General features: G+C 40.2%; 1 long non-coding RNA gene across 2 annotated transcripts; it reads right to left on the bottom strand.

The window, feature by feature from the left end:
• Positions 1 to 96,058: 96,058 nt before the first annotated feature.
• Positions 96,059 to 143,971, bottom strand: LOC119510429. 2 transcript variants are annotated; one of them, XR_005211924.1, is made up of 3 exons: positions 143,778 to 143,971; positions 132,166 to 132,192; positions 96,059 to 96,235 (listed from the first exon to the last, which is right to left on the bottom strand). It is a non-coding gene; the product is annotated as an uncharacterized LOC119510429 (long non-coding RNA). The 2 variants fall into 2 exon arrangements; XR_005211925.1 differs by lacking the exon at positions 143,778 to 143,971 and adding an exon at positions 143,084 to 143,224.
• Positions 143,972 to 144,179: the final 208 nt, after the last annotated feature.

The raw sequence follows: 144,179 nt of genomic DNA, 5'->3' as shown, positions 1-144,179 counted from the left end.
CTTGCTGATGCCTTAGTTGGACACTTTTATGGCCTTAGAACTCTAAACTTCTATCCAAATAAACCCCCTTTATAAAAGTCAATCCATTTCTGATATTTTGCATAACACCATTAGCAAACCAGAACAGTGATGAATACACAAATACGTGATGATACTGTGAACTACTGATTGCATACTTCAGATGGATTGTATGGTATGTTAATATACCTCAATAAAATTATGTTTTTAAAAAGCCCATAAGCCGCAGAACCTTAATTAAACAAAAAAGCAAACAAAAATCTAAATGTCAATAAGGGGCATATAAGAGGGAAGTATGGGATTCTTAGTGTTGTTGTTGTTTCTTTTTTTAATTTGTTTATTTCTCTATTTTTTTTTTAATTTTTTTCCTCTTCTTCCTTCTTTGTGGAAGAAATGGAACTGTCCTCATTTAGATTGTGGTGGTGAATGCATAACTGTATGTTTATACAAGGAACCACTGATTGTTTACTTAGGACAGATTGTACAGTGTGTGAATAAAACTGTTTAAAAAAACAAACAGAAAGTTACAAGTGCTGGAGAAAATGTGGAGAGAGGGAAGTATCTTTTCACTGTTGGTAGGGACGTAGAATGATGCAGCCCATTTGGAGGCAGTGTGATGGTTCCACAGGAGGCTAAGTATAAGTTTCCATATGATCCAGCAACCCCATTATTAGTTATATACTTGGAAGAACTGAAAGCAGGAACATGAGTGAATATTTGCACACTGGTGTTTATGACAGCACTATTCACAATTTGCAATGGATGGAGGTGGCCTAAGAGTACACTGATTGGAGGCGGGGCAAGATGGCAGACTGGTGAGCTGTATGTTTTAGTTACTCCTCCAGGAAAGTAGGTAGAAAGCCAGGAACTGCGTGAACTGGACACCACAGAGCAATCTGACATTGGGCATACTTCATACAACACTCATGAAAACGTGGAACTGCTGAGATCAGCGAAATCTGTAAGTTTTTGTGGCCAGGGGACCCGCGCCCCTCCCTGCCAGGCTCAGCCCCGGGGGAGGAGGGGCTGTCAGCTCCAGGAAGGAGAAGGGAGAACTGCAGTGGCAGCCCTTATCGGAAACTCATTCTACTGATCCAAACTCCAACCATAGATAGACTGAGACCAGACACCAGAGAATCTGAGAGCAACCAGCCCAGCAGAGAGGAGACAGGCATAGAAAAAAAACAACACAAAAAACTCCAAAATAAAAGCGAAGGATTTTTGGAGTTCTGGTGAACATAGAAAGGGGAAGGGCCCTGAGGCGCATATGCAAATCCCGAAGAAAAGCGGATCTCTCTGCCCTGTGGACCTTTCCTTAATGGCCCTGGTTGCTTTCTCTCTTAGCATTTCAATAACCCATTAGATCTCTGAGGAGGGCCCGTTTTTTTTGTTGTTGTTTTTTTTTTTTAATCCTTTTTTCTTTTTCTAAAACAATTACTCTAAGAAGCCCAATACAGAAAGCTTCAAAGACTTGCTATTTGGGCAGGTCAAGTCAAGAGCAGAACTAGGAGAGCTCTGAGACAAAATGCAATAATCCAGTGGCTGAGAAAATTCACTAAACACCAAAACTTCCCAAGAAAAGGGGGGTGTCCGCTCACAGCCATCATCCTGGTGGACAGGAAACACTCCTGCCCATCGCCAGCCCCATAGCCCAGAACTACCCCAGACAACCCAGTGTGACGCAAGTGCTTCAAATAACAGGCACACACCACAAAACTGGGCGTGGACATTAGCCTTCCCTGCAACCTCAGCTGATTGTCCCAGAGTTGGGAAGGTAGAGCAGTGTGAATTAACAAAGCCCCATTCAGCCATCATTTCAGCAGACTGGGAGCCTCCCTACACAGCCCAGCAGCCCAGAACTGCCCTGGGGGGACAGCACTCACCTGTGACACAGCACAGTCATCCCTCAACAGAGGACCCGGGGTGCACGGCCTGGAAGAGGGGCCCACTTGCAAGTCTCAGGAGCCATACACCAATACCAAGGACTTGTGGGTCAGTGGCAGAGACAAACTGTGGCAGGACTGAACTGAAGGATTAGACTATTGCAGCAGCTTTAAAACTCTAGGATCACCAGGGAGATTTGATTGTTAGAGCCACCCCCCCCCCTCCCTGACTGCCCAGAAACACGCCCCATATACAGGGCAGGCAACACCAACTACACACGCAAGCTTGGTACACCAATTGGACCCCACAAGACTCACTCCCCCGCTCACCAAAAAGGCTAAGCAGGGGAGAACTGGCTTGAGGAGAACAGGTGGCTCGTGGACGCCACCTGCTGGTTAGTTAGAGAAAGTGTACTCCACGAAGCTGTAGATCTGATAAATTAGAGATAAGGACTTCAATTGGTCTACAAATCCTAAAAGAACCCTATCAAGTTCAGCAAATGCCATGAGGCCAAAAACAACAGAAAATTATAAAGTATATGAAAAAACCAAACGATATGGATAACCCAAGCCCAAGCACCCAAATCAAAAGACCAGAAGAGACACAGCACCTAGAGCAGCTACTCAAAGAACTAAAGATGAACAATGAGACCATAGTACGGGAGATAAAGGAAATCAAGAAGACCCTAGAAGAGCATAAAGAAGACATTGCAAGACTAAATAAAAAAATGGATGATCTTATGGAAATTAAAGAAACTGTTGACCAAATTAAAAAGATTCTGGACACTCATAGTACAAGACTAGAGGAAGTTGAACAACGAATCAGTGACCTCGAAGAGGACAGAATGGAAAATGAAAGCATAAAAGAAAGAATGGGGAAAAAAATTGAAAAAATCGAAATGGACCTCAGGGATATGATAGATAATATGAAACGTCCGAATATAAGGTTCATTGGTGTCCCAGAAGGGGAAGAAAAGGGTAAAGGTCTAGGAAGAGTATTCAAAGAAATTGTTGGGGAAAACTTCCCAAATCTTCTAAACAACATAAATACACAAATCATAAATGCTCAGCGAACTCCAAATAGAATAAATCCAAATAAACCCACTCCGAGACATATACTGATCACACTGTCAAACACAGAAGAGAAGGAGCAAGTTCTGAAAGCAGCAAGAGAAAAGCAATTCGCCACATACAAAGGAAACAGCATAAGACTAAGTAGTGACTACTCAGCAGCCACCATGGAGGCGAGAAGGCAGTGGCACGATATATTTAAAATTCTGAGTGAGAAAAATTTCCAGCCAAGAATACTTTATCCAGCAAAGCTCTCCTTCAAATTTGAGGGAGAGCTTAAATTTTTCACAGCCAAACAAATGCTGAGAGAATATGCTAACAAGAGACCTGCCCTACTGGAGATGCTAAAGGGAGCCCTACAGACAGAGAAACAAAGAAAGGACAGAGAGACTTGGAGAAAGGTTCAGTACTAAAGAGATTCGGTATGGGTACAATAAAGGATATTAATAGACAGAGGGGAAAAATATGACAAACATAAACCAAAGGATAAGATGGCCGATTCAAGAAATGCCTTCACGGTTAGAACGTTGAATGTAAATGGATTAAACTCCCCAATTAAAAGATATAGATTCGCAGAATGGATCAAAAAAAATGAACCATCAATATGTTGCATACAAGAGACTCATCTTAGACACAGGGACACAAAGAAACTGAAAGTGAAAGGATGGAAAAAAATATTTCATGCAAGCTACAGCCAAAAGAAAGCAGGTGTAGCAATATTAATCTCAGATAAAATAGACTTCAAATGCAGGGCTGTTTTGAGAGACAAAGAAGGCCACTACATACTAATAAAAGGGGCAATTCAGCAAGAAGAAATAACAATCATAAATGTCTATGCATCCAACCAAGGTGCCACAAAATACATGAGAGAAACACTGGCAAAACTAAAGGAAGCAATTGATGTTTCCACAATAATTGTGGGAGACTTCAACACATCACTCTCTCCTATAGATAGATCAACCAGACAGAAGACCAATAAGGAAATTGAAAACCTAAACAATCTGATAAAAGAATTAGATTTAACAGACATATACAGGAAATTACATCCCAAATCACCAGGATACACATACTTTTCTAGTGCTCATGGAACTTTCTCCAGAATAGATCATATGCTGGGACATAAAACAAGCCTCAATAAATTTAAAAAGATTGAAATTATTCAAAGCACATTCTCTGACCACAATGGAATACAATTAGAAGTCAATAACCATCAGAGACTTAGAAAATTCACAAATACCTGGAGGTTAAACAACACACTCCTAAACAATCAGTGGGTTAAAGAAGAAATAGCAAGAGAAATTGCTAAATATATAGAGACGAATGAAAATGAGAACACAACATACCAAAACCTATGGGATGCAGCAAAAGCAGTGCTAAGGGGGAAATTTATAGCACTAAACGCATATATTAAAAAGGAAGAAAGAGCCAAAATCAAAGAACTAATGGATCAACTGAAGAAGCTAGAAAATGAACAGCAAACCAATCCTAAACCAAGTAGAAGAAAAGAAATAACAAGGATTAAAGCAGAAATAAATGACATAGAGAACAAAAAAACAATAGAGAGGATAAATATCACCAAAAGTTGGTTCTTTGAGAAGATCAACAAGATTGACAAGCCCCTAGCTAGACTGACAAAATCAAAACGAGAGAAGACCCATATAAACAAAATAATGAATGAAAAAGGTGACATAACTGCAGATCCTGAAGAAATTAAAAAATTATAAGAGGATACTATGAACAACTGTATGGCAACAAACTGGATAATGTAGAGGAAATGGACAATTTCCTGGAAACATATGAACAACCTAGACTGACCAGAGAAGAAATAGAAGACCTCAACCAACCCATCACAAGCAAAGAGATCCAATCAGTCATCAAAAATCTTCCCACAAATAAATGCCCAGGGCCAGATGGCTTCACAGGGGAATTCTACCAAACTTTCCAGAAAGAACTGACACCAATCTTACTCAAACTCTTTCAAAACATTGAAGAAAATGGAACACTACCTTACTCATTTTATGAAGCTAACATCAATCTAATACCAAAACCAGGCAAAGATGTTACAAAAAAGGAAAACTACCGGCCAATCTCCCTAATGAATATAGATGCAAAAATCCTCAACAAAATACTTGCAAATCGAATCCAAAGACACATTAAAAAAATCATACACCATGACCAAGTGGGGTTCATTGAAGGCATGCAAGGATGGTTCAACATAAGAAAATCAATCAATGTATTACAACACATTAACAAGTCAAAAGGGAAAAATCAATTGATCATCTCAATAGATGCTGAAAAAGCATTTGACAAAATCCAACATCCCTTTTTGATAAAAACACTTCAAAAGGTACGAATTGAAGGAAACTTCCTCAACATGATAAAGAGCATATATGAAAAACCCACAGCCAGCATAGTACTCAATGGTGAGAGACTGAAAGCCTTCCCTCTAAGATCAGGAACAAGACAAGGATGCCCGCTGTCACCACTGTTATTCAACATTGTGCTGGAAGTGCTAGCCAGGGCAATCCGGCAAGACAAAGAAATAAAAGGCATCCAAATTGGAAAAGAAGAAGTAAAACTGTCATTGTTTGCAGATGATATGATCTTATATCTAGAGAACCCTGAGAAATCGACAATACAGCTACTAGAGCTAATAAACAAATTTAGCAAAGTAGCGGGATACAAGGTTAATGCACATAAGTCAGTAATGTTTCTATATGCTAGAAATGAACAAACTGAAGAGACACTCAAGAAAAAGATACCATTTTCAATAGCAACTAAAAAAATCAAGTACCTAGGAATAAACTTAACCAAAGATGTAAAAGACCTATACAAAGAAAACTACATAACTCTACTAAAAGAAATAAAAGGGGACCTTAAAAGATGGAAAAATATTCCATGTTCATGGATAGGAAGACTAAATGTCATTAAGAAGTCAATTCTACCCAAACTCATCTACAAATTCAATGCAATCCCAATCAAAATTCCAACAACCTACTTTGCAGACTTGGAAAAGCTAGTTATCAAATTTATTTGGAAAGGGAAGATGCCTCGAATTGCTAAAGACACTCTAAAAAAGAAAAACGAAGTGGGAGGACTTACACTCCCTGACTTTGAAGCTTATTATAAAGCCACAGTTGCCAAAACAGCATGGTACTGGCACAAAGATAGACATATAGATCAATGGAATCGAATTGAGAATTCGGAGATAGACCCTCAGATCTATGGCCGACTGATCTTTGATAAGGCCCCCAAAGTCACTGAACTGAGTCATAATGGTCTTTTCAACAAATGGGGCTGGGAGAGTTGGATATCCATATCCAAAAGAATGAAAGAGGACCCCTACCTCACCCCCTACACAAAAATTAACTCAAAATGGACCAAAGATCTCAATATAAAAGAAAGTACCATAAAACTCCTAGAAGATAATGTAGGAAAACATCTTCAAGACCTTGTATTAGGCGGCCACTTCCTAGACTTTACACCCAAAGCACAAGCAACAAAAGAGAAAATAGATAAATGGGAACTCCTCAAGCTTAGAAGTTTCTGCACCTCAAAGGAATTTCTCAAAAAGGTAAAGAGGCAGCCAACTCAATGGGAAAAAATTTTTGGAAACCATGTATCTGACAAAAGACTGATATCTTGCATATATAAAGAAATCCTACAACTCAATGACAATAGTACAGTCGGCCCAATTATAAAATTGGCAAAAGATATGAAAAGACAGTTCTCTGAAGAGGAAATACAAATGGCCAAGAAACACATGAAAAAATGTTCAGCTTCACTAGCTATTAGAGAGATGCAAATTAAGACCACAATGAGATACCATCTAACACCAATTAGAATGGCTGACATTAAACAAACAGGAAACTACAAATGCTGGAGGGGATGTGGAGAAATTGGAACTCTTATTCATTGTTGGTGGGACTGTATAATGGTTCAGCCACTCTGGAAGTCAGTCTGGCAGTTCCTTAGAAAACTAGATATAGAGTTACCATTCGATCCAGCGATTGCACTTCTCGGTATATACCCGGAAGATCGGAAAGCAGTGACACGAACAGATATCTGCACGCCAATGTTCATAGCAGCATTATTCACAATTGCCAAAAGATGGAAACAACCCAAATGTCCTTCAACAGATGAGTGGATAAATAAAATGTGGTATATACACACGATGGAATACTACGCGGCAGTAAGAAGGAACGATCTCGTGAAACATATGACAACATGGATGAACCTTGAAGACATAATGCTAAGCGAAATAAGCCAGGCACAAAAAGAGAAATATTATATGCTACCACTAATGTGAACTTTGAAAAATGTAAAACAAATGGCTTATAATGTAGAATGTAGGGGAACTAGCAATAGAGAGCAATTAAGGAAGGGGGAACAATAATCCAAGAAGAACAGATAAGCTATTTAACGTTCTGGGGATGCCCAGGAATGACTATGGTCTGTTAATTTCTGATGGATATAGTAGGAGCAAGTTCACAGAAATGTTGCTATATTAGGTAACTTTCTTGGGGTAAAGTAGGAACATGTTGGAAGTTAAGCAGTTATCTTATGTTAGTTGTCTTTTTCTTACTCCCTTGTTATGGTCTCTTTGAAATGTTCTTTTATTGTATGTTTGTTTTCTTTTTAACTTTTTTTTTCATACAGTTGATTTAAAAAAGAAGGGAAAGTTAAAAAAAAAAAAAAAAAAAAAACAAGGAAAAAAAAAGATGCAGTGCCCCCTTGAGGAGCCTGTGGAGAATGCAGGGGTATTCGCCTACCCCACCTCCATGGTTGCTAACATGACCACAGACATATGGGACTGGTGGTTTGATGGGTTGAGCCCTCTACCACAGGTTTTACCCTTGGGAAGACGGTTGCTGCAAAGGAGAGGCTAGGCCTCCCTATGGTTGTGCCTAGGAGCCTCCTCCCGGGTGCCTCTTTGTTGCTCAGATGTGGCCCTTTCTCTCTAGCTAAGCCAACTTGAAAGGTGAAATCACTGCCCTCCCCCCTACGTGGGATCAGACACCCAGGGGAGTGAATCTCCCTGTCAACGTGGAATATGACTCCCGGGGAGGAATGTAGACCTGGCATCGTGGGACGGAGAACATCTTCTTGACCAAAAGGGGGATGTGAAAGGAAATGAAATAAGCTTCAGTGGCAGAGAGAATCCAAAAGGAGCCGAGAGGTCACTCTGGTGGGCACTCTTACGCACACTTTAGACAACCCTTTTTAGGTTCTAAAGAATTGGGGTAGCTGGTGGTGGATACCTGAAACTATCAAACTACAACCCAGAACCCATGAATCTCAAAGACTGTTGTATAAAAATGTAGCTTATGAGGGGTGACAAGGGGATTGGGAAAGCCATAAGGACCACACTCCACTTTATCTAGTTTGTGGATGGATGAGTAGAAAAATAGGGGAAGGAAACAAACAGACAAAGGTACCCAGTGTTCTTTTTTACTTCAATTGCTCTTTTTCACTCTAATTATTATTCTTGTTATTCTTGTGTGTGTGCTAATGAAGGTGTCAGGGATTGATTTGGGTGATGAATGTACAACTATGTAATGGTACTGTGAACAATCGAAAGTATGATTTGTTTTGTATGACTGCGTGGTATATGAATATATCTCAATAAAATGAAGATTAAAAAAAAAAAAAAAAAAAAAGACATAATGCTAAGCAAAATAAGCCAGGCACAAAAAGAGAGATATTGTATGTTACCACTAATGTGAATTCTGTGAAAAATGTACAATGTTTTATACTGTAGAATGTAGGGGACCTAGAGATACCAATTAGTGGAGGGGGAATGATAATCTAATAAGAACAGATAAACTATGGAGGGTAATCTCAATGTTATGGGAATGCTCAGGAATTTTTATGGTTTGTAAACTTTCTTGGATATAGTAAGATCATGTTGGAAGCAATAGAGTTATTTTAGGTTTTTTTTTTCTCTTATTCCTTTGTTTTCTTAGGGGTTGTTAATTTTCTTGGGGTATGGTAGGAACATGTTGGAAGCAATGTAGTTATTTTAGATTATTTGTTTTTCTTACTCCTCTGATTGGATATGGTTTATTAATTTTCTTGGGGTATGGTAGGAACATATTGGAAGCAAAGTAGTTATTTTAGGTTATTTGTTTTCCTTAATCCATTGGTTTGTTTGAAATGTTGTGGGGTTTTTTTGGTTGTTGTTTGCCTGTTTGTTTTTAATTTTTTGATAAACAAAGTTAAAAAATTGAAAAAAAATCAGTAGAAAAATGGGAGTAAAAACTAAATGACAAATAGGGTGGGATGGGGGGATGGTTTGGGTATTCTCTTTTCACTTTTATTTTTTATTCTTATTCTGATTCTTTCTGATGTAAGGAAAATGTTCAGAAATAGATTGTGGTGATGAACGCATAACTATATGATCATACTGTGAACAGTTGATTGTATACCATGGATGACTGTATGGTTTGTGAATATATTTCAATAAAACTGAATTAAAAAAAAAAAAAGAGTACACTGATTGACAACCAGAAAGGCAAACTGTGGTGTATGCATACAATGGAATATTGAGCCGCTGCAAGAAGAAATGAAGTTGAGGCATGCAACTAGATGAATGAACCTTGAGGATAGCATTTTGAGTGAAATAAGCCAGAAATGAAAAGAAAAATATTATAGTGCCTCACTAATAAGGACTAACTATAATGTGAAAACTCTGAGAATTGAATTCATGAGCATAGGTAATCAGGGGTAGGCTTATTGTAAAGGCTCCTAGATTGTTAGCTCTAACAGCAGTCACATCTATTCCCGAGTTGTTACAGTTATTTCCAAATTATGAGATGCTGAGCTCTTTGGGTATAACTTGGTGGTTCTCTGGAACTTCAGGTATCAGTGTGCTATCTGAAACTCAGAGTTAGAGTTCTGCAGCTATGAAAGTTAGCATCACCCCATACAGCAACTGTTTAAAAAACTGAAAAATTCATCAGACTTCAATTAGGGATATGAATGAAGATGATCTGGTTAGGTTAACACAAATCAGACTAAAGGGTAAAGGACAATATCAATGGTGTTTTAAAATTTCAACTTCTGTGTAAGAACAAAGGAAGATATTTTTATTTGGTGAAAATTTATATTTTCCATAGCATACTATCTAATTTAACTTGTATGGTCAGTTCATTCAAACATCAAAAATACATGGAACTTTGAATAGGGAGTGAGACCTTGTTGGTTTATACAGGTTAGCATGATGTCCTGATACATCCCAGAGTAATTTGGGCAGAGAATTAAAAAGTATTTGCAAAGCCCCCTTGAGGGACTGGGGGAAAATGTGGAAATATTAAACTTCCCCACCTGGGGAATTAATGATATTCTTGCAAGCACTGGGGACTACCAATTTAATAGGCCAAGCCCTCAATCTCAGGACTTGCCCCTATGAAGCTTATTTCTACAAAGGAGAAGTTAAAGTTATGCTTATGCCTAAGAGTCACACCTAGAGAACCTCTTTTGTTACTCATATGTGGCTTCTCCCTAAACCAACTATGCAGGTAAACTCACTGCCCTACCCACTATGTGGGACATGACTCCCAGGGGTGTAAATCTCCCTGACAATATGGCACATGACTCCCAGGTATGAGCCTGGCTATGGCACCAAGGGATTGAGAAAGCTTTCTTGGACCATAAGGAGGAAGAGAAATAAAACAAAATAAATTTTCAATGGCCAAGAGATTTCAAATAGAGTCAAAAGGTGATTCTGGAGAATATTCTTATGCATTATATAGATGTCCCTTTTTAGTTTTTAGTGTATTAAAATATCTAGAAGGAAATATCTGAAACTATTGAACTGCATTCCAGTAGCCTTGATTCTTGAAGATGATTGTATAACTATATAACTGTATATAGTGACTGTGACTGTGTAATTGTGAAAACCTTGTGACTGACACTCCCTTTATCCAGTGGACAGATGAGTAAGAAAATAAAGACAAAAAATAAATAAATAATAGGGGATAATGAGGGGTATAGGATGTTTTGGGTGTTCTTTTTTACTTCTATTTTTATTTTTTTTTGGAGTAATGAGTGTTCAAAAATTGTGGTAATGAAAGCACAACTATATGATGATACAGTGAACCACTGACTGTACACTTTGGATGATTTTCTGACATGTCAATATAGCTCAATAAATTGCATTTAAAAACTAGAATAAGAGACAGATAAGGGCATTATGCAATCCACCAATAAGAAATAACAATCAAATAATTAGGCTTCTAACCAGGGTACCCCAAAATACATGAGGCAAACACTAGTAAAATTGAAGGGATGCATAGACATCTCTACAAAAATAGTTGGAGACTTGATACCATTCACATCAACAGATAGAACATCTAGACAGAGGAGCACTAAGGAAACAGAAACTTGAATAATTTGAAAAATGAACTAGACTTAACAGACATTTACAGAACAATGCACCCCAAGCAGCAGGATACACATTTTTCTCAAGTGCTCATGGATCATTCTCCAGGATAGACCTCATGTTGGGTCACAAAGCAGGTTTCAATAAATTTAAAAGACTAACATTATACAAAGCACATTCCCTGATCGTAAAGGAGTGAAGCTGGAAAACCAAAACAGGCAGAGGACTGGAAAATGCACATGTATGGAAGTGAAATCACACACTCTTAAACAATCAGTGGGTCAAAGAAGAAATTTCAAGCGAAATCAGTAAGTTTCTTGAGACAAACGGAAAAAAAAACAACATATCAAAACTTATGGGATGCAGCAAAGCAAATGTTAAGAGGGAAATTTATAACCTAAATTAAAAAGGAACAAAGAGCTAAAATCAAAGACCTAACTGTGCACCTGTAGGAACTAGAAAAAGAACAGCAAAGTAATTCCAAAGCAAGCAGAAGGAAAGAAATAACAAAGATTAGACCAGAAATAAATGAAATTGAGAACAAGAGAAAACGGTAGAATCAACAAAACCAAAAGTTGTTTCTTTGAGAAGATCAAAAAAAAAAAAAATGACAAATCCTTAGCTAGACTGTCAAAGACAAAAAGAGAGAAGATTAAAATAAATAAAATCAGAAATGAGAGGGGGGCGTTACTACTGGCTCAGCAGAAATTTTTTAAAAAAAGATAAGAGGATACTGTGATCAACTGTATGCCAACAAACCAGACAACTTAGACAAAATGGAAAATTTCCTACAAACACAGAATAACCTACACTGATCCCCCCCCCAAAAAAAAGACCTCAACAAATCAATCATAACTAAAGAGATTGAAATCAGTCATCAAAAACCTCCCATTAAAGAAAATACCACAAAGAGAGGGCCTCACAGGTGAATTTCACCAAGCATTCCAAGAAAAATTAACACAAATCCTGCTCAAACTCTTCCAAACAATTGAAGGAGAGGGAACACTACCTCACATTCTATGAGGCCATACTAAAGCCAAACAAAGATACTAAAAGAAAACTACAAACCAATCTCTTTAATGAATATGGATGAAAAAATACTCAATAAAATACTTGCAAATCAAATCCAACAGCACATTAAAAGAATCACCATGATCAAGTGAGTTTTATTCCAGGTGTGCAAGGGTGGTTCAACACAAGAAAAATCAACTACTGTAATACACCACATTAACAAATCAAAGGAGAAGACCAAATGATCATCTTGATCGACACAGAAAAGGCATTGGACAAAACTCAGCATCCTTTCATGATCAAAACACTTCAAAAGGTAAGAATTGCAGGAGCCTTCCTCAGTATAATAAAGGGGATATATGAAAAACCCACAACTAACACCTTACTCAATGGTGAAAGACTGAAAGCTTTTTTTCTAAGATTGGAAACAAGACAAGCATGCCCACTGTCACCACTGTTATTCAACACTGTGCTAGAAGTTCTAGCTGGGACAGTTAGACAAGAAAAAGAAATAAAAGGCATCCAAATAGGAAAGGAAGAAGTGAAACTTTCCCTATTTGCCAGTGACATGATCCTATGTTTAAAAAGCCCCCCCCCCAAAAAACTACAACAAAGCTAGTAGAGCTAATAAATGGGTTCAGCAAAGGGACAGGATACAGGATCAACTGGCAAAAATCTGTACTGTGTCTATACACTAGTAATGAGCTATCTGAGGAGCAAATCAAGAGAAAAAAACTATTTGTAGTCACAACTAAAATAACCAAATATCTAAGGATAAACTTAACTAAGAATGTAAAGGACTTGTACACAAAACTACAAAACATTTCTAAAGGAACTCAAAGAATACATAAATGAATGGAAAGACATTCCATGTTCATTGATTGGAAGGCTAAATTTCATTAAGATGTGAATTCTGACCAAATTGATCTACAGAGTCAATGCAATACCAATAAAACCTCCAACAGCCTACTGTGCTGAAATGTATTTATATAATTATCAAATTTATTTGGAAATGAAAGGTACTTTGAATAGCCAGAAACATCTTTGAAAAAGAAGGATAAAGTAGGAGGACGCACGCTTCCTTACTTTAAAGCATATTATAAAGCCACAGTGGTCAAAACAGTATGGTTCAGGCATAAAGATAAACATATTGATCAATGAAATCAAATTGAGGGTTCAGAAATAGGCCCTCAGATCTATGGTCAATTGATTTCTGACAAGGCTCCCAGTCCACTCACCTGGGACCAAACAGTCTCTTCAATAAATGGTGCTTGAAGAACTGGATAGCCATATGAAAGAGAACTTGTTACACCCTATAGAAATATTAACTCAAAATTTATCAAATGCCTAAATATAAAAGACAAAGCCATAAAACTCCTAGGAGAAGATGTAAGGAAACATCTTCAAGATCTAGTGATAGACGGTTGCTTCCTAAACCTTACACCCAAAGCACAAGCAATGAAAGAAAAAAAAATAGATAAATTGGACCTCCTCAAAATTGAATACTTCTGTGCTCAAAGGATTTTGTCAAAAGTGTAAAAGACAGCCAATTCAATGGGAGAAAAGGGTTTGATATCCAGGATACATAAAGAAATCCTACAACTCAACAATAAAAAGACAAACCAACCAAACTTAAAAATAGGCAAAAGATATGAATAGACATTTTTTCCAAAGGGGAAATACAAATGACTAAAAAGAAGATGCAAATATGCTCATCTACACTAGCTATTAGGGAAAGGCAAATCAAAACCACAATGAGATATTTCACACCTATTAGAATAGCCACTGTTAAACAAACATGAAACTTCAAGTATTGGAGAAGATGTGGAGAAAAAAGGAACAGTTATTCCCTGCTGATGAGAACATAAAATGGCACAGCCACTGTGGAAGAAGTTTTGGCAGTTCCTCAGAAAGCTAAGTATAGAGTTGCCCTGTGATCCAGTGATCCTGCTACTTGGTATATATACCCAGAAGAACTGAAAGCAGGGATGCAAACAGATATTTGCACACTGATGTTTTTAGCAACATTATTCACAATTGCCAGAAGATGGAGACAACACAGTGTCCCTCAACCAATGAATGGATAAACAAAATATGGTATACACATATTATGGAATGCTATTCAGCAGTAAGAAAGAATGAAGTCTGGAAGCATGTGACAACATAGATGAACCTTGAGGACATTATATTGAGTGAAATAAGTCAGACACAAAAGGACAAATATTGTATGATCTCACTAATATGAACTAATTATAATGTGTAAACTCGTAGGCATGGAATTTAAAATGTAGGTTACCAGGAGATAGTATGAGGCCATAGCATGGGGAACAGTTGCTTATTATGTGCAGAATTTTTAATTAGGTTGAATTTAAATGTTTGGAAATACACAGAGGTGATGGTATTACATTATTGTGTATACAATTAACAGTGCTAAATTGTGTGTGAATGTGGTTGATAGGGGAAGTTTAGAGTTATGTATGTCATCAGAAAGAAAGCCAGAGGTTAAAACATTGAACAGTATAACACAGTAAACCTTGTGGTGGACAATGTCTGTTATTAACAGGACAAATATAAAAAATGTCTTCCATGAACTAGAACAAATGTATGAAAGTATTACAAGGAGTTTATAATAATAAAGTGGTATATGAGGGGAAATGCACCTATTACAAACTGTGGTCTATAGTTATCAGTAATATCTTAATTTTCTTTCACCAACAGTAACAAATGTACAATACCAATACTATGGGTCAATAACGGGGGAGGAGGGGGTAAGGAGGGAACACCATCTAACTCATTCTGTAAAGCTAACCTCACCCTAATACCAAAGACAGATAACAACACTACAAGAGAAGAAAACTACAGACCAGTCTCTTTAATGAATATATATGCAAAAATACTCAACAAAATACTTGCAAATCAAATCCAACTGCACATTAAAAGAATAGTACACCATGATCAAGTGGGTTTTATCCTGAGTATGCAAGAACATCAATTAATGTAATATGCCACATTAATGTATTGAAAGGAGAAAACCACATGATCACCTCAATTGATGAAGAAAAGGCACCTGACAAAATCCAGCATCCTTTTTTGATAAAAACACTTTGAAAGGTAAGAATCTAAGGAAGCGTCCTCAACAAGATAAAGGGCATATTTGAAAAACCCACAGCTAACGTCATACTTAAAGGTAAAAGACTGAAAGCTTCCCCTCTAAGATTGGGAACAAGACAAGGATGCCCACTGTCACCACTGTTATTCAACATCTTGCTAGATGTTCTAGATAGAGCAGTTAGGCCAGATAAAGAAATAAAAAGCATCCAAATTGGAAAGGAAAAATTAGAACTTTCACTCTTTGCAGTTGGCATGATCCAATTTAGAGAAAGTTCAGAATACCCACAACAGAGTCACTAGAGCTAATAAGTGAGTTCAGCAAAGTGGCAGGATACAAGATTAACATGCAAAAGTCAATACTGTTTCTATACACTAATAATGAGCTGAGGAGGCAATCAAGAAAAAAATCCATTTGCAATAGCAACTAAAAGAATCAAATATATAGGAACAAATTTAACTAAGGATGTAAAGGACTTGTATAAAGAAAACTACAAAACATTGCTAAAAAAAAATCAAAGAAGACCTACATAAAAAATGGAAGGACAGTCCATGTTTATGGATTGGATGACTAAATATCATTAAGATGTTAATTCTACCAAAATTGATTTACAGATTCAATGCAATCTCAATCAAAATTCCAACAGCCTACTTTCCAGAAATGGAAAAGCCAATTATCAAATTATTTGGAAGAGTAAGGGAACCCAAATAGCCAAAAACATCTTGAAAAAGAAGAAACAAGTTGGAGGACTCACGCTGCCCATCTTAAAATTTATTACAAAGCCCCAGTAATCAAAACAGCATGGTACTGGCACAAAGGCAGATATGTACACCAATGGAATCAAATTGAGAGCTCAGAAATCAACCCTGACATTTTGTGAAATGAAAATCACAAAAAAACTGATTTTTGACAAGTGAGCAAAGAACACTGTTCTAGTTTGCTAATGCTGCCAGAATGCAAAACACCAGAAATGGATTGGCTTTTATAAAAGGCAGTTTATTTGGTTATACAGTTACAGTTTTAAGGCCATAAAGTGTCCATCAACAAAGGGTACCTTCACTGAAGAAAGGCCATTGGCATCTAGAAAACCTCTGTAAACTGGGAAGGCACGTGGCTGGCATCTGCTCGCTTCCAGGTTGCGTTTCAAAATGATGTTCTCCAAAATGTCTGCATCAGCTTACAACGGCCATCTTCAAAATGTCTGTCTCAGCTCCAGCTAGCCATGAACTCCTTCTGCCTGAGCTTATATAGTGCTCCAGTAAACTAAACAAGGCCCATGTTAAATGGGTGGGGCCATGCCTCCATGGAAATTATCCAATCAGTGTTATCACCTACAGTTGGGTGGGTCACATCTCCATGGACACTGAACCAATAGGTTCCAACCCAATCCACATTAATACATCTGCCCCCACAAGAATGCATTAAAGAATATGGCTTTTTCTGGGGGACGTAAATATACAAACCAGCCCAAACACTCAATTGGGAAAGAATAATCTCTTAATGGTGCTGGGAAAACTAGATCTCCATATGCAAAAAAAGAGGAGGTCCCATACCTCACACTATATACAAAAATCTACTCAAAATGGATCAAACACCTAAATATAGGAGCTAGAACTATCAAACTCCTAGAAGAAAACCTACAGAAGCATCTTCAGGACTTAGTATTAGGCAATGGTTTCTTAGACTTTACACTCAAGGCATAAGCAACAGAGGAAAAAGATAAATAACTGGGACCTCATAAAAATTAAAAACTTTTACACCTCAAAGGATTTTCTCATGAGAGTACAATGACAATCTATATAATGGGAGAAAATATTTGGAAACCACATATCCAATAAAGATTTAATATCCAGAATATATAAAGAAATCCTTCAACTTAATAACAAAAAGACAATCCAATTAAAGTGGGCAAAAGATTTGAATAGTCACCTCTCCAAAGAAGATATACAAATGGCCAGAAAGCACACAAAAATGCAAATCAAAACCACAATGAAGATAGCATTTCACATCCATTAGAATGGCTGCTATTAAAAAAGAGAAAACAGTGTTGGAGAAGATGCAGAGAAACAGGAACACACATTTAGTGGCAAGGTAAAATGGTATGGCCACTGTGGAAGACCATTTGGCAGTTCCTCAGAAAGCTAAGTATAGAGCTACCATATGATCCGGCAATCCCTTTACTAATTATATACCCCAAAGAATTGAAAGCAGGGATTTGAACAGATATTTGCACACCTATGTCCAAGTGGCATTATTCACAATTGCCAAAAGTTGGAAGCCACCCAAATGTCCGTCAACTGATGAATAAACAAAAATGATCTATACATACAATGGAGTATTATTCAGCCATAAATTGGAATGAAGTTCTGATACATGCAACAACATGGATGAACCTTAAAGACATCCTGTTGAGTGAAATAAGCCAGACACAAAATAACAAATATTGTACAATCTCACTGCCTTGAAACAATGAGAATAAACAAATTCATAGAATCAAAAGCTAGAATATAGGTAGGTTATCAGGGGATAGAGTAGGGATAGGGAATGGGAAGTTAAGGCTTAAAATATACAGGGTTCCCTTTTGGAATGATGGAAATGTTTGATAATGGATGGCAATGATGGTAGCACAACAATGTGAATACACTTAACAGCACTGAAATATATACCTGAATATGATTAAAAGTAGAAATGTTAGATTGTGTGTATGGCAACAATAAAATTTATTTTTTAAAAATCCATGTAACTATACTACACGTACAGTGAACCCTAAGTTAAACCACAGAGATTAATAGTACAATTATAAAAATGTGTTATCAATTGTATCAAATGTTCCACACCAATGACCAACATGGTGGTGGTCGGGTGGTATATGGGAATCCTTTATTTTATGCATGATTGCTTTGTAAACACACAGCTTCTCTAATATAGAAGAAAAAAGTCTGGGGAAAAAATGATTCTTAATATGTTTAAGGATATAAAAGAAAACTTGTAGAAAGAAATAAAGGATATGAGGAAAACCAAGAATGAACAATATGGAACCTCTATGAGATTTTTAATAGGAACCAAACAGAACTACTAGAGTTGAAGAGCACAATAACTAAAATGAAAAATTCCCTAGAAGGCTTCAGCAGCAGATTTGGGCTAGCAGAAGAAAGAATCAGCGATCATGAAGACAAAACAATTAAGTGTTTCAGGCTGAAAAGCAGAAAGAAAAAAATAATTCAAAAAATCAAACAGAGCCTAAAAGACCTCTGGAGTCCCAGAAGGAAAAGAAAGATGAAAGGGGCCAAAGGCATATTCTAGTAATATTGTAAATTATATGTTCCATGCAATTAGTAACCAGAAGAGAGCTGGGGTAGCTTCACTAATATCATACAAAATAGACTTTAAGCCAAAAACTGTTAAAAGGGACAAAGAGGGTTACTATATACTGATAAAGGGTTCAGTTCAACAAGTGGATATTAGACGTAGAAATATATATGCACGTAATGGCAGAGCCCCAAAATATATGAAGCAAATATTGACAAATTTGAAGGGAGAAAGATAGTTCTACATTAATAGAAGATTTCAATACACCATTTTCAATAATGGATAGATCATCTAGACAGAAGATCAATAAGGAAATAAAAGATGAGAACAATACTGTAAACCAACTAGTCACAACAGACATATATAGAACACTTCACTCAACAGCTGCGGAATACACATTATTCATGAGTGCACCTGGATCATTCTCCAGGATAGACCTCATGTTAGGTCACAAAACAAGTCTCAGTAAATTCAAAAACATTGAAATCATGCAATGTATTTTCTCCAACCACAATGGAATGAAGCCAGAAATCAATAATAGAGGGAGACATGGAAGATTCACAAATATGTAAAAATTAATCAATGTACCGTTAAAGAACTAAGGATCAAAAAGAAATTGCACGAGAAATTAGGAAATATATTGAAACAAAAAAAAATGAAAACACAACATACCAAAACTTACAAGATGCAGCAAAAGCAGTGCTGAGAGGGAAATTTCTCTCTCTAAATATTTACATTTAAAAAAGAAAAAAGATCTCAAATCAGAGATTAGTTCACAGCTGGAGCTGGAAGACAATTTGGTGGTTCCTCATAAAATTAAGTATAAATTACCATATGACCCAGCAATCTCACTTCTAGGTATATACCCAAAAGCACTGAAAGCAGGGATTTGAACAGATACTTGCACACCAATATTCATAGTGGCACATTCGCAATTGCCAAAAGATGGAAGCACCCGAAGTGTCCATCAACCAACGAACAGATAAACAAAATGTGGTATACACACAATGGAACATACAATGGAATATTATTCAGCCATAAATTGGAATGAAGTTCTGATATATGTAACAACATGGATGAACCTTGAAGACACCATGTTGAGTAAAACAAGTCAAACAAAAGGACAAATACTGTATGATCTCACTGTTATTAAATAATTATAATAAGCAAATCCATAGACACAGAAACTAAAATATCGGCTACCAGGGGCCAGGATAGGGGTAGAGAACAGCATGATGGAAAGTTTTGATAATGAATGGTGGTGATGGTGGCACAACATTGTGAATGTTAACTAACACCACTGAATTATATATCTGAATGTGGTTAAAGGGGGAAATTTTAGGTTGTGTATATGTTACTGGAATAAAATTTAAAAAAAAATCATAGGACTGTAAACACAGTGAACCCTAACGTAAACCATGAACTAGAAATTGTACAATTATAATAACATTCTTTTATCAGTGGTAACAAATGCACCACATTTATGCAAGGTGTTAGCAATGGGAGGTGTATATGAGAAATCTTTTATTTTCTGCATAATTTTTCTCTAAACCTACAACTTCCCTAATTAAAAAAAAAAAAACAACCTACTGCAATAAGCTAGACATAAAAAATGCCATGAAGTTTTTAAGTGGTCACAGTTCCCAAAATGGACAACTCATGCAGAAATATTTTTTTAATGCACAATCAACTATGGAATAAACTGCAGTCTTTTTGTTAACTGGCATATTTCAAGGTCACTAATTTATCACAGTCTCTCCTTGTTTTTACCTTTGAAAGCTAAAAGAATCTTTTTTTATTAGAGAAGTTGTGGGTTTAAAGAACAATCATGCATAAAATACAGGATTCCCATACACCACGCCACCACTAACACTTGCACTGGTGTGGAAAATTTGTTATAATTGATGATGGCACTTATTTGTAATTCTACTATTTTTTAACAGTAGTTACATTTATTACAATTGAAAGAATTTTAAAATAATACTATTAACTGTTGTCCATAGTTTATGTAGGGGTATTTTTCCCCATATTCCCAGCCTATTATTTTTTTCATACATATCTTTATTTCTCATCTACACATATACTAGATAAAGGGGGTGTCAGTCCCAAGGTTTTTACAATCTCACCGTCACAAGATAAAAGCCATACAGTTATACAATCTTTATCAAAAATCAAGGCTACTGGATTACAATTCAACATTTTCAGGTATTTCCTTCTGGCAACTCTTGTACACTAGAAACTAAAAAGAAATATCTATGTAATGGGTCAGTAGTCATAATCATTTGTTAAATCCTAACTTCCCTGTTACACCTCCTCCCTCTCATTTGATCATTCTCTATCTTTGGGGATATCTGGGCAACGCCTAGTCTAACTTCTTCATGCTGAAAAGGGGTGTCGACATTATGCGGTAGAGGAATGAGACTGGTACGTTCTTGGAGAGACGGGTACCTCCGGGTTTCAGGGCTTAGATGGCATGGGAACAATGAAAGAATCTTCTAACCATTATTTTCATTCCTTTTAGTAACAGCTGTTCCCTTACTTGATGAAAGATGACATAAGTAAAGACTTGTGAACAAAGCTGAAGTCCTCACCCTTGGCTTACTGTAGTGAAGAATTCAAACAAGTACTGTATGCTTCATTGCGAAGCATCACATTTGCCCTGGGGGTAGGAGGTCATGTGGGGATGAAGGTCAGGGCATTTCTGAAGTTTGTCTTGAGGCATGAGTTTCCCAGTTTGAGGCATTCCTCAGAGCTAAGAGGAAGTTAAAACTGTATTTTAATTTAACTGTGTATGAAAGGGGGAAATAGAAAAAAGTCATCAGGATTCAAAGCAGTGTTATGTATATTAACTAATGTCTATGACATTTTAATTAAAGTCATATTTAGAGGAACAAATACCAAACCCATGAAGGCTGAAATAACATATTCTGTTGTAAAGTGTTATACCTCTTAACATCATTTAAAATAATCCCTATCCATGATTAGCAGGAATATTTTAGCAACACTTATGAGAGTTTATGAAATTTACTTTCCTATTTCACTAGAGTATTACCTTAAAAAAAGAATACAGAGCTGAGTATATATCCCCAAGGACTCTTACAAAGGATGTTATGAATACGTAACATGTTGACTTTATTGCTGTCAAAAATAAGCACATACTTTCATAAGTAAAAGCTATATAGTTCAGTAACTCTATTTTGCAAATGACTGCAGCACCATAACGACATCCCAGAAAAACACAAATATGAGTATCTTTCAGAGTGCTTAAGCTCTTTAATATTTGAATTGCTTATAAATGTTTATCTGAGTTGTATTTTCCTCCCAAAACCTACCAAGCTTATTTCGTTGCAATGCGTAAGTCAATATTTGCATATGGATGTGGGTAAACACAGCTTTGCAGTAGACTCATTTAGATGCAGTATGCAAAATAAAGTACATATTTTCGAAAGGAAAGATCCTCTTGGCTATTCACTTAGGCCTCAAAAGCAAATGAATGTTCAATGTATCATTGCTTTTTAAACCAGTGGGGACTTAATAGCTAAATCCCTAAAGAAGAAAAAAGCTATTTGAAAATGAAGACTCTGGTGCATTACTCAGAACTGAAACAGCTTCTCCTTCCTGAGCTTGGAAGCCTGCTTTGTGAGGTCTATATAGGCATTTTTACAGAAGTGGGGCATCTATACCCAAGAGCCAGATTTTCTTCTGGGTCCTAAGGTAATCTAGAAAAAATGAAGTTAACTCATTAAGTTAACTGCACAGGAGAGTGTAAGGAGATGCCCCAAACCCATATCAAGGAGCATTTTTGGCTCCTTCATATATTGCAAACTACCCTTCATTTCTGGAATGAAGGCTGTCATCTTCCTTTTGAAGATTCAAAATCACTTAACATTTTAAATACCAAGAAAGAATTTGGGCTGCTGTGCCCAAGAATGATAAAAGGGACTAGCAGGGATGTCCTAAAACAATTAACGAGGCAAAGCGAACGAGAAAAGGAAAATATGGGACTCGGGCTCTGCCGTCTTACGTATTGTCAAACCCCTAGCAGCAAAAGAGAGAGGGAGAGATTCCAAAGGTTTCCTCATGGACCCCATAATCAACTCCATTTTATGTTAAATAGAACTTCAGCACATCTTCACAGGCATCAGGAATAAATGCTGGCTCCATGGTCAATACTACACTCAGGCATCCCCAGCCTACTAGGGGAAGCAGCACGAGTATTAGAAATTGTTAGATTCGGAAAATTTTGTTCAATAGAGAAAAGTAAGTGGGTAATGCTTTGACCAAGTGCTCATAATTTTGCATTTCTTGCTCTCTACCTCAGTTTAACCAAATTTCGGTCAGGCTTCTCTCCTCTCCATGTGCCCCTGAACTTTCACTTGCCCCCAAGCTGAGCAGTCATTCAAAGGCAGAAGATGCCTCCCTTAACCATTTATCCTGATAATCCATGGACACATTTCCTGTCAAATCATGCCATCTGGTCTCTCCCTTGCTCACCCACCTCCCCCTTTCTGCTAGCTCTACTTACCTTCCCCTAGCAAGGAGGGCCTTTTGCTGTTTGCTTTTGAGATGCCTGCAGTTCTTATGGCCAGAGCATTCTCCCTATTGCAACAGTCCTTTTCTTCCCCCTTGAAATAATCCTTTTGAAAAATGTTTCACCTAACTAAGTCAGGATTTGTTTTTTATGTGACAGTTAATGGTGCCTTGACTTGGATGCAATGCCGATAGCCCCCTCAGGCCCCGCTGTATTCAGGCCAGCTCCTGAGACTCTGTGTCCTTCTCATATGGGGAAATGGAATCCATGGTGTTGAGTCACAATTCCTAATCCAGTGCTCCAGACATGTGGGGGTTGTGGCAGGCTAGGGAAGCTACTTTGATTCTATTAAGTGGGCTCTTCATTTCTTTTCTGTTTGAGCAGTTCTCTTCTTGGCTGTCTTCTGTTTGAACAAGAAATCTTTCTGGACATAAATCTTCTTGACTCTTTCTAAGTAGGTATTTACAACCTGATCCCCAAGCAGGAAATTCCTGCCTCTTTGTTTTTTCCAGCTCCTTCTCTGGGGATTGCACAGAACAGGTCCTTTGGCTTCTTATTGAGGATTGCATGAGACACCTCTTTGGCTCTCAGTTGGGGCTTGTGAGTGAACTTTCTAGCGAGACTTTTTTCTACCTAGCTCCTTTCTCTACTCGATTTAGACACAAAAGTGATATACTCATAGCTCTGCTTCTAAATCATAATTTGGGAGCTGTGCAAAATAAGGGTGGGAGGAGTAGGAGGAGAAAGGAAGCAGAATCCCCATCTGAGTGCTTCCTGGATAGTCTAGGAAGACGACGATGAGGGGCCTGACAAGGCCACAATCTTGTGGATGGAAGAAGGGAAGAGAAGATCAATGATGATGTTACAGTGAGAGCCACAAAACTTGGCACCTGATTAGATGCTTCGACTTGAAGGCAACAATGAGAGAAAAGTGAAAGGGGACATTTATGTCTGAGACTTATGGGACTAGAAGAATGACGATGCCATTAAATGAAGCAGGGTACAAAAGAAGGCAATAAAAGTTTGAAAAATCTAGCCTAGTTCTACAATTTAGTTAGCACACATTCTACAAAGGACTTCTAGAGTATAATTCTAGATCGATGTGCATAAATCACATTCCCACAGTACACAGACGAGCGGTTTTGCAGATGTTTTGAACGAATGCCTAACAGGCAACCAATCTTCCCCCTTTCTTTGTAGCTAGGATCCCAGGCAATAGCGAGTGATGCTCTGGAGGAATCGGTTCCCTTGCCTTGGAGGGAGAAAATTGGTTAAATCAATCATATACACTAACCTAAGAAGCTATGCTCTGGGAGAAAGCTGTGCTGTCATGGAAAGCGGCTTGGATTTTAAATCAAAGGACCTGGGTTTCCTGTCTCATTTCTGCCACTTAATGAACTTAAACCTGGAATAAATCTGTCTCCTCTCTTATCTTCAGTTTCTTCATATTTAAAATGTGAATACTAATCTGTACCTCATAGGACTGTAATGAGGATAAATGGGGTTATCTATGTGAAGGGGTTGAGTAAAATTCCATGCAAAAGCGAAGAACTTAAAGTTATTTCTACTCAGCATAGTCAGAATCCCATAATTGTAGATTCTAGATGGAACAAAATTCACAAAAGGAGGGAAACAAATTTAATACTAACCAAAACAATTGCAGGTTATTGAGTTCATTCTGTGTGTATGTGAAGCTCTGCCAGAGGCCCTCCAGGGGACAGTCATAAATGGCACAATTCCTGACCAAGTCAAAATAGCATCTAGTCACACGTGGCCCTAATATGCATATCCATCTTAGGAATCAAGGACAATCACTTAGATTGAAAGTACCTAATTCCAAAACATTGGGTGATTTGGGGCCCAAAATTCCCAATTAGCACCCAATGACAATTCCTAGGAGGCCTCTGTGGTTCTAATTTTCTCAGCCCAGGGAGTTATAAACAAGCATGGTGTGTCTCCTGAAACACCATTCTCTGGACTAGGAAGGTCATTTTCTGGTAATTGAAAGAGTAGTAATATGGTGATATGTAGCCATGAGCCCCTAGATCAGGGTCTCCTCCACCCCAGGCATGGAGTCCCACCCTCTGCTCTGAGCTCATTTCCCTGGTAATCATCCCATGACCTTTCACCTTGCACCCCTTGCCACTCTTAGTCCTGTTGAATCATCTATGGATTTAGATTTCAGTACCATCTCTCAAAACCATCTGAGTCAGTTAGCACTGATGCGTAACAAACCATCCCCAAACTTAATGACCTAAAACAACTTATTACTTCTCAAAAGAGGATGGATCAGTGAGCACTTCTGCTGATCTGGGCTGGGCTTGGACTATCTCAGCAGGGTTCCCTGATATGCTAGGATTCTGCCGGCAGATTGCTGAGGCCTTCTGGTCTAGGCGGAGACAACTTGGCTCTCCCACCTGTCTCTTATCTCTCTAGCAGGCTCGCCTGGGCAATTTCTCATGATGGTGGTAGGCTCAAGAAAGAAAAAGGAAATAGGAAATCACTTTTTCAAGCCTCTTTTAGTGCCAAGTTTGTTATATTCAATTGTACAAAGTCAATCACATGACCAAATCCGGGTTAGCATAGGAGGACACCACCAAAGGGTACAAAGGGCATTGATACAGAGAGGCCCAGGGCCACTGAGGCCATCACCGAATCCCACTCTGTCCTCTGTCAGTGCCCTCACTTGTATGCCCTGCTCTCCAGAGATGAGCCCTGACTTACTCCTCTCTCTAGCTCAAGCCTCTAGGACAGTACTTATCTTTTTATTTAGAAAATGAAGAGGATAGTATACATACTGCTTCATAACTTTTATCTTTTCTCAATAATGATAAACTTATTTAATATCATGAAATAAACCTCTAAGCAGGGATCAAATCCTGCCTGCTGCCTATTTTTATATACCCTGTAGGCCGGTTTGGATGTATTATGTCCCCCCAAATGCCATGTTCTTTGACACAGTCTTGTGTGGGCAGATGTATTAGTGTTGATTAGGTTGGAATCTTTGTATTAGGTTGTTCCCATGGAGATGTGACCCACCTGTAGGTGGCACATTAGCAACTGGAACACCCTGTAAGCTATGAATGGTTTTTACATTTTTAAATGTTTGGGAGGGGAAAAAAATCAATATTTTATGACATATGAAAATTGTATGAAATTCAAACTTCAGTGTCCATAATTAAAGTTTTATTGGAATACAGCCACATATTCATTTATTTATTATCTCTGACTGCTTTTGCATTACAACAGCATAGTTAAATGCTTGCAATAGAGAAGGTTTGGCCCACAAAACCTAAAATATTCAGTAGCTGGATTTTTACAGGAAGAGTTTGCCAAACCCTGTTCTATATTATGACTTTCAAAGGTTGAACAGTGACTGGTTTTTATGGCTGTACTGTTATGATCTAAGCTATAAATGTTGACTATGGAGCTTGTGCTAAATTTTTAGTATTAAAAACATCTTTGAAAATGAAATATTGTGGACATTTTTTAATTACTCATTTAGATCAACTCATAGAAGTGGAATTGTTGAGGTAAAAGGTAAGCACATTTTTAAGGCTTTGACATATTTCCAATTTTCCATATGTTCTAGATATATCATTTAAAACATAATTTTATGCCTAGATTTTGCTATTTTTATTAGGAACAGATATCAAATTTGATCAAAGAACATTTTAATCTCTAATTGAAATAATCATTTGATTCTTCCTTTGCCTTAATGATATAATCAATTTTGTGAAAAAATATATCTATGTTGGTTTTTTACTTTGTTATTATTTAGTCACTTTTGAATAACATGTTTATTGAAAGATTTGTTTTTAACACAAAAATCTTGTGTGTAAATCCTCAATTGGTTAGCCTATACAGACCCCCTGAACATTTCTCACTTTCTCCTGACTTCCTCCAAGATATACAGTGAGGCCACATCGGGCCTCATTCAGGTAGCTGCTTTCCATGATACATGGCATCTGTGGCAAGAGCCCTGAGGTTCTGGGGATTTCCATTTGGTGTGGGCACACTTGAGTGGCCCAGGAGAGCTTTTTCCAAATGTCATTAATTCAAAGCGGCAAAAAGACTTCCAAGTGGATTGTTCCCCATCTGTCCCCCAGCCTGCCCTCATCAGAGATGAGGCTCTAAATCAGAGAGGGTAATGGGGTCCACCAGCATCTCCTCTAGTAACTTCCTGTGGCAGTTCTTAGCTTTCTCAGAAAGGCGAGCGGCAGGTGAGCCCTTGGCACCATTACTCATTTTAGTGGCTGTTGCAGATAAATAGTAAACTTTCATCACAACTTTTGGTGTATTGATCGTGCCCTCTAGAGTGTTTCTGGGTTAATGCGAGTATTTCTGAGTTTTTATTTTAGATGTCTCCTGGGAGGGAAGCATTTGACACCTGTGCACAAGTCGGCATCATTCCCAAAAGGGCTATTAAAAGGCAAAATCATGTTATAAAACGATTATATGAGCATAAAGAAAGTTTTCAAAAGGTAGTTCAGAGGAAGTGGAGGAGGAGGAGGAAAATAGAGAGCTGAGAAAAAATAAGAATAGACCTAACCTTTGACCCAGTATAAAATTAAACACTTGATATCTTAGCATATAAGACTTCAAAGCAAGGCACCATCTCAGCATAAAGTTATGACATGGAATAAAGTCCACAGGAGAATGACCCAGACAGTAAATAGAACATTCCCTTGGCCATCCTGGTGGTTGAGGGATTACTACCAGCCTCACAGGCAGAAGGAATTGAAGAAGGATATCAGATCCCACTGTGTTGCACAAGGTATCAATACTAAATTACATTTTTAAATTTAAAAATGCATTCTCATTTTTAAAGAAAAAGAGCATAATGTTTTAAAAACCTAATTATATATCTGTGACAGTTAACCACACCTATGAGAAAACGTCCCTTTGACATAGCAGACATAATAAGTGACATGTCCACTTATTAACGGCTTGCCCAATAGCAAGAGGTTTCTCCACCATTTACTCGAGTCCCAAGTATATTACTTGTCCCACCTAGTCCCACTTATTGTGCCCCCATTTCCATTACAAGACCTTTTACGTTCCAATTTCCATTCCAAGAGCCTTTCTTTTTCCATTCCTTCTCTGGGCCCTTTACTTTTTCTACAGTATCATCTGGGATATCTACAGGTATCCTCCTCGTAGCCTGGCTAGATAGACATCCTCTGAATCCATCCTCTCTTTGCTCCCAAATAAGGATGAAGTAGACCCAACTGGGACAGTTGTTGGGGAAATGAACCCACATCATAATCAGAAACAGAAAGGAATGTAAGTCTGAACTAAAGACAATGAAAGGAAACCCAGAATCAAAATCTGGTGGGCTCATATACAAATGCCAAGTCCAAAGTTCATTACCAAAATCACAAATGGGATTTTGAAGCAAGATTCAGAAACTAGACAAAAGTGATATGCATGGGTGGCAGTCAGAAACAGATACTTCAGGTCAATTTCAGTCACCTTTTTTTTAGCACAAAAATGACTTTATTGGGTACTGAGAGTGTTAGACTATTTAAAAGTAAACACGGGGTAATCAGTAAAGTAACTATCATTTTATTACATGGATTAAAAATTGTTTCAAGAAGATTCTATAAAGAAAAATCATTTAACTTTATCTTGGTTTACATAAAAATGTTTGCTATTCTTATGTATTTAAAAAGGTTGAAAAAATGCCACCTTTGAGTTCACTTAACTACAAGTATATATATTAGAATGTATTATCATGTACTTGTTCTGTTTAGTAACCTGAGGCATATTGTGCCCATAGGACTTAGTTTCCTTAAGGGACAGACATAATAGCTAGCTCACAGGCTTGCTGAGAGCCTACAATGAAATCCTATCCTCTTCAAGAGAGTATTTCTTTAAGAGACTGCTACAAGTAAATGATAAATAATGACAGGGGAGAGAGAAAACAGTACAATCCAAACCCCATGTCTGTCTCTCTCTCTCTCTCTCTCTCTCTCTCTCTCTCTCTCTCTCTCTCTTTCTCTCTCTCTCTCACACACACACACACACACATTATAGGACATAATCTGGGAGTAATAAAAATGACTGTTTAAAAGATAATGTTAAAATTCCCTCCTAAGAACTGATTGAAACGAACCCAAACAGTTTTATATATAAAAGAAAACTTCATGAGCACCGATACCAAGAAACTGTGTCAATTACACAGAAACATCAGCTACATATAATATTGAAGGAAGAAGCAATTCACAAAACATAAATTCTCTTCAAGATAACCATATAGTGTGCTGTGGTAAACAAATGAAGTAATTCCAGAAAACACCTCTGAATTTCTACAACTGGGAGAGAGGACTGGAGATAAGGGTAGATGGGATGCTGCCGGACTGCTGTATTTGGAACTTGTTTGCCCCTTACAGATGATTGGAATTCCATTACTGAGGAGCTACAGATTATCTCCAACCTGAACGCTTATGGCACACAAACTCAGTCGGCCAGGGGAAGAGATCCTCAGTGCTGAGGTGCATACGTAAGATTTAGCCAGGGTAAGATAGGGATAAACCATTTCCTGAAGCTACATGCCAAATATGCCGTAAGAAAATGGAAACAAACTAGCCAAATGGAAAAAAGCCACATTTAGATCCCAGAGCTTTGTTCTACCTGAATTATCAAATATGAGGCAGATGCTTCCCAAGGCAAGGAAACACTTAACAAACCTTCACTCACCTCCCCACCCACTTCCATCAATCTGGGTGTTAATTGCTGTGTATGTGTGATATAAGGATGTTCATCTCTTTCCATGTGGATATCCAGTTGTCCAGCATAATTTGTTGAAAACACTATTCTTTCCACAATGAATTGCCTTGACTACTTTGTTGAAAGACAATTGACCATAAATATATGATTTTTCCTTGACTCTAAATTCTGTACCATCCATCTATATGTCTATAATTGCATTGGTACCAAACTTTTTTAATAACTGTAGCTTTATAGTAAATTTTGAAATCAGGAAGTAAGAGTCTTCCAACTTTGTTCTTTTTCAAAATTGTTTTGACTATTTCTATTTAAATTTTAGGATCTGCCTGTCAATTTGTGCATAAAAAAAAAAAAAAAAGCCTGCTGAGACTTGGAAAGGGGTTGTATTGCATCTATAGAGGAATTTGGGGAGAACAGTCTTCTTACCAATATTAAGTTTTCTAATACATTAATATAGGATATTTTTCCATTTATATCAATCTTTAATTTCTCAGAAAAGTTTTGTAATTTTCAGCATACAAGTCTTGCACTTCTTTTGTTAAATTTATTCCTAAGTATATTATTCTTTTTTATGCTATGCTGAATAAAATTGTATTTTTAATTTTCATTTTCCAGTTGTACCAGATAATCTTATGATAGATCTGCATGGGGAAATGTGAAATAATTATAGACTTAAATATTTTAAGTCTTTGTCTCATTCAAGAGAAAGATATAGCTACTGATAAGCCCAAGATACCAATAAATAATATGAATTTAAATATTTATGTTTAAAAATGTAAAGGTAAATTAAAAATGATTGTAGGAAGATGTACACCTTCCTAATTACCAAAACAACAATAAAAGAAGTGGAACAAAGATAACTCTACCATAAGGGGGGACAAAGAGAAGAGAAAGAAAGAGTAAGGAGGAATGATAAGTTGAATGCTTTCCCACTAAGATCAGGAGCAATGCAAGGATGTCAGCTCTCATCACTCATATTCAACATAGTACTGAATGTTTTAGCCACTGCAATAAGACAAGAAAAAGAAATAAGACATACCACTTGGAGAAAGAAATAAAACTATCTCTATTTGCAGAGACATGATTCTTTATGTATAAAATGTCAAGTTATCCACAAAAATACTCCTAGAACTAGTAAGTGATTTTGGCAAGGCCCCAGCATGCAGAATCAGCATACCAAAATTAACTGCATTTCTGTATACTAACAGTGAACATGCAGAAACAAAAATTTAGAACACAATACCATTTACAATGGCTCCAAATAAAATGAAATACTTTGATATACTCTCAAAACATTTTCAGGGTTTGTATGCTGAAAATTACAAAATGCTGATAAATGAAATCAAAGAAAATCTAAGTAAATGTGTTTAATGCCACTGCTTTCAAAACCCCAGCAATTTTTTTTTGTAGGCATAGACAAGCTTAGTCTAATATGTATATGGAAAGTCACAGACCCTAGAGGAGCTAAATAATCTTGAAAAAGAATAAAGTGGGAGGAATCACTCTGCCCGATACTAAAGCTTACTATACATCTATAGTAATCAACATCGTGTGGTATTAGTGGAGCCATAGACACATAGATCAATGCAACATTTAAAGGACCCAGAAACAGACCAACACAAATATGCTCAAATGATTATTTTTTTTTAATGTGCAAAAGAAATTCAATGAAGAATATTTTTTTAGCATCCAGTACTGGGGGGAAAAAACCACCCCAAAAAAAGAAAGCACTTCAACCTAAAATTCACGTCTTATACAAAAATTAATTCAAAATGGATCAGATCTTAAATGTAAAATGTCAATCTATAAAACTTTTAGGAAAAATCACAGGAAAAAAATCTTCAAGACCTAGGGCTATGCAAAGAGTTCTTAGCCTTGATACCAAAAGTACAGCCTGTAAAAGGAAAAATTGATAAATTAGACCTCATATAATTAAAAAATTTGCTCTGTGAAAGACTTAAGAGGATGAAAAGACAGTTAGTGACTGAGAGAAAATATTTTCAAACCACATATCCAATAAAGGACAAATACCTAGAAAATATAAAGAACTCTCAAAACCAAGCAGTACAAAATGTACAATACAATTAGAAAATGGGCAAAAGATACGAAGAGACATTTCACCAAAGAGGATATACTGACAGCAAATAAGCACATTAAAAGCTATTCAGTATCAATAACCAGAGAAATGCAATTTGAAATCACAATGACATGTCACTACATACCTATCAGAATGATATTGTCACTGAAAAAAAAAATATTGGCAATAATAAATGCTGGCAAGAATTCAGAGAACTGAATCTCTTAAACATTGCTGATGAGAATGTCAAATGGAAGTCACCATGTAAAAACAGCTTGGCCATTTCTTATAAAACTGAAAACACAACTACCATATGACCCAACAATTGTGTTCTTTGGCATTTTTCCCAGGCAAACGAAAATTTGAGTTCATACAAAAACCTATACACATATTGTTTTGGTTTGCTAAAGCTGCCAGAATGCAATATACCCAAAATGGGTTGACTTTTACAATGGGGATTTATTAACTTGAAATTTACAGCTCTTAGGCCATGAAAATGTCCATCTCAAGGCATCAACAGGACAATACCTGGACTCTGAAGACAGACTGCCAGCATCCAGGACACCTCTGCCACATGGGAAGGTACATGGCCAGTGTCTACTAGCCTGCACTCCTGGGTTTCATTGCTTTCAGCTTCTGGTTCCAGGGGCTTCCTTTCTGAGCTTCTGTGGGTCCTCTCTTAGCTTCTCTGGGGCTTTTCTCTCTGAGCTTCTCTTAATTTCATCTCTTTGCTTCTGTATGTGTTTTCTCCTCTTATAAAGGACTCCACCAAGAGGATCAATACCCACCTTGAATGGGGTGTCAAGACCCACCTTAAGTGGGGTAGGTCACATCTCAATTGAAATAATCTAATCAAAAGATCCCACCTATAGTAGATCTACACCCACAGGAATGGGATAAAAGAACATGGCCTTTTCTGGGTTACATAACAGGCTCCACACTACCACACATATTTTCATACCAGCTTTGTTTGTAATACCAAACACAGAAATCCAGATGTCCTTCAATAGATGAATGGTTAGATGAACAGTGGTATGTCCGTACTGTAGAACATGAGTCAGCAATAAAGAAAGAACTGTTGCACACAACTTGGATGAGTCTCTGGGGAAATATGCTGAGTAAAAAAGCCAATCCAAAATATTATATACAGAATCTTCCCATTTATATGACATTTTTGAACTAATTTTAGAAATGGCAGATTAGTGGTCACCAGGGTTTAAGAAAAGGATGGGGACAGGAAGAAAATTGTGGTGGTTATCAGAGGACAACGAGAGAGATCCTTGGTGCTGGTGGAACTGTTCTGTATATTGACTGAGGTGGTGAATTTGCAAATCTACACAGGTGATAAAATTGTATAAAATTTATACACACACTTAAATGAGTACAAGTAAAACTGGGTAAATCTGAATAATGGGTGGATTATATCAGTGTCAATATCCTGGTTGTGATATTATACTATAATTTTGCAAAATATTACCTATAGGAATGTAAAAATAAACAAAAAAGTCCAAATGAGGATAAGCAAAGGATATTTATTCAGTGCTTACCATAGCAAGGAAGTCAGTGACTATCACTTGTGTTTAGCAGAGACCCAAAGGCAGGCAGAGGAATGAGAAAATTGGTAGTGAAATAAAGGGAAGACCTTCAGATGTGCCCTGACTGGAGGCTGTTGGCATGGGGAAGTTGGAAGCAGTCTAACTGTAAGTAGAGCATTCTGTGTGATTGGGTAGGAGCACGTATTTGGCTTTTTCCCTTTGGTGCTAAGTTCAAAGCAGAGGACAAAAATTAGGGAAACTGTTGGTTATTGATCAAGTCCTGGCTATTTGGGGTAAATTGGTACAGAGATTGTGGTTTGGCTTCCTGGATTAGTTACTGTAAATAATGGTTGGTTTCCTGGACTGGATGCTACAGGTTTGTGGATCAGAGTTCTATATTGTGTATGGTCTGGCAACTGTCCATGTGTATATTCAGTCTCTCAGGCATGTCTCTATAATTATCTCAATATAATTTTCAATTAAAAATAAAGTAAAATTTAAGCGTGAATTAGACTAAATATGTCAGTTATAATAAATATGACTGAGTTAAATTCTCTAGTAAAACAGAGAATCAAATGGGATTGTTTAAAAACAAACCTATTGCTATTTTTAAGAGATATGTTTAAGATAAAATGACAGATTGGGAAAGAAACAAACAAAAAAACATAGGATGAAAACATTTACAAAGATTAAGGAAGTGTAATAATATTAATATAAGAAAAATACAATCTAGAAAAAAGAATCAAGTAAAAAGCAATAATTCAAGTAAAAATACAAAAGAAAAAGAAAAATATAATGTACATGAACCTTTTTAACCAAACATAGCTCCAAAATAAAGAAATAACTGATATAAATTTAAGAGGAAATTGACAGATCAAAAATCACAATGGAGACTTATTTACAAAACTCACTCACAATTAATAAGATTAAGGGGAAAAAATCAAAAAATAAAAATAGATTTGAATAATCAAAAAGTTCAATGTATTGGTTTATATAAGACAGATATATAAAACTTTATACCCAACTGAGAAATCAGATTCCTGAAACACTGATAAATCTTCAACCTCCATTTGCACTCAAAAATAAATCTCCTTACTTCCCAAACAGATGAAATCATGGAAGGCCATATTCTCTTTAAATAGCACAATACGATTACAAAGAAAAGATACACAAAAAAATTTTTTTAACTTACTAGAGAAATCTAAAACACTAACTTTTACATGAAGGAGATCAGAACAAAAAGTGTGATTGTTTAGAATTCATCAATTTTTGAGACCACAGGTACCAAAATCTGCAAGTGCCACATATCAAAAAAGCCAAGATGATGCTCAAAGAAACATTTATAATGCACAATTTAGGAAAAAGCTTAAAAATAAATGAACTGGGTGACATCTTCAACATAGCGACCTAAAACATCTCCTGAAAAAACCTCTCCAGAGATTCAGTGAATAAAAGGACAAATCCCACTTGCCTAGAACTCTGGAGGACAGTAGAGGCTGGAGAAGGGCTCCACAAATACTGAATTGAAGAAAGAGAAAAGTATCAGGTAGGAAACCTCTGGGCAGAGAAAAAGCCATCAGGACATTCTGGTTTTGCCTGGATCACAGCACTGTCAACTCACTCGAGTACGGGAGAAGCTAGAGTTGGAGATGAGGGGCATGGGGGCCTCAGCCTGATGGAATCAGCTGTCAGCTTCCCACTGTGGGACTGACACTGGGGAGAAGAACCCCAGTGTTTGCACTGCAGCTTGTGTTTGTTCCACTGATGCAGCTTAGAACTGCATCCCAGGTAACTGGTGGATCTATCACAACCCAAAAACTGTTGAAAGCAGTCATTCCTAATTGTTTTTTATTAAACCTTGTACAAAATAAAATTTTAAAAATGAACTAGGTTACAGCTCAAAATGCTGGTGAATTAACAACACCAAAAAATTTTATTTTAAAAAAAGATAGAAAATGGGGAAATTAGAAACAGAAGTTAAAACAAGAGATACAGACATCATCTACAAAACTTTGAAAGAACTAAAGACATAAAAAAAACTTTGGTAAGCCTGAACATCAATAAAAACAAAAGTGAAAACACACACACACACACTAGGCACAAGAATGAACACATTAAAGAAGTGGCACTTTAAGAATACAAAGTTAAAAGTACAAATTATAATAAATTTGAGAGCTTATACAAAAATGGATGGTTTTCTAGGAAAGATCAACAAACAATTGTGAAAACCAGCATAGAATAACATTAAGAAAAGATTGAAAATGTGATCAAGGATTTCTTCCTTTAAGAAGACACAAAGTCCAGAAGTGTTTAAGGATGAGTTTTAACAAACTTTCAGAGATCTGAAACGTCCAATGTTAAGCTGTTCCAGAACACACAGGAGGGAAATAAAACACTTTTTAAGTCATTCTATGAGAACAGATTAACTAGGTCCTTGAATCAAAATCAGAACAGGAGAACAAAGAGGCAAGACAAGGAGAAGGAGGAGAATGGATCTCTTAAGGGTAAAAATGTGAAAACTCTAAAATTAGCAAATAGAATCCATAATTACATTACAAGAGTTTATTCCAGCAATGCAAGGATGATTCTATATCGGCAAGTCGATATTAAGGAGAAAAAAAAGCTGCATGATCACTTTAATAGTGACTTTAAAAATTGATCAAATTCAATACATATTTTTAAAAAGGGAAAAATAGAAAACTGGGTTGAAAAGAAAATTTCCTTAATCAGATCAAGTGACTCTGCTAGAAATGTATAGTAATTAGTAGAATTTATTGAGAAATATTATAACATTCCTGTTAAAAACAGGAACATGATAAAGGTGCTTGTTAATACTATTATTATTTAATACTTTGCAGATCCTAGACAATGCAGTAAAGAAAAAGAAATTAGATTATAGATGGATAGAAAGATGATAAACCGATTAAGACCTAAGACCTAGACACATTTCACCCAGAAAAATAAACTGGTGAGAACAGACCAAATACTTTCTATTCACAATTCAAGATTTTTAACTTGATTTTATAATTTTATTTAAGCAAAAAGTACTGATTCTAGAAGATGCAGATCAGTGGGACAGAACATAAAACTCATAAATAGACCCAGGTGCGTGGAGGCATGTTTTGATAGGCCTGGTGTGTTGTTTCAAACAAATTCCTGTAGAATTAGAGTTAAATATTTTAAACGCACATAAGTAAAAGTAAACACATTGAGAAGAAAATGCCATATTTTTAAAACATTGGTTTGGGAAAGATGTTCCTGAATATAAGAGTAAAGGCAAAAAAAAATTTTAATTGATAAGTTTGTATGAATAAGATGTAAAATTTGTATACATAAAATGCCAAAAATAAAAATTTAAGTAAGTAAAATTGAGGTCCTTGGCCTTATAATAATGTGAAAAGCAAACATATGGGATTTGTTGAAAGCACTGTTTTAAGTGCTTTTCATATACAATATTATCTTCATTTAATCCCCCTCAACAACTCTATGAGGTGGAACTACTTGTCTCTTCATTTTGTGAATGAAGAAATCAGTTGTGCTGGTTTGGATGTATTATGTCCCCCAAAACGCCATTATCTTTGATGCAGTCTTGTGTGGGCAGGAAATGTGTTGGTGCTGATTGGGTTGGAGACTTCTGATTGATGTTTCTGTGGAGATGTGATCACTCAACTGAGGGTGAGATCTTTCATTGGATAATTTCCACAGAGGTGTGGCCCTGTCCATTCAGCATGGGCCTTAATTAATTCACTGGAGCTCTATATAAGCTCAGACAGAAGGAGCGAGCTTGACACAGCCAAGAGGGACACTTTGAAGAACGCACAGGAGCTGAGAGAGGAGCTTCAGCTTACGGAGACATTTTGGAGATGGCCATTGAAAGCAGACTTTTGCTCCTAAGAAGCTAAGAAAGGACAAATGCCCCAAGAGCAACTGAGAGTGATATTTTGAAGAGGAGCTGCGGCCTAGAGAGGAACATCCTGGGAGAAAGCCATTTTGAAACCAGAACTTGGAGCAGACACCAGCCACGTGCCTTCCCAGCTAACAGAGGTTTTCCGGACACCATTGGCCATCCTCCAGTGAAGGTACCTGATTGTTGATGACTTACCTTGGACACTGTATGGCCTTAAGACTGTAACTGTGCAGCCAAATAAACCCCCTTTATAAAAACCAATCCATTTCTGCTGTTTTGCATCCCGGCAGCATTAGCAAACTAGAACACCGAGGCTCAGAGAGGCTAAGTAGCTCTTAGATAAGGGAGAGGGAAGTGTTCAAGGTCACACAGCTAACACATAGTGCTGCTGGGTTTGAATCTACGTGGGCCAAATCCAGAGCAGCACATTCCATTGCCTCCCTAATGTATTTAAAATTTCATAAAATATGCAAAATGTTAAGAATTTTTCCTGAGCAAATACTGTTAACAGATGTCTGCTCAAAAATATATAGGCTTCTGTAAACCCACAACTTCTCTAATAAAGGGAAATTATATATATAGATAGATAGATATAGATATATATCTAGATATGTATGTATGTATGGAGCCAGTGTCCTGTGACCAAATATTCAACAAAAGGAATTATCTATAAGTATTGTGATCCATCCATAACCTAGAATGCCACCAGCCATTAAAGTTATGTGATAGAATATTCAAGAAAACAGTTTTCTTATTGCATTTTTTAAATATAGAGAGATGTAGGGGTGGTTAATGCATAGAAAAAAGACTGGAAGAATGTGAAAAATAGTAACAGTTATTGAGGAGGGTGCAATGTTGAGTGATTTTAATTTCTTTTGTACCTTTCTATATTTTCCAGGTATCACATTTGTAATCAGAAAATGAATGTTAGATTGAATATTTTACATGAAGTAACAGTTCTATTTTCTGAATAGGAGAGGGAAAAGGGCACTCTCAGATCTAAAGGAAGCATACATAAGACTGTATCATTTTATTCATTCAAAACTTTGCCTTATGAGATAAACTGGCCAACAAGACTTCAGCAAAATTTTAGGTCATTCTAACCTGGGTCTCTAAGCCAGTTACATACTTGCATTAGAGATGCATTTAAAGTACAGCTTGTTAGCAGTCAATAAAGCAGTTGAATTTTGTGGAAATATTAGCTTCACAAGAAAAGCATAAAAGGAATCAGATGTCTGCTTGATCCTTAGTATGAAAGTAGATGTGATATTGTGCCCCTGGAAAATGTTTAAAGGCTACCATATCTGCAGGGTTGCTTTGTCTCACATTTTTTTTTTTTTTTTTTTTTTTGATACAACTGAGCTAACAGTGTGACATAGGATGTCATTGCCAGCTGGTTCACCAGCAGGCTGGCATCAAAAGCCATAGCTGTTCTGACCCAAGGTAGGATGTAGTTGAGTAGTTACCTCGTGAATTTCTCTAAATTCCCTGTTTTATTCAACCTCTAGCTTCTTATTACTAAAGGAAAACTGCAGGAAACATGAACAGAAACAGCACTGGGGGGTGGGGGGATAAGAAACCTAGGAACACAAATTTCATAAAGTTCTTATACCCTTCTTTCAAAAGAACAAAAAACTATTTGAAAATAGCAAAATATGTATCAGAGATCAAAGGGATCTTATATATCAACTCTGACAAATTGTTTTTGGAAGCCATCTTAGTTTCTTTACTTGAAAATAAAATAGCAAAAAATAAATTAAATTATACATATACATATCTGGAGGACATATTTTATATTTTTATTTCTATTTCTATTCAAAAAATAAATTAAATTATACATATACATATCTGGAGGACATATTTTATATTTCAGATATATATTTTATATCTTTCTCATCCCCCAATAACCATAAAAAGGGGTCCTGAGGTTCTTGCTGAATGCAAACCCTTGTCCCAGAGCCTTCTGTGAGACTCCATACCCCAGGTAGCATCTAGGCAAAGCTGTTGTCGAAGCTTTGCCTTGGAAGAGACCCAATAGATCACATCATCCAACCTCCCACCCAGTGAGGGAATGTTTTCCCATGTCCCTGAAAACGAGCTTATCTCAGAGTATGCAGGTGCTGAAAACATAGGGATAGCCTCATCCGTTGCTGGCATTCCAGCTGTTAGAAAGTTCCTCCTTACATTCAGCTGGAACATCCACCCAGTACGCCAAGTTCTGCATCAGATTTGCATTGAACATATCTACCCATCCTCCACGTCCAGTGTCCCAGCTCTGCATGCTCACTGCCTACCTTCCTTCAAAGCAATCTCCTTTGATTCTGTCCTGCCCAAAGGAAGTGTCCAGAGTCAACCACTGGATGTCCCTGAAGTCCTCTCATAAAAAGGAAGCATATCCCTACATCAGAAGAGACCATTAATTTCCTCACTCCAAACTCTCCAAAAAGTTCTTATATGGGGTATTAACCAGCACGTTGAGCCATAATTTGACTTCAACTACAAAACAAGAATTTTCCAACCATTTGGTTGGATTTCTAAAGGCTAAATATGGATTCAAACAAGATTCCCAACATCCCAGCCCTGCTGTGGTCTTGACAAGGACCTCCAGCTTTTGTCCCCGTCTGCAATATTTTATGGCACTTCAAGTGCACAGGCAGCTGACCTAGTCTGTAACCCAAGCTCAGCCACTAAATCACGCAGCGTTTCTGGGCACTCAACACCTGTCCTAACAAGTTCTCCAGATGGTTGTGAGGATCAAATGAAAAGCATTTTGAAAACATAAAAGCACGATCAAGAGATCAAAAAGAAGAGATCATTTCTTAGAACTTTCCTCAAAGAGCATTTAGCAACAGGCCTTCTGCAGAGAGAGGCCTAAGTACAAAGTAAAAACAAACCCCACCTAGTGTTTTCATCCAAATCCAAAAGATGGTTTGCATTAATTAAGGTTTGAAGTTGATGAACTAGTATGTCGTTTGAACATTTCTGTCGATCCAATGTATTGAGTCTTTTCCATACAATGAGAACTCAAGTAGTCATCATCAGAAGGTTTTCCAAGTGGCATATCTCATGGACGCAGGGCAGAAAAGCAGTGAGAAGTATCTCTTTCTTTTACAGCATAATACTAATACCCAAAAAATGCTCTTAAAATGAAAAAGTAATCTTGGCCACACTTTGAACATACTTAGCATTCTTTTTAAAAGCACTTTCCCTGCTGACAATGGATTTTAGGTTACAATGCCTAAAGCTGAGAAAGCAACTCCAAAGAGAAAAAGAAAAAAAAAAAAATCCAAGGAAACAAGTGTGAAGCCACCAGATGGAAGTAATTGCTTTACAAAGGGAATTAGAATGGAGAGCTGGCAGTCCCTGGCCATTACGCTGCTATATAAATTCACAGCACAAGAGGGATCCAAGTTCCCTGACTATGATTCTTAGTATTAAAAATAATGAATTCAGTTTTCCAAGTCCTTTCACATATATATTAGCCCTATTGATGATCACAACACGAGGGAAGCAATGTTTTTCCCCCACTCATGAATTGTAAGAGCAGGAGTAGTTTCCAGAGTCTCAACTCTTCATGCCTTGTCCTGTCCTATGCTCTATGCAGAGAGCTCACACACACACCACACATACATACATGCATACACACATATACACACACACACATCCCTGCCCCAGGCAAATGTGGTCTCATCCTATCTTTTTTCTTTCTCAGTGTGTCTTGAACCTGACCCAGATCATCACCTCTGCCCTTCCTGTCCTCAGAGCTTCTTGCCTGTCCCAATGCAATAACTTTCTTTATGTCTCTCTACCTCAAAGCCAATCCTCTCTGCACTTTCTTTCCAAAGACTGGGCTGCATCATATCTTCCCCTTTTCAAAAACACCTTCAGTGTTGACAAGCTAAGTAGCATTCACTTCTCTGCACCAGCTGTCTTAAGCCCCAGTTTCATTTATGTCCCTGGGCTAACATGCAAAGAGAATGCAGGGGTAGGAAGAAACAAGTTGTCACCAACTGTTCTGCAGGGCCCGCTGAAGACAGCCTCACAGAATAGTGGCATAGAAGGTTTGGAGAAACACATGGTCCAATTACTAGGGAATGCCTTAACCCTGTCCTACCCAGGTCTCTGAGCCCCAGAACTTGAATGCTTAATCACTATGAAGCATGTTGACAAGCACCCAAACATTTTAAACCACTGTCATTCAGTTTTATGGCTCCCAAGCCATTTCTCATAAAACCTATGATCTCTTTGTCATCCTAGGCATTTTCCTCTTAGAACTTGGGTCAAAAATTCTAGAATGAATTAAAGATAGCACTCCAAGGAAGGTCTGGGTAAGGCAGACTGGAATGAGACTCACTTTTCTCAATTACTTAAGATCATATTCTCATAAGGCTTTTCTTCCTCTTCCCATTGAAAAGATGGCCTATTCTGTACTCCTGATTCATCAGGATAGATTTCCATCAGATTGAAGAGTTAAATATTTTTTTTAAAAATCAAGTATAAAAACTAGAAGAAAACAGAGTGACATATTTTAAAACTCTGAAAGATCATTTTCTAAACCTAATAGTAATAGAACAAAGGACAAAGGAGATTATTGACAAATTTGACAATAAAAAATTTAACATCCACATATAAAAAATAACTAAAACATAATGACAAACAGCATACAAGAAAAATGTTTGGGGGAAATATGACAAGGGTTAAAACCCATATTAAGCAAAGAGAGCATTCCAATCCATAAGAATAAGAAAAACATTAAGATACATGGGCATCAGCAGGAGATTTACAAAAGAGAAAATACAACCTGTAAACTAATATGTCAGGGCAAAAAGTTCAATTTCACAAGAAAGAAATGGAAATAAACTATCAATTTTTACCAAATAATTAGCAAAAAGTATTTTTATAAAAGATGTTTAATGCACTGAGAAAGTGTGGCAAAATCAGTACTCTCCTTTTTCTGGAGGCAGTATAAACTGGTAGAGACTCTGGAAAATTTAGCAATAAATTCAGATTTTTTAAAGTCATACAGTCAGTCCAATAATCCCAGTTCTGTAATACAATACAAAAAGAGCCAAAAGTAGTAAGATAACTATAGTAGCTCAAATCTTTATATCCAAAGATTACAATAATAGAAGCATGTCTACATGATTTGTGCTACATATGCTACATCTACTTCATGAATTACTTTGTTTAAAATATCACGTGAATACTTTCTTACATTAAAATATATATAACATATTAAGTGAAAAAGCAGGATTAATATACATGTGTTCTGATTATAGCTATGTAGAAACTTTCTCCTCAAAAGAATAAGAAGTCTGCAAAACCATAGTAAGAGCTATAGAGTCAAGGTTTAGAGTTATTTGACATGTCTCTAATTTTTCCAACATATATACACACACAATTTTATAATATTTTCTTACATTTCTCTAAAAGTGGTAAATATATATGCATCTTTTATAACAACTTTCTAATTATTTTTAGAAATTTTTAAAATAAAGCACAAAAAGAAAGAAATGCCTGAAATCTTACACCTAGATAATTCTAATTATTGTCAACATCTTGGAATACAATTTCTAGAATCTCTCTATAATAATAATGGTAAAAGTAATTTACCTAATAATTTACTTTATGTGTCACTTGCTCTGTCGGGCACTATTCCTAGTTCTTGATATATATTAATTCATGGATTCTCACAAAACCCTATGAAACAGGCACTATCATTATTCCTATCTTACAGATATGAAAACTAAAGTATGAAAACTGAAGTATAATGAAGTAATTGGTTGAAGTTTACACAGCTAAATATTGATAGGGCTAAGAGTCAAATATGCCCAATTTCCTCATATTTTTAATGACAGCATTCTAAAACAGTCTTTCTTCTGCTTTTTATTCATTTGACAGTACATTGAACATTTTTCATGTCTTTGTTCTTCCAAATCCCAATTAATCGTATAGCAGAAGCTAATTAATAACAATGATTTATTTATCCTATCAATTGCTTTGGAACTCATGATTTTCCAGTAGTCTGTTAATATAAAAATAATAAGTGTTTATACATAAAAATTTTTCACAACCAGCTTATTAGAATAAAATTCTAGAAGAACTATAGCTGGATCAAAAGGTAGAAACTTTGTTGTCTCTTAAAGCCTGTTACCAAATTTTCATCCAAGAATGTTACAGAGTTACCAATTTGGACACCAATGCTTATCCAGTGCTTATCTGGATAATATATTTCTAGGGGAAAAAAATTTCCTTATTTAAATTGGTGAAAATAGTATTTCATTGTTTTTGTTTGCAATTCTTGCTGCTGAAGAGGTTACACATTTTAAAGTATGTTAAATAAAAGCTTGCCATTTGTATTTTTCATTAATTGTATGTAGCCATTACTCATTTTACATTAAATTTTTAGTCTTTACTTTTATTTTTTAAATTATTTCTATATTAAGGAGAGTAGCTCTTTGCCTATGAAATAGTCATAATTTGACTTTTGATACTGTTAATGGTGTTTTTATGTTCAGAAATCTTTAGGGATTCTGTTGGAGGGGCAGGTAGTTTATTAATCAGGGTTCTCTAGGGAATGAGAACCGACAGGAGATATTATTTATGTAAATATTATTTAAAAATAGGAATTGGATTGCAAACTGTGGGGATGGGGAAGTACAAATTCCATAGGGCATGCGGCGAGCTGGGAACTCCAGTGAAAGTTTTTGATGGATTCCCCAGGAGAAGCTGAAATCGGGATGGAGATGCTTCCCTCTGACTGCTGAAATCATCACTTCTCCCTTTAAAGCCTTCAACTGATTGCCTTCAGCAATGAGAAAAGTCTAATCCAATTACCTCATGTTATTATAGATGTAATCAGCCATAGATGCAATCAACTTATTGATTATTTAAATCCACAAAATATCCTCACAGTAACAATAAGACCAGTACTTGCTTGACAAAACAACTGGACACAATAACCTGGCCAAGCTGACTCATGAACTTAATGATCACAGGTAGAAAAACAGAAAAATCAGTCAAGGTTTCTGCCACTGGAGAAAACATGTAAAAGTCACCTATGCTTTTAAGATCTTAAAAGTATTTGTCTAAGTTCTGGAAAGACTTGGGTCACTGGATAGCTTTTATTTGTCATCCTCTTTCACTCTGCCTCTGCTGCAAAGGGTTGCCTCACCCAAGGTTGTGTGCTTCCAGGGGCAGCCTGTATCCACTACCTAAGTGATGTGGAAATAAAAGCCCAGACATTTGTATCTGACATGAAATCATTCTGATGGGCAAAATTGTCCAGAGATCCCTGTGGGGATGGCCAAGACTGTGTTGATCTGGCATTGCAGTTAGATTCCTCTCTTTGCCCACTCCTGTTTACCCCTATTTTCCATAATGTTTATCCTAAATTCCATCTCAGGGTCTGCTTCTAGTGAAACTAACCTGTGACAAAAATTTTCTAGTCTTGAGTAATGTCATCAATGGTGAAATGAGACTTCCCCTTGAAAAGTCTCTCAGAATCAGCTAATAAAAGGAAAAATCCCACATGCTTAGGACAAATCCTACATGCTTAGAACTTCAGAAGATGATAGAGACTGATAAAGACTTCACAAACTTGGAGTCAAAGAAAAAGAAAAATAATCTCCAAGATCAGTAGGAAATTTACATCCTGGACCTGCCAGTCTGGACCCCTCCCCCTCACTGAGAGTTGCACACAGCTGGTTCCATTCTGCTGTGGATGCAGAGGCAGGTTAGAACCCCATGCATATCCAGGCACAGGAACGCAAGTCTGCAGAGACCCAATGTGAAACACAAGCCTCTGAATCAAGCTGCATACAAAAGGGCCCCAGCGGGGTAGGGTGTAAAAAGAGAAAGACCACATCAGAAATGGTGGCAGGTTGTACATGCACTCAGTCCAGTTTCTGTTGGCTGGACCACTTAAATGGAAATGGACTTTTCAGGATTGACCCCACTTGGATTTCCATGGTGGGATATCCTAATGGAAAACAAACCAGAGGCAGAAAAGCCTCACAGGAATAAAAGGGGGGGACTGAACTTCTGTAAGACAGGATGTGTCCCAGATCTAAGATGTGTAAGGAAAAGGGGGTATTGAATGAGTGAGAGAATTTAAACAAATCATAGGAGCTAGGGAGAAAATTATGCACAAAAACAGAACAGAACAGATAAACATTCCTGGAGAAGGAACCAATGAAATGCAACTTTCTCCTGAAGCTGAAACAATTGAACAAAAAGAGTGATCTTAAAAATTGTACCAAATATCCAGGGCTAGAACAGGTGAAGATCTGAGAATGTCTGAACAGTAAACATGGGCTACTCTAAAGGTACAAAATAAGTTGGACCAAGCATCAAAGAAAAGCATTAACACTAAGCCAGTCAACAATAAGACCCTAGACAAGAGGGAGAAACCAACCTTCAGAGTTAACATATAAAGATAATCAGATGCTCAAATGTCAGCAAAAATTACAAGCCATACTAGGACACAGGAAGATATTGCTCAGCCAAGGAAGAAATTAAAACCTCAGAGGAGACACACAATTTGGAACAACTAATCAAAGGAGTTCAAACAAATCTACTAAATCAATTCAAGAAGATGAAGGAAAATATGCAGAAAGAGATAAAGAATATTTAGAAGACAGTGTGTACACATAAAGAATTTTAAAGTATAAAAAGAAATTATGGGATGAAAGGAAAAATAATAGAGATGAAAAATACACTTGAAGCATACAACAGCAGATTTGAATAGGCAGAAAAAAGATTCATTGAACCACAAGACAGGACAATCAGAATCATATACTCAGAAGAACAGTTAGAGAAGAGAAGAGAAAATATTGAGCAGTGTTGCAGGGATTTGAATGACAGCATGAAGGGCACAAAATAGGCATCTTAGATGTCTCAGAAGTAAGGAAATAATGGCTTCAAATTTCCCAACTCTTAGGTATATGTATATAAACATACATGTCCAAGAAGTACAGCATACTCCAAACAGAATAAATCCTAATAGACATACTCTGAGATGCATACTAATCAGAATGCCAAATGAGAAAGATAAAGAGAGAATTCTGAGGGCAGCAAGAGGAAAGCAACTTGTCACATAAAGTGAACCTCAAAAAGACCAAATGATGATTTCTCATCAGAAACCATGGAGGTGAGAAGGTGGTGGTATGACACATTTGAGTTACAGAAAGAGAAATCCTGCCAGCCCAAAATTCTTTATCTGGCAAAAAAAAGTCCTTCAATAATGAGGGAGAGTTTAAAATATTAACAGATAATCAGAAAGTGAGAGAGTCTGTCAACAAAAGATCTGTCATACCAGAATTACTAAAGGGAGTTCTGCAAGTTGAAAGGAAAAGACAGGCAAGAGTGCCTCGGAATAGTGTGAAGAAATAAAGATTATCAGTAAGGGTAACTAAAAGGATAAAGTGAAACTCAAAACTATTGGATCAAAATTTCTATTTCCTCAATATAGAATTCTACACTTTAATTCCTATAAGAATCAGAATACAATTGAACAAGAAAAAGGCATATTTCCTGATAATGGACATCCAAAATGTAAGGTGGTAAGGGGGAGAAAAGGCAACATAAAGAGAGGAAACAGAGGGATATGGGAGCAGAGAATGTGTATGCTACTGAAGCTAAGTTAGTATTATCTTTTCAGATTGGTAGGTTATAGATGTAGGTTGTAAAATACAAATGTGAGTGTAACCACAAATAGTATTTTTTTAAATATACAGAAACAAAAATGAGAAAGGGTTCGGTCAGATATATCACAAAAGATTAACTAAACAGAAGGAGGTTGCAATAAAGGAAAAAAGAGCCAAAAAGAAAAAAATGATCTGACATAAAATCTGAAGGATAAAATGGCTGAAGTACTGCCTTTACAATATTAACATTGAATATTAATGGAATAAATTCCCCAATCAAAAGACACAGGTTGGCAGAATGGATTTTTTTAAAAGCATGATAAAACTATTTTGTTTATAAGAGACTCACATTAGACCCAAAGTCACAAATAGGTTGAAAGTGAAAGGTTGGAAAAAGATATTCCATGCAAATAGTAAAAAAAAAAAAAAAAAAAAGCTGGGGTAGCTATACAAGAATCAAAGTAGACTTTAAGTCACAACTATTATAAGAGAAAAAGGACAATATATATTAATCAAAGGGGCAATGCACCAAGAAGTAATAACAATCATAAGTATGTATGCACCGAACCATGGTGCCCCTAAAATACATGAGGCAAACACTGGCAAAACTGAAGGGAGAAATAGACACTTCTACAATAATAGTTGAAGATGTCAATACACCACTCTCAACACTAGACAGAACATCTAGACAGAAGATCAATAACGAAACAGAACTTGCATACTATAATAAAGGAACTACACCTAACAGATAAACACAGAACATTGCACCTGAAACTGCAGGATATACATTCTTCTCAAGTGCATATGGATCATTCTACAGGAGAGACCACATGTTGGAGCACAAAACCATCTTAATAGATTTAGAAAGATTAAAATTATACAAAGCAACTTCTCAGACAATAATGGAATGAAGCTGGAAATAAATAACAGAGAACTGGAAAAGCCACAAGTATATGGAAGTGAAATTAAAAACTCTTAAACAATCAGGAGGTCAAAAATTGCAAGTGAAATCAGTAAATATCTGGAGATGAATGAAAACCACAACACAAGGTATAAAAATTTGTGAGAAACAGTGATGGAAGTGCTGAGAGGGAAATTGATACCCCTAAATGCTTACATAAAAAAGAAAGAGCTAAAATCAAATATCTAACCGCATACCTGGAGGAACTAGGAAAAGAACAACTCCAAAACAAGCAGAAGGAAAGAAATAAAGATTACAACAGAAATAAATGAAATTGAGAATTAAAAAAATAATACAGAGAATTAACAAAACTAAATGTTGGTTCTTTGAAAAGATCAATCAAGTTAGTAAACTCTTAGCTAGACCAACAAAAAAAAAGGAGAGATGATGCAAATAAATAAAATCAGAAATGAGAGGGGGGACATTACTACTGGCCCCACAGAAATAAAAAGGCTCATAAGAGGATACTATGAACAACTGTATGCCAATAAATTAGACAATTTAAATGAAATGGACAAATTCCTAGAAACATATGAACAACTTACACTAACCCAAGAAGAAATGGAAGACTCCAGCAGACCAACTGCAAGTAAAGAGATTGAATCAGTCATCAAAAACCTACCAACAAAGGAAAGCTCAGAACCAGATGCCTTGACAGGTGAACTCTACCAATCATTCCAAGAATACCAATCCTGTTCAAACACTTCCAAAAAGCTGAAGAGAAGGGAACACTACCCAACTCATTCTATGAGGCCAACATGACCCTAAAACCAAAGCCAGATAAAGATATTACAAGAAAAGAAAATTACAGACCAATTTCTCTAATGAATATAGATGCAAAAATCTTCATCAAAATACTTGCAAATCAAATCAAATCCAACAGCACATTAGAAGAATTATACACCATCATGAAGTAGGTTTTATCCCAGGTATGCAAGGGTGGTTCAAAATAAGAATATCAATCAATGTAATATACCATATTATCAAAATAATGGAGAAAAGAGTTGATCCTCTCCATTGACACAGAAAAGGCATTTGACAAAATCGAGCATCCTAACTTGATAAAAGCATTTTGACAAATAGCAAAACAAGGAAACTTCCACAACATGATAAAGGGCATATATGAAAAACCTACAGCTAACATCATACTCAATAATGAAAAAATAAGAGCTATCCGTCTAAGATATGGAAAAAGACGGATAACTACTGTCACCACTTTTATTCAGTGTTGTACTGGAAGTTCTAGCCAGAGCAGTTAGGCAAGAAAAAGACATAAAGGGCATCCAAATTAGAAAGGAAGAAGTAAAACTTTCCCTATTTGCAGATAATATGATCCTATATATAGAAAGTCTGGAAAAATCTAAAACAAAGCTATTAGAGCTAACAAACTTACAGAAAGGTGCAGGTTACACAGTCAACACTTAAAAATCAGTAGTGATTCTATACACTAGAAATGAGCAATCTGAGGAGGAAATCAAGAAAAAAAATCCATTTAAAATAGCAACTAAAAAAGTCAAATATCTAGGAATAAATTTAACCAAGGATATGAAGGACTTGTACACAGAAAACTACAAAACATTTGTAAAAGAAATCAAAGATGACCTAAATAAATGGGAAGACATTCCATGTTTCATGGGCTGAAGACTCAATATCATTAAGGTATCAATTCTATACAAAATGATTTACAGATTCAAGGCAATCTCATTCAAAAGTCCCACAGCCTAATTTGCAGAAATGGAAAAGCCAATTATCAAGTTTATTTGGAAGGGTTAGGGTCCCTGAATAGCCAAAAATATCTTTAAAAAAGAAGAACCAAGTTGAAGAACTCACTTTTCCTGACTTCAAAATATATTACAAAGCTACAATGGTCAAAACTGCATGGTCCTGGATTGATGTCATCAACAGCTACTGAAAACTCCTCTCTAAAGATTCAATTAAAAAAAAGAAAATTCTGAATTGTTTGAAATTCTGGAAGAGGATATAGACTGGAGAAGGGTCCTGCAGATGCCAAATTGAAGAAAGAGAAGAAATATCAGGTAGGAATCTTCCATCCTAGAACAGCCCTCCCCTCACTCAGTCTCAGTGTGGGAAAGGCACGGAATCAGCAGACGGAACCCTCCCACCAGGGACACAGATTTTAAAATCTCTCACAGCAGTGAGATATACCCCCACTGTTTGAAGACCCAGGAGACAGAGGAGGATATTTCAAGGCCCAGGTCAGTGAGGGACAAAGAGACTGAAAAAATGTCTACCGAGACTGCATTTCCAGCCCTGCATCTGAAAACCTTTCCCCCACCTTTGAGGGACGCAGCAGCCAGTGGCTGTTTCCTTGCCTTGGGGACGGCTGGAGTACTGGGTCAGTGACGAGTACCTGGCCACAGGTGTAGTCCCACATCAAGCCAGATTGTGGCTGACAAAGTGAGGACATAGGAATCCCACAGTTTCAACTCCCCTGTATGCACTCTGTGCTTGGAGGCAAAGCAGCCTCTGAGGAAGATTAAGTTCCCTAACAGCCCCATCAGCCGGACAGTCCAGAAAGTGTAAGGGAAACAGAGCACCACTGCAAGCCAGCAGATCTATATTACCACATACAGTGAACTTGCTGGGGTGCCCAGTGCCTACCTCCGATCCCTGTGGCAGGACAAGGTGGGTGCCTGATTTTAGGGGAAGACTGGGGGTCAGACCCAATCTGACAGCTGGCCAATGAAAGAAACAAAGAAATAAAGAGATCAAAGAAACCAACAAGAAAACTCAAGGCAAAGAGAGAAAACAACCTCCAGAATAAACTAATCAAGAAAATCAGAAGCCTGCACAGCAAAAAATCATGAGCAATATCAGGAAACATGAAGATATCGCCCAGTCAAAGGAACAAACTAACACCTCAACTGAGAGTCAAGAGTTGAAACAACTAATTAAACATGTTCAAACAAATCATTAAATCAAATCAGTGAGTTGAAAGAAAATGTGACAAAAGAGATGAAGAATATAAAGAAGACACCGGGTGATCATAAGGAAGAATTTGTAAGCTTGAAAAAACAAATGGCAGAACTTATGGGAATGAAAGGCATAATAGAGGAGATGAAAAACAATAGAGACATACAACAGTAGACTTGGAGAGTCAGAAGAAAAGACTTCTGAGCTAGAGGACAGATCATCTGAAATCCTACACACAAATGAACGGATGGGGAAAACAGTGGAAAAATATGAGAAGGGGCTCATGGAACTGAAGGACATGAAGCACACAAATATATGTGCTATAGGTGTCCCTGAAGGAGAGAGAAAGGAAAGGGGGCAGAAAGAATAACAGAGGAAATCAATGAAAATTTTCCCAGTATTACGAAAGAAGAAAATTACAGGTCAGAAGCCAAAGCATATCCCAAACAAATTGATCCAAATAGACTTCCCCTGAAACACTTACTATCAGATTGTCAAATGTCAGAGACAAAGAAAGAATTCTGAAAGCAGCAAGAGAAAAGCAATCCATCACATACAAGGGAAGCTCAATAAGACTAAGTGCAGATCTCTCAGTAGAAACCATGGAGGCAAGAAGGCATTGGTATGATATTTCAAGATACTGAAAAAGAAAAACAGCCAACTGAGAATTCTATATCCAGTATAACTGTCTTTCAGAAATGAAGGGGAGTTTAAAATATTTGCAGATAAACAGACACTGACAGAGTTCATGAACAGGAGACCTCGTCCACAAGAAAGAGTAAAGGGAGTGCTGCAGACAGGCAGGAAGACAGGAGAGAGAGGTTTGGAGAAGAGTTTAGAAATGAAGACACTAGGAAATAGAAAGAGAGTAAAGATCAGGCATTTGATGCTGAAAGAGTAAAGAATGTTCAACAGGATTGGCTATATAGATCCAGAAATGGATGGCACAATATTGGATGATGGTAGCACAATACTGTAAGTACACTGAACAAAGATGACTGTGAGTATGGTTGAAAGAGGAAGGTTAGGGGTATGTGGGACACCAGAAGGGAAAAATAGAAGATAAATACTGGGACGGTATAACTTAGTGAAACCAGAGTGTCAATGATTGTGATTAAATGTAGAAATATAAGAATATTTTTACATGAGGAAGAACAAATGAATGTCAGTTTTGTGAAGTGTTGAAAATGGGACGGTATTGGGGAAAAACTGCATTCAATGCAAACTAGAGTCTATAGTTAAGAGTAACATTGTAATATGCTTCCATTAATTGTAACAATGGCAATATACCAAAGCTAAATGTCTATAAGAGGGGGATATAAGGGAGGGATATGGCATTCTTTGCACTGAGTATTGTCGCCTGACCTTTTTATCATATTTTAATTTTATTTTTTCTTTTGTTGCTTTTTAGTTGTCACTTTCTTTATCTTTTTTATTTTCTTTTTTCTCCTCTCCCTTTTCCTTAGTGGAAGAAATGGAAATGTCCTCATATAGACAGTGGTGGTGAATGCATAACTATGTAATTAGATCAGGAACATTTGATTATTCGCTTAGGAGGGAATGTATGGTGTGTGAATAAAACTGTTTAAAAATAAACAGGGGGAGAACCTAAGATGGCAGCTAGGTGAGACAGGGCAAAAAAACACCTCCGTGAAAAATACTAGATAAAAACCAGAAAGTGACCCAGAACACCAGTTCCAGCGATGCACCATCTGGACAAGGTCTGCTAAAACCACAGGGACCGTGCACTTGGTGAAACTGGGAGTCTGCATTCTGAAACGAGTGAGTAAGCAGGCTGAAAGTCCCGCAGCTGTGCTGTGATGTGGGGAAACTGCAGGTTGGCATTTGAAGATGGACTAGTTCTTTTAAAAAAAAAAAAAAAAAAAACTAGGAGCGGCTGCAGATATGTAGTGAGAACCACGTAGTGAAGCACTGCAGGAGCAGGCTGTAGCCAATGCCTCGGTGTCTGGTGTGGAGGATAACACTCCCCACACCTGCTACTGATTGTCTTGGGGCCAGAGGGACAGAGGGGAGAGCCAAAAGGAGAAAGAAACCACGCCCCTTGCAGCCGGTTTCCTGGCATGCTGGCGACACTCCTGCCCGGGAACGGACTCACACCCAGAGCAGTGCCAGGAAACCCAGTCTGATGGGGAGTGTATCCCATGGCACCACACACACTCCACAATATCAGCTGTGGACAGTGGCCTTGGGTGCACCCACAGCTAGTTGTCCCGGAGCTGGGAAGGCAGAGCTGTGTGAAAATTGGGAGGGGGGGTTGAGACGCCCCATTCAGCCATTTTTGCATCAGGCTGGGAGCGCCCCTGCATGGCCTGGTGGCCCGGGGCTTCCCTTGAGGGACGGCACACACTTGTGACATAGCACAGCCTTCCCTCAACAGAGGTCCTGGAAGATCACAGCTGAGAAGGGGGGCCCACTCAGAAAACCCAGGGATGCTACATCAATGCCGGAGACTTGTAGGTCAGCAGCAGAGAAAATCTGTGGCAAGACTGAAATGAAGGCTTAGACTCTTGCAACAGTCTTGAAGCTCCGGGAACACCTGGGAGGTTTGAATATTAAAGCTGCCCTGCCACCCTAACCACCCACACACCCCACATTCAGGGCAGACAGCACCAACAACACACCCAAACCGAGTGCACATTGGACCCCCACAAGAATCATTTCCCCACACATCACAAAGACAAAGTTGAGGAGAACTGACTTGAGGGGAATAGGTGACTCACAGACGCCATCTGCTGGTTAGAGAAAGTGAACGCCACCAAGTTGTAGATCTGAAAAATTAGATTGGTTTTTTTCAATAACTTGAAAGAACCCTATCAAGCAAAGCAAATGCCAAGAGGCCAAAAACAACAGAATATCTTAAAGCATTTGATAAAACCAGACAATATGGAGTACCCAATCCCAAACACCCAAATCAAACGATCAGAAGAGACGCAGTACTTGGTGCAATTAATCAAAGGACTACAGTCAAAGAATAAGAGCATGGCACAGGATATAAAGGACATGAAGAAGAACATGGCACAGGATATAAAGGACATAAAGAAGACCCTAGAATAATATAAAGAAGAAATTGCAAGAGTGAATAAAAAAAACAGAAGATCTTATGGAAATAAAGAAACTGTTGGCCAAATTAAAAAGATGCTGGATACTCATAATACAAGACTAGAGGAAGTTGAACAATGACTCAGAGTCCTGGAGGACCACAGAACAGAAAATGAAAGAACAAAAGAAAGAATGGAGAAAAAAATTGAAAAAATCGAAATGAATCTCAAGGAAATGATAGATAAAATAAAACATCCAACCAAGAATACTTTATCCAGCAAAACTCTCCTTCAAATTTGAGGGAGAGCTTAAATTTTTCACAGACAAACAGATGCTGAGAGACTTTGCCAATTAAAGACCTGCCCTACTTCAGATACTAAAGGGAGCCCTACCAACAGAGAGACAAAGGAAAGAGAGATATAGAGGATTTTAACAGACATATATAGAACCTTACATCCCAAATCACCAGGACACACATTTTTCTCTAGTGATCACAGATCTTTCTCCAGAATAGACCATATGCTGGGATATAAAACAAGCCTCAATAAATTAAAAAAAAAATTGAATATATTCAAAGCACGTTCTCTGACCACAATGGAATACAAATAGAAGTCAATAATTTTTGATTTGTAACTCCACTATTTACTTCCAACAGGATATAAAATACATGAACTTTCTAATGACAAATCAGTGGTTTTGGGCTCAATGTAAAATAATGTAATTTTTGACAAGAACTATATAAAGGTGGGGGAATGGAGGAGTATAGGAACATAGTTTATGAGTCCTATTGAAGTTAAGTTGGTATCAAAGAAAGCCAAGACTGTTATAGATTTAAGAGGTTAAATTTAAGCCCCACAGTAGATACACAGAAATTATCAGCAAATATGACCGTAGAGATGAAAAGTAGAGCATGGGTTATGAGAAGTGGGGAAAGGGGCAATGGGGAGTTAAGAAATGAGTGTAGGGTTGCTGTTTGAGGTGAAGGGAAATTTCTAGTAATGGATGGTGGGAAAGAGCATTACAACATTCTAAATGTGATTGATCCCACTAATGGAATGCTAGGGAGGGGGTGGAATGGGAAGATTTAGGCTGTGTATGTTTCCACAATTGGAAAAAAAAAGACAGTCTAAATAGATGACAATTGAATGCCAAGGATGATCCTGGAAGGGATCTGAGGATGGAGGACAGGAGGCTCAAAGGGACACAGCTGGGACATAAGGAAAAAAAAAAAGGAAATATAGAATGTAAGCTTTGTATCAATGTTGAATTTCTTGAACTTCTTAGATGCGCTTAATGGGATTGCATAAAAGAATGTTCTTATTCATGGGAATTGTATATGTGAATTATAGTGTTTGTTCAAGGATGCGTGCAGCTTGCTCTCATATGTTCAGAAGACAGAGCAATAGATGATGGATGATAGATAGGGAGGGAAGGAGGGAGGGAAAGAAAGAAATAGTGGTGTGACAGGATGTTAAAGTTGGTGGATCAGGGTATCGGGGGAGGGGGATCAGGGTATGCTGTGTATGGGGTTTGTATTGTTTTTGCAACTGTTCCTGTAATTTTGAATTGATTTCAAAATAAAATTAAAAAAAAAAAAAAAAACAGGGGATACAAGTGCTGGAGAAAATATGGAGAAAGGGAAGTAGCTAATCACCGTTGGTGGGGAAGTAAAAGGTTGCAGCCCATGTGGAGGACAGTGTGGTGGTTCCACAGGAAGCTAAAAATGGGGTTGCTATATTGGCTCTGCAACACTTTTACTGGATATATACTTGGAAGAACTGAAAAGAAGAATACGAATGGACATTTGCACTGTGGACTTTATGGTGGCAGTAGTCATGGTTCACAGTGGATGAAGGTAGCCTAAGGGTACATTGTCTAATGAACAGAATGGCAAACTGTGGTGTAGACATATAATGGAATATTGAGCTGCTACAAGAAGGAATTAAGTTGTGAGGTATGCAACTAGGTGAATGGACACTGAAGACAGTATGTTGAGTGAAATAAACCAGAAATGGAAAGAAGAGCAATTTAATGCTCACTAATATGGACTAACTGTAATGTGCAAACTCTGAAAATTGAATCTGAGAGCATAGGTTATCAGGGTTAGCCTTATTGTAAAAGTTCCTAGATTGTAAGCTCTTATGATAGTCACATCTATTCCTGAGTTGTAATGGCTATTTCTAAATTCTTAGATACTGGACTCATACCTCACACCACATAAAAAATTAACTCAAAATGGATCAAAGACCTAAATATAAGAACTAAGACCATAAGACTCCTGGAAGAAAATGTAGGGAAGCATCTTCATGATCTTGTCATAGGCAATGGTTTATTAGACTTTATACCTAAAGCACAAGCAATGAGAGAAAAAAAATAGATAAATGGGACATCCTCAGAATTAAAAACTTCTGGGCAAAGGACTTTTGTTATGTAAGTGAAAAGGCAACCTACTCAACAGGAGAAAATATTTGGAAACCACATATCCAGTAAGGTTTTAATATCTAGAATAGATAATGAAATCTTATAACTCAACAAAAAGACAAACAATCCAATTTTAAAATGGGGAAAAGAACTGAATAGACATTTCTCCAACAAAGATGTCTAAAATGCACATGAAAAGATGCTCAACATCACAAGTGATTAGGGAAATGCAAATCAAAACAACAATGAGATACCATTTCATACCCACTAGAATGAAGATGATGTGGAAAAACAGGCTCACTCATTGCTGATGGGAATGTGAAATGGTGCAGGGGCTGTGGAAGGCAGTTTGACAGTTCCCCTGAAAGCTAAGTATAGAATAACCATATGTCTCAGTAATCCCTCCACTAGGTATATAACCAAAAGAATTGAAAGCAGGGGCTGGAACTGATATTTGCACACCAATGTTCATAATGGTATTATTTGCAATTGCCAAAAAAAAAAAAAAAATGGAAACAACCCAAGTATCCATCAACCAGGATGAATGGATAAACAAAATGTACTACATACATACAATGGAATAGTATTCAGCTGTAAAAAGGAATGAAGTCCTGATACATGCCAGAACACAGATGAGCCTCGAAGACATTGTGCTGAGAGAAATAAACCAGACACAAAAGGACAAATATTGTATGATTTCACTGATATGAAATAATTAGAATAAGCAAATGATAAGGATTGAATCTAGAATATAGGTTACCAGGGGATGGTGTGGGGCTAGGAAATGGGGAGTTAATGCTTATTTTGTAACAAATTTCTATTTAAATTGATTGTAACATTTTTGTCAATGGATGATGGTGATGGTAGCACAATATTATCAGTATAATTAACAGCACTGAATTATATATATATGTATAAAGGTCAATCTGGGGGGAAGAAAACTCTTCTAGTCTTTTTATATTGTTTCCCAACATAAAAATTGTTAATTCAAAAAGAATAAGCATCTTTGGGGATGAACGGTGTTAAGTAAGAATCCAAAAAAGTTTTGTAACAGTTGTTTAAACAATGCCAGCTAAATGGTTATGGGACCATGACAGGTTTTGTTTTGTTTTGTTTTGTTTTTTAAGGACCTTTCTGGTGTAAGATGTTCAATCCAGAAAGAGAGAAAGAGCTTTCACCAGATCATCACACCCAGTTCCTTATACATCAAAATTGCAGGCTTTCTTATAGATGAGTGGTACCTAAGACCTTCTCCAGGATTTTTCTGATGGGCAGCAATGCAGGAGGGACCCCACGCTCAGATAGGGAAGATGAGACATCATGATGTTCAGTAAGTGTGGCAGTCAGCTTTCACTAAGTCATGCTTTCATGATGAACATCCCCAAAAGCTGAGTATCTTACAACAATGAGGAATTGTTTCTCACCGATTATATGTCCTCTGCAGCTCAGATGTCGCTCTGCTCCATGTTATCTTCAATCTGGGGCTCCAGCTGAAGGAGAGGCACCCATCTGGACACGTCACTCTTGGGGCAGATGGAAAAGAAGAAAATCAACACCTCATGAACATTCTTAAGGCTTTATCCCGAATATGACAGTCTTCATTTTGGCTCATATTCCCTTGGCCATAACAAGTCTTGTGGTTGAGCCTGGTGTCAATGGAATGAGAAATATACTTTTCCCACATGGAGGGTCATCAGGGAGGCATCTGTGGGAGGCAGCAGCTGTTTTCAACAAATTCATATATTTTAAAAAGAAGAAAAGTCTCAAATCAAATCCAAGCTACCACCTCAAAAAACCTAAAAAAAAAAAGCAAAAGAAATACAAAGCACAGAGGGAGGGGAATAACAGGAGCATAAATTAATGAAATTATAAACAAAGAGTAGATAAGATGAATGAAACAAAAAGTGGGTTTTGTGGTTTTCAGCGTACAAGTCCTGTACATGTTTTGATGGATTTATACCTAAGGGTAGGATGTGCATGAGACAGGGCTCCTGCCTGCAAGTTCTCACACACTAGGACAGACATACAGGCAAGCAAATAATTGCAATGTCATGATGAGGGATGAGACCACGGTAGGCCCACAAGACTTAAAGAAATGGTGGTGATCCAACTCCGTCTCCATCTCTGGCTGACAGATAGGACCAAGCCCAAGGAATTGGGAGAGACTATACCAGCACTCAGAATTAGGGAAGGGTGCTGCCCACATGGCACATGTTTGGAAGAATTTCCGCTGGGTATGTTGAAGATTGGAGAAGTTTAAATGAACTGACAAGGGCCAGTGCCCTGGCAAGTTTATGGAGGTCATCACGCAAAGATTTAAGTGCACTGTGGACAAAGGATCAACTTCTCCAATTCAGTGCATCCAGGATACACAGGGGAAAAAAACAAAGGAGGGCCAGGGGCTCTCTGGATAGAGACCACATTTCTGAGGAGACCACCGAGAAAGGCAGGCCCATGGCTTCTCCAAGGTCATCTCATCAATGAAAGACTCAGTATACAGCCTGGGGTGGCTTGGAAGTTATCACCAGTGCTTCTTGTTCCTTTTATTGAGTGTTTGTTCAACCTAAGTTCACTTAAGTAAATATTATGAACAACAACAAAAAAGAAGAGCACAGCATTGAAACACCAACAAAATGTATTGCATCCAAAGCTTTGAAAAAAGAAGTTGAGAAATTCAGAAATGCAGCCCCCTGTCTCCTCCATCTCCCCCAGCCCCTCCAGGCTCCCTCTACCTCAGTTAAAGGGCAGAGGAGGCTTCTACTCCTTACTGGGCTGTACAGGCAGCCACTGAGGGCAAATGTAGAGCAAGTTACTATACAGTGTGTCATGGCAACACAGGCTCAGGCACAACAGATGATCCCAGCAAATGAACCCAACACAAAGATTCTAAAAGAGTAGAGGAAACGATCCTACCCTGACTGTTCCCCCAGGATGGCCAACTGCTCAGAAGCTCCTCATCTTCACATCAGAGATGAGGGACAGCTACACCACTGAGTATTGAGCTCTTATATGCTCCAGGGGAAGAGGTCCCTACTACTGAGCAATCTTTGTGCACTGGCAAGCAGCTGAGGCTGGTTAAGATTTAAAATCTCCTCCAGCATCCTGCATTCTTTTGCAAAATAGAAACATACCGAACACCTGCATGCAAAAAAGCACAAATGGAAACACCTGCATGCAAATAAACAAGAGTGGCAACATAACAGACACCTGCACAAAATCAAGCAAGAGGGGAAAAGAAGGGAGTTAGGTGAGGGGAAAAGAAGGGAGTTAGGTGAGGGCTAGAAGATGGCCACTGTTGTGTATCCTTGACTTCCCCAACAGCAGAAGCTTTCGGTTCCACAACCAACACCTGGTATCACACACTTTTGCCACTTCATACTGGCCTGGACCTGCACTGCAGGAGATTTGGGGCCCAGTGTCCATGTCACACCACCCAAAGTCAGGACTTTGCCCTGGCACAGTCCAAGGTGCTCAGATTTGCCAAATGTATGAAAACTCTGCCAACTGATGTCAGTAACAAGTATATGAGCCTGATGCCCTCCCTGAAAGCAATATGCTACAATTTTGCAGCCTTATTAACCAGCCCATCTCTTGGAGAAATTACTGAGCACCATCTCTATTCTATAAATGGACCAACTGAGGCCCACACAGAAAGACCATGAGGTGTGACAGCTGATCCCACATTTGGTCTGTATCTACTAGGCTGCAACTTTAGATTTTCACTGTGAAAAGCATACTTAGTCAATTATAAAACAATTTAGGCACTACTACATTGGAATTTGTTTAAAGAATAGTCCCTAAAACTGTACGCATATCCTTTATATTTCTTCTGAAATTTAGAATAACTGCAAAATGAGAAAATGTTAAACTTTAACCCGATGTTCCTTTGCCAATCATGACATATTTTCTCCTTTAGCTAAGTAGTTCTATTCCAAGACTAGCTGAATGTGTTGTATAGTGATTCCTTCAAGAGACGCTCCAGTAACTCTTGCCCAGTCACTACGGGGCTGTAGCATTCAGAGTTCAGTGGGTACATTTTAAGGAACAAGAAAAGGGACTGTCAACAGGCTTCCTTCAGTCATTTTTCCTCCTACTTCTGTCAAAATACTATAAAACTCAATAAGAAAAAAAAAGAGAAAACTGGCCCATGTCAACCTTAGTCTGTCCTTTAGTCTTTCACTCTGAAATAATGTTATAAAACTTTCCTCCATATGAAGTACCCTATAACTTGGTGGTTGCAGAAGCTAGAATTGTAAGTGCCCAAACCATACAGCCAAGAAAACTTTCACAATTCCTATGCTCTGTCACCTCTGAAGGTTGGGGAATGGACAGTGGGTCCTGGGAAGTTAACTGCACCGAATATTTAATCAGGCAGCAGAGAACTTTCTCTACCTATTCCTGCACCTTTAAATCCCCAGATCTAGAGTGTTTAATGCTTTAATAAGACTTAAAGAATTAATGTGGTATAAAAAGATTTGGAACCAGGATCCCTGGATTTGATTTCTAGGTCAGTCATTGACTATCTTAACCCTCAGAATCCGCCCTGCCTGCCTCCCAAAAGGGTTATGACAAGTACACGTGGAAAGAAAGGAGGTTAGGGGGTTGGAATAAATATCATGAGATTTTTTAGACATTTTTGAGTTTATATCAATACCTATTTATGTGCTTTAAGATATGTGAGTGGTAGTTAAATAAGGCAAAGAAGGAAAAGTTAAGGAGAAAAAGTAGCAAGACTTTCGGAAGAGTGACTACACACACACACACAATATATATATATTTGTCAAAAGATAAATGCTTCCCCAACAATGAAGGATACGTTTTAATTTTAATTTTAATTTTGTGCTGCTCTCCTTTCTCTGACCCTGCAAACGGATGGCTAATTGCTGCTAGATACCTCAGGCAATAGGACAAATAGGAATTGTCTTAAATTTGTGATCACCTCTGTGTTTTCTAGAGCTGCGGTAACAAAGTACCACAAACTGGATGGTGTAAAATAACAGAAATTTATCATCTTACAATTCTGGAGGCCAGAAGTCTGAAATCAAGTGTTGGCAGGGCCATGCTCTCTCTGAAGGCTCTAATGAAGGATGCTTCCTTGCCTTGTCTAGCATCGAGTGGTCACCAGCAATCCGTGGTGTTCCTTGGCTCATGACAGCATAACTCCATCTCGGCCTCCACCTTCACATGGCCTGCTCCCCTGCATGTGTGTGTTGTCCATGCCTTCACATGGTCTTCTCATGAGGACACCCATTATTGGATTCGGGATCCACCCTAACTCAGACACTCCATGTCTAAATTAGGTCACATGCATAGATTCCCGATGGACATAAATTTTGGGGGGTTCTATTCAACCCACTACAGCTTCCTCCCTCAAATGGGTCCTTGATACTCCAGGCTCTCTGACTACACCACCCTGGTCTGGTGTCTGACTCCATTCCAAGAACTTTCAAAATTCTCTCCCCTCGTCCAACCTGCTCCATCATTCCCACTCCCTACTACCATCTCACAAATGCACACACTCCCTCTCTCATCAGATGACCTGATCCTTTATTTCACATTGATAGACATGTCGTGAAATATAAAGCTTATTTTTCTGTCTCCTCTTACTTGACTTCCCAGTGATATATGATCCAACTGACTACTTTCTCCTTTTTTTTGAAACACTCATGTGTAAGCATCCAAAACACCACACCATCCTGGTTTTCTTCCTCCCTCTCTGGTACCTCTTCTCAGTGTGCTCTGCAGTTTTCTCCTTCTCAGTCCAACCTCAGAACAATCCTTCTAAATTGGAATTCTTCTGGGCTCAATTCCAGGCCCTCTCTTTGTAGAAATCTGCTCTCTCCCCAAGTGACTTCATCCACATGCTGACTCCATCCCAAACTCTGCTGCAGACTCATGTGGCCAACTGCATATCTGTTGGTTCTGCCTGGAAACCTCAAGTGTCATTTTATTTTGTCAGGTCAGACATCCAGATTTCTCATGGGACAAGGTAGCTAGCTTCTGTAGGAGGCAGCTGGATGATATTTTGCCTCACCTTTATGCATATGGTATACTTCTCCCCATTTATCACTGCAGCCCAAAGGGCAGAGCAGTCCTTCATTAGTCATTCTTGCAGCCTCCAGTTCACCCAGAACCCCAGCTGAGCCAAGTGTAGTCTTAACCTGGGAGTGTGCACCAAATCCAGCCCTCCCACATATCTCCTTCAGTGCAAGTTTGCCTCAGATGTGAGTATGTTTGAAAATTGCCTCCCAGTCACTGCACCACATCCTACTATTATATTTAGCCCACCTGCTCTGACCAATGAAAATTTCTACTGGAAATCCAACTCATTAATACTCAGGTAGACTTTGTGTTTATATAATGTGTCACAAGTTAATTGGACTCCATTCAGCATGGTCTTATCTACACTGAACCATGCAGATTTCATCAACCTTCTTGCATATGGACAATACCTTCTGATGGTTTCTGTACTCTATTAGTCATCCAGTGGAATTTAGGATTCAGGGAAAATTCATTCATGGAATTTGTTTCATTTTGAACTAGAAGTTCAAATTTGATTTCTAATCCAATCAGCTAACATGGCAGTGTAAGATGCTCCAGGGTTCCATTCCCCTGCTGAATCCTTGAAAAACTAGGAAAAACTGGCAAAGCCGTCTTCTCCAAAATTCCAGAAAATAATTAAAGGATTGCAGTAACTGGATGAGTGCTGAATCAAGAAAATGCAACTTTAAAAAAAGGTAGAAGAAGCCAGTGGTACTTGCTGACCTCTGTGGGGTGGTGGGATGTGGAGCCAGCCTTTGCTCCCATTGAGGGAGAAGCATAATCCCTATGAAGATACAGGGTACCTGTATGTCAGTGCCAGTCTTGCAAGAAGCAGCCTCAAAGACTGAGCCAGGCACTCCTCTTTGGCTCTCACCTCCCAGAATGTGGTGTTCAGGTAGAAGCCAACTTGTGGACAGCTAAAGCAGTGTGAAAAACAATTAAATTAAAGCTGTCTGGGCAAAGATTACAGATTTTTAAACATAAAATAGAGCACCAGGGAGAGAATAGTCTACTTCTTAGGGATAGAGGAGGCATTGGGATGCCATTAAATGGGTGAACACCTAAGATCATGAGCAAACACAAGCCCAGGACAAGATGTAGGCTCAGAAAAGTCAGAGAGGATCCCATACCTCCACCTTGGTCTTATCTTATTGATAGGAGGGCTAATGTCAGAAGGGGGGCACCAACCAACATAGAACCAATTTGCAGAGTGTGAAAGGTGTTTCTTATGTTGGTCTGTTTGTTTTTAACTCCTGGCACTCAAGGGAATTTCTGTCATATCACTACTTGGATTAAAACTCAAGGAAGAGACAACTTTGAGACTAAATCCCACATAAAAATATTAAAATGTACAGTGTGTAACAAAAAGATTATAGGCAAATTAACAGAAAATGATAGCCCACAAAAAGAAATGAGATAAAATTCCAAAACTGTCAATGAAGACGAGACTTTAGGCATGGTCAGACAGATTTTTTTAATGATCTTCAATAAGCTCAAACAGATAAAGAAAACAGAGAAAAACTAGAAGATATCAGGAAATTGATGAATGACCAATATGAGAATCTCAATAAGAGAAAGAAATTTTTAAAAGGAACCAAACAGAAATACTGAGTGGAAGACCATGATAAACAAAATGAAAAATTCCCTAGAGGGTTTCAACAGCAAATTAGAGCTGGCCATAGAAAGAAACAGAGAACTCAAAGATAAGACAATTGAAATTATTCAGACCGAGGAGAAAAAAGTAAAAAGAATTCAAAAGAGTGAACAGAGCCTAAGAGGCCTGTAGATCATCATCAAGAGCACCAATGTGCACATTATGGGAGCCCCAAAAAGAGAAGAAAGAGACAAAGGGGCAGAAGGAATGTTCAATGATATAGTGGCAGAAAACTTCCCAAATTTAATGAAAGACATGAATATGCACATTCAAGAATCCCAACAAATCCCAAGCAGGATAACCTCAAGAAGAACCATGCCGAGGCAAATAGAAGTCCAACTGTCAAAAGCCAAGGACAAGGAGAATGTTCTAAAAGCTGCAAGAGAAAAGCAATGCGTTATGTACAAGGGAATCCAAATAAGATTACGTGCCAATTTCTTAACAGAAACCATGAAACCAAGAAGGTAGCAGGACAAAATATTTAAAGTGCTGAAAGAAAACAGTTGCCAACCAAGAATTTTATATTTGGTGAGACTGTCTTTTAAAACTGAGAGAGAAATTAAGACATTCCCAGATAAACGAAAGCTGAGGGAGTTTGTCATCACTAGACCTGCCCTATTTGTGATGCCAAAGGGAGCTCTTTGGACTGAAGGGAAAGGACAAGCAGCATAAAGAAATAATAATCTCTGGTAATGGTAACCGTAGGGGTAATTATAAATGCTGGAACCATTGCATTGGGATGTAACGCCACTTACTACTTCTTACAGATGCTAAAATACAAATGCATAAAAAGTAATGTTAATCTATGGTTTTGTACAGACAATGTATAAAGACAAAATTTATAAGATATACAAAAAAAAATGTTGCAGTGTAGAGGGTTGTTTGTATGCTATTGAATTTAAATTGGTATCAAATCATATATGATTGCTATAGATTTAGGATGTTAAATTTAAGCTCCGTGGAAACCACAAAGAAAATGTATTAAAAATTTATACAGAAGGTAATCAGAAGGGATTCAAAATGGAAAGCTACAAAAAATCAAATAAAAATGAAATTACGCATTAGCAGAAAAATTGAGGGACAAAAAAAAATAATACTTACAAAATGTCAAAAGTATAACCTGCATTATGAGTAGTTACTTTAAATGTGAATGGATGAAACTCTCCAGTCAAAAGAAAGAGATTGGCAGAATGGATTAAAAAAAAAAAATCTATGCTGCTCACAAGAGACCCACTTTATATTCAAAGACACAAGTATATTGAAGGTAAAAGGATGTTAAAAAAAAAACATTATAAATATATAATTCCATGCAAATACTAACCAAAAAGAACTGGGGTAGCTATACTGATATCAGATAAAATAGATTTTAAGTCAAGAACTGTTACAAGGGATAAAGAAAGACACTCTATACTTAGTTCAAAAAGATATATAAAAATTATAATTATATATGCTAACAGCAGAGCCCCAAAATATATGAATCAAATACTGACAGATTTGAACAGAGAAAAAAAAAGATTCTACATTAATAGTATGAGACTTAAGCACCACCTTCAATAATAGAACTTCTAGACAAAATAACAATAAGGAAATGGAAGACTTAAATGATACTATAACTTATTAGACCTAACAGAAATAGGGAACACTTCACCCAACTGCAGCAGAATACACATTCTTCTCTATCGTACAGGGTCATTGTCCAGGTTAGGCTATATGTTAGGTCACAAAACAAGTATCAATAAATTTAAAAATACTGAAATCATAAAATTTATCTTCTCTGACCACAATGGAATGAAACTAGAAAATAATCGAGAAATAATTTGAAAATTAACAAATAATGTGGAAATCAAACAACATGCTCATAAACAACCCATAGGTCAAAGAAGAAGTCACAAGGGAAATTAGGAAATAGCTTGAGGCAAATGAAAATGAAAACACAACCTATCAAAACTTCTCTGATGTAGCAAAGGCAGTGCTGAAAGGAAAAGTTGTAGCTCTAAATACATTAAAAAAGAAGAAAGATCTCAAATCAGAGACATAACCTTACAACTAGAGGATCTAGAAAAATGAGCAAGCTAAATCAAAAGCAAGCAGAAGGAAGGAAATAACAAAAGATTAGAGTGGAGATAAAATAGAGAATTTAAAAACTGAGAGAATCGATGAAAACAAAAGTTGGTTCTTTGAAAAGATCAATAAAATCAACAAATCTTTAGCTAGACTGATAAAGGAAAACAGAGAAGAATCGAATAACTAAAATAAGAAAATGAAAGGGGGAATTATTATCAACCTTATAGAAATAAAAATTATAAAAGGATACTGTGAACAACTGTATGCAACAAATTAGATTGCCTACATGAAATGGAAAAATTACTAGAAACACATAAAATACCTACCCTGACTCAAGAAGAAATAGAAGACATCAACAGACAAATAACAAGTAAAGAGACTGAATCAGTAAATAAAACCTCCTAACAAAGAAAAGCCCAGGACCAGACAGCTTCATCGGTAAATTTTACCAAACATTCAAAGAATTAACAACAATCCTGCTGAAACTCTTCCTGAAAAATTGAATAGGAGAGAACACTTAACTCATTCTACAAGGCCAAACACTACCCTAATACCAAAGCCAGATAAAGATACAATAAGAAAAGAAAATTACAAAGCAATATTCCTTATGAGTATAGATGCAAAAATTCTCAACAAAATACTAGCAGACTCATTCCATCAGCACATTAAAAGAAATATACACCATGATCAAGTGATATTTATGCCATGTATGCAAGGGTGGTTCAACATAAGAAAATCAATTAATGTAATATACCACATTAATAGAAAGAAAAAATCACCTGATAATCATCTCAATTGATGCAGAAAAGACATTTGACAAAATCTAGCACCCCTTCTTGATACAAGCACTCAGAAAACTAGGAACAGAAGGAACCTTCCTCAGCATGATAAAGGACATACATGAGACACCCATAGCTAACATCATACTCAATGGTGAAAGCTAGAAAGGTCTCCCTCTAAGAAAAGGAACAAAACAAGCATGCACAGTGTCACCTCTGTTATTCAATATTGTACTGGAAATTCTAGCCAGCACAACTAGGCAAGAGAAAGAAATACAAGCCATCCAAATCGGAAAGGAAGAAGTAAAACTTTTCCTATTTGCATATAACATGACCCTATATGTAGAAAATCCTGAAAATTTGACAAAGCTATTGAAGTTAATAAAAGAATTCAGCAAAGAGTTGGGGTAAGAGAACAATATGCAGAAATCAGTAATGTTTTTGTACACTAGTAAAAAAATAATCTGAAGAGGAAGTCAAGAAAAGAATTCCATTTACAATAGCAACTAAAAGAATCAGATATCCAGGAATAAATTTAATGAAGGAAGTAAATGACTTATACATGGAAAACTAAAAAAACTTTGCTAAAAGAAATAAAAGGCCCTAATAAATCGAAGGACATTCTGTGTTCATGGGTTAGAAGATGACATACTTTTAAGAAGTCAGTTTTCCCCCAAAGTGATCTACAGATCCAATGCAATCCCAATCAAAATTCCAACAACTTTCTTTGTAGAAATGGAAAATCCAATCATCCAATTTATATGGAAGGGTAAGTATCCCTATACAGCCAAAAACATCTTGAAAAAGAAACACGAAGTTGGAAGACACACTTCTCAATTTTAAAACTTATTACAAATTCACAGTAATCAAAACAGCATGGCACTGGCACAAGGACAAACATATAGCCCAATGGAATCATACTGAAAGTTCATAAATAAACCCTCATATGTATGACCAATTGATTTTTAACAAGGGTGCCAAGTCAATTCAATGCGGAAAGAATAGTCTCTTTAACAGCTGGTGTAGAGAAAACTGGATATCCATACGCAAAAGGATGAAGGGGGGTAACCTACTTTAAACCATATATAAAAATTAACTCAAAATAGATCAAAGACCTAAATATAAGAACCAAGACTATAAAACTCCTAGAAGAAAATGTAGGAAAGCATTTTCAGACCTTAAGTTTGACAACGGCTTCTTAGATTTTACACCAAAAGAAAATAAAATAGATAAATGGAGCGTCATCAAAATTTAAAACGTTTGTGCATCAAAAGACTTGATAATGGAAGTTTAAAAAAATACCTACAGAGTGGGAAAAATATTTGGAAACCATATATCTGATAATATTTAATATTGAGACTAAAGAAATCCTAAAACTTAACAAAAAAATAGACAAACCAATTAAAAAATGAGCAAAAGACTTGAATGGATATTTCTCCAAAGATGATATACAAGTGGCCAAAAAGCACAGGAAAAGATGTGCCTCACTCAATTTCCAAAAGCAGCCAATAGCAATCATTTCAGACTATGCCATCCTATTTAACCACTTCCTCATATGCTACAAGTCCATGAGATTCATTAAATGTTTTCTAAGCATAACAAAAAAAGAATAAGAACAGTACACCTAAAATGTGTGGCAGTGCCAAAACATTTTGTAAATCTGTTGCCACACTGTGTGTTATGTTCTTGTTATGCGGCACCCCATTTCTGATACCAATTTCTATGTTGGTCAACTTTTTGCTGGATTTTGATTTGGTAAAAAAAATAAAAGTGCAGTGACTTATAGCAACAAGGGTTTATTTCTCATGCATGTGTATGTTGGCTGCTGATCAGCTACAGCTCTGATCCCCATGTCTTCTTCATTCTGGGATCCAGGCTGATCCAGCAGCCCCTATCTGGGGCCTGCTGTCCTCATAGAGGATGGAAAAGAGCAATGGAAGAAACACCAAAGGCTTTTAAAGCTTTTGCTAGGAAAGGGCACACATCAGTTATGCTCATGTTCCGTTGGCCAAATCAAATGATGTGGCCAAGCTTGACTTCAATGAGGCAACCAGAAAATCCTCTGATGGGCAAGGTTCCTGAAGGGCTTCTGGAAGGGTGGGTCTGGAGGAAAGGGCCAAGAAATATTTTGTGTAAGCAGTCCAGTCTCTCACACCTACTTCACAAAACTATGAGAATTAAAATAGTAAAAAGGCCTCACACAGTTCTTGGAACACATGATTTACTCAAATAGTCATTTATTTTCCTTTCCATTTCCCTCCCTCTTCCTCTTCCTTCAAATCACTGAGATTTTAGCTTCCAGTGATTTTGCTGATAGCATCTGCAACCAGTGAATGAGAACAAAAAATGAAAAAGGCTAATAAAAATGATCATCATAGTCTCTCCTAATTGCCAAGGGAGGACCTGTGGGAAATACTGATCTGGGTCATGACCTAATTTACCTAGCATTATCTTGTAGAACTTACAGAATAGCCTCCTCTCTGGCATCCTTTCGGCAAATTCAGTAAATACGCACAGTATGTCTGTTTAAAAGTCAGCACAATAATTTAGGAATACAGGTGTCATTAGGGTTTTCTCTGGTCATTACTGCTAACAATCAAATATATTGTCCTTACTTAAAAGATCTTACCCTGAACTTATATGTGCCAGCAAAAACTAAATGAATTCAAGCCTTATTGGCTGATTTTGCCCCAGACATCATTTGCTTTCCTTCCTGAAATGTCTTCTTTGTGTCACTGACCATACTTGAGCCCCCACCATGCAATGACCAAACAGCTGGATTTCTTTAACTATTTTTCTCTCTAAAAACATTGGTAGAGGAGAAACCAAGGTGGAGGCTAGGTGAGACAGGGCTAAGGAACACCTCCGTGGAAAACACTAGATAAGGACCAGAGAGTGACCCAGAATACTGGTTACAGTGATGTGCCAGCTGGATGAGATCTGCTAGTTCCCAGGGGCTGTATACTTGGTGAAACTGGGAGTCTGCATTCTGAAACGAGTAAGCTGGCTGGAAGTCCCGCAGCCACGCGGCGATCTGGGGAAGCCAGGGTTTGGCGTCTGGAGACCAACGGGCTCTTTTTTTTTTTTAATTAAATTCAGTTTTATTGAAATACATTCACATACCATACAATCATCCATGGTATACAATCCACTGTCCACAGTATGATAACATAGTTATGCGTTCATCACCACAATCTATCTCTGAACATTTTCCTTACATAAGAACCAGAACAAGAATAAAAAATAAAAGTGAAAAAAGAAAACCCAAATCATCCCCCCAGCCCACCCCATTTGTCCTTTAGTTTTTATCCCCATTTTTCTACTCATCCATACACTAGATAAAGGGGGTGTGATCCACAAGGTCTTCACAATCACACTGTCACCCCTTGTAATCTACATTATTATATAATTGTCTTCAGGAGTCCAGACTGCTGGGTTGGAGTTTGGTAGTTTCAGGTATTTACTTCTAGCTATTCCAGTACACTAAAACCTAAGAGGTGTTATCTATATAGTGCATAAGAATGTCCACCAGAGTGACCTCTCGACTCCATTTGAAATCCCTCAGCCACTGAAACTATTTCGTCTCATTTTGCATCCCCATTTTGGTCAAGAAGATACTCTCAGTCCCACGATGCCAGGTCCACATTCATCCCTGGGAGTCATATTCTGCGTTGCCAGGGAGATTTACAACCCTGGGAGCCGGGTCCCACGTATAGGGGAGGGCAGCAAGTTCACCTGTCGAGATGGCTCAGTTAGAGAGAAAGAGGGCTACATCTGAGCAACAAAGAGGTACTCAGGGGGAGACTCTTACCATTATATACAAGTTTAGACTCTCCTTTGTGGTAATGAGCTTCATAAGGGCAAGTCCCATGCTTGAGGGCTCAGCACATCAAACCGCCAGTCCCAATGTTTGTGACAACATCAACACCAGTCCAGGTGAGGATGTCCAACACATCCGCACCTTCCCCCAGATCCTCGGGGCTGGGGAGGGGGAGGCTGTAAATATATTTTTTATTATCTGCCCAAATTACTCTAGGATGTGTCACTATTTCACTCCAGCCTATACTAACCTACCGTATCTCACTTCCTATTCAAAATTCCATGCAATTGTGGTGTTTGAACAAATTGACTGTAGACCAACAGGCTCTTTTAATAAAAAGATGAAAAAAAGGGAGAAACCCAGGAGCGGCTGCAGGTGCGATCATTGGAACCACGTAGTAAAACACAGCAAGAGGGGGCTGGGCCAGCCTCTCGGTGTCTGGCTGGAAAGATAGCCCGCTGCAGATATCCCTGGGGCAGGGGGAATGGAGGGAAGTGCCAGAAGCTGAATGAAACCCTGCAGCTAGCAGCTCCCTCCCCGGAGGGCTGGATAAACTCCTGCCCGGGGCCGTGCCCACAGCCCAGAGCCCCGCCAGTTGTCCCGGAGCTGGGAAGGAGGAACTGTGTGAGGAGGGTGGTGTGGAGACGCCCCGTTCGGCCATTTTTGCATCAGGCTGAAAGCGAGCCGGCTCAGCCCAGCGGCCTGGGGCTTCCCTTGAGGGACGGCACGCACTGATGACATAACACGGCATTCCCTCCAGAGGTCCTGCAGGATCATGTCTGGGTGGGGTGATCCGCTCGGAGATCCCAGGGACACTACACCAAGTCCGGTGGTTTGTGGGACAGTGAGAGAGAGGGGCTGGGACTGAAATGAAATGAAGGCTTGGATTCCTGCAGCAGCCTTGAATCTCCGGGAATTGGGGGGATTTGAACATTGAGGCTGTCCTTCCTCCCTGGCCACCCATACAAGCGCCCCACATTCAGGGAGGACAGCTCCAGTAAAACACCCAGGCTGAGTTCTCCAGCTGGACCCCACAAGAATCGTTTCCCCACATACCACGGGGACAAGGTGGAGAACTGACTTGAGAGGTATAGGTGACTCACAGATGCCATCTGCTGGTTAGAGAAAGTGTACATCGCTAGACAGTGTTTCTGAAAAATTAGATAAGGTTTTTATTTATTTATTTATTTATTTTTTTTTTTACAAATTGAAAGAACCCTGTTGAGCAGAGCAAATGCCAAGAGGCCAAAAACAACAGAAAATCTCAATGCATATGATAAAACCAGACAATATGGAGACTCCAACTCCAAACACACAAATCAAGTTATCAGAAGAAACGAAGTTCCTCGCAGAATTAATCAAAGAAATGCAATTGAGGAATGAAAACATGGCAAAGGATTTAAAGGACATCAAGAAGACCATGGCCCAGGATATAAGCTACATAAAGAAGACCCTAGAAGAGCATAAAGAAGACATTGCAAGAGTAAATTAAAAAAAAAGAAGATCTTATGGAAATAAAAGAAACTGTTGGCCAAATTAAAAAGACTCTGGATATTCACAATACAAGACTAGAGGAAGCTGAACAACATCTCAGTTTCCTAGAAGTCCACAGAACAGAAAATGAAAGAACAAAAGAAAGAATGGAGAAAAAAATCGAAAAAATTGAAATGGATCTCAGGGATACAATAGATAAAATAAAACATCCAAACCTAAGACTCATTGGTGTCCCAGAACGGGAAGAGAAGTGTAAAGGTCTAGAAAGAGAATTCAAAGAAATTTTTGGGGAAAACTTCCCCAACCTTCTACACAATATAAATACACAAAGCATAAATGCCCAGCAAACTCCAAATAGAATAAATCCAAATAAACCCACTCCAAGACATATTCTGATCAGACTGTCAAATACTGAAGAGAAGGAGCAAGTTCTGAAAGCAGCAAGAGAAAAGCAATTCACCACATACAAAGGAAACAACATAAGACTAAGTTGTGACTACTCAGCAGCCACCATGGAGGCGAGAAGGCAGTGACATGACAAATTTAAAATTCTGAGAGAGAAAAATTTCCAACCAAAGAATACTTTATCCAGCAAAACTCTCCTTCAAATTCGAGGGAGAGCTTAAATTTTTCACAGACAAACAAATCCTGAGAGACTTTGCCAATAAAAGACCTGCCCTACTTCAGATTCTAAACGAAGCCCTACCAACAGAGAAACAACAGAAAGGAGAAAGAGATATAGAGAATTTTAACAGAAATATATAGTACCTTACATCCCAAAGCACCAGTACACTCATTTTCCTCTAGTGGTCTCGGATCTTTCTCCAGAAGGGACCATAAGCTGGGACATAAAACAAGCTTCAATAAATTTAAAAAAAATTGAATATATTAAAAGCACGTTCTCTGACCACAATGGAATACAAATAGAAGTCAATAATTTTTTATTTGTAACTCCACTATTTACTTCCTACAGGATATAAAATACATGAACTCTAATGACAAATCAGTGATTTTGGGCTCAATGTAAAATAATGTAATTTTTGACAAGAACTATATAAAGGTGGGGGAATGGAGGAGTATAGGAAAATAGTTTGTGTCCTATTGAAGTGAAGGTGTTATCAAAGAAAAACAAGATTGATATGGATTTATGAGGTTAATTTTAACCTCCACAGCAAACATGAAGAAATTATCAGAGAATATAACCATAGAGATTAAATGTAGAGTTTGGGTTAAGAGAAACGGGGGAAGGGGCAATGGAGAGTTAAGAAATGAGGGTGAAGTTGCTGTTTGAGGTGAAGGGAAATTTCTAGTAATGGATGGTGGGAAAGAGCATTACAACATTCTAAAGGTGATTAATCCCACTAATGGAAGGCTAGGGAGGGGGTGGAATGGGAAGATTTAGGCTGTATATATGTTTCCACAACTGAAAAAAAAAAAAAAAAAAAAAAAGTCTAACTAGATGACAATTGAATGCCAAGGATGAACTTGGATGGGATTGGAGGATAGAGGACAGGTGGCTCAAAGGGACACAGTTGAGACATAAGGTAAAGGAAATATAGAATGTAAGCTTTGTATCATTGTTGAATCTCTTGTACTTCTTAGCTGTGCTTAATGGGATTGCATAAAAGAATGTTCTTGTTCATGGGAATTGTATATGTGAATTATAGTGTATGTTCAAGGATGTGTGCAGCTAGCTCTCATATGTTCAGAAGACAGAGCAATAGATGATGGATGATAGATAGGGAGGGAGGGAGGGAGGGAAAGAAATAGCAATGTGACAGCATGTTAAGGTTGGTGGATTGAGCTATCGGGGGAGGGGGGTCAGGGTATGATGGAATTCTTTGTATGGGGTTAGTATTGTTTTTGCAACTGTTCATATAACTGTGAATTTATTTCAAAATAAAATTTTTAAAAAAAATTGGTAGAGTGGTCAATAAAAGCAGCCAGAAAAGACACTGCTGAAGCACAGCATTTCTCAAGACAATGTTATTCACCTATTTATTAAAGAATTTTCTCTATGACTGAGCTTAGACAGTATTTTTATAGAGTGATGAGACATTAGAATTCATTTCCTCTCTTTCTTCTACCATATTGTTCAGCCAGAGGAGGTAATCATACGCAATCCAAGTAGGTAAGCTTTTTATTTCTTTATTCTCAACATTGCCTAAAGTGGTCTTTAGTAAAGATAAGGCTTCCCTTCATAATTACTCATTTCCCTTTCCAAATTGCAAAGAAACAAACAAAACCCAGATTCAAGCTTCAATTGTGCTGGCTGTTTGTCCAAACACTCCCTACTATGGACCCTTAAGCAAACCTGACCACATGACCCAATGATGAAGATCCCACCAGGTAGACCAGAAGCTGGAGAAGCAGCAGAGGACAAAGACTGAGGACACTGGGACCAATGGGGCATCCTCGAGCAGAGTCTGATAAAAGGGCTGCCGGCTAACACACTGCTCTGAAGCCCCCCACAAAATGTGAGCACTGAGGACACAGCCAGGACGCTGTCTGCTCTGCATCTGGAACAATTGTGCCCTGGGGCCAGCTTGTGTTGCCTAGAGAAAGCCAAGTGTTAAATTTTCAGGAATTTTGGAAGCAGTTGTGAAATTGTTAGTAGCTTGAAATCCAAAATCAGTAAATACCACAAACAAGGCCTTTTGTTTTCGAGCAGTCAGTTGTTAAGCATTTTCCAGCACGCTGCTACTCCAGGCTTTTGGTTGCTGCTCTGAAATTCTGAGGAAATCCCCTTCCCCTGGACATGTGCTTCCAGAGTCTGTTCAGAAAACAGCAGAGAACCTTGAGAAAGTCTGACCTTCATAACTTCATCTCTGAACATAAGCACAAAGTCTGTTAAAGATCTATTCCCCACGTGAAGGTCTGCTCAGGGTGTCCTCCACTGACGTTGCTCATCCACAGAGGATGGCGGATGTCGGTTTTTGTTCCAGCTCTTCCCTGTTGTTCATACTGAGCAAGAGGGTCTTGGAGGAGAGTGAGGAGGGTCTGGGCATGAAAAAAAGACAGGCTTGAAGTTTAATTTGCCCACGGCACTGCAGGTGTCGCAAGATGAGGAGAGGTGGTGAAGACTCCCACTCTAAAATTCTGCTTCCTCTCTCTTTGAAGTGACTCCGCAGTAAGAGAAGCAATGCCAATGTGAGAACAGACCAGAGAACCAGACCTGATTCACAGTGTGACATGGAAAGAGGCATTCAACTGCCCTCACGGGGGCCTGCTCTACGCAAAGACAAACAGAATCAAAACCAAACAGGACAAGAGGAAGGAAGAAAGCAAGGGAGGGAGGGAGCAGGGAGGAGAAAAAAGGAGGAAAGAATAAAGGAAGGAAGGGAAAGAGGGAGGAATAAAGGAAGGGATATTGGGAGCTGAGCCTAAAATAACAAGTTTTCTCATCCATAAGAACTGAAAATGTGGTTATTTTTTCCAAAGTATCCGTGAACTTAATGATTGACTTTAAAATGAGTAAGTGCTATAAACTTAATAAAATAACTATATGCTAATAAAATATCACTTGTATATGTTTATAATAGGGACTTGTATGTAATATTTTGTTTGGGGGAAAAAAATTCCAGTGCTGAAAAATAAGTTTAAAAACCACTCAACTAGATGAATTATTTATTCAACAAATATCTGATTGTGACTACAAGGCTTGAGGCTAACTCTGTGTGTTTTTAAATGGGAAGAGAAAAGAGATCCTCTCCTCAAGAAACTCAAAGCCAGACTTCTGATCAAGGATTCATGCTTTAAACTACCTCCTCCACTCTAAACAGAACAAGTATAAGTAAATCTATTTAATTGTGTTTTTAATTGTATTTTGAAAAAAATTAATACAAATCCACTTTCAAAAGAGAGAAGAAACGACTCCTCTGGATCACAAAAGATGACAAACCGAATGTTACACAGGAGTTGAGGCCATGGCCTTGTGATTCCTGATCAAAACTAGAAGTGGTCCGGAGATCGACTATGCAAGCACTGGGGACCCCAGCTCCTGGCAGTGTCAGAGGAAAAGAGTCAATTCCCCACGCAAAGCAGGGCCTAAACTGACCCCCTCCTGTGAAAGGAGCTTAAAAAACAAACTGCAACCACTGCCTGAGGCTGCAGCTAGAAACCTGGTAACAGTTGTTTGGGGAGGTAATAGATGTGCAACAGCCCTGATATCAAGACAGAGGAAAGCCCTGCAACTGGTGTTCCTTTTGGCCAGATGGAGACAACCATGAAACTGCTAGGCAGGGAGAAGTGAGTGCAGGAGAGGGAAAACAAAACCCCCACCCAGTAGAAATCCAAAGCACACAAAGAAAGCAAATGCTAAGAAAGTTGGCAAACAAAATTAACAAGGGATGACTCACTTCCAACAAAACGCAGAAACAAAGGACAATCTCATAATGACTTTAAAATAAGAATATATAAAGTCCTAAAAGAGTTAATGCAAGAGTGACATCCCATTTTTTGAAAAGAACAACAACAAAAAAAGTATGAAACAAAGCAGAATAGGTCTGCAGACGTGGAAATGGCTAGAGTACCTGAGTAAAAGTCCCTTTTATCTTGGCTGGAAGTTCCCACAGAAATCCACCCATCTCCCCAGCCCACCATGCTGATGAAGTCGAGTTCCCCCTGGGGAGGCGGAGTCCTCCAGCTCTCTCCCTGTGCAGTACTCGGACTTGTGCAGAGTGGCTCAGTGGCACTCAGAGGACAACCACACAGATGTGTGGCCAGCAGAGTCATGCCAAGCTTTACCTGGTTGAAATTCTTTTCTTTCACGGAGAAGGGCAATAAAATTTGAAAATACTCATCCATATCCTTACAACCTGGGTGTTCCAAATATGAAAAAGATGGGCATCCCCTGATTTGCATTCAGGATGGTCACTGTCAGAGGTCCCATTCCCGATGCCACACGGAAGCAGGGATAATGAGAAAGTGACTTGGTAAGGATATGCTCCTAGGAGAACCCTGAGAGGGAGCAGGGGAGGAGGATAGAAAAGAAGCCACAAGGCAAAGGTGCAATTTCAGGCAGAGGTTCAGTGGGTCTCAGCCTGACCCCATATAAATTGCATCTCAGAGATTTTCCTGCACTGAGACAAAGGAGCTGGGCTTACCTACACCTGCACAAGCCAGTCATTGGCATAAACGCCCAGGCACTTCGCTCTCTCTGCACCTGTGGGTAAGATGGCTACCATAGCCCAGAGGCAGACTCCAGAAAAGTCCCAAGTGCTGGCCATTAGAAGAAAAGGATCCAGAAGTCCAGGAAGAAGGACTCAGAGAAAAGGTAAAATGCATCTCAAGGGAACTGGGCAGAGCACCAACACTGTAAGCTGCAGTTACCTTTTCTTGCTGTCAGCAGCTAAGGAAGTTCATGATGATTTTAAGCTTCCAGAAGGTGAACTGGGCCAAGAAAGAGAAGAAAATACACTGAAGATATATAGGCCTCAGTCATGTGCTCAATGAGTGAAGAATCTGCTGTGGCCATAAAACCCTGAGTATAAATGAGAACTTCAGGCAGGAACAAATTGCTTGTTCTAGATGAACTACTAAACTCAAATTTGGTTCAAATTATCACCAAAATGATACTGTTCCCAAGGAATCTCATATTTTTCTGCGTCATTTGAAAATTATGCCAGACTGGTTTTGGAGGCAATTGAGAGTTATCAAAATCATAAAGACAAAGAATACTTTATTGGTTTTGCTTTGTACTTCCAGTAACATTCTTGTAATTAAGAAATCTGACAGAATAATCTGCAGATGTGTTTCATTTGCTTAGCAAATTATTTCTGATTTTTAGTTAAGGGATTTTACAAACTAATGAAGTAACTAGTCATCATATTGATACCCATAAATATAATTAGTGCAGAGCAGTTTCAGACTTTACAACCTAAAGTAGATTTATGAGTTGGAACTTTCAGTTTCAAACTATTTGGTCCAAGCACAAGTCTTAAAATAAAACAACACAAAAAGCATGTTTCCAACATTTGAGTTGCCTTGATGTCCACGTACAACTCCCTTTATTACCTTTGCCAAATTATTGGCATGATTAACATAACCTGAACTTTGATGTTGATACCCTGCTATGGTTGACAGAAGGGCAAGCACGTGATGTTGGGTAGCTGTTCCCGAGTCAGACTGTAAAGAGGATGCAAGGGTGCTGGTTAAGTTTTTCTTTTGAGAATTTTTAATCAGATTAAAAGGTAAACATTTTCCATTTAGAACACAATCAGAAGAGTTGAATATTAATCCTAGACAATGAAAGTATGATTGTTTAAATTTTTTATAAAAAATATATTGAGGTAGAGCCAACAAACTCCAGACTGGATAGAGTTGAAAAGGACTGGTGAACTGAACTGGACATTGGTGAATTGGAGGCTGGCTCTTTGAGGATTTTACTCAGAGAAAGATAGGAGATTAAAAAGTACAAAAGGAGAAAGTAAGCGATATGGAGATGAGATTTAAAGGCTCCAGCATATGTCTAATAAGAGTTCCCAAAGTAAAAGGTAGAGAAAATGGAGAAGCAATAGACAAAGAAACAATGGTTGAGAATTTTCTAGAATTAAAAAGAAGAGCCTTTAGATTGAAAGCCAAGCAAGAGGCGTAACGATAAATCCACCTTTAAATAAGCTGTTGTAAAGAAGCAAAAATCAAGAATAGAGAGAAATTGTAAATGCCATATGATTTATTTTATCCACAAACGAAAGGCAACTAAATTATTATCAAAATCTCATCAGCAACAACAGATGCCAGAAGACAATGGGATAGTATCCCCCAGTACCAAAAGGACATAATTGTCACCTAGAATTATATATTCACAAACTATCACTCATGAGTGAGGGCAAAATAAATATATTTTCAAACTCACAAAACTGTTTATCACTCACAAACCCTCACTGAAAGAATTACTGAATGATATATTTCAACAAGAAAAAAAAAATGTGAACCCTGAGTAAAGTTTGTAATGCAAAAAAGCAATAGTGAGTAAAGAAAGTGACCAAATATTGTCCATAAACATAATAAGATTTTATGTTAAAAATACAGAACAAAGTGTTAGATACTGATAACTGGAGAGGCAGAGTGGAAGAATAATGTGTAATAAAGTGCACTGAAGATTTTTTCTATTGGGAAGAGAATACTAAATTACAAATGTATATAATTAATATATGTTAAAATATAAGAGTAACCATTAAAAGAAATACAACCAATTTTAGCTTGCAAAATAGAAAATAAGAGGGAATTAAGAAAATTTTATCAATTCAGAAGAAGGCAGGAAAGGAGATTTAAAATAACCCCCCAAAATATATGGTAAGCAGAAAATCAAAATTAGATGTAGAAATAAGGGTAAATAAATCAGTAATCATACAAAATATAAATGCATTAAATTTGTCTAGAAAAAAACGAGACTTATATGATTGGATTTTTAAAATCCACATATATGCTGTTTATAAGAGGCAGACATAAAACAGTATTATGCAAAAGCCCCAAACCTAGTAGATGAGATAAGCTATCAACATGAACTCAGGCAAAAGGCATCAGTACCCTCAGAGAAACACGGATCAGGCTTTGTGAAAGTTCAAAAGAGAAGGAGAAAAGAGGGAGGGTCAGAGGAAGAAAGTAAGAGACAGAGAAAGAAAGTGCATGTGCACCTATGAAACGGGGCAATAGATCCGGAAAGCCTTCATAAAGAAGATGACCGCCCATTTGTCTTGAAGAATGGATAGGGTTGGGGTTGGTAGAAATGGAGAAGAGTGTCTTGTGCTGAAGAACATGGGTTTTGGAAGATTGTGGAGGTTTTGACTGCCACATAAAGGACATGATTTTTAGGCAAAGTAGCCACTGAAGTTTTATGCATCAGGAGATACCATTATACTCTCAAAACCCAAAGATTTCAGGCATCAGTGAGCACATGGAAGAAGGAATTACAGAAGAATGAATAAAATATGGCCTTGGTGGTGTCCTGATGTCACGGCCTTCCAATGTGCAAGCTTTGCTCATCTTGCTCCCAGGTCCACAGGAAAATGACCTACCTTCTCAGAACTTTGTTTTTCCAGCAGGATAGTTGGGAGAGTTGGGTTCTAATCTTGCAACTACTAACATGGCTGGGCGTGTAAACCAGTTGCCCACCCCTAAGAAATCATTGGCATGTGGTATAGACCATACAGTTCTCCCTGGCTCTAGTGTTGAATGGGATAGCATGAAGTCAAAAAGGAGACTTTGAGGAAGAGAAAAAAAACATATCTTAAGCCCCTACCTTCTTCAAGAAACCATGAGAAGCACTTTCCCTCTATATTGTGGAAGAACATAAGTTCGTCATTATTTGTCAGTGTTGTTTCTGCTCTCCTTAGCCTATAACCAAATTTTAATTTGGCTTTTGCATTTTTACTTTACTGGAAGTCTTTTTTCTCTTTACCTTTTTATTTTGAAAAAATTTTAATGTATGCAAAAGTAAATATATCATTTCATCTGTAAATATTAATGTTTTGGTATGAATCTCTAAAAGATGAGTACTCTTTTAAAAACATATCTACAATTCCACAATTACGCCTAAAACAATTCATGATATTTTCTTAGCATCAACATATATACAGTGTTCAGATTTTCCCGGAGATCTTAGTACTTTTTAAAACAGTTGGTTTATTTGAATCACAAGCTAATTTGTTTAATGTGTCTCCTAAATCTCTTTTAACTATAGATTTCCTCCATTTATTTTCTTTGTTTTGTTTGTTTTGTTTTCTGTAGAAACCAGTTCATTTGAACTGTTGAGTTTCCCACATTCTGGATTTTGCTGATTTCAAACCCTGTGGTATCATTAAGATGTTCCTTTGCACCAAGTGTTTCTTGGAAATTGATATTGAAATCTAGAGGCTTGATTAAAGGCTTGATTAGAGTCAGATGTGTGTGCGTGTGTGTGTGTATACACACACACACACATAAATATACATATATATATATATGCAAGACTATTTCTTTGGTGGCATTTCTTTCCATCAGGACATATACAATGTCTGGGTGTCTCTCTTTTTGTGATATGAGTAGTCATTTATAAGCATTGCCTAAATCCATTACCTGGATTCATTAATTCATTAAAGACTGAAAAGTGGTGATCCTTTAATTCTATCTTTCTTTGCTGTAATCAACTGAATTATATACACCCCCCCCCCATCCAAAGCCATGTCCTTAATCTTAATCCCCATTGCTGTAGGTCTGAACTCATTTATAAACAGAAACTCTAGGAGATGTGATTTTTTGTTAAGATAATGGCCCAACTGACCCAGGGTGGGCCTTCATCCAGATTAGTAGAGTCCTTTATAAGTAGAAGAAATTTGGCATGAAAGCCACAGGAAGAAGCCAGAAATTGAAAGCCAGCAGGAAATGGAAGAGCAGACACAGGGGAGAGAGATCATCGTGTGATATAAGCAGAGGTGCAAACCGAGGAACACCAGTTACTGTGGCAAGCCAACTCCAGAATGCTACAGACTCCCGAGGGAAAGCTTAGCCCTGCTGACACCTTGATCTCGAACTTCCTCCATTCAGAGGAAACCATGAGAACAAAAATGCTTGTTGATGAAGCCAACAATTGTGTGGTATTTGTCATAGCTAAGCGAACTTTCTGCAGAAAAACTATCTCTGAGGCGGTAGAGCAACAAACCCGATAAGAAAGTCAGATAAACGTTTGATACTTTCCCTTTATTTCCCAGATTTTAAAACAATAAGGGGATTGCCCTGCATCCTCCAAAATTAATCAATCAATGAAGTTTTAATTATGGTTATCATTATGACTGCAGGCATTGAAACATAATTGATATGTTTTAATCCACTGCAATTACCATCATTATGGATGATCAATTTGTCCCATCTTTGGTCAGTGGAAGTTTATTCAGGTGTGCTCCTAAGTCCTTTTGACACATCTCTAGTAGTATTTAACAGCTTCTTCACTATCTAGTATAAGTTATTTTAGGCTCATCTTAACATTTTCTGCCCCAGAGCTGGAATCACTCAGAGCTCCCAACAAGAGACCAAACTCTTTGCTCTAGGGATGCCCACTGCTTCTGGGCTGGTCATTACTTCAAGACCTTTTCAATCGACAGAGATGGGAAAATTTTTTAAGGTAAAATGCAGCAGGGGCTCACAATGATGATTCAAATTCAGAGTTACAGAGTTTTTACTCAAACTCATCCATGTCTCCTTGCATCCATGCCCAAAATCTCAGTTCTCAGTGTCAATAACACTCACTTGATTCATTCCATGATAAACACACAACAGTCTCAGAATAAAAATACCAGCACTGCTACCAAAAATATAATTACCGAATACAATTTTAAGATACTTTGCAGCTCTTTTTGCCCTTAGGGAATATTCCATTAGTAATGTCAAAGAACTGTCTTTCAGTATCATTTTAGTGTCACTTGGTTCCTTTCTGCATAGTTATGCTAACAATTGGATGCACAGTTACAGTTGTTTGTTCCATTTTCCTGAAAATCTTATCCAAGTTCCATTAGCTTTCTTACCATCTCATCTATTGACTTTACATCTCATTCCTTTATCTCATTTTCTTTGCCTGCAATTAGTTCATGAAGGCCATGTTTTCTAGAACACGTTAGATAAAATGTTCTATATCTTAATTGTAAATAATTTTTACTGCAAGATTCTTTGAAAAGCATCATTTGAAAGTCTTTTGTAATTTGCTTTCTTTCGTTTTTCTGCTACTTCATCCTTACTGATGTTTCTTTCAAGCTAGGCCTAATGTTTACTAACAGAGTAGATGGCTTGCATTGCCCGCCCCTTCTCCAATGCAGATGCTGAATTAATCATAATAATTGATAATAATATATTTATTGGGGCCTTCATACATACTAAGAAATATGGACTACAAACCAAGTACTGTGTACTGAGAACTAACTTAATCCCCTAACATCCCTATGACAATAATATTGCTATCTCTGTTTCAGAAATGAAAAATCTGAGACTTAGAATAACTCTTCCAAGATCACTTAACTAGCAAGTGCCAGAACCAGAAAGAATCCCTTTTCAGAGTTAAAGTTAAAAAAATAAAAAAATTAAAAAAAGACTGATCCTAGCCTCCGTAACTCCAAATTCCAGAGTCTAATACAATTTAACTTCCTACTGCTTTGATGAATTAAAATGACCTGATTTTATGGCAAACGATGTAATTCCAAATGAATGTGAGAGTAAATTGGGGCTCTTCTTTGATGAAGTGGAGTTTATAAAAAAACTGTAAACTACTATACACGCTCAGCATCCCGTTCCCACCCTTTCCCACACCACCTCCCAGGATACGATGCTTGACAGCCAGTCCCTCCCAATAGTCACATAACGGTAGCTGTAGACTGAATAGAGAAGAGTCCCAGTGGAAGTCAGACATGCTGGGCAAGGACCCAGCCTCTCAGAAAGGGGCCTGACTGACTGCGACAAAATCTCTGTCTCTGACTGATAGGCACACAGTGGGGAGAGGGGTGGTGGTTCTCCCTATCTATTCCTGGACAACTGGCACCCTCCCTTTCAGAGGGGACAATGTGCAAAGCCCATGCCCCAGAAGAAGTGGAGGATTCTGGGGCCCTTTGGCTCTGCCCGATGCACACTAGATTACGAAGTGATGTTTTTAAGTCCCCCTCTTTGAAAAGAGGCCATGAGATAATGGGTAGCTTGTCAATATTTCATCAAAACTGTCATATGGGAAATTTCTCCCAAGCTGTTGCAATGACTGACCATTTGCATGTTTCTCTGTTCTCAGAACTGTTTTTCTATAATTTCATTAATATTCAAATGGTAACTGGGAGAAAATCTTTCAAGAGCTAATTGCCTGAGGATGTCTTAAAATAGAAGTCCTCTATAGGTTAAATAATTAAATCTTGGCAACAAACCAATGAGGCAAAGGTTAATTTCCAAAATTGTTCAGTAAGGAAACTGTGACTTAGAGAAAATTTGGCCAAAGTCATAGAGCTATTAGGCAGCAAAGGCTGAATTCCAAAGCTCTTTCCATTACTCTCCCCCTACCCAGAAGCAACCCTTTGTCTAGGAGGAAAGCTGTCTTGGGAAAATTGATCCCTGGTGTCCAGAAAGAAGCAGTTCTGAGCTCCTAGGTGCAACAACTCATATGCCACTAGCTACCTGCTTTGGAACAAGGCACTTTAATTCACAAAGATGCCCAGCCCTGGTTGTGGTGATGCCCTTAGCACCACCTGCACCTCTCTGCCTGCTTGGATCCTACAGCACCAGGTGCCTACATACCTACAAACTCATTGTTTCTCCACCCAGTATCAAAACAAGGACCTTCCGACACCCTTTGTACATCTTGTGCCCACCACACCAACAGGGTTCAGGAAACTCAGCTTCTTTCCCCCATGAAGTTTGGCTGTAAGGAAGCACCCCATTCCATCCAGCAAGCCACAACCAATAAACTTAGGCTGCTCTGCTCTTGGACCAGATTCCTTCTCTGGACCTGTTTTCCCCGTCTGTGAAAATAAAGGGCGCATCCCTGTTGTTAACTTATAGGTGAGTTCCTTCTCAGGGGAGAATTCTGTGCCTGGAGGCATGGAAGGGGGCAATTTTAGGAGGAAGGCACAAACAGCCTAAGTGCTTTCACATCAGCCTCTGAAAAGTGAGCTCCACTGGGCTCCAACCCAGCTGATTTTTCTAATTACTAGGTATGGTGGTTTGAAGCGCTATACCCCAGAAAAACAAACAAACAAAAAACATACTCTTAAACTTAATCCATTCCAGTGGGTGCTGACCCATTGTGATAAGATGTGTTTAAGACATCACTGCAGTAAGGAGTGGGGCAAATGAATCAGGTTGGGCTTTAATCCAGATTACTGGAGTCCTTTATAAGCTGAGTGAAAGAGACAGAAAAAAGCCACAGGAAGAAGCTGCAAGTTAGTGGAACCCAGAAGGAGAAGTCAGGAGGGACCACCATGTGCACTGCCATGGGACAGAAAAGCCAAGGATCAAGGAGAAAGCATTGCTTTGATGGCACCTTGCTTTTGAACTGCTCCTAGCATCCAACCAGTAAGCCAATAAATTCCCCTTGTTTAAGCCAGCCCACTGCATGGTATGTGTTTTGGCAGCGAGGAAATTAAGACACTGGGGACTGCAGCAAAATCCAGGTAGGATGCCCCATTTTCTCCTAAAGGTTCTGGGCATATCAGCAAACACCAGGGCAGGAATTCCAATCAGAGAGGAGAAATGTTGGCATATGTATTCATTATGCCTGAAGATGGTGATGGGCAGGCTTCTGGGTAAAGACAGTAATTGACTGTGCAACTCAGAAACATGAGTCAGGCCTTACCTTTTTTGTTTCCTCTCACTTGCTCCTGGATCAGACTCCGTTCAGCACAGGCACAGTATTAATTGCAAACTGCAGCCTGCTCAGCCAGTGCAATTGGTGCCCAGGGAGTGAAGAGCCAGAAGAGCCCTAAGCACTCAGAGAATGCCAGCCCTCGTTGCCTTGGATGAAGAGCACACAGCCCAAGGCCACCGCAGGCTGGGAGCCATGCTGGGGCCCCCGCCAAGGGCTCCTGACTCATCTGCCTCCCCGCCTCCAGAGTGCACGCTCCCTCTCCACCTGACTCATATCCTCCCTAATTCCTCCACAGAAATTTCTCATCACGTTAACTTCTTTTTAATCAGGTCAAATAAAATGCTTTTAATTAACTGCCTTGGTTTTTATGCCTCAGACCCAGCCGCTTTTTGCAATCTGGCAGGTCCCATCTGTTGGTTCTTCAGTGGACTGCTTCTGCAGTCATTGCTCCTTTCCCATCCTTTTACCGAGCAACCCCTGGGCACCTGTAACAATATCCTGGGTGCTGTGGAGGCAAGAACCATAAGGAACCACATTCCAGAAGGGGAGCCCTGTATCAGCAGAGGCTTCAATTCAATAAGATAAGGATTATATCAGCAGGATGTGCAAAAATAGGAAGGGATGATGACCTTCCTGTGGGGAATCAAGAAAGATTTCTCAGAGGTGGTTTTGAGCCTTAAAGGATAATCGACCAAATGGAAAAGGGATGTTTTTATAAAAGGCAAAGAACAAGAGGAAGAGAGGAAGAAGGAAAATGCCATACCTGCATAATGAACAACAACAACAACAACAAAATGGGAGCTAACTTCCTCTTGGAGGCTGTGTGCCCTACCAGGCCTGAATAAATTGCATTCATGTGTTAGTGCAAATTCCCCAAATATGACCAAGCACCAAGCTAAGACAGTCTCTGGGGAAGTGAGCTTTGAAGGAAGTGTATGCGACTGTTACAGTTTGCTAATGCTACCATCAGGCAAAATACCAGAAATGGACTGCTTTGTATAAAGGGGATTCATTTGGTTACAAAGTTATAGTCCTAAGGCCACAAAAGTATCCAAACAAAGGCATCAACAATAGGCTACCTGCACTGAAGAACACCGATGGCATCCGGAAAACCTCTGTTAGCTGGGAGGACACTCGGCTGGCGTCTGCTCCGGGGTTCTGGTTTCAAAACAGCTTTCTCCCAGGATGTTCCTTTCTAGGCATCTGGGGGTGTTCTTTTAGTTTCTCCCAGGCAAACTCTGGGCTAGCAAAAGTCTGCTTTCAACGGCCATCTCCGAAATATTTCTCTCGGCTGCAGCACCAAGCTCCTTCTGTCTGAGCTCTTACAGGGCACCAGTAAACTAAAAAAGACCCACGCTGAATGGGCGGGGCCACACCTCCACGGAAATAATCTAATCAGAGGTATTACCCACAGTTGAGTGAGTCACATCTCCATGAAAACAACTGAATCCAAAGATTCCAACCTAATCAACACTAATACGTCGGCCCGCACAATGTTGCATTAAAGAACATGGCATTTCGGGGGACATGATACATCCAAACCAGCAGAGTGACTCAAGGTACTTTGTGTGAAGGAACATTGGTAAAGTGATTAAGAGTCACAAGAGAGGAGGGGAGGGGAGGGAAAGGAGCCCAGGACGAGCAGGCGGGATGCTGGAGTCTGCCCAGGCACCTGGAGCTGGTAAGGGCAGAAGACAGTAGACCAAGAGTCCCCCTTGTGGAAGCCATTTCCTGAGTGGTTTTGACAACCTGGCTCAGAAGCCTGGGGCTCCGTGTTCAACCCAACTCCCTAGCCCAGAATGAGCTGGCCTCCCACTGGCTGTGTCCTCCAGATCAAGATCGTGACATTCCTTTGGTATCTGCCTCCCAGCTGAAGGCTGTTGAGAAGCTAGGGCTGCACAAGCCAAGGAGGAGAGGAGGGGGAGAGAAAGAGAGAAGGAAAGAGAATAAAATGTACTCCTGTATTAGTTTCCTAATGTTGCCACAAAACATTTTCACAAACTTAGTAGCTTAAAATGATGCAAATTTATCTCGCACTTTCTTGTAGGTCAGAAGCCCAGCACGGAATGGCTGGGTCTTGCAAGGCTGAAGCCAAAGTGGTAGCCAGCCTGGGCTCTTATCTGGAAGCTCTAAGGGAGAATCCACTATCAGATTCAGTCAGGTTGTTGACAGAATTCAGTTCTTTGTGCTGGGAGAACTGAGGTCCCTGTTTCCTTGGCATGTGCATGGAGTCCTTCTTGCATTTTTTTCATTGACTTTTTTTTTTTATTAGAGAAGTTGTGCATGTACAGAACAATCATGCATTCAATACAGGATTCCCATATACTACCCTGTTATCAACACCCTTCATTGGTGTGGTATATTTGTTACAATCGATAAAAACACATTTGTAAAATTGTACTATTAACTATAATCAGTGGTTTAACTTAGGATTCACTGTTCATGTTGTGCAGTTCCATGGTTTTTTATTTTATTGTTTTATTCCAGTACCATATACACAATCTAACATTTCCCCTCTTAACCACATTCAGATATACATTTCAGTGCTGATAATTATATTTATGATGTTGTGCTACCTTCACCGTTTCCATGGTTCCAAATACAAACTCCCTATTCCCTATCCCCAGCCTGTCCTCTGGTAACCTACCTGCTTCAACTTTGAATTGCGGACTTCCTCTTCTTCCTCTGCTTTCGAGGGTTCATGTAATTACATTGGGTCCACCCAAATGATGTGGGATAATCTCCCTATCTTAAGTCACTGATTAGTAACCTTAATTCCATCTTTCAAAGTCTCTGTTTCCCTGTGGTTAACATATCTGTGGTTGTGGTATCTCATCTTACTCTCAGTCTCAGCAACTGGGGATGTGGGAGCCTTGATTCTGCCTCCCACACCATCTTTCTCCTCTTGGATGTGCATCACCTCACTATCTAATCTCATTTTTAAAAAAAGTGCCTAGAAACATCAGTATAGGACATGGTTTTCACCTACAAGGAACATCCACTGCAATCGGGGAGTTCAAAACAAGACAGAAGACAATCATAACAACCTGCGTATCTCCTGTCCTTTATAGTTCACACCAACATAGCCATGTTCTCTAAATACCATGTGTCTTCCCATTTCCCTGCTTTGTTTGCACTTGTCGATAACCCTAGTAAAGCTAGTCTAACTGATCTTGTCCAGCCATCTCCTCCATAAAGTCCACCCGGCTCTAGCTACTTGCAGGGGATGTGTCCCTCCTGTGTATTTGTTCAGGGTCAGCCCTTGTCCCATACACCCTGGGGCAAGGCACATGGTTGGGGTGCTTGTCTTCCCTACATTCAGGGTACAGGGAGCTCTCTTTGCTCACATGCACTCCCTGAACATGGAAATGAGTTACTCTAATGAAGCCAGCACTGAAAGGAGTTGATAAGTGATCTGCAGGCCACCCTCAAAGGTCTGAAATATCCCACGCCAAAGAGAAAAAAATAGGATGTTCAGATCTGATCAAGACCTCCTTCAACGTGACAGTCCTTTTACAAATGATATTAATGTAGCTGAAAAACAAATCAATGAACAGAAGCAGAATCCACTTGGACCTTAGAAAAGAGAGGGCAAAAGGCCAAAAGTCAGAGAAGTGTCCAAAGACTCCTTGGTTGGGATGTTTCTCCAGTGACTTTCTGCCCCGGATTAGATATCCCTCAGGATGCTCCTTGCCTCTTGCTCTGAGCCCAGAGCTAAAATTCTCTGATGAGGAATTCAGCCTTCCAGGTGTTTTGTTGAAAAAAAAGTAAATGTACCTACTTTGACTGGTTCATTAGTGTGAATTAGTCCCTGAGGGCTTAGAAAAACTCTAATGGCTCTGACAAAGGTCATATTTGGGGACCTTCACACCAAAACCCTGGACCTGAGAAGAGGTCCTGGTGGGTGACAGACTCCCCACCTCCCCAACAGCAGTGGGTCCTCCCCTCTATCCAAAATGGTCGTGGATGCTGGTAACAGAAACTGGGACTTGCACACCTCCCCAGCACCACGAAGCTGCTGGGTCAGGGCCCTGGAGCTGAGAATTTAGGAACCTAAGGTTGCCCTGAACTTTTCTGCCTTCCCTAGAGGAGGTGGAACTCCCCTCAAATTTGGGCTGAGGCTGCTATAAAATGTGGAGGAAGTGCAATTCTGAAACTTGCAAGCCCAGGCATTAAGAAAGCCTGACTGCTTCTGATTCGTCCTCTTGGAGTCCCAGGCTGACCAGGTAAGAAGTCCAAGTTTGAGAAAGAGTCCACACGGAAAGGCCCTGGAGGATAAGATGCCACTTGGAGTGGCACGAAGGGCCCAGCCCCATCTGACTGCAAGCACAGAGAAATCCCAAGAGAGACAATAGAGGAACCAACCAGCTGAGCCCCAGACAACCCATGGAATGGTGACAATCATAAAAGGGTTGTTTAAGCCACTAATTTGGGTGGTTTCTTAGGCAGCCATAGATCATCAAAACACCATCCAAGGCAGTTTCCCAATCATCTATACAAATGAACCTAATAAGTGTTTACTGAATTGAGTGAGTTCAAAGCTTTAGTGTATAGATTGCATTGGATTCTCCCAACAGCCTCCTGTATGAGACTTATTTTAAAGGTAAGAAACTGAGACTGAAATTGTTAAACAACATGCCCAATTTTGCACAGCTAGTTAGAAGGAAATTAAGCAAAATACAATGTAAACCCTGGCTGCCTGTCTTCTTTCCCCTTTGATAACCCACCCCAGCCCTGATGCTTCTCTCCAGCTTCCACTGGCTGGCTTGACACAGATCATTTTATGAATACTCAGTGCTGCATGCTGAAAGGTTTTCTCAGAGCACACACCAAAAAGTCCATCATAAATGCAGGGACGGCGTCTTCTCCTCTGTAATCCCCACAGCTTCTAAAACAGCACTGGGCACACAGTGGGAACCTAATGAATGCCAACTGTTTCAAGTAGATCCAATGATTGCAATAAAAATAGAGCAGATTGAAAATTTGCAGAAATGTGTCCTGCACCAAGATTTGTGCCTTGTGAGTTTGTTCTAATCAGTCCTGTTGCAGAGATGTGCGTGGGATGAACTGTGTCCACGCATTTCATAGATTAATTTAACTCAATCTCTGATGGGTGAAGTGAGTTGTTGCAAAAATTTATTCAGCTTCTAAAATCTCCTGGAAGAGTTGCTACTGGACCACAGGCCCACCTAGCTTTGTACAGAAGCTGATAGCTTGAGGTTTGGGCTGCCGGTCCCTAGCTATTTAATTAAATTGATAGAGACAGTTATTTTTTTCTTAATCAATGCTGTGATTATGTCAGTTACAGAAGCCTGCCATCACTCTTCCAGCTTGGCAGCGTAAGAAGAGGTATGGCATAGCCAATTCACACAGAAGGGTTTCTGTGACATATGTCCCCAAGTGGGACAGGAGATAAAAGTTCCACTCTCCTTCTACAATGAACTTCATTTAGGGTCGGGAGTAAATCACAACTAAAGTGCACATATTTACTAAGTACTTGGTCTGGGTGATTCCCTCTGCTTGCTAATTGCTGGAGGAAATGATTATAATAATAACATATATGGTGTTTGAATATATCTCAATAAAACTGCATTTAAAAACCAGCTAACATATATTGTGTTTATCAGATTCGAAAACACTTCCTCATATCAACCCATTCAATCCCCCTAACTTTGCTGGAAGCAGATATACTGATCACTATTTTGCAGAAAACTGAGGTCAAAAGAAGCTGTGTGATACGCCCATGGCTACTCACCTAGTGCTTGGAGGGGCCAAGACTTTAGGAGGCTATGGTGATTCCAGGATGTGATGAACCAGCAAATGAACTATTTAAAATAGAATTGATATAGTGAAAATGATCAGGGAGGGAAAAGACCAGGCAGGCAGAGGGTGTGGGAAGGCCTCTGGGATTTGGGCTGGGTTGCAGAGGTTGAATGTGTTGGAAAGCCACAGACTGAAGGCCTGGGCAGAGAGACTTCCTTCTCTCTGCAGAGAAGGCTGGAAAGTCCTAGAGGCTTTCACATCCCCTCAGCACTGCATCCTTACAGTCAGGCAAGGAGACCCTGAGATTATCCCCTGCTCACAGAGGAAGGTCTGAGACAAGAGAGCTGCAGCAGGTCACCCCAAGCTGCACAGGTGGGGGCACCTGACCTCAACTCCAGCATTCTGACTACAAAACCATGCGGTGAAGTGCTGCATTTTCTTTAAAAGGGCACAAGGGATGCAGTGATGCAGCCTTTTTAAGGACAGACACTATCCATTTCTCTGTTGAAACCTCCTCCAGAATACACTGCCTAGGCAACACTGTCTAATGGGAAGGGCAATTGCTATAGAGCCAGGGGATCTGGGTTCAAATCCTGTGCAGCAGGTTAAACCATGGCCATAAACTGTTTGTCACTCACCCCATTGCAAAGTAGGGACCGTGTGTCCCCTTCCTTGGAAATGGGGAGGGCTTGTGGCTGCTTCAACCAATCAAGTAGGGAGGAAGGGATGCTAGGTGACTTGCTAAGTCAGGAGAAGCCTTCCCTAGGTTCTCTCACTCTCCAGATGGTGAGAAAGTGTCCTCTCGGTACTCTTCCTCTGGCACCCAGCGCCATGCTGCATGGATGAACCACAGCTGCATGTAGAGGCCGCATGTGGGTATTCTGGCATTAGTTCCAGCTGAATCCCACCTTCCAGGTGTCCCAGCAAGGTGCCAGTCTCCCTGAGACTTTCCAGCTGAAGGTCCAAACCTGGTAGAGCAAAGACGAGCCATCCCCACTGCACCCACAGAATTTCCAAGTTTAATAATCATTGTCTTTTCAGGCCATTGGGTTTGGGGATGGTTTGTTACACAGCAACAGAGAACTAGAATACTGGTGGCTTCGGGCAAAGTATTTAACCTTTTTAAAGAGTCCCTTCCTATATAATAGTGAAATAAATAAAATAAAATCCTGCTGCATATGATGTCATCAGGATGAAAGGGACAGAGAAGAGGCTCCCTGAGCACGGTGCCAAGCATGGCACAGCCCCTGGGAGTATGAATGTCCATGCAAGCTGAGAAGGGTACTTAAGTTTGTCCTGCCAGGTGTCTGCATCATCCATCTTGTCCGACATCTTCCTGGGCCTTGGATTGCAGGAGCATACCTTCCAAGCCCGCCTCCTCTCAGCCCCATTGATGGCCTGTGGGATGAGAGGCAACCATGGCAGGGTGGTGTCCAACGGCCTCCTCCCGCCAGACGGTGTGATCTTACCAACTGGGGGAAGGGAGCTCCATGCGGCAGCCTCTGCCAAGGCCAGCCTGGCTTGCCCAGTGGCTCGACACAGAGCAGGCTCCCACATTCATTATAATCACCCAGCAGGGGGGCTTTGGGGTCTCCTCAGCCAGCACTTCTCTCCACACTGAATTCTGCACGTATCTCTTGATCAAAGTTCAAGTATGTCAGGCACATATGTACCCAGAGGGTACAAAGCCACGGAAATAACTGTCTGTGTGGGACATGTGGGTCTCTTCCCCTTCTGAGCCCAGCGTGAGGAAAATCCTTTCAAGATGAGAGGAGATTCCAAGTGTCCTAGGAGGTGATAATTAACTTCCTGCTCCCACAGGTCTGGGGCTGCTGGAAAGGAAGAGGGGAAGGGCAGCTCCTTCTCCCTGGGTGCGGCCTCTGCTGCACACACTCAGAGAGACCATGGCTCACAGTTCATTGATGTGGTGCCAGTACTCCTGCATGCAAGTCTCCTACTCTTAAAAACTTTTTAATTTTTCCAAATCATGCCTATAACTAAATCAGGGAGACTTTATTTCTCCAAGACAAAAAAATAAAAGCAAGGTTAGTCAGTACAGCCTTCTCAAAAATATACAGTATCTATAGGAAGGTGATAAATAACTGCATGCAATTATTCCCATTTTAGAATCTGAGAAGATGAGGATCTCCAAGAAACCAGAGGGCAACATGCTGAAATCACCAAAATGCAGAGCAGGGAAGATAAAAAAAACTGCTCTAATGATAACTCAGGAAGCCGAGGACCCAGCCTGACCTAACCTAACCCCCAAATATACAGAAAGAAGATTTTTGAGGAGCTTCTGTCCATTGTCATATTCCTGCACATGAATGGCTTTCAAATGACTCTAGAGGCTGCAACCAAATAGCCGTAAGCCTAAGGCTTTGTAGACAGAGTAATTCAATGGTGTATTTATTTCAGTGACTGCTAAAAGTGCCAGACATGGAGACAATTGTCCTGACCCAGACATGTGAGAGCCTTCCTTCGTGGATCTGATGGTCTAATAAACAATATCAACAGAGATAATTTCTGATAATCAGTGCTCAGAAGACCATAAAAAAGGATGATGTTATAAAGGGTACCTGGGTCAAGGTCAGGTTAGAGATGCTCTAGGTAAGGGCCAGAAAAGGTTTGTTTCAAAAGGGGGCATTTGAGCAGACCTGAAGAATGAGATGGATCTGAGCATGTGAAGACCTCTCCAGGTGGACGGAACTGCAAGTGCCAAGGCCCTGGGGCAGGAAGAACTTGACTGTTCTCTGTCCACACTCCAAAGGGTGCAAGCAGAAAGGATGCAGGTAAGCTGCACCAGATCATGTAAATCCTTGCAGTAAGGCACAGGCCTTATTCCAAGTGCAATGGGAAGCCACTGGACAATTTTAAGTGACAAGTTCTCATTTACAGAATCCCAGCTGCAGAGTGAAGGAGGGGCAGAAAGAAGCCAGACAAGGGTAGATGTAAAGAGATCAGATTTGGAAGCTTACTGTCATCCCAGAAACACAGGGAGGATGGACCACAGCTGCAGCCATGAAAATGGAGAGGCAGCCATGTTCTATTGGACACTGACAGCCTTTAACACATCCTGCCTATCCAACATCCGGTCCAGGGAGGAAACTAAGGCTGTGCCTCCAGCTTCTCTGCCAGAGGCCATCCAGAGCTGCCCGAAGGAGGCTCATGCCCCCAGATACAGCCCCTCTAGTGACAACCATTGGTCTTTACACGTAGGCAAAAACCTAACACCGGCAGTTATCCACATTCTAACCATTTACCTTACTTGTGTGCAAACAACTCAAGAGTGGCTGATGAATCATGACCTATAAAACACTGGCAGCTTCAGCCCAGGAGAAACTGTAATAGTTCATTCATCTTTCCTAGCCGCTCACTCTTCATCAGGCAACTGCTCTTTCTTTCCCCATCATCCTATGGAGCAGAGAAGGTAGCAGCCCCAGAACCTGAGGATGGCCAGGAGGGCTGGTTGGTGGAAAGAGAGAGTGTGCACAGGGCCACCAAGGAGCAGGAGTAGGTAGCAAGGTGCATGAACAGGAAGGACCTGCCTTCCATGCCAGCATGTGGGCATTGAACTGAATTTAGGGTGAAGCAATATAAACAGAGGACAAACATTTTCACATAAATCATAAAGGCCCTCAGGCAGCAAAGCTCCAGCCCAGGGAAGACACTATGAGCCAAGAACCATAGGGGCCATACACTGGCACTTGGAGAACAGGGGAGGAGAGTTCCAGCTAGAGCCGAGGGAAGACTGCTCCATTAGCCACACCTGTCTGCTGGTTCTCCCCCTGCCTGGTGAGCAGGTATGAGAGGCTGCCATCAGATTCCCTCTGTGCCTCGTTATCAATTGCAAATATGCATGTAAAGTAAATGACAGCCCAGGATCCAGAAGAAATGGGAATAAGGTCACCCTCTGGGGTTGAACCCAGTAGAATATACATGCCACGGTATGATAGGTGATCAGTGGGAACAAACCAAAAGACTGTAACCAGAGAAATACGGGAACCACCAAAGTCCACCCAAGGTGCCCAGCAGCAACCTCTGAGAGAAGCAGTAGTGATTGTAATTTCACCTGCAGAAGCCTGATCATTTGTATTGCTCCCTTTTTGGAGAAGGTCTGAAAACAGCAGAGGATGACATCCCAGAGCGTGAACATTAAAAAAGGCAGAAGTGGAGTACACCCATCTAAGCCCCAGGGAGAGGTTGTCCTGACCCACAGTCACACCCTCCCTGGTGCTGGCTTACCACATCTGTGTGGAGATGGGAGCCACTGGCTCGTTTAGCCAGATGCCATGTCTCACCTCAGGATAACTCCAGACTTTCCAAATAACGCAAATATGGTTTGGCCACAAAATGTGCATATGTTCCACTTAAAAAAAAAAATTGAAATGTGCAGCATGAAGTGTAGCAAAGAGAAAACTGTAACCCAGGAGTGAATTAGGGTCCCACTGTCAAATGACTGCTGTGGTGGAGAGTGTGTCTTACCTGAGGAATTCTATTGGTACTTTCTGTCTCTCAAGTTTCCAGAAATCACATTTGGAGAATCCTTTGCACAGGGTACTCTATTATCAATCTCAGGTGTAATTTGGAGCAGTGACAATGTAGGGACTTGTCCATGGCTCTTGCATTAATGGAGGGAAGTGACAGCATTTCCCGAGCTCCATTTTTGCTGATTTGTCACGCAGCATGACTTGCTGACAGCTACAGCTGTGTGGCATCTACTGCAAAATATACCCAAAGTGGAGATATTTTAATGTGACAATAATCAAGAGGAAAATTTCTGAAAAGGGCTGTGAGAAAATGACTAGAGTATATTAGCAAGTATTTTGAAACTGATAAGATAAAACAATGAGTAGACTGTCACTACACTGTTATCTGTGGGATTTCAGAAGTTCAGAGCAAAGAGACTTTTTACTTAAAATGTGGAAAAGACTCCTGTCATTCCTGAGGGCACACCCCAAGCCCAAGGACACTTATGACAACCCTCTCCCCTTTGTTCCTCCTAGCCTGTCTCTCCTCCAGACTGTAGGGTCTTTGTGGGAAGTTCCTTGTTTATTCACTTGTCTCCAGCTTCACAGAAGTGCCTGGCACATAGTAAGTACTTAACAAACATTTGCTAAATTTAGGTAGATTCTAGTAACAAATCCACCCTCACTAGATCCACAGGAACTTCCAGACTGCTTCCTGGTAGCCCACAATGGGCTGGCATCCCTTTAAAGGTGTGGAGAGAAACTGAGCGGGACACCTTGAGCCTAAAGATGAGGACAGTGTCACTGGGGAACCCAGCTCCGTGCCAGGAGCCATGGAGGGAACACTGGGTCATAGCAAGCAACCTCTGATTCTAGTCGGGAAACCACAGGCTACCTACGTGGCTCAGCTATGTTGTTATTTCAGGATACAGGACCTCAGTGTCTCCTCTCTGAAAAAGAGACATCAAAATCTCATTCCTGGGGGGCAGGGCAAGATGGTGGCACAGAGAGATGTAGAATTTAGTTAGTTCTCTAGAACAACTAGTAAATAGCCAGGAACAACTAGTAAATAGTCTGGACAACTGCTGGGGGACATCCGTGACTGGACACACAGTGTACACCAGTCTGGAATGGGTGAACAGCTGAGATCACAGCATAGAACTGTAAGTAAAGCTCCCCATACTGCGGAGCTGGTGCCCCTCTCCCACCAGCAGGGCAGGCTGAGTTATAACACTTCTCTGTGGAAAAAAGAAGCAGGCTACCTGCAGCAAGGGAAAGTAACTCAACCAAGCTCCAACTGTAGTTTTAATTAACAAATTTGGACTACTGAATACAAGCTACACTCGTCATTGCTGACCCAGGCAAGGGTGGAGTTAAGATAGTCAGAGAGGCAAAGGAGGAATTCAAGTGTAGGGGATAACTCCCTAAAGTGAGTATCTTCCCTAAGAAAAAGGGGAGCAGGGCCCGGCTCAAGTGGCTGCCCTCCCTCAGAGAATTCAGACCCTAGGGCCTGTGGGAAAAAGGAAAAAAAAGAAACAACTTAAGTTTGGCTTCTGACACCCTTGGCACCTGGCCAGGAAAGGGTCCACTGAGAATTAAAGGCACCGCGCCTCTTTACACCAGTGGGGAGCTGCAGGTGGACAGGCGCCACCTGCTGGACAGGATAGGAAAAGCACAAGGTCTAGAGGCCTCACAGGAAATTCTGACAGTCTTCTGGGTCTCATCCACAGGGAAACTTGACACTAATTACACCCTCCTCCTGAGACTTGGGCTGTCTGGTCTTGGAAAATCTGGAATCAAGGAAACCAGATGCCCAGACAACAAAAATTTACTAGTCACATAAGGAAAAACGAAGATACAGCACAAAGGAACAAACTTACACTTCAAATGAGATACAGGAGTTGAAACAACTAATTAAAGATGTTCAAACAAATATGCTAAATCAATTCAAAAATCAAATCAATGAATTGAGGGATGGTATGGCAAAAGAGATGAAGGATATAAAGAAAACATTGAGTGAATATAAGGAAGAACGCAAAAGTTTGCAAAAACAAGTGGCAGAACTTATGGGAATGAAAGTCACAATAGAAGAGATGAAAAACACAATGGAGACATACAACAGCAGACTTGAAGAGGCAGAAGAAAGGATTCATGAACTGAAGGTTAGGACATCTGAAATCCTAAGCACAAAAGAACAGATTGGGAAAAGAAGGGAAAAATATGAGCAGGATCTCAGGGAACTGAATGACAACATGAAGCCATGAATGTACGTGTCATGGGTGTCCCAGAAGGAGAAGAAAAGAGAAAAAGGGGCAGAAAGAATAATGGAGGGAATAATCCATAAAAATTTCCCATCTCTTATGAAAGACATAAAATTGCAAATCCAAGAAGCGCAGCATACTCCAAACAGAATATATCCAAATGGACCTATGCAAAGACACTTAATCAGATTATCAAATGTCAAAGACAGAGACAATTCTGAAAGCAGCAAGAGAAAAGTGATCCATCACATACAAAGGAAGCTTGATAAGACTACATGCAGATTTCTCAGCAGATACCATGGTGGCAAGAAGGCAGTAGCATGATATATTTAAGATATTGGGAAAAAGAAAACTGCCAATCAAGAATTCTATATCCGGCAGAGCTGTACTTCAAACACAAGGGAGAGTTTAAAATATTTTCAGACAAACAGACACTGAGTTTGTGAACAAGATACCTGCTCTACAGGAAATACTAAAGGGAGCACTATAGGCAGATAGGAAAAGTCAGGAGAGAGAGGTTTGGAGCACAATATTGGATGATGGTAGCCCAATATTTTAAGTACAATGAAAAAGGTGATTGTGAGTACTGTTGAAAGAGGAAGATTAGGGGCATGTAGGACACCAGAAGGAAAGATATAAGATAAAGACTGGGACTTGTGGCTTAGCAAAACCTAGAGTGGCCAATGATTGTAATTAAAAGTACACATAGAAGAATGTTTTTATATGAAGGAGAACAAATTAATGTCAACTTTGCAAGGTATTAAAATTATGGTGGTATTGGGGAAAAAATACAACCAATTCAAACTAGAGTCTATAGTTAAGACTAACATTGTAATATGCTTCCATTAACTGTAACAAAGGCAAGATACCAAAGCTAAATGTCTATAAGAGGGGGATATAGGGAGGTGTATGGGATTCTTGGTGTTGGTGGTGGTGTCTGACTTTTCTATTGTATTTTATTTTAATTTTATTTTTTCTTTTGTTGCTTTTTAGTTGTCATTTTTTTTCTTTTTCTTTTTTCTTTTTTCTCCTCTTCCTCTTTCCTTGTGGAAGAAATGGAAAAGTCCTTATTTAAATAGTGGTGGTGAATGCATAACTATGTGAATATACATGGAACCATTGATTCTTAGGTTGGAATGTATGGTGTGTGAATAAAACTGTCTAAAAAATAAACAGAGGGATTCAAGTGCTGGAGAAAATGTGGAGAAAGGGATGTAGCTAATCACCATTGGTGGGGAAGTACAATGGTGCAGCCCATCTGGAGGGCAGTGTGGTGGTTCCACAGGAAGCTAAGCATGGGGTTGCCTTACGGTCCTGCAACTTGGTGAGTGGGAATATACTTGGAAGAACTGAAAAGAGGGTCACAAACGGACATTTGCACAATGGGGTTTATGGTGTAAGTATTCACAGTTTGCAGTGGATGGAGGTGGCCTAAGGGTACATCGACTGATGAATGAAATGGTGAACTGTGGAGTATACATACAATGGAATAATGAGCTGCTACAAGAAGGAGCGAAGTTGTGAGGTGAATGGACATTGAGGACAGTATGTTGAGTGAAATAAACCAGAAATGAAAAGAAAAACATTATAATGCCTCACTAATATGGACTAACTACAGTGTACAAACTCTAAGAATTGGATCTGAGAGCATAGGTTATCGGGGGAAGCCTTATTGTAAAGGTTTGTAGATTGTAAGCTCTTACAGCAGTCACATCTATTCCTGAATTGTAATGGCTATTTCTAAATTCTGAGATGCTGAGCTCTTTGTGTATAACCTGGTTGGTCCCTGGGACTTTGGATATCTGTGTGACACCTGAAACTCTGAACCAGAGTCTGGCAGCTATGAATGTCAGCATTACCCCATAAAGCAAATGTTAAAAAGCCTGAAAATAGAGATCAGACTTCAATTATAGATGTGAATGAAATGGACTTAGTTAGGACTAAGGTAAATCAGACTAAAGGGTAAAGAACGATATTGATGGTGTTTTTAAAACTTCGACTTTTGTATGAGACCAAAGGAAGAGATGTTTATTAGGTACAAAATCTATATTTTTTGTAACATACTATATAATTTAACTTGTATGGTCAGTTTATGCAAACACCATAATTACAGGGAACGTTGAATAAGGAGTGATATCTGGTTGGTTTGTACAGGTTAGTGTGATGCCCCAATACATCCCAGAGAAATTTGGGCAGAGAATCATATGTATTTGCAGAGCCCTCTTGAGGTACTTGGGGAAAATATGGAAATATTAAATTTCCCCACCTGGGGAGTTAATGATATTCTCCCAAGCATTGGGGGCTACCAATTTAGAAGGCCAAGCCCTAGATCTTGGGACTTGCTTTTATGAAGTTTGTTACTGCAAAGGAGAGGCTATGCCTACTTAAAATTGTGCCTAAGAGTCACCCCCAGAGAACCTCTTTTGTTGATCAGTTGCCTGTCTCTCTAAGCCAACTCTACAGGTAAACTCACTGCCCTCCCTCCTACGTAAAACATGACTCCCAGGGGTGTAAATCTCCCTGGCAACATGGGACATGACTCGTGGGGATGGGCTTCACCCTCGCATCATGGGATTGAGAAAGCCTTCTTGGTCCAAAATGGGGAAGAGAGATGAAACAAAATAAAGTTTCAGTGGCTGAGAGATTTCAAGTAGAGTTGAGAGGTCATTGTGGAGGTTATTCTTATGCGTTATATAGATATCCCTTTTTAGTTTTTAGTGTATTGGAATAGCTAGAAGGAAATACCTGAAACTGTTGAACTGCAACCCAGTAGCCTTTCTTCTTGAAGACAATTGTATAACTATATAGCTTATACCGTGTGACCCTGTGATTGTGAGAACTTTGTGGCTCCCACTCCCTTGATCCAGTGTATGGACAGATGAATAGAAAAATGAGTACAAAAAGTAAATGAATAATAGAGAGGGATGGGGAGTATAGAATGTTTTGGGTATTCTTTTTTACTTTAACTTTTATTCTTATTCTTTCTTGTATGTGGTAATGAAAATGTTCAAAAATTGATTGTGGTGATGTGTGCATTATATAAGGGTACTGTGAAAAATTGATTGTACACTGTGGATGATTGTATAGTATGTGAATATATCTCAATAAAATTGTATTTAAAAAAAAATTCATTCCTTCCAGAAAAGTCCACCAAAGACACCAACATGTAGGGTTCTAAGCACTAGACAGGAACTAAGAAAGCACCATCTCTGCTTCCAGCCAGACTCCTACTTGGCAAGAAAGAGGCGTATCTGGGCCACCCACTCTTTTCTCCTAAGGAGAGGGCAGGCTTTTGAATTAAGTGAGCCGACAGGGAACTTCCTACTCTGTTCTTCTATGAATCTGTAGATATTTTGGACTTGATGTTTCATGTAGATTTTTTTTAAGCTGTTACAACCTTTCCCACTTAGCATCTTAGAAAAATAACTGAGTCTGCAAAATTTTCAGATAAAGTGTTTCTAATTAGATGAACTTGTGAACACAAAATGATTGCAGCGTGGAGGCAAAATGGTTTATCCAGTATTTCAATAATATTTGGAAATAATTAACTACTTTCTGTAACACTGAAAAGTACAGTTTTTTTTTTAAATCATTTTATTGAGATATATTCACATACCACTCAGTCATACAAAACAAATCGCACTTTCGATTGTTCACAGTACCATTACATAGTTGTACATTCATCACCTAAATCAATCCCTGACACCTTCCTTAGCACGCACACAAAAATAACAAGAATAATAATTACAGTGAAAAAGAGCAATTGAAGTAAAAAAGAACACTGGGTACCTTTGTCTGTTTGTTTCCTTCACCTATTTTTCTACTCATCCATCCATAAACTACACAAAGTGGAGTGTGGTCCTTATGGCTTTCCCAATCCCATTGTCACCCCTCATAAGCTACATTTTTATACAACTGTCTTCGAGATTCATCGGTTCTGGGTTGTAGTTTGATAGTTTCCGGTATCCACCACCAGCTACCCCAATTCTTTAGAACCTAAAAAGGGTTGTCTAAATTGTGCGTAAGAGTGCCCACCAGAGTGACCTCTCGGCTCCTTTTGGAATCTCTCTGCCACTGAAGCTTATTTCATTTCCTTTCACATCCCCCTTTTGGTCAAGAAGATGTTCTCCGTCCCACGATGCCAGGTCTACATTCCTCCCCAGGAGTCATATTCCACATTGCCAGGGAGATTCACTCCCCTGGGTGTCTGATCCCACGTAGGGGGGAGGGCAGTGATTACACATTTCAAGTTGGCTTAGCCAGAGAGAGAGGGTCACATCTGAGCAACAAAGAGGCATTCGGGAGGAGGCTCTTAGGCACAACCATAGGGAGGCCTAGCCTCTCATTTACAGCAACCGTCTTCCCAAAGGTAAAACCTACGGTAGAGGGCTCAACCCATCAAACCACCAGTCCCCTATGTCTGTGGTCATGTTAGCAACCATTGAGGTGGGGTAGGCGAATACCCCTGCATTCTCCACAGGCCCCTCAAGGGGGCACTACATCTTTCTTTCCTTGTTTTTCTTTTTTTTTTTTTTAACTTTCCCTTCTTTTTTAAATCACCTGTATGAAAAAAAAGTTAAAAAGAAAACAAACATACAATAAAAGAACATTTCAAAGAGACCATAACAAGGGAGTAAGAAAAAGACAACTACCCTAAGATAACTGCTTAACTTCCAACATATTCCTACTTTACCCCAAGAAACTTACCTAATATAGCAACATTTCTGTGAACTTGTTCCTACTATATCCATCAGAAATTAACAGACCATAGTCATTCCTGGGCATCCCCAGAACGTTAAATAGCTTATCTGTTCTTCTTGGATTATTGTTCCCCCTTTCTTAATTGCTCTCTATTGCTAGTTCCCCTACATTCTACATTATAAACCATTTGTTTTACATTTTTCAAAGTTCACATTAGTGGTAGCATATAATATTTCTCTTTTTGTGCCTGGCTTATTTCGCTCAGCATTATGTCTTCAAGGTTCATCCATGTTGTCATATGTTTCACGAGATCCTTCCTTCTTACTGCCGCATAGTATTCCATCGTGCGTATATACCACATTTTATTTATCCACTCATCTGTTGAAGGACATTTGGGTTGTTTCCATCTCTTGGCAATTGTGAATAATGCTGCTATGAACATTGGCGTGCAGATATCTGTTCGTGTCACTGCTTTCCGATCTTCTGGGTATATACCGAGAAGTGCAATCGCTGGATCGAATGGTAACTTTATTTCTAGTTTCCTAAGGAACTGCCAGACTGACTTCCAGAGTGGCTGAACCATCATACAGTCCCACCAACAATGAATAAGAGTTCCAATTTCTCCACATCCCCTCCAGCATTTGTAGTTTCCTGTTTGTTTAATGGCAGCCATTCTAACCGGTGTTATATGGTATCTCATTGTGGTCTTAATTTGCATCTCTCTAATAGCTAGTGAAGCTGAACATTTTTTCATGAGTTTCTTGGCCATTTGTATTTCCTCTTCAGAGAACTGTCTTTTCATATCTTTTGCCCATTTTATAATTGGGCCGTCTGTACTATTGTCATTGAGTTGTAGGATTTCTTTATATATGCAAGATATCAGTCCTTTGTCAGATGCATGGTATCCAAAAATTTTTTCCCATTGAGTTGGCTGCCTCTTTACCTTTTTGAGAAATTCCTTTGAGGTGCAGAAACTTCTAAGCTTGAGGAGTTCCCATTTATCTATTTTTTCTTTTGTTGCTTGTGCTTTGGGTGTAAAGTCTAGGAAGTGGCCGCCTAATACAAGGTCTTGAAGATGTTTTCCTACATTATCTTCTAGGAGTTTTATGGTACTTTCTTTTATATTGAGATCTTTGGTCCATTTTGAGTTAATTTTTGTGTAGGGGGTGAGGTAGGGGTCCTCTTTCATTCTTTTGGATATGGATATCCAACTCTCCTAGCCCCATTTGTTGAAAAGACCATTATGACAGTTCAGTGACTTTGGGGGCCTTATCAAAGATCAGTCGGCCATAGATCTGAGGGTCTATCTCTGAATTCTCAATTCGATTCCATTGATCTATATGTCTATCTTTGTGCCAGTACCATGCTGTTTTGGCAACTGTGGCTTTATAATAAGCTTCAAAGTCAGGGATTGTAAGTCCTCCCACTTCTTTTTTCTGTTTTAGAGTGTCTTTAGCAATTCGAGGCATCTTCCCTTTCCAAATAAATTTGATAACTAGCTTTTCCAAGTCTGCGAAGTAGGTTGTTGGAATTTTGATTGGGATTGCATTGAATCTGTAGATGAGTTTGGGTAGAATTGACATCTTAATGACATTTAGTCTTCCTATCCATGAACATGGAATATTTTTCCATCTTTTAAGGTCCCCTTCTATTTCTTTTAGTAGAGTCATGTAGTTTTCTTTGTATAGGTCTTTTACATCTTTGGTTAAGTTGATTCCTAGGTACTTGATTTTTTTAGTTGCTATTGAAAATGGCATCTTTTTCTTGAGTGTCTCTTCAGTTTGTTCATTTCTAGCATATAGAAACATTACTGACTTATGTGCATTAACCTTGTATCCCGCTACTTTGATAAATTTGTTTATTAGCTCTAGTAGCTGTATCGTCGATTTCTCAGGGTTTTCTAGATATAAGATCATATCATCTGCAAACAATGACAGTTTTACTTCTTCTTTTCCAATTTGGATGCCTTTTATTTCTTTGTCTTGCCGGATTGCCCTGGCTAGCACTTCCAGCACAATGTTGAATAACAGTGTTGACAGCGGGCATCCTTGTCTTGTTCCTGATCTTAGAGGGAAGGCTTTCAGTCTCTCACCATTGAGTACTATGCTGGCTGTGGGTTTTTCATATATGCTCTTTATCATGTTGAGGAAGTTTCCTTCAATTCCTACCTTTTGAAGTGTTTTTATCAAAAAGGGATGTTGGATTTTGTCAAATGCTTTTTCAGCATCTATTGAGATGATCAATTGATTTTTCCCTTTTGACTTGTTAATGTGTTGTAATACATTGATTGATTTTCTTATGTTGAACCATCCTTGCATGCCTGGAATGAACCCCACTTGGTCATGGTGTATGATTTTTTTAATGTGTCTTTGGATTCGATTTGCAAGTATTTTGTTGAGGATTTTTGCATCTATATTCATTAGGGAGATTGGCCGGTAGTTTTCCTTTTTTGTAGCATCTTTGCCTGGTTTTGGTATTAGATTGATGTTAGCTTCATAAAATGAGTTAGGTAGTGTTCCATTTTCTTCAATGTTTTGAAAGAGTTTGAGTAAGATTGGTGTCAGTTCTTTCTGGAAAGTTTGGTAGAATTCCCCTGTGAAGCCATCTGGCCCTGGGCATTTATTTGTGGGAAGATTTTTGATGACTGATTGGATCTCTTTGCTTGTGATGGGTTGGTTGAGGTCCTCTATTTCTTCTCTGGTCAGTCTAGGTTGTTCATATGTTTCCAGGAAATTGTCCATTTCCTCTACATTATCCAGTTTGTTGCCATACAGTTGTTCATAGTATCCTCTTATAATTTTTTTAAATTTCTTCAGGATCTGCAGTTATGTCACCTTTTTCATTCATTATTTTGTTTATATGGGTCTTCTCTCTTTGATTTTGTCAGTGTAGCTAGGGGCTTGTCAATCTTGTTGATCTTCTCAAAGAACCAACTTTTGGTGATATTTATCCTCTCTATTGTTTTTTTGTTCTCTATGTCATTTATTTCGGCTTTAATCCTTGTTATTTCTTTTCTTCTACTTGGTTTAGGATTGGTTTGCTGTTCATTTTCTAGCTTCTTCAGTTGATCCATTAGTTCTTTGATTTTGGCTCTTTCTTCCTTTTTAATATATGCATTTAGTGCTATAAATTTCCCCCTTAGCACTGCGTTCGCTGTATCCATTGGTTTTGGTATGTTGTGTTCTCATTTTCATTCGTCTCTATATATTTAGCAATTTCTCTTGCTATTTCTTCTTTAACCCACTGATTGTTTAGGAGTGTGTTGTTTAACCTCCAGGTATTTGTGAATTTTCTAAGTCTCTGATGGTTATTGACTTCTAATTGTATTCCATTGTGGTCACAGAATGTGCTTTGAATAATTTCAATCTTTTTAAATTTATTGAGGCTTGTTTTATGTCCCAGCATATGATCTATTCTGGAGAAAGTTCCATGAGCACTAGAAAGGTATGGTATCCTGGTGATTTGGGGTGTAATGTCCTGTATATGTCTGTTAAATCTAATTCATTTATCAGATTGTTTAGGTTTTCAATTTCCTTATTGGTCTTCTGTCTGGTTGATCTATCTATAGGAGAGAGTGATGTGTTGAAGTCTCCCACAATTATTGTGGAAACATCAATTGCTTCCTTTAGTTTTGCCAGTGTTTCTCTCATGTATTTTGTGGCACCTTGATTGGGTGCATAGACATTTACGATTGTTATTTCTTCTTGTTGAATTGCCCCTTTTATTAGTATGTAGTGGCCTTCTTTGTCTCTCAAAACATCCCTGCATTTAAAGTCTATTTTATCTGAGATTAATATTGCTACACCTGCTTTCTTTTGGCTGTAGCTTGCATGAAATACTTTTTTCCATCCTTTCACTTTCAGTTTCTTTGTGTCCCTGTGTCTAAGATGAGTCTCTTGTATGCAACATATTGATGGTTCATTTTTTTTGATCCATTCTGCGAATCTATATCTTTTAATTGGGGAGTTTAATCCATTTACATTCAACGTTATAACCGTGAAGGCATTTCGTGAATCAGCCATCTTATCCTTTGGTTTATGTTTGTCATTTTTTTCCCTTTCTCTATTAATATCCTTTATTGTACCCATACCGAATCTCTTTAGTACTGAACCTTTCTCCAAGTCTCTCTGTCCTTTCTTTGTTTCTCTGTCTGTAGGGCTTCCTTTAGTATCTCTAGTAGGGCAGGTCTCTTGTTAGCAAATTCTCTCAGCATTTGTTTGTCTGTGAAAATTTTAAGTTCTTCCTCAAATTTGAAGGAGAGCTTTGCTGGATAAAGTATTCTTGGCTGGAAATTTTTCTCACTCAGAATTTTAAATATATCGTGCCACTGCCTTCTTGCCTCCATGGTGGCTGCTGAGTAGTCACTACTTAGTCTTATGCTGTTTCCTTTGTATGTGGTGAATTGCTTTTCTCTTGCTGCTTTCAGAACTTGCTCCTTCTCTTCTGTGTTTGACAGTGTGATCAGAATATGTCTCGGAGTGGGTTTATTTGGATTTATTGTATTTGGAGTTCGCTGAGCATTTATGATTTGTGTATTTATGTTGTTTAGAAGATTTGGGAAGTTTTCCCCAACAATTTCTTTGAATACTCTTCCTAGACCTTTACCCTTTTCTTCCTCTTCTGGAACACCAATGAGTCTTATATTCGGACGGTTCATATTATCTATCATATCCCTGAGGTCCGTTTCAATTTTTTCCATTTTTTTCCACATTCTTTCTTTTATGCTTTCATTTTCCATTCTGTCATCTTCCAGGTCACTGATTCATTGTTCAGCTTCCTCTAGTCTTGTACTATGAGTATCCAGAATCTTTTTAATTTGGTCAACAGTTTCTTTAATTTCCATAAGATTATCCACTTTTTTATTTAGTCTTGCAATGTCTTCTTTATGCTCTTCTAGGGTCTTCTTGATCTCCTTTGTATCCCGTACTATGGTCTCATTGTTCATCTTTAGTTCTTTGAGTAGCTGCTCTAGGTGCTGTGTCTCTTCTGATCTTTTGATTTGGGTGCTTGGGCTTGGGTTTTCCATATTGTCTGGTTTTTTCATATGCTTTATAATTTTCTGTTGTTTTTGGCCTCTTGGCATTTGCTGAACTTGATAGGGTTCTTTTAGGATTTGTAGACCAATTGAAGTCCTTATCTCTAATTTATTAGATCTACAGCTTCGTGGAGTACACTTTCTCTAACTAACCAGCAGGTGGCGTCCACGAGCCACCTGTTCTCCACAAGCCAGTTCTCCCCTGCTTAGCCTTTTTGGTGAGTGGGGGAGTGAGTCTTGTGGGGTCCAATTGGTGTACCAAGCTTGCGTGTGTAGTTGGTGTTGCCTGCCCTGTATATGGGGCGTGTTTCTGGGCAGTCAGGGAGGAGGGGTGGCTCTAACAATCAAATCTCCCTGGTGATCCTAGAGTTTTAAAGCTGCTGCAATAGTCTAATCCTTCAGTTCAGTCCTGCCACAGTTTGTCTCTGCCACTGACCCACAAGTCCTTGGTATCGGCGTATGGCTCCTGAGACTTGCAAGTGGGCCCCTCTTCCAGGCTGTGCACCCCGGGTCCTCTGTTGAGTGATGACTGTGCTATGTCACAGGTGAGTGCCGTCCCCCCAGGGTGGTTCTGGGCTGCTGGGCTGTGTAGGGAGGCTCCCAGTCTGCTGAAATGATGGCTGAATGGGGCTTTGTTAATTCACACTGCTCCACCTTCCCAACTCTGGGACAATCAGCTGAGGTTGCAGGGAAGGCTAATGTCCACACCCAGTTTTGTGGTGTGTGCCTGTTATTTGTAGCGCTTATGTCCCACTGGGTTGTCTGGGGCAGGTCTGGGCTATGGGGCTGGCAATGGGCAGGAGTGTTTCCTGTCCACCAGGATGATGGCTGTGAGCAGACACCCCCCTTTTCTTGGGAAGTTGTGGTGTTTAGTGAATTTTCTCAGCCACTGGATTATTGCCTTTTGTCTCAGAGCTCTCTTAGTTCTGCTCTTGTTTTGACTTGACCAAATTGCAAGTCTTTGAAGCTTTCTGTATTGGGCTTCTTAGAGTAGTTGTTTTAGAAAAAGAAAAAAGGATTAAAAAAAAGGGCCCTCCTCAGAGATCTAATGGGTTATTGAAATGCTAAGAGACAAAGCAATTAGGGCCATTAAGGAAAGGTCCACAGGGCAGAGAGATCAGCTTTTCTTCGGGATTTGCATATGAGCCTCAGGGCCTGAGCTCTGCCCTTCCCCTTTCTATGTTCACCAGAACTCCAAAAATCCTCCGCTTTTATTTTGGAGTTTTTCGTGTTGTTTTTTTCTATGCCTGTCTCCTCTCTGCTGGGCTGGCTGCTCTCAGATTCTCTGGTGTCTGGTCACAGTCTATCTATGGTTGGAGTTTGGATCAGTAGAATGAGTTTCCGATAAGGGCTGCCACTGCAGTTCTCCCTTCTCCTTCCCAGAGCTGACAGCCCCTCCTCCCACGGGACTGAGCCTGGCATGGAGGGGTGCGGGTCCCCAGGCCACAAAAACTTACAGATTTCGCTGATCTCAGCATTTCCATGCTTTCATGAGTGTTGTATGAAGTATGCCCAAAGTCAAATTGCTCTGTGGTGTCCAGTCCACGCAGTTCCTGGCTTTCTACCTACTTTCCTGGAGGAGTAACTAAAACATACAGCTCACCAGTCCACCATCTTGCCCCGCCTCGCCGAAAAGTACAGTTTTATATCTCAAAATGCAAGTGCCTTTAACAGGCGGAAACAGATTATTCTCCCTTGGAGTCTACTAAACATGCTAAATTATTATTATTCTGATTATCACCCCATGATTATAATATATCTCATTTAGCACTGTAGATTGTATTTGCTAAGTAATTATAGATAATTTGATACTCATCCACCCAGTGGTTCTTATACAGCACCTGGGCAAAAGTTAAGGACAAGATGTAAGCCTTTGCTCCAAATAAACTTAATTTTCAATACTCAAAGCTGAGCCTTAGTCCAACTGAACAGAGGTGGCATGATTTAATTCCTTTTGTCACAATCTCTCTGGATGATAATTCCTTAATTGCTTCTTAGAAGGAAAAATTAATCACAGGGAAGCTTTTAATAAGACCAAAATTATGGTGCTTCCTATCCCCAAAGGTTAATGGGGAAAAAAATATTTTCATCTTCCTTTCTTCTCTTACCTGATACACAGTGGCACCAGTTTTCCATTTGAATTATATTTAAGCTAATGTGTCATCTATCCTTTGAAATTCTGAGTTCCCTAAGGAAGGGAATCATTGTCTGATTCATTCCTGAATTTGCCACAGAATCTAGATCCAATAACCGACACTGCCAGCTTGCACACAAACACAACTGACTCAGGTACATTTAAGAAATTGCCTTGACAATTGTGTCACTGCTGTTTGGTTGTATGATGGTTGGTCAATAGGCTGGTTGGTTATTTGGTTTGGGGGGAGAAGTCAATCATTCAATAATGAGTAGTAATTAAGCCTCAATCATGTGATGAGATTCTGTACTCTGCACTGGAGATTCAGAATTTAAAGATCTATTTCCTGTCTTCCAGCAACTTGCAGTATGGTAAGAAAGACAGGCTTGTAAAAAGATAAATAACAAATAGTGTAAAAAAAATTATTCAGAAAGATGAATAACAAAACAAACTACTAAACAGTACAATAGAGGCAGGAATGGGTGTGTTTTTCCTAAAGATAGGGACCAGATTGGCCTTTTTGTTTGGCAAGCACATGAAGAGTTCCCAGTTGTCCCGATGCAGTGGTGTGAGAAACCTCTTGTGACCCAGTCCAGTCTGGAGAAGCTTGAGAGCTTTGGTGTCAGAAGTTGTTCCCCAGAAGAGAAGGAGGCGAATCAATCTGAATAATTAGGGTCAACTGGTCTCCCAACAAGGTTGGGAAGATGGACACCACACACACACCCACACCCACACCCACACAACTTTTAGAGAGAACTACTCCCAAGTTTCTTATTTAAACATGGCAAGTAGCAGTTTGAGCTTCTCTTAAGTTGAGGTTGAAGAAATAAGCAATGTGACGGTAGTTTTTGCATTGTACATTGCAGAGACTTCCTCAAAACACAGAAAACTCAGTTTGGGAAAAATATGATTTAGAGAATTATCTAGATGAGACAATCAATGTTTCTTGCAAGGCAGGGCTAACCCCTATATCATAAAAATACAGAATAGGCAGCCAGGCGAGAGAAAGCATATGTGTGTGTATGTGTGTGTGCATATGATTAGAATACAATGTTCAACAAATAAAGGAAAGATAAAAATTTCTCAAAAATTTGTGTTGGTTATGAATTCGGGAAAAAAATAATTTTGAGTTTCTCCTTAGGCCATATACCAAATAAAGTTCTAAATGGATACAGAGCCGTATATTAAAATACTAAATTCCAATTAAAGAAAGAAATGAACATAGTGCTGAATATCAAATATGTAAATTAGAAGTAATAAAAGAAATCACAAATAATAGATCAGCAAACTTAATTACATATCATTAAAGTTTTTGCTTGTTGAAAGAAACCAAAATAAAAAGGCAGGTGAGAAGAGAAATGCTTCTGTAAATATATCTTTAGAAAAAGCAAAGAGATAATGTTTTTGTTCTGTGAAGAACAAAAGAACATCAATAGAAAAGGAAAACAAAAAGTTGATGAATAAGAATGTTCTCGAAAGAATAAAAGGTATTCTATTCTATTATTCTATTTATCATTATTATATAACATTTAACAATGATTACTGCCTGAAATTGTGCTAAGTGCTGGACATACATTACTCTGAGGCCTTCTTGTAAAAACTCCTTGAAGATAGATTCAATTACTAATAAATAATCAAAATTAAAAATCAGATATGAAAATTTCTGGTAAAGGATTGCTGGTAGTTATTTAATCTATTTAAATATAAACTAGAACTAAACAATTGTGCAATTTAAAGACCAGAATGTAAATTTTATAAGTCTTAACCTAGTAAAAATAATAATATAACCAACAAAAATAAAGATGTAAAGGAAACAGATGGAAAAAAGTAAGAGTACTAATTTTTTTTTAATCTTCCATAGCTGAGTGTTGACTGATAAAATATCTTTAAAATGTTTAATGTAATTTAAAGCTAACTTGCACCTTTTAATAGTTCCATAATCTCAATATCAGACAAATTATAATTTCAGGTCAAAAGCATTTAACATGACAGATGGTGTGATGATAAAAGATACAGCCATGATGACACTATAATTGTCATGTGTGCTGTGACCAAATAACATAGCAACCAAATCAAAACTTCCTATCATAAACACAAAGAAAACTTAAGTCAAATACAGTATGAATTAAATATGAATATGCTTCTTTTAAATATTACAGATTAAGTCAGCAAAAGATAAGCAAGGAATGATTTAATTGAGGATAGTGTGTGTGTGTGTGTGTGTGTGTGTGTGTGTGTGTGTGTGTGTGTACCCTTCTCATATGCAAGGACCTTTTACAATATTTATCACATCCTTGGGCAAGGAGAAAACTTTGTCAAATTCCAACATTCAGAAATTTACAAGCCACATTCTCTGACCATGATCCAATAGCATTAGAAATCGACAAGTAAAGTATCATCATAAAAACTGAGTTCTTGAAAATTAAGAACACCTCCTGAGCTTGATTAAAAAGGAAATAAAAATTAAAAATTATTTAGAGAATGCTACAAAGAAGAAAGGAACCCAATCTGCTAATGTGGGAATATAATATTTGGGAGACAGTATTGTGTGATGGTGAATAAGATTGCCTGGAGCTGTGTGGTTCTAGGAAAGTTACTTAACCTCTCTGTGCCTCTGTGTTCTCAGCTGCAGAATGTTAATAACAATGCTTTTCCCACAGAGATATGGTGACAATTAAAAGGGAATACACATGAAACACCCAGGACTCTGGCACATAACTTAGTATCCCTGAGTGATGTGTGTCTAGCTATCATCTTCATTTCTCCCTCCCCTGACCTTCCCTCATTCCTCTCCTTTCTCATTCTTTTTAATTCTCTGCAATGTTTCTATTACTTTCATAATAAAAGTACATTAAAATGTCTAATGTATCTATTTCATTGCTCATCATATTATTAATGAAATTAAAAGGAAAAAAGACTTCTGCAAAATCATAAATATAATCATCCCTTAGGTTGGGATAATCTGATATTCATCCTCCTTTCTGCTGATGGGGTGAGTCGGGGTGGGGGGTAGGGTAAAATCAGTGCAGACCAGTGTCTGTGTGATCTCTGGCTATTTCAAAACGAACAAAAGTCCCCGCCAAGGCCCAGCCAGCTTCAGAGACAGCTGCCCACTGGGCCCACCAAAATCTTTACAAATAGAGCTACAGTCTTCTGTGCTTGGGGGAAAGGTGGAGCAGGGTAGAAAGCAAAAATAGCCTGTGAGATTTCTGGCTTTTATTTCCAAAAGCCGAGTCTCAACAGAAGCAAGAGAAGGCATTTGTGTAGACTTGTACCGAACCTCGCGTGCCCATGCCCCCTGAGGGAGGCAGTAAAAGGCAGCCCTTGACCAGGGGTCTCGAGAAAGCCAGTGCCAGACAGCATGTCCGGAAACTGGAGAACTCCCAAGGAAGGGCTGGCTCTGAGGCACATGGAGGCAGGGGCCGCCTAGGCAGCCCCTCAGAGGACCCCATGACCAAGGGGCACGTGGCACAAAGCGGAGCCACAGGACCCGCGAGGCTGTGCCAATGAAAAGGCTGGCGTCACAGCCGTAGTTGGCCCTGAGGACAGATCATTCCAGGATCCACCCACATGGGCACCCGCGACCAGACATGGATCCTGGGGGAAGCCCTGGGGTCTCAGCAGGAAACCTCAGGAAGGAGCGAGCGCAGTTTCCCAGTTAGTTAACCGACAGAATGAAGGCCCAAAATGAAACTGGTTTGGGAAAATGAAGTAATAGTTTCTTGCACACCAGAGTCTGCGCTTGCCGCGGTACTCTTCCTGATCTTGAGGCATTGCTTTTGCATCTGGGCCCACATGACGTGCTACCCGGTCTGGACGGAATTCAGTCTCCTCCAGACTCCAGACTCAGCACTTGCTCAACAGTGATCATCACCGGGTAGGGATTTCTCTCCAACTTTCTAAGAGATAGACCTTGGAGATGTAAGTTCCATTTCGTTGCCCTGGGCTATGCTACTTCTGATCCTCTTAGCAAGTAAAACCACCTCTGAAATGCTTCCATTCCCCACCCTTCCCTTCTCCCACTTCACAGATGAGGAAACTGAGGCTCAAGGGCGGACCTGATGCCACTAAGGCCACACCACCGGACACAATGGAACTAGCCTTCCAGTGGGGGTGTTCTCTCAGACGCAGGCAGGCTGCTGCTCTCAGCTGCTGCACCACGGCCCAGCCTGGCTGCTGTTCAGGAAACTTCTCCAAAGACATGACCCCAGGCCCTTAATATTTGCAAGGTTTACTGCTGATCCCCTGAGAGTAACCCGTATGTTGAACAGGCAAAGCTCATGAGATAAAATCACAAAACAGCTTTATCCCAGCACTCCTTTTATCTTTTTAGTGCAATTACAATATTGTATAAGTAAATATCATGCATCTTGAACCTTCTCTCACTCTCTTTTAAAAAAATCAAGATGTAAACTATCCTCCATATCCTCCAGGCTCCTCCCAGGGCTTGGCATGTTGTATATGCTCCATAAACGTTTGTTGACTATAATTCCAATGCTGCATAATTGCTACATTAACAATAAAATAGCAAAATAATGATATTATCAGTAATATCTACAACTTGCTGTACAAGGCACATTATATGTGCCATCTCTATTGCAATGACCTTCCCCAGGCATCATCACAGACATTTTACAGATGAGAAGATTTGAGTCCAAAGAGGTAAAAAGAACTTACTCAAGATTACACATCCAGCAGGTTTCAAATCCACATTCTTTCTGAACCCAAATTAAAACCACACAACGTAAAATGGCCATTGTTTGCCCCTAGCTACAACTGCCTACTGCCCTTTAAATTTGCTCAGTAAGATTAGTCATTTCATGTGCCCTCTGGAATAAATTCACAGGATTTTCCTGCTCATTCTTGGTTAGTATTAAGCCCTTTAGTCATTGAAATTCACAAAACTCCATCTTAATTGAGAAATTAGAAGGTCTAGTTCTATATAATAATCAGCACAGTCTTTATTTGAAAATAAGTCATATCCTCTCCTTCTGCTAGGGTTTGCTGCTGGTGCAAAGTTTCTCTCCTCTCACTTACCTCCTCCCTCACTTGCTAGATACTGTTTCTTTCCATTTCTTTTAATTTGTGAATATGGAAATTTCCAAGTATACACAAATGTAAAAAGAACAGTATCATAAACCCGGCACTCACCTTCAACAATTGTCAACTCTCCAACTCATGGTCAATGTTGTTTCAACCATCCTCCCACCCGCCATTTCCTGGCTGCCATTTTTGTCTCCTCCAATGTCGGCAGAGTACAGGAGAAGTAAAGAGAGCAGGAAAAGCCCTTACTTGAGAAGCAGCATTGCAAGTGGTTTTTACCCCTGGGCCTGGCCAATATTTCCCAGTATTTCTTTAATTGGAAGCTTTGGAGGGCTCTCCAGATACCCCACCTGCTATTCCCTTGGTGTTAAGAGGCATATCTCTACTTTGGTGAGCTGTGTAACCTTTCTGCAGCACCTGGGGAAGCTGGTGGTCCATGTCTAGGTCATTTCTGCTGAGGTCTTGTAAGTCCCGCGGGCAGCCCAGGATGAAGGTGACCTTAGACCACAGCCTTCACTTGCAGAGCCCTCATTGCTCAAGGGAAAAACACACATGCAGCCTTTGCTCAATTAAATTCTGGGGAGACAGAGCAGTAGCAACTCAGCTACCTCTCCTTCAGCTGATCCATCTACAGTGAGCCTATCTTTTTTTTTTTTTTTAATCTTCATTTTATTGAGATATATTCACATACCACGCAGTCATACAAAACGAATCGTACTTTCGATTGTTCACAGTACCATTACATAGTTGTACATTCATCACCTAAATCAATCCCTGACACCTTCATTAGCACACACACAAAAATAACAAGAATAATAATTAGAGTGAAAAAGAGCAATTGAAGTAAAAAAGAACACTGGGTACCTTTGTCTGTTTGTTTCCTTCCCCTATTTTTCTACTCATCCATCCATAAACTAGACAAAGTGGAGTGTGGTCTTTATGGCTTTCCCAATCCCATTGTCACCCCTCATAAGCTACATTTTTATACAACTGTCTTCCAGATTCATGGGTTCTGGGTTGTAGTTTGATAGTTTCAGGTATCCACCACCAGCTACCCCAATTCTTTAGAACCTAAAAAGGGTTGTCTAAAGTGTGCGTAAGAGTGCCCACCAGAGTGACCTCTCGGCTCCTTTTGGAATCTCTCTGCTACTGAAGCTTATTTCATTTCCTTTCACATCCCCCTTTTGGTCAAGAAGATGTTCTCCGTCCCACGATGCCAGGTCTACATTCCTCCCCAGGAGTCATATTCCACATTGCCAGGGAGATTCACTCCCCTGGTTGTCCGATCCCACGTAGGGGGGAGGAGTGAGCCTATCTTTTACCCTTTAGATTTTTTGGCAGGACTCTCAATAAACTCTCATAGTAGTTCCATGGAAGTACCTCCCTCTATGCTTGGTTTTACAACACTTCTCCAAAAAATTTATTTCTCTTTCCCAACCCTTTTATACCTTCAGTGTGGAGAAAAGGTAAAGTGGCCTAAGTCACTTCTACTTCAAGTATGGTCCTGACAAACTAGATAGGAAGCTTATAAGTCAATGCACTGCTTCCTTTATCAAGAAAGTCTTGCTATGAAAACAAATTGCCAGCTGAATTAAACAACGAGCTTAGGGATGTAGTTGACTTACAGTCTGGCTCAAGCTCCTTATCTCATCACAGACAGAGAACAAGCAGTTCATGGACTGGCTTACACAGTTCTTGGCCATTCACTTTGGAATTTATCCACACGCAAACATTGGGATGGCATTTGTTGTTCTGCCTCAATCAAAGTTGCGACAGGAAGAGTCTCACTGTAACCACAAAGTATGTAAGGAAAGAGTAAGGACTTGAGCTTACACAGAGAAATCATTGTAACTCCTCCCTGCCCAAGTAGTTACAGTGATCCAGATTCCAGAAACCATTTATAGGCATGGTCTCTGGTCCTGCGTTCCTGTTGATCTGTGATGGTCAATTGCAAACCCTGTAAAACATCTGCTTCCCTTTTAGAACTGAAACAGACCCTGTGGCCTTCTATCCACAGCCCCTGGTCCTGACCACTTCAGAGCAAGCAGGCCTGATTTCCGGTGCTGTATTTCCTCGTTGAGGGTTTTCTCACACCAAAGAGTCTACTTTGCCCTTCTACCACCTCATCAAATGCCTGATGAGTTCAGATATGAATGCCCCATCTCCCTCGCCCCTTAGGGGAACACTGTGAAGTGCATGCTTTATAGCAGCTCTCAGAGTTTCCCAGCAGAATTAGGCTTCAGAGACTTGTAGCGGTAACTTGCTTAATGACAAAACTTTTACTAGCTTCCTTCCCTTCTCTTTCTTTTCCTTCTGATCCCACCTTTGACAGGGGCTTTGCTGACCATCCCCTACCCACACAACCCCACCTCCAGCCAAGAGGACTTCACTCCCTTGCCATGAGCACAGAGGTTGGTCCTATGTTCCAATGGGGAATTGCATCCCTGAGGCCTTCCAGCCAGGTCATGGCTTTGGCTTGCACTCCTCCCTGCCCAAGAAAAATTTGCTTCAGAGCATTATACACTCCAGGGCTCAGACTCCTTGTCCTGTAAAGTATGGGGAGGTATTTGGAGAGGATAATGTTGTTCCTACAAGCTCTTTCCTCATTCACTAAGGAACTCCTTGAGCCCCTGAGGTCTGAATGGCCCCAGTCACTCAGAGTTGTTAGAATGGGACTACATGGGGACAGAGCATGGGGCAGAGCCACCCAGGAACAGGGCTCCTGACAACCAGCCAGCATGGCAGGACCAACAAGGCACAAACTCACATCCACAGCCTGCGAGCTCTCCAAAGTGAAAAGCCTTCCAGGATGGCTGTGACTTTGGGAGAGAAGCTCGTCCAGGGGCCTACAGTGTTGTTGCAGCTTGGCAATTAGGAGGCCCCGGCAGGGACTTTAGGGAGAAGATGCTGCATTTGCTTGCTTGTCCTGCATATATTTCATCAACATACATTAAGGGCAAACTATGGGCAGAGGGCCATTGGTAACAAGACTAGAAGCGGCACATCCCTGGCCATGATCTTTCAGAGGGGGTTCAAGGACAGTAGGAAACTGCTCACAAAACCTCCTAGACTTGTTTTTTCTACTATCCATAGTCAAGATTGCCCGTTGCTGTTCCCCAATTTCAAATTGACCCTTGAATTCTGGCTCTCAATCCCCTATTGCTGGGGTGATGAGTCAAATCCAACAGCATATTAAAAAAGTTATACATCATGATCAAGTGGGTTTTATCCAAGGCATGCAAGGGTAGTTAAACACAAGAAAATCAATTAATGTAATATACCACATTAATAAATCGAAGGGGGAAAAAAACACATGATCATCTTGATTGACACAGAAAAGGCATTTAACAAAATCTAGCACCCTTTCTTGATAAAAACACTTCAAAAGATAAAAATAGAAGGAAACTTTCTCAACATGATAAAGAGCATCTATGAAAAACCCATAGCTAACGTCATACTCAATGGTGAAAGACTGAAAGCTTTCCCTCTAAGATCTGGAAATAAACAAGGATGCCCACCGTCACTGCTGTTTTTCAACATTGTTCTAGATGTTCTAGCTAGAGCAATTAGGCAAGAAATAGAAATAAAAGGCATCCAAATTGGAAAGGAAGAAGTAAAACTCTCACTATTTGTAGATGACATGATTCTATATATAGAAAGTCCCAAAAAATCTACAACAAAGTTACTAAAGCTAATAAACAAGTTCAGCAAAGTGGCAGGATACAAGATCAACATGCAGTGGTGTTTCTATACACTAGTAATGAGAAATCTGAAAAGGAAATCAAGAAAAATTTCCATCTATAATAGCAACTACAAGAATCAAATATCTAGGAATAAATTTAACCAAGGATATGAAGGACTTGTACACATAAAACTACAAAACATTTCTAAAAGAAATCAAAGAAGACCTAAATAAATGGGAAGACTTGCCATGTTCATGGACTGAAAGACTAAATATCATTCAAATGCCAATTCTACCCAAATTGATTTACGGACTCAATGCAATCCTAATTAAAAGTCCAACAGCCTACTTTCCAGAAAAGGAAAAGCCGATTATCATATTTATTTGGAAGGGTAAGGGACCCTGAATAGTCAAAAAATCTTGAAAAAGAAGAGCAAAGTTGGAGGATATACACTTCTTGACTTTAAAGCATCTTACATAGTTACAGTGCTCAAAACAGCATGGTACTGGCATAAAGCTAGATATATTGACTAATGAAATTAAATTGATAGTTCAGAAATAGACCCTCACATCTATGACCAATTGATGAGTCAACAAGGCTACCAAGTTCACTTAAATGACAGAATAATCTTTTCAATAACTGGTGCTGGGAGAACTGCATATCCATATGCAAAAGAATGAAAGAGGACCCCTATCTCACACCTTATACAAAAATTAACTCAAAATGGATCAAAGACCTAAATATAAGAACCAGGACTATAAATCTCCTAGAAGAAAATGTAGGGAAGAATCTTCAGGATCTTGTGGTAGGCAATGGTTTCATAGACTTTTCACCCAAAGCACAAGCAATGAAAGAAAAAATAGATAAATGGGACCTCCTCAAAATTAAAAATGCTGTGCTTCAAAGGACTTTGCCAAGAAAGTGAAAAGGCAATCTATTCAGTGGGAGAAAATATTTGGAAACCACACATCCAAAAAGGGTTTAATATCCAGATTATAGAAATAAGTCCTACAACTCAACAACAAAAAGATAAAGAACCCAATTTAAAAGTAGGCAAAATACTTGAATAGACATTTTTCCAAAGAGGAAAGGCAAATGGCTAAAAAGAAAATAAAAAGATGCTCAACATCACCAGCTATTAAGGAAATGCAAATCAAAATGACTATGAGATATCATTTTATACCTACTAGAATGGCCACTATTAAAGAAAAAAAAAAACAGAAAACTACAGTGTTGGAGAGGATATGGAAAAATAAGAACATATATTCACTGTTGGTGGGAATGTAAAATGGTGCAGCCACTGTGAACGACAGTTTGTCCATTCCTTGGGAAGCTAAGGACAGAATTGCCATATGATCTGGCATTCATACTGCTAGGTATGTACTCAAAAGAACTGAAAGCAGGGACTTGAAAAGACATTTGCACACTGATGTTCACAGCAGCATTATTCACCCGTCAACTGATGAGTGGATAAACAAAATGTGGTATATACACACAATGGAATATTATTCAGCTGTGAGAAGGAATAAAGTCCTGAAGCATGCAACAGACAACATGGATGAACCTTGAGAATATTATGTTGAGTGAAATAAGCCAGACACAAAAAGACAAATATAGTATGATCTCACTGATATGAACTAATTAAAATAAGCAAACTCAAAAGAGTTAGAATCTAGAATATAGATTATCAGGAGATAGAATAGGGGGTAGAGAAAGGGGAGCTAATGCTTAATTTGTGCAGAACTTCTATTTAGGTTGACTGAAAATATCTGGAAATGGACAATAGTGATACTGGTACATTACTGTGAGTGTAATTAACAGCACTGAATTATGTTGGTGAATGTGGTTGAAAGGAGGAATTTTGGGCCATGTATGTTACAAGAAGGAACGTTAGAAGATGAAACATGGGACTGTATAACACAATAAAACCTGTTGTGGGTGATGGTCTGTGGTTAACACTACGAATGTAAGAATGCTCTTTCATGAATTATAACAAATATATGACACTATTTCAAGATGTTAATAATAAGATGATATATGGGGAAAAAATATACCTAATATAAACTATGGACTATAGTTAACAGTAATGTTTTAATATTCTTGCTGCGTTTGTAACAAAGGGACCACACTAATGCAAAGTGTCGATAATAGGTGGTATATGGGAACATTGTATTTTTTACATGACTTTTCTGTAACCCTACAACCTTTCTAATTTAAAAAATCAGTAATTTTTTTAAAAAAGCTATTATGCTAAGTGAAAGAACCAGCACAGAGTACTACATATTGTATGATTACATTTATATAAAATGTAAATATAAATAAAAATATAGAGACAGAATTAGATTAATGGTTTGTAGGGCTGGGAAAGGGTAGAAAAATTGAGAGGTGAATGCTATGGGGTATGGGGTTTTTCTTTTGGAGTAACGAAAATGTTTTAGAATTGATTGTGGTGAATGCACAACTCTGATTATACTAAAAGCCACTGATTCTATATGTTGGATGCATAATATGGTATGTGAATATAGCTCAATAAGACTGCTTTTAAACAATGAAAGGGATTGAGTCATATTTGAGCAAATTATATGTTTGCATTGTATAGTTATTATATATAATAGTTATAGCAATAATAGTTATACCAATTATATAATGTTACACTTCTAACATTACATATAAAATTCATTGCAAGCTGCAGCTGATCTCTTAGAAAGTTCTGCCAGCAGTGACTTCAGAATAGATCCAGAATCCCTCCACTCTCTCGGTGTCCACCCCACCCACCCTCACGGTGCTTGTCCATAGCCCCCTCACTCCCTGCTCCCACCATTGCCCAATGGGAGCCTTTCCTCACCAGGTTTTATTTTAAAAATAAAACTTTTACTCTTTGCCTAGAGGCACAGACATTGGCCTTCATATATTTTCCCAGCATCCTAAATAGACCTCCAAGGTTCTTTCCGGTCCCACCAGAAATCCACAACATCACAGATCCAACTCCCCAACCCTAAGCTCTATTTATACTCCTCGATGCTTTCTGATGAACATTAAAGTGGTCAGAAGCTAAAAGAGGCACAAATGTGCAGGTATCACTATTGACTTTTCCCTCCTCAGGTGGAGCTGGCTGCCAAATTGTGTGGCCACAAAACAGGCTGAAGGGCACGGCCGGGGGCCCCTGCAGGGCTTCCCCTGATCCCGCCTCCCCGGCCGCGGGGTCTGTTCCTGCCCTTCATATTTTTAGACCCGAAGCTGTTCCCGAAGAGAAAATAAAAGCAAATAGATTTCAAACGGCTGCTATTGATCTCAGTCATTTCTGAACGTTGCCATAGCAACCAATGGGGGCTTGACTGTCGATGCCTTTTCTTCCTCCCCACGCCCTCCCCCACCTCGTCGTGGGGTCCCAGGGTGAGAGTCCCCTGGTGGCGTCACCCGTCCCAGGGCCCTGAGCCAGGCTTTGGGGAACAGTTTCCCAGGCTTTGCCCAAGTGGCCCATTAACTGACAGATCAGGCTCTTGTTTAGTCCCCAAATGACAGATAACACCAGTCATTGTTACACAATGTTGAAAACACATGGAGACAAAAAGGAAAGGGACCTACAAAATTTTAAAGAAAGAAACTTGTATAGCGTGGACTCTTCTGCTTCACTCTGAGTGTTGGGGGACTCCACAGCAGCCCTTGCAGTGAAATAAGAGAAATCTGAATTGGGGAGCCCGGGCCACTTCCCCTCCAGGTTCCTCAGGCTCCTGGTGTACCCCAGACCCACCCATCCCACCAGGGACCTGGCTTCCTGCTCAGTCCAGTGTGTCATTTCTTTCCTCCATTAAGGGTCCCAGAAAGAATCAGACTGAACTCGCGCATGCTGGGTTATATGTGACAAATAGTCGATCACGGGCTTGGCGGAGTAAAGGCTTAAACTCAGTTCAGGTGGGCTCTGGAGCACTGAGGTGGCAAAGCTGGGAACCCAGCCCCACAAGCAGCGTAGAATCTAATAACCATGTAAATAATGAGAACAGCACAAATAAGATTCCAGAACTCATGGATGCAAGCCAGACTCTCACACAGGCACAGTCGAAGCACACTTGTCCGTGAGCACGAGACAGTTAAACAGCCAACCCCTCAGCTGCTGCTGGAAAGCCTGGTTGATGATAGAACGAAGGGAACAGTTTTATGGGAAATGACTTCTAGGTAATAGGTAGCAAGTTCTGAGTTGTTCCATTTCCACCAGAAGCAGGGCAGTCAGTACATAAATCCCTCACACGCCTGCAGCACTGGGAGAAGAAGGTGTTTGTGGCAGGCAGCTGCTGTGGCCATTCATTGCTGACCAAGTTCTGGAGGAAAGGCTCTTGCAGTGGCCTGGATCCCTGCAGCAAAAAATAGCCCCAGAAGCAGCTGAGCCTGCAGAAATGGGGTTCATGGTAAACACAGCAGTGGGCTCCCTGGGTCAGCCCAGGTTTGTCCACAGCCAAGATCTCTCCAGCCCCTCGCTTCTCGCCTCACCTCGGACCCCTCTCATCTCAGGGAAATCCTTCTCCCTGTTTGTTCCAGCCAACACGTGCTCCTCTCTCCCCTTTGAGGCAAAGACCTTTGGAAATAGCCGTCAATATTGGATAACTTTTTCTGCTTTTGGTTCTACTTCATCCTTGGTGATCAGAGCCCAAGCATCTTGCTTGGATGTGGGAAAGGGGGAAAGAAACTGGATTACCATAGCAAAGCATTCTATACCCTTAGACTCGCATGTGAGAATCATTCCAGTGGCCTGAGTGACACTTACCCTCTCTGATTCCCAGGTTTTCCAGCTCATACCGCCAGGGCCAGAGGCCTGACAAAGTTTCTTCCCAAACATGTATATATCCTTTTGTAGATTATGCAAATTTAATGTGTAATTAATGATAAAAATGAATGTTTATTGAATACTGATCCAAATAGTGATTCCAAATAGTGACAAATTGCTCACTGCCTTTCATGAGGGAGGCACTGTTATTGCCCTCATTTTAGAAAGGAAGTTGAGCTGACAGAGAGAGGTCAAGTAACTTGCTCAAGGTCACACAGCTTGGAATTGGTGGAGTCAAGATTCGAAGTCAGGTCGTCTGAGTACAGGGCCAGTTGGCCTCCACCACCAGGTGTCACTCCCTGACCCGTTCAGGGTCCCGGTTTCTATGAGATGATAATGCAGAGGCCAGTCAGTGCCTGCCTTCCTGGTGCCACCCGGCTCCCTCAGGCCACTGAGAGTCAGCTGGCTAGAGAGATGGCCTCGCCCAGGCCCAGGAAGAGAAGGGAAGAGCCAGGACCGGCTCCAGCTAGGTCACACGGGCACAGACTTGCTGGTTGTTAGATATTTTAAATACCTCTGAGCTGGCTGGCAAAAAACTACTGCCCCAAGCCACCCTCCCCCTGGCCTGGGTGCTCAGACTTCTCCCTGAAAAATGCCCCTCCCCAACCATGCAATTAATCTAGCAATTAAAGGGGTAACCCCTGTCCTGGCAAAGGGCCTCCAGGAGGGGCCTATTGTTCTGGCAGGTGGGGCACAGAGAGGTTGTTCCATTTGTTCTATCAGCCCTGCATCTGGGTCTGCTGCTCTGTCCCAAATCAGATAGAGGGAGTGACAAAGGAGACAGGGGCCCTCAGCGGCCTTCTGAGTGCCCAGCCAAACCTCCTTCCCTGCCCTGGCCCTTATGTGGCCCACTGTGGTCTCCAGTCCCTGGTTTTCTCAGCCCAGGCTGGTTCAGTGTGCTCTTGGGTGGTTCCCAGCAGCCCTTTCCTCACAGCTGGACCCTGCTTCTGTTTCCCACGCGTAAACCAAGATGGGTGCACTCACACCCACCCCCCGCCCTCTCACATCAGCTCTTCAGAGTTGCCCTGAGCACTGGTGGCTCGGAGAGCAGGTCCCTCTCTGGAAGGGGGGGCACTCTGTGGCCCTGGTTGATGCCCTCCAGTCACAGGTGTACACTCTCCCACTCCCCACTCCCTGCTAGAAGCTCTTTTTTCCCATTTAAGTCCAACTCAGCATTTACTGGGAACCTACTGCATGTTGGGTATTGGTGTTACATGAACCTAGTTTTAACAATTGCGCTGTGCACAGCTGACTATAACAACAGCCACTAAGATACAATAGCTACATGTCAGGTGCTGTTCTGAGGGCTTTATGTTTAACTTACTCCTCATAATAAACCCATGAGATAAAAACCACTACCATCCCCATTTTACAGAGGAGAACTCTGAGGCACAGAGGAGTTAAGAAGCTTTCTCAAGTCACACAGCAAGTCCTAGAGGTGTCAAGATTCGATTCCATCATCTGTGCCTGCAACTGCCACACTCTGCTGACACTGTGTAGTGCAAAGAGATGAGTACCAGGGTGAAAAAGACCGGAAGGGCTTCCCAAGCCCTCTAGATATATTAATTCAAGTTCAAGTGGTTCTATTTAGGAAAATGCTTATAATTGATTGGCTTACGCCAAGACTCTCCACATCTCAGTGTCAGCCTCACAGGAAATGGAATTGAGCAGTTGCTGGGGGGATGCTCCTCTCACCCCACTCCGGAGACAGCTCCAGGCTGCAAGGGGCAAGCACAGCATTCTAGCTGGCTCGGGAGCTCTGCCCACCACTCACCCCTGCCAGTGAGCCCAGGGGCCATGCCAAAGCTCTCCTTCTCTCCTGCAAATCCACACATCCGGGTCAACTTTTCCAGGTAAGGACAAGAATGCTCTTTCTCAGTTCCCAGAAAAGAAGGGGCAGGAGCCCTGTAGACTGGGAAGGAGAAGGCCTCAAGCCGACCAGACACTTTCTAGCCATTACTGGCTCTCCTTGGATAACCAGCTGGATGGCGCCACCTGCTGGAGAAACGGAAAATCTCCTCTCTGGCCGCAGCACCAGCGACCCCGCTTCCTGGGGCCACCTCTCCTGCATCCCCCGCCCGTCTCCTCCCTCCACCCCGACACCAGTGGAGGAGGAGAGCTTTGCCTTCTGCAGAAAGCCCGTGCTGTGGGCATGCATATCTGCATCTGGATCTTCTGTGAGATCAATCAGTAGCAGGATTGTCCATTTCCTTATCTGTGCTGTTCTTACTTGTTCTCTCTTCAGGACTCTAACCACCCCCTCCCAGGTGGTCCTCACTGTCATCCTTTGGTAAGCTGCGCTAAGTACTTAAACTCTTTAAGCATCTCTTTCCTCATCTGTTAGGCTGATGCAGGATGTTGTGCACAAGGGGATGCGTCTGTTGTAGGTTCTTAGTGAGATAGAGAAGGGGGCTAGTGATTATTGGACACCTGCCTAAGTAAGCGCATGCTGTACCCACATCACAGCAGACTGTGACAATTGGGAAACGTATATCAGAAGATAATCTCAAGTTCTCAAATACTATGGGAGCACACAACTTCCTCTATGACGGGTACAGGAAAACAGCCCTTTTGAGATGGAGTTCTGGGCAGTTCCATAAACTTCCCACTTAATGAGATTTCACAAAATCTCTGAAACATAATAAATTCCTACATAGCACTGACTCTCAGAGCCTTAACAGAAACAGGGATATTATCCCTGAAACACCAAGATCTACACTATTTCATTTAATGAACACTGGTTGGTTTTTTTTCCCTGCCGTTTTTCTCTTGCTGCTCGTTCCCTATAAGCCTGTTCTTTTCCATCATAGTAAAATAAAATCAGCTGCTGCTCCATGGGATCAAGAGGTGTGGACCCACCTGGGAAGGGCCGGCGGGCAGAGGGGCAGGGCTCCCACCTAGAGCGGGCAGGGCCTGGCAGGGACTGACACATCTGTCTTCCACCACAGCACCAGGCTCCCTGTGGGCACTGAACTGAGTGGACTCGAATCATCCACACTGCACAGTCCACACTGAGCCCCTCAGGGAAGACTGCCTGAATCTCTGCTTCTCCCCGTCCTCATGGAGAGGCACCAAGTCCTCCCAGCGGAGGAAACGACTCATCGACCACCATGCCCAGCTCAGGGGTTACGGAAGGGCAGGGCCACTCCTCCGTGGGCTCTAAAGAGAGGCTCAAGTTTACGATGGCCTGAGAGTCTCATAACAGAAACATTTGTTTCTCAATCTGCTCTGGGGTTGCTGAAGTAAATTCCCTCTAAAACTGAGAACTGCTCATCCATCTGCTTGATGGCAACTTCCCTGGAGGCAAAGAGAGCAGGGACTCAGGCAGCTGCAGCCGGTCGGGTCAGAGCTGGGGTGGGAGGCTGCTGTGATGACTCCTTGCGGGCAAGGTGGCCATTTTTCTGACCCAAAATATGATTTTTTTAAAGTTGTTTCTCATTTATGAATTTATGTATATGAAAAATTTTATAAAGACTTTAATATAATCATATTTAATTGTGCATTTAATAGATTTTCTATGGAAAATGGTATCATTTCATAAAAAAATTTAAATAATTCAGAAACTTGTATCATTGAAATAAAGTGTTTCGGGTCTCAGTGTGAGCCTGAGCTGGGATCCTGTCAGAGAGATTGGTAAACTGAGACTGCAGACTTCCTGGGAAAGAATGCCTGCTCAGTACACGGTTGACCCAGGAACAGAAGATCATACAGACATTGTACAATCGGCCCGAGACCAGACCCAGGAACTTGTATCTGACTCCTAAAGAGAACAAGAATCAAATCAGACAGCAGCCTTCCCCTAACAGCTCTGAAGACCCAGCATTGGCGGCACCTACCTTGGCCCTGAGGCAGGTTAGACTCAAAGTATTAACGGATCTGTTTTCTGTGTACTTCCTCTCCCTTCTCACGGATGCCCTGGGGGTATCCCAAGCAGAAACAAAGACTCCAAGACACAGATGCCTGCCTAAGGACACTGCAGTTCTCCAGTGTGTTTCTACCAAAGCAGGTGTGTTTAGGTGGAGATGGGAGCCCAAAGCATAGACCTTATCCCTGACCAAGGTGGAATGTCCTTAGGAGCCAGGGCAGTGGTGGGCCCAGCCCCAGGGTTAAAATATATAATGGGGTAACCGAAAGAGGAGGAAGCCCCCAGCCCATTTTACCACAATGCAATGCTCTGCTGGCATCATGAGGTCTCAGAGTAGACGGCAGTATCTGGCAGGGGTCTGCAGCACCGGAAGGAGACGCTGGTTTACGGTGGGAATGGGAGGGAGCAGAGAAGCAGGCAGCTCAGTCAGACGCAGCCACACAGCAGGAGAGGCCAGAGCAGATACCTTGGTGAGTATGTGTGGGAAATACCCTGGAACTCCTGGAAGTACCTGGAAGGAGGGCGAGCCTGCACCAGGAGCATGGGCCCTGGGTGAGCGGGGAGGGCAGGGACCCCTGCAATGCAGGAGACTCCTGTTAGCATCCCAACAAGACTGGTGAGGACTGGGAACCCCCGGTTATTGAGACTTGAAATCAGGATGATCCCAGACATGGCAGAAAAAGCAGCTCTCATTTGGGGACACCTGTCTGCCAAGGCTGTGACGGATCCGATGGGGGAAAACGATGATGGGTGTATCACTAGACTGTGCAAATGAAAAATAGTGTGCAATTTTTAATTCTAGGAAAATTAAAAATTGTACAAGAAAGAAAATGCATTCATAGGACCTACTTGACCTGTAGTAAAGTGTTTTTCATTCAATTGAGAGGATTTTGGTGGATCAGGAGGCTAAAAGGGGGGACAGGAAGTATAGGAGAGCTGACTCCACATCTACCTGACAAGAAGTCAACAGATATTTGCCTAAACTGGTAAATTAAGAAATATCAGTCTAACCTTGGAATTCAGAAAAATAAAGGTAAATACTAGAAGGAAGAGTTAGAGAACTGGGAGTGCTTGTGTCTAAGGGATGGCATTGTGTGGGATGGGGAGTAGTGAGGGGGAAGGGACAGCAGGGGTCACTGGGTCCTCCCTCCAGCTCTCCGAGTGGTCTTGGACCTGTGAACTCCCCCCCACCCCCCACCATGGGTCTCAGTTTCCTCACTTGTATCATGATCGTGCTGCCTAAGTGACTTCTAGTGGCTATCCAGCTCTGCGGTCCTGGTGTTCTGGCCACGTGGGTTTGTGTGAATGGAGGCACTGTGGGTATCGAGTGTATGAATAAATACATTTTTCATGATCCTAATAGCATGAGTATCACACAGAACCAGGCCAGCCCAGCCCCAGCACATGTCTTGGAATTGTGCTCGAACTTCCACAGGCATGTCCAGGCAGCCTCAGCCCTTCGCTAACTCTGCCTTCCTCCAAAGCTTAGCTTCCACCCCACCTGCTCCAAAGCTGAGGGACAAGTTGCAAGGAGGCATCTCTGAATGGATGTGGAGCTCTCTGTGGGAACCAATGATCTGGCACTTGACAAACATTGCTCTTGAGCACGAATACTAACAATTATCCCACCAGGAGGACAACTTCATCTCTGCAACCTCCTCTTCACACTTCCAGGCACACCCCAACCTCCCCCTACCCCATGTCCCCTTATTCCACTCTCACAAACATCCTGTCTGGAGAGCACGATGTAGAATGAATGAGTGAGTGAATGAATGAATGAATGGATGGATGAATAAATGAATGACTCTGCTCTAATACTAGTTAGCTCTGTGTGCATTGAACATCTTTACCGTAGTTGAGAATTAAAGAACCTAAGGCAACAAATACATACAAAGCAGCTAGAAATCTGTTATGCATCCTCCACTCAGAACAAAAATTCCTTGCACAGGCTTTATCTGGAGGCAAAACTCTTGTGGAAACAAGGAAGGTGTTCTCTAAAGAAAACAACTTGAGTTACCATCAAGCAAGGCTGTAATTGCCATGTGGCCAAATGGCCCTTACTATTACTTGTAAGGCAAGCTGGGATGTAAAATGCCGCCATTGATTGGCACTCCAAGAGATAGAAGCTATTGTCAAGACTGAAGCTCTGAGGAGGAAAGAGAAATATTTGTTTAGCACCTACTGTATATCGTGAGCTTTTTAATGTATTTTTTTTTATTTGATCCTGAAAATGACCTTGTAGAGTAGGAATATTCTGATTTACAAATGAGGATACTGGATCTCTAAAAGGCTAAGGTATCTTCTCCTAGTGCATGTCAAAGCTGGGATTCAAATCCAAGGCGCGATCATGACCAAACACAGCCTTTTTCCTTATCTACTTGCGAAAGACATACCTCACACAATTCCAGGTCACTTCCCCCTTGGTCTGGCCAAGGAAGGACAAACAGCTCCGTGTCTGTGCCCAGCTCAGTGTGAAGACTCAACTACATTTTCCAGGCTGAGAGGTGGGCGGAAGGTCATAGTAGATTGTTAGCCAGAAGGGGACTATGTTGAGAGGGGAACACAAGATGGGAATCCACACAACTGTATTCTTTTTACAAACCAAGAACACAATCACATTATATTAGCTCTCTTCCCTACGAAATGGCTTTTCGTATGTTAACTGCATTTAAATGAAGTGATTATTTAACAATTTCTGTGGACTTTTTGGTATTTGTTTGGGGGTTTGTTTTTTAATTTTGTTTTTGTTATGACAGTGTTGAATCATCAAAATACTATAAAGCATTTTTCTGGCTCACTAATTGATACACTCCTGCCTAATTGCCTGCTGTTTCATTCCTTCTTTGTTAAAATGACACGAGGTTTTCTGTTCTGTTGCTTCCAAAAAACAAACGGTGCTGCTTGATTACTTCTCCATCTGCGCCTCCACCAAGATGACAGCACATGCCACAAACACTGCAGATCCCCGGAGTCTGGGCTGGGGCGGGGGGTGGCAAAGGATTGGGGGCGGGGGAGGGAGGCAGGGAAGGACAGTGGCTGCCAACAGAATACCAGAGCCCCCTGCATCCCTGGAGCTTCTTCCTCAATGCCCCTGTCTGACATGAGCTCATAGATCTACTGGCATCCTCAGCTTGTCTTGGGTACCTATTCTCTAAATTGCCAAAGGACTTTTCAAGCTAGTGGGGCCTAGAAGCCCCTAACATTGGCTATAGAGACACCAAATTCAGCCCTACTTGTCCAGCCAGAAACTGCAGCCTTAAACCGACTGTCCTCACCCATGCCACGGAATGCCAAGGAAAAGGGGTCCACTGGCACCTGGAACAGATGAGGGTCTAGCCTTGACCCTGCCTGGGTCCCCCAGGCTCCTGTGGATTCTAGAACTGATACTGTTCTTCCAGCCCTGGCCGTGGCACTCCCTATGGGGTATGAACCGGCCTCAGACTGTCTGCCTCGGGCTGCCCCAAGCCCATCCTGTCTGGCCCTACCCCTGGGCTTCTCCACGAGGCTCTGCCTCTACCAGCTTTACCCAGATCCCAGGATGGGAAATCAAACCTCAGTAGCACTTGACAAGATTAGAACTTCAAAGGAGAGAAAACCAAACTAGGTCAAAATGTTATCTGCCTGACTCTTTGCCCCTCCAGCTTCCACTCTCCACTGCTGAGGCCGAAGGACGCTGCCTCCCAGCTCCAGCTCAGGGAACTTCTACTCTGACATTATATTCCTCTTGGGAGTCAAGAGATGGAGGACTTCTTTCACAGTCTGGCTAGGATAATAACCAGTCCCAAGAGTCCACCCAGTGGTGGGGACGTTGGGCACGTGTTTAGCTTTTAAGGCCTAGGCCCTTCCAGTCTGCCCTATCCCCCTGCCTTCCTGATGTAACTCGGGGGTAGAGCCACTCTGACAAAGCTGACGGGATTCACCTGTACTGTGACGGTCAGGGTCATAAGCAGCACAATGCCCTTGAGGCTCTAGGGCAGGACCTTCCTTGTCTGCTGGCCACCTGTCTGCCCTGTCTCAGGTATCTGGGGGTCCAGACAGGAGACAACAGCAGAAGAGGCAGAAGCAGCCTCGAGAGCAGCTGTTGCACTTTCTTTTTTTTTTTGATCAAAAGGAGCGTTAGTGTCCAGCCTTGCACAGGTGGGCTAAAGCCTAAGAAAATGGTGACAGCCCTGAGTCATGGGAACAGCAGGGCTTATAAAGGATGGTTGGCTGGAAGTTCTTTGTCCAGGAAAAGGGAGGCTGGCAGGTCTAGGTGCAGCTGTTGCACTTTTGATGTCAGAGCAACTTCTGGTAAAAAAAAAGATGCTGCCTCTTCCCAGCAGCTGCCATGGGAGGTGGGGACATTACCAGAAACTGTGTCTCTCCCAGCGAGTGTCATTCTCAACCCCCTCCCACCTCCATCCCTTCCACAGGCTCTTACAAGGACCAGAGTTTGGTTGGGAGCTAATATTATGATCCCAGACTTCTGTGTTATAAAAGAGAAAATGTCTGAGGCCCAACAAGAGGAAAGTAGAACCCAAGTCCAAAATGTGAGCCAATCCAGAGCTGGCACCAGAACCCAGGCACTGGGATTCAAACCTGGAGCTATTCTAATTGCAGACATAAATACTTCTGCCCCAGGGTAGAAATAAAGGACTTTACCTGTTAGACCTGGCTTGGCAACAGCACCTGCAGAAAGAGTTAGAGGTTGTGGTTGACCAGAAGGGCCTGTGAGTTAGCACTGTGATATTCCTATTACAAAGTAGCCATTCGGCAAATGTAGACTCAAAGAATGCTTGGGCTAATGTGTCATATACTACACACACACACACACACACACACACACACACACAATTACATACACTCATATACATTTAGCTCAACAAACTTTTGATGCCCAAGTAAAGCAGGTGTCAGCTTTCTGAGCAGAACCTGCATGGAGGACTGTGCTCACCTTAAGAGGAAAATTGCCAAACTAGGGCATTTCCAAAGAAAAGCAACCAAGTTAAACTGACTCAAAATAATAATGTGAGGAATTTTGCTTTAAAGGCTCAGGAGAAGCTTAGTTTACAGAAAAGAAAACTAAACACACATTATATCTGAACTCTGATAGCTGAAACATAATGCAAAAAAGAGAAAAAAAAATTGTTCAGGGTCATTTCAGAGACCAAAGTTAGATTCAATGAAGAGAAATGAAAGAACTCCTGGAACACTTTAAAAGTTGAAGATTGCCTTGCAATGTAGTGAATTTGTCATCATTTAAGGTGTCCAAGCAGAGATGGGAGACACACAAGGACATGCTGAGGGTTGTCTAGGACAAATTCAGGCAGCAGAGAGGAGTTTGGACTGGATCATGGTTACTCTGCAATATGGTCAGGTCTAAATTCCATACTCTGAAGTTAAGAACGGGAATAGAGGGTGGAGGGAAGACAAGGAAAGAGGAGAGAGCAGCGAGCCCTATGAGACAGGGTCAGAGACGGTAAGTTCACCAGTCTGCATACATTTGACAATAGGATGATGACCTCTTAAGGTCCTTCCTATATTAGTCAAGAGTCTTTGGCTGCATGTTATAGAAGCCTACTCTAGTTATTGCAGGTAAAATACAGAAGGTGTTTATTATAAGAATATTATAAGGTATCTCATGACGAGTGGAAAATTGGTAGGACTTTCCTTTCTCTCTTATATCTCCACCTCTCCCTGAACATCTACATATTCTCTCTGCAGACCAGATTTCTTGGATTCTCCAGTCTTAGGTTGATGAGTTTGGACTATATTCTGAAGTCTCCTCAACTTTGCTTGAGGTTAAGAATTATTCAGAGTGCTCGTTAAAAAAATGGATGGCTGTATTGGTTTGGAATTCTGGGGACAAGACCTGATATTCTGTTGATTCTTGTTATCAGGGAAGTTTGAGAAATTTAGCAGATGCAATTGGGAGTTCCTGAATGTTCTAAAGCAGAGTGATTACACAAACAGAGTGATGCCTCTGGGAGATGAATTAGGTAGCTCTATGTAAGCCAGCCTGTCAGCATCTAGATGTGAAGCATGTGTTACAATAGCAGGTACAATTGGGGAGTACCTGAGATGGCTTCTATTAGTCATCCCCAATCCCAAATCTATTAGTGCCTTGAATTTTCTGTGCCCTGATGAGACATGCTCAATATTCCTTAATTCAAATTTTATTACTGATGGACTGCTTGTTGTCAGATTCACTGCTAGGTTTCAGGAGACCATAAAGACACAGCCTATTTATAGCCGCTTACTTTAGGGATTGGACGTCAGCCACAAAGGTGTAGAAAACAGGGCACTCTTGCTCGGAAACCCACCTCATGCCTCCTGCCATGTGCCCTCTGGCCTGAAGCTAGGCACATGCACCATGGTCCTGCCTTCCCTCGTGATCCACTCCCTTCCAGAAGGATCCCAAAGCCCTCCTCTGAATTAACCCCAGAGTAAATCCCACCTCCAGACACTCCTCCACATGGTCCCAACTCCCATAGAGGGTACAGTTTCAAGTCACACTAACAAACATCCATTGACTATTGAATAAATGTCTTCCCCACACCATGCCCTTCTTGCCCATTCACACTCATCCTCCTGCATCACAATAACTAGGAGGATTTTGTAGCTCTTAAAGGGCTTTCAACCATATTATGAGTTGGGGCCTCATAGAATCAGCTAGAGGTTCTTAGAGAACAAAATTATATTAATCCTCTTTTTTACAGATGAGGCAACTGAGGCCCAGGGAAGTGAAGCAGTTGAGCTGGAAAGACTGACATGGTGCTGAATCAAGCTTCTCTGCTTCCAGTTGCTGTTCTTTTTCCAACACAACCTCTCTAGCACAGAAGAGAAGTAACCGTGATTGAACACCTACTTCAAACCAGGTGTCTTCTATGCTTTATCCCGTTTACTCTTTACAACAACCCCATGTGTCGGATGCTAGCACCCCTGTTCTATAAAGAAGATAACTGAGATGCACGGAGGTCATCTAACTTGCCAAAGTCACCCAGCAAATAAGTGACGGAGGTAGGATTCAAATTCAAGTCATCCTGAATCTAAAGCCCATGCCTTTACCCTCTCTCCACATTGTCCCCACCATGGAGAAAACTCCATATTCTGTGACTGTCTCATTAAAAAACCAACTTCATATTACTGTGGGTAAAGCAATCCTTATCAATAAATAAGCTCCCTAATCAATTAAATAATGAGCAGCAAATGGTGCTTTAATTCCCAGACTTCTGCCCAGCTGAGAAGAGCATGATTTGTAGTTGTTCTGGGCTGTTCCTATGAAATGTCACAAAATCACAGCTAAATAACCACAAAATTAACCAAAACAAGTGCATCAGCTCAAACAGGGGCATCTTGATGTGGGACTGGTTGCTCCTTCCCATCATAAAAACACTTAAAATCACTCAAATTCCAGGAGTTTGGCTGGACTTTGAAAGGGCCACTGCTTAATCATATCTATACAACCTTTATTACAGCACAAATTATACCCACTCCAAATTAGGACTTCGGAGAATTTTTCAGATGGTAATGATGCAGGCTTTCTTCAATCTCCCTTTCTTAATTCTTACTTCCCCACTTGAAGTAGCGGCTTTCCCATGGGAAGAGGATCCACAGAAGGGAGGAGTGAATGGAGCATGAGATCAGTAAGATGTGGCTGGACCACTAATGCAAAGTGTTCATAACAGGAAAACTGGGGGGGTCAGGGAGACGGGGGTATACAGGTGTGCCAGTTTGAATGTATTATGTCCCCCAGAAAAAGCCATATTCTTTGATGCAGTCTTGTGGGGCAGATGTTTTGGTGCTGATTAGATTTGCATGGAAATGAGCCCCACCCAACTGTAGGTGATAAGTCTGATGAGATATTTCCATGGAGGCATGGCCCCACCCATTCAGGTTGGGCCTTGATCAGTGGAGCTATATAAATGAGCTGACGGGCAGAGGGAATTCAGTGCAGCTGTGAGTGATGTTTTGAAGAGGAGCTACAGCCAAGAGAGACACTTTGAAGAAAGCACAGGAGCTGCAGATGAGAGGCAGTTTGAAGACGGCTGTTGAAAGCAGGCTCTTGCTCCAGAGAAGCTGAGAGAGGACAAATATCCCAAGTGCAACTAAGAGTGACATTTTTGAGAAACTGCAGCCTAGAGAGAAATGTCCTGGGAGAAAGCCATTTTGAAACCAGAACTTTGGAGCAGACGCCAGCCATGTGCCTTCCCAGCTAACAGAGGTTTTCTGGACACCATTGGCCATCCTCCAGCGAATATACCCAATTGCTGATGTGTTACCTTGGACACTTTATGGCCTTAAGACTGTAACTGTGTAACCAAATAAACCCCCTTTTATAAAAGCCAATCCATCTCTGGTGTTTTGCATTCTGGCAGCATTAGCAAACTAGAACAATGGGAATTCTATACTTCATGCATGATTTTTCTGTAAATCTATCACTGCTCTAATTTAAACAAATAAATAATTTTTTAAGTGGCTTGGCTTTGGGGTGGAATGATCCAGGAACTTGGTTTGAGGGCCACAGGAACTCCTCCTTTCCAGCCATCAGGCATTGCCTTGCCTCCCTCTTCAAGTCTCTGCCTCTTACCCTTCCCTCTGTGGGTAAATACCCGTCATTTCCCCCAGGCCAACTGTGGGCAGCATGTGAGCACACCACCTGCCTAGCCTTGGCTGCTCTTTCATGGGTAGCCCAATAAATCATCCCTCCTGTTCCCAGGGCCTGCGTCCTCCAGGGGCTGAGCAGGGCAGAGTGCTCCCACTTCCTGGCAGTCCTCTCCTGTGTGAGTTTTGCCTGCAGGTTTCCTTCTCTCATCGGTTCCCTCAGGCTCTCCATAATTCAGGGATTCCTCAGGTTTTGTCCAAAGAGAGCTCACCAATCCAGTGAAAAAAGGCAAAGAGGAAAAACACACAAGACAAATGGAAAATATGACATGAGATGGCAGGAATAATTTCTAATCTGATGGTAATAACAAAAAATCCAGATGGGTTAAATTTACCAACTTAAAATGAGACTCCCAGATTGGATTAGAGAAAACAATGTCTAACAATTTATTGTCTAAGATAGATACACTTGCAACAAAAAAACAGAAAAAAGCTAAAAAGTAAAAGATAGGGAAAGAAACACTAGGCAAATAGGAAGGAAAAGAAAGCTAGGGAAACAATCTTAATATCTGATAAAATGGAAATCAAGAGACAAAGAGAAATGTAACACATTGATCAAAGAGAATGGCAGAATAAGAAAAAATAATCATCATTATATGATGTTAGGCACCTAAAAATATATTTCTAAATATATAAAGCAATAACAGAACTGTGGAAATACATAATCAAAAATTACAGCTGAGAATTTAATATGCCCTCTCAGAAACTGATAAAGTAGGAGAAAAAAAAGCAAAAATATAATAGAATATTTGAATAATGCAATTAACAATTTCAAGCAATTAAATACAGAGAACTCATACCAATTAAATATAGAATATGCAATATTTTTAGTCAAACATTAAACATACACCCAAAAAAGTGACCATGATAAAGTCCAAAGAAAGTGTCAATAAATTCTAAAGACTCTTTATCACAGAGGCTATTTTCTGTACATAACACAATAGCATTAGAAATTAATAACAAAAACATTAGACTTTAAATCCCATGTACTGGGAAACAGAATTACATATTACTGATAATTTGGGGGCTAAGAAATTCATAAAGAAAATGAGTAAATACTTAAAACTCAGTAAAAGTAAAACACTTCATTTCAAAATTTGTGGAACAACTACAGCAGAACTTTTCAGATACTCATAAATTTATCAAGAAAAAGAAAAATGGAAAACACATTCAGTTCAAGAAGTTGCAAAAAATATAACAAGAGCAAACAAAAGGAATAGAAAAGAAGAAAATAATATAGGTAATCAAAAATAAATAAAATTGGGAACAACAAAAAAAGATATTTATAATGCCAAAAGCTCATTCTTTAAAGAAATCAACAATATAAAACTCTGGCAAGACTGATCAAGAAAAAAAAAATGAGAAGATTAAAATATACTAACTACAGAATAAAAAGGAGATAGTGACAGACAATAAAGATTAAATTATGATAAAGAAAACCATATCTGAATAATAAATCTGAAAATCTAAAGGGACAAATTTCTTGACACTGCTTCTGGCAGGGTAGAGCATGGACCTAGCGCGTGGGGGCGGGGGCTGTGGGGATGGGGGAGGGGGAGGCAGCCCTCCCACCTCCCCTGGTTCCTGTTCCACAGACTGAGGCTCTGAGCCTGAGCTGAGCAAGTAAATCGGTCCTACTTTACACCCTGAGGTCTATCTCTTCCAGGACACCACTCTCTATCACTGTCATCCCAAAGTTTCCCACACCTCAAATCTGACCACGCAGCTCCCCTATTTAAAACACTGCAATGGATCTGAGAAGCTGCCACAGCCTAGGGGGGCCTAAATGGACATAATAACTGAATGTGATGTGCATCCCGGATGGGATCCTGGAACAGAATAAAGACACTCAGTAAAAACTAAGGGAATCTGAATACGCTATGGACATTATCATTAATAAAGTATCAATATCGGTGTATTAATTGTGACAAGTGTACCCATACTAATGTAAAATGTTAATAATAGGGGAAACTGGTTGTGAATATATGGGAATTCTCTCTACTATCTTTGCCATTTTTGGTAAATCTAAAACTGTTCTAAAATAAAGTTATTACATTAAAAAATCCAATGGAGAAAAAACTTTTGGTGATTTCCCCAAAACTTCTAAATCCAAATTCCTTATCTCGGCAAATGCGGCCCTTTGAAAGCTGACCACTGTAGGCCTATTTACTTGCTAATTTCCTTTGTCTCTCCTATCCTTATGCAATCATACAGAACCACACCCCATTTCTCCAAATATGCCGTACTTTTTCCAGCCCCTCTGCCTTTCCCTCTTCCTGCAATGCCCCCCTCTCTGAACTCAGTACAAAAGCAAACTGATCCACACCAAGGGTGGAAAGCCGTGGCCTCCATGGGCCTTGTCTTGGGGGTCACCGGCATCTTCATGCCCAGGGGGCCCTGTAGTGCAGGATGTTCTCCCTAAGGTGATGTGCTCCCTCCTGACCACCAGGGACCTGGAAGGGAGTAATGGGAGGAGGAGCAGGGAACAATTCTGAAGGCACCTCATGTCTCTCTAGATGGCTAAAGCCTGGCTCTTTCTGCTGCAGGCAAGCACAGTGCCCCCACCAGACCCTCCCTTTCTGCATGGGAGGCAGTGGCTGCTCACTCAGGGACCCCCAAATGCTGCAGGGGCCTGTGACTCCAGCAGTTGCTCTGGGGATTAGAAGAAATGCTTGGAGGGAATAATTCCTAAAGGAGCAGAGACGAGTGACCAGGGCAGCAAGAATGGGGAGATGTGGGAACCCTGCTTCTTATCATTATCCCAGGCTATGGGGCAACATGGCTGATGGGAACACTAAAAAAGACAGCACCCTGCAGAAGAAAAGGTAAGTCTGAGAAATGGCTTCAGTCTAGAAAGGACCCTGATTTGGATCAGCAAAAAGTCCACAAGGTTCCTCAAAAGGGCTGTGTAGTCACAGCTGGAGGGTCCTCTGCTACTCTGTTCCCTAAGCTTGAGACCATGGAAGGTGCACCAACCCAGGATGCCAAACCCTGATTTAGCCTATTAGGGATACCTCCACCAGCCAGACTCCCTAGAGATGGTCAGTCAGGGTTCAGTTAGAATATAAACAGCCTGCCTGTCTCAGATGCTGTTCCTGAACCCTGCAAATGTTGCCCCCAATCCTGAGGCTTTACCAAGCATTGGACAATGGTCCTCTGGGTTCCTGCCCAAGCTCACCCCCTACAGGTTAGGTTCCCAGAGTTCAGTCCAAATTGAGTTAAAGCTTCCAAGTGAAGACTAGAATAGATGACTTCTAAGAACCTTTCCAGCTCTAAAACTTCTCAGAATTTCTCCATCACATCTGCACAGCCAGACTCTTAAGCCACCCTCACCTTCCTCCTCCTCCACCTCCTTAGTTTCAATTCCACTGCAGTCCTGCTGGAAGCTGCCTCCATAAGAGCTGCCAGCTTTCTTTCCACCCAAGCCCCATAAGAAGAGAATGTCTATTGCTTGAAAACCCAGTGTGGGTTACAGGGTAAATGCCAGGCAGCCACACATAGAAGCTACTTTGCAAGTGACACATCACATTTCTATCCACATCCCCCTCAACTCATCTTCTGGCAAAGAGCAGAGAGAGGGGATTAAGAATGAGGAGGATTGCATAAAGTCAGGCAAAATTAATTAGCTGCAATTTCACTGCTGAGCTGCCAGGTAAATTTCACAGCATAATCACTCCAAGCTCCTGCATTAATGTGGTGATAATGCCTTATATGCCTTCAATATCCCATTTTCCTCCATGCATGGGCAAGCCTCAGAATGAGGCACTAGCCCAGCTGCCAGGCTTGGTTTGGAATCTGGGGGTAATCAAATTTTGCACAGTGTTTCGCAGAGAGAAACAGATCACTGCTGTCTCCATTTTTTCCTCCTCCAACACTTGCCTCTCCAACTCTGGAAGGAGGTTGGACTCCTCTCTCAGGGCCCGCGAGCAGGGTGCCAGTCAGTGGACTGAGGACTTCAGATCAGTAGCGTGGTAGAGCAGAAAGCATTTGGGCGTCCCTGTTCTGCCGTTAACTGGCTGTGTAGCTTTGGGCATTTTACTCAACCTCTCTGGGTGTTAGTCTCCTCACTTGTAAAAGTGGAACAATAGCATGTGCCTCTGTGGCCCCAGGCCTGATATGAAAATCATGAGATGAGGGAGGGAACATTTTGCAAATGGAACAGTCACAGACGAGGTATTAAAAAAACACCATAAAGCTGAAGATTCGAGTTATTTATTCAAGTCTTTTAGAATGGTGGGTACACTGCATACCCTCCTCCAACCCAGCCTGAGCCCTGAGTCGGGGGCAACCTAAATACTGGGACTGTAGACATGGGCAGGGTGTTCAAGCCAGGAGAACCTTATTCTTCAGCTAATGTTTCTGCTATTGGGCTTTCACCAGAATATTGATACCTAGGCATTTATTCCTGATGGCTTAAGGGGAAAATCACAGCAATTAAGCAGTGAGGCTGACAAGACAGCATGTCCATTAGCCTACAATCCTGAGGTCTGGTCAGGGGAATTGTGCCGGTTTGAATGTATTGTGTCCCCCAAATGCCATTATCTTTGTGGTTTTGGTGCTGGTTAGATTTGCTTGGAATGTGCCCCACCCAGCTGTGGGTAATGGTTTTGATGAGATGTTCTCATGGAGGCATGGCCCCGCCCATTTGGGGTGGGCCTTGATCAGTGAAGCCATATAAATAAGCTGACTCAGAGAGAGGGAACTCAGTGAGTGCAGCTGGGAGTGATGTTTTGAGGAGGAGCAAGCTTGCTGGAGAGGAACGTCCTGGGAGAAAGCCGTTTTGAGGCCAGAGCTTTGGAGCAGACGCCAGCTGCCTTCCTAGCTAGCAGAGGTTTTCCGGACGCCATTGGCCATCCTCCGGTGAAGGTACCCGATTGCTGAGGTGTTGCCTTGGATGCTTTGTGGCCTTAAGACTGTAACTGTGTAGTGAAATAAACCCCCGTTTTATAAAAGCCTATCCATCTCTGGTGTTTTGCATTCTGCAGCATTAGCAAACTAGAACAGGAATGCACAACTCTGGGGACAAGCTCTGGGGTCAGGTAAGCTAGAATTTGAACCGTGACTCTGCAACTTCAACTAACTGAAATTTCCCTACTTTAAATGGGGATAATAATACCTACTTCAAAGGATGATTCGGACAGGCCTAACAAACACAGCATCTGGCAAATAATAAGTGCCCAGTACAGTCCTACACAGCAATGACCATGCAGCCTGCACCAAATTACAGCTTATTGATTGGCTGATTTTGATTTAAGCAAGTCTGAAGATTCAGGAAGAGAAACTGGGGTGTTTGGGGGAGGGGGGTAGACTGTAATATTTAGATTACATTTCAAGTCCCAGAAAGCATTGAAGGACACAGAGCTCAGACCCCAGTAGCAAGAGCAGACCTCCACACCTCCCTGAATGTGGCTCACCTGCATCTGCCTGCAGGTGACAGGAACATCTACCCTACCTGGGTTCTCTCAACGACTCCTAGTTACTGGGAACGGCTTCCAGTGTCAAATGAAATCTTCTCAGGAGCCCCCGGCCTGGCCCAGGGTCTGCTGTCTGCCACTGCATAGAGCAGTCTTCTATCTGCTTCCAAGTGGGGACCCTTCAGAAAGTGTCTCTGCTAAGTGCCCCTCGTTCTTTCCTCCAATCCCAGGGCCCCATGGAGGCAGCCTTGCCTGGTGCTTTTAACAGCAAAGACTCTGAAGTCACATGGAAGTGGGGTGAATGTATTTTGGCTACTTGACATGGCCTTGGCCCAGCTACTTGAATGATTCTTCTGTAAAAAGAATTTAATAGAGAAGATACCTCAGAGAGTTTTGTGTATAATGTGAATACAATTCCTCACTCCTTTTAAGCACTCACTAAATGTTAGAAATTTTTATAAAATGGAGAATGTAAAAAGAAAGATATTTCTTCAAGTTCTGTGCACAATGCAAGAATAAGCCTTAACACACTAAGCACTCCAAAAATACTAGTAGTGTTCTTCTTTCAAAATCTCTTGTATTATGATTCTGACACTTGTAACCATTCTGATTTATTTTTTTCCTTTTTTTTTTCAATCTAAAACTCTCCAAAAGTATCTAGTTTCCTTCTACCTCACTGGCTGATACCACTCAGTGTCCTTGGCTGATTCCAGCTCTTTGGATGCCAGCTGTCAACCCAGGCCTTGAACGTCCTCAAACCTCCTCTGTCTGCCACTGGCTTCAATCATATCTCTATGCCTGAGACTGCAAGCAGTTTATCTCCAGCTTGGACTTCTCCACTGAGCTGCAGACTCAGATATCCAACTGAAAATAAGTTGAATAAATTGAAATATATATGTATTATGTATATAAACACATATATAATATGATATTGATATATATCACATATGTGATGATACATGAATTCAGTCTTCCCATGATATCTAATTGGCATCTAAAGCATAAAGTGTCCAAAATGGGAATCTTGACCTGCCCTTCTAAAAAATAAACACTTTTTTCAATGTCTCCTAATGTCACCTTGCTCATTTGCATCAAGCCACAAAAGGAGAAAGGATGTAGAAATAGGTATGGGGAATTTTTAGGGGTCGGGACTAGAAGTGGCACCTATTACATGCACCCACATTCTATCAGCCGAAACCTAGTCAGATAGTCATGTCTAACCGCAAGGTGGTCTGGAAGCACGTATGAGTCAGATGCCCAGAGGAGGATGCAGCAAGCTCAGTGAGGAGCTAGCAATCCCCACCATGCCTCCCACTGCTCTGGGAATAAAGCCCAAGTCTATTTCTCTTCTTCAAACACACCAAGTTCATTCCTGCCCCAACTATATACTCCTTGTTTCCTTTTCCTGGATCTCCACCTGGCTGACTCCTTCTCATCCTTCGTACCTCCTCAAAGAGGCTGGCCCCTAATCTAAAATAGCCTCCAACCAACCCGCTGGTTACCTTCTGACATATCCTCCTAGTTCCACTTCTTCAAGTGCTTATAGCAGCATCTGAATCACTCTTGTTCATTATTTCCAGACTTCTTTATTATCAGTCTCTTACATTAGATTAGGAAATCCCATGAGTGCTCGACACAGCAAATGCTCAATGATACTTGTTGAGTGAAAATGAATGACTTCTCTGTACTTCCACTATTTGGCTGAACATCATCTGAACAGTGCCTAGAACACAACCCAGCCCACCAGATGAGATCTACCAAGCTCAGAGTAGAGCAAAACCATGCCCAGATTTTCTCTGGCTCAGCTGTTTGTCCTACTAGAGCACACGATCTCATGAGCATTGAGACCAAAACTCTCCAGCGTTTTTCTGGCAGGCCCTGCAGCTCCCTACCTTCTGGCTGGTACCTGTCTATCTGATGTTAGGGAGCTAATGGTGAGCTTAGGAGTTACTCCTGTTAAAACTCATTTTTTTAAATCTAAATGGTACAGTTCATCTCTTTGAGGCTCTATTCAGCCACCCACTATATTGGTTCTTCCATCCAGATTAGGTCAATATATAATTAGGTCCCCCGCGGAGAATAGGGCGCAAAATGCTGTTCTTTCAGTTCCATTGATCAGTCTCACCCCAAAGAGCAGGCAGACACTGTCCTTGTTCAGCTAACTTCAGACAAAATTAAATAAGCCCTTGAGCCTACCTGCCTTTGCCAGTCACTGTGAGGCTCAGGTCCCCTGGGGCTCTGTTCTTCCCGACACCACATGGCAAGGCCTGTGTCTGCTGAGGTGCTTTTCCCCTGGAGCCTTGGAGCTTTCTGCAGGAGCCACTTGGTCAGTCGCTGGGCTTTGCATCAGACACACCAGGAGTGGAACATGGCTCCATCACTTCCAAGTTGTGGGACTTGACATCCCTTTCCTCTTCTGTATGATGGGGATGATCGTATTCTTTTGCAGGGCTGTTGTTGAGATGTAGGGAGGTAAGATGTGTAAAGCACAGATACTGGCACAGAGCAGGACTCCAGAAAGGAACGCTCACATCCTCAAATAAGACACCCCTTGTCAGTCACCTGGGTCCTCTATGGCTCTAGCGTCCCAGCCCTGCC

Source organism: Choloepus didactylus, chromosome 15 (genome assembly GCF_015220235.1).
Source record: "Choloepus didactylus isolate mChoDid1 chromosome 15, mChoDid1.pri, whole genome shotgun sequence".
In the NCBI taxonomy this organism is placed as follows: domain Eukaryota; kingdom Metazoa; phylum Chordata; class Mammalia; order Pilosa; family Megalonychidae; genus Choloepus; species Choloepus didactylus.
This window is presented reverse-complemented; position numbering and strand designations above follow the sequence as displayed.